The 140,589-nt window shown below is 41.3% G+C and overlaps 6 protein-coding genes and 1 long non-coding RNA gene across 7 annotated transcripts in view; 3 read left to right on the forward strand and 4 right to left on the reverse strand.

The window, feature by feature from the left end:
* Window positions 1–3,412, reverse strand: part of LOC124284390 — a 5,560-nt gene extending 2,148 nt beyond the window's left edge. The window contains exon 1 of the mRNA XM_046720478.1: window positions 3,156–3,412. Coding sequence (XP_046576434.1) covers window positions 3,156–3,398 — 243 coding nt within the window. The 5' untranslated portion in view covers window positions 3,399–3,412. The remainder of the gene's footprint in view (window positions 1–3,155) is intronic.
* A 38,015-nt stretch (window positions 3,413–41,427) lies between these two features.
* On the forward strand, window positions 41,428–43,538 carry LOC124284391 (STE20/SPS1-related proline-alanine-rich protein kinase-like). Its single transcript, XM_046720479.1, has 2 exons — window positions 41,428–41,513; window positions 42,331–43,538. The coding sequence occupies exons 1-2, from the start codon at window positions 41,456–41,458 to the stop codon at window positions 43,347–43,349; spliced, it is 1,077 nt and encodes a 358-aa protein (XP_046576435.1). The 5' UTR covers window positions 41,428–41,455; the 3' UTR covers window positions 43,350–43,538.
* Window positions 43,539–55,807: 12,269 nt separating this feature from the next.
* Window positions 55,808–61,854, reverse strand: LOC124284410. The gene is made up of 2 exons (XM_046720498.1): window positions 61,322–61,854; window positions 55,808–59,345 (listed from the first exon to the last, which is right to left on the reverse strand). The coding sequence occupies exon 2, from the start codon at window positions 59,205–59,207 to the stop codon at window positions 57,315–57,317; it is 1,893 nt and encodes a 630-aa protein (XP_046576454.1). The 5' UTR covers window positions 59,208–59,345; window positions 61,322–61,854; the 3' UTR covers window positions 55,808–57,314.
* Window positions 61,855–73,092: 11,238 nt separating this feature from the next.
* Window positions 73,093–77,650, reverse strand: LOC124284411 (cytochrome c oxidase assembly factor 5-like). The gene is made up of 4 exons (XM_046720499.1): window positions 77,590–77,650; window positions 76,824–76,948; window positions 74,976–75,080; window positions 73,093–73,765 (listed from the first exon to the last, which is right to left on the reverse strand). The coding sequence occupies exons 2-4, from the start codon at window positions 76,935–76,937 to the stop codon at window positions 73,724–73,726; spliced, it is 261 nt and encodes an 86-aa protein (XP_046576455.1). The 5' UTR covers window positions 76,938–76,948; window positions 77,590–77,650; the 3' UTR covers window positions 73,093–73,723.
* Window positions 77,651–77,691: 41 nt separating this feature from the next.
* On the forward strand, window positions 77,692–90,067 carry LOC124284412 (protein unc-50 homolog). Its single transcript, XM_046720500.1, has 8 exons — window positions 77,692–77,822; window positions 81,201–81,441; window positions 84,544–84,569; window positions 84,866–84,931; window positions 85,183–85,303; window positions 86,107–86,246; window positions 87,019–87,120; window positions 88,264–90,067. The coding sequence occupies exons 2-8, from the start codon at window positions 81,215–81,217 to the stop codon at window positions 88,398–88,400; spliced, it is 819 nt and encodes a 272-aa protein (XP_046576456.1). The 5' UTR covers window positions 77,692–77,822; window positions 81,201–81,214; the 3' UTR covers window positions 88,401–90,067.
* A 6,844-nt stretch (window positions 90,068–96,911) lies between these two features.
* LOC124284413 (dual specificity mitogen-activated protein kinase kinase 6-like) lies at window positions 96,912–120,381 on the forward strand. Its single transcript, XM_046720501.1, has 9 exons — window positions 96,912–97,028; window positions 99,938–99,989; window positions 101,147–101,324; window positions 103,336–103,455; window positions 111,965–112,081; window positions 113,073–113,252; window positions 114,884–115,012; window positions 116,959–117,098; window positions 117,314–120,381. Exons 1-9 carry the CDS (start codon window positions 97,016–97,018, stop codon window positions 117,441–117,443), a joined length of 1,059 nt encoding a protein of 352 aa, XP_046576457.1. The 5' UTR covers window positions 96,912–97,015; the 3' UTR covers window positions 117,444–120,381.
* LOC124284414 lies at window positions 112,607–120,657 on the reverse strand. The gene is made up of 3 exons (XR_006900542.1): window positions 120,431–120,657; window positions 120,288–120,385; window positions 112,607–112,618 (listed from the first exon to the last, which is right to left on the reverse strand). It is a non-coding gene; the product is annotated as an uncharacterized LOC124284414 (long non-coding RNA).
* Window positions 120,658–140,589: the final 19,932 nt, after the last annotated feature.

Here is a 140,589-nt window from a genome sequence, read left to right on the forward strand (position 1 = left end):
GAGATACCATGCCGCAGTGAAGCATGAATACCCCACTCAGACACATTATACTGACTCCGAGCCGACCAGTCCTTGTTGTACCCATTAATGCCGAGCGCCAGGCAGGGACCAACAAGTACCATATTTTAACGTCTTTTGGTATGACGCGGTCGGGGATAGAACCTGCGACCTTCCGCTCTCCGGGCGGACGCTCTAACCACTACACCACAGAGGCGGTCACCCCGCTGGGAATGCCGAACTCATTTGGTACTTCATAGTAGTGATTCTTGATCTTGAATAACATTGAATCACGCATGATGTACGGAAATTACCGATGTTTTGCAGATGCATATCGAGGGAAGGGAGATAACTCTGAATTTGTTTTTCTTGTTGTCTTGTCGTCTGGTACTCCATACTATGATCGATACCAGTGCTTCAAACGGTCAAAATTACCATTGAGGTGTTCGGTAAGATAAATACGTCGTTCACTGTCCCTCGGGGCCCATGGGTTGATGTACCCTCGATGTTTCATCGATACAAACATCGAGGGTACATCAGCCCATGTCCCCCTCGAAACCAGTGAACAACCTATAATGTCCAAGAGCGTCCATCGGGGGTACTCTCGGATGGTAGTTCAGGATGGTGGACAAGAGACGGAAGACAAAAGTCAGCGGTAGAGTTGAAGACAGCAGCAGCCATGTTTTTTTATGGTTGGGGAATAATGTTAGAAATGGTACATAAAATGGAAATCACGTGACAGAACGCACATTGGGACCGAGTGGCCAATGTTCCCAATGTAAAGACTCGCTCTGTCACTTACACACATTCAGAAGTCGGATGGCGATTCTTCATCGTTGACGTAGTCATTGGTGAGGCGACGGCCTTGGACGACGCCCCGACAAGCCGCACAATCCGTCCGCTTCTGTCGATGATCTGGGGTCGTCTCCTCGCCTCGTCTGGTTTCCCTGAGTGACCATGTCAGTCAGGTTTTATACATAGGGACATTACGCCACGTTATGCAAGGTCACTGACCTATGCACATGTACATACGTAAGATCCGCCGACGTAGGGAGGTGTTATTGGCATTTACTGATCATGATAACATTAAGAATTAAAGGTCCTGCCTGGAGGGGGGTTTATGATAAGAGGGCTACACCGAATGATTGCTGAATACATTACACAGACAAAGGGGATAGAATTTCGGCGCACTTTGGATATACATATATACATTGAAACAATTATGTTGTTTGTATATATGAAGTTTTACAGAAACTTTTTGAAATGGTTTACTCTATGACAAAAAAAGCATAACTCTAAGGTTATCGTAGCTCCCACGCTTTAACACAAAAATGCATAAATAAGTATAGTATTCCCAGAAATCTTTGAGAAAGATGTTTCGGCAAATGTCTAATACATGTATATAAACTATAGAAGGTTTTCTTAAATGAATATGTTGAGATATGAGTTTCTTACAGTTTAAGTGTCGTTTCAGTACTTTAAGAATTGTGAGACCTCCTTGCCCTGCAATACATGACTGAATGCGCCTAGGTACACTACCGATCAGTTTGTAGGAAATCGTGTGACAGCGTATCCCAATATTCGAGCACTTCTTAGGCGCGTAGCAACCCATTTTTTTGTAAGCCCGATAGGTTGCAAAGCTTTTTTATTTAGATATAGTCCAGTAATTCTGGCAAAAGGGGTAGAGCAAATTGCAATAAAAACATTATTTTGCTGAAACAAGCAAGTAACTTGTGTACTTTTAACATATCAAATGTTTTGAAAAGTGTCATGAACGATTTTGTTCCAAAAAGTTATTTTTTTGTAATGTCAAATCGCGTTCATCTGATACGGAAATACAGATGGCCGCTGTTACTCGCTGTGTTTCCGTAGATTGCATTACGTAAACAAGATGACCGATCAGCGTATCGTCGCCGGCGGGTCAACACAATCAGGGTAATTGTTTCACACATTTACAACTTAACTGACATCATTGATGTCTAATATATACATAAGTTACATATACTATCTCTCAAGGCCGAGAATCATTGACGTAGTATCGAGGACTTGCCCAACCTTTTTATTAACAATCATGTGTAAGTCCACGCTTTTTTTGATAATGGTAGCTTCGCTCCTGCTTCTTTCTTCATATCCTCAATATTTCTAAATCCTTTTTTGTTTATTGTGTCCTTAATAAGTCCCCACACATTCTCAATAGGGTTAAGATCTGGGCTGTAGCTGGGCCGGTCTAAATCTTGAACATATTTGTCAGACGACAACTGTTTTGTGTCGTTATCATGCTGGAAAATCCAATTATCTTCATTCAGTGTTCTGGCCGTTGGAAGGAGTTGACCATCTAAGATGTCAACATATCGTTCCTTCGTCAAATTTCCAGTGTACATACACAACGGCGTCACTCCACGGCGTGACGCGATGATATCCCGACCCACATGTGAAATTTCGGGCTATGTTTTGGGAGTGGGTAGATAGGTTTCATGGTATCTTTTGTCCAAATTTTGAAACAGTTCTGAAAAAAGTCAGACAGAACTTTCATCAGAAAAGAAAAGCCCTAGATATCTACACCTGTTTAAACATCTTTCTTGTTGTGCATCTTTCATCAATGGTGAGGGAATTCCGCGCTTTTCACTCAGTTAATACTTTGTAATTCTTGTGGCCAAGGGTTCATTACCTACCTGTGGACTTTCTCTATGAATCATCTCATTTCTGATATTCTCAACGCTTTTCAATTTTCCCCTACTTACAATCTGACCAGGTCGCTGGCGATCCGTATTCTTGAACTTCCTTGGCCTCCCTGCCCCTGTCTTGTGCTCAATCCCAACTCCTGACTGAATATTCTTCATAGTTCTGTATACTGTAGACAGAGGAATGTTGTGTCTACCAGCTAACTCTTTGCATTAGTCACATCCCTTTCAAAATCAACTGGAACCAACTTTCTTTTCTCTTCTGCTGTCAAATCTGCCATGTCAAAAAAGGAAGTCGTCTGCTACACCAGGGGAGATAACCCTTGATTAAGTAAGGTTCATTCTTAAGCCTACAAGAGTTGCCTCCCACACTGAGTCCCTTACTACATAATGTAACACCTATTTTAAAACGATATTATCAGTATTAGGAAAGAGGATTTTCTCAATTTCTGGGAAAATTGTAAATGCTATACATACAATTCGGTTGTCGACTTCACCAAGAAGAGCTGATAGGTTTGGGTCTGTAACTGTGCTGTGGTATCCTGCTGGAAGATAGTCTCGCCCATGATGCACATGACGGTTGATGTCCATCACGCCCTCGTAGTCATTGATCGTGGCTTTCCGAAAGCTTACGTTGACGTCGGAACTGCTTGTACAGAAGGTCCGGTCGTGTGCGTAATTCAGCCTCCGTGCGAATCGTTGCAAAGCGTTTCGTATCATGGCTGACCGTTTGCCTCTGGAGAAAGGACAAGTATTGATGGAACAATCAGGCTGTGCTCAAAAACACAAGTTACATGTATCATGCATAAGTGTAGTTGTCTTACGAGATCAACTTCATTCCGTATGTTCGGATGTCATTCCAGCTTTTAGATCTGCGGGCGGGATGAAGCAGTTGTAACATGGCCGCTGTCATGAATAAAGTCTCTAACACAAACATGGTATCAGAAGTGGCGAATTTGGTTTCTAAGCACTAAATGCTGCTTATGCTTTACTCATAGCTTGAATGCGGCATGTTAATCTTCAACTGTTTGTGTGTCAACTCGTCGACTGAAGAGTTGGGAATCTTGCATGCGGCACATGTGGTTATCGTCAGTAGGTCGCCTCAGTGTCTGATAGTCGTGCTACATAAACATTTGCGGATTACTCATTTGATTAGTGCTTCCTAAGATATTAGACTACTTGATCTACATAGCTGATGAAATCTTTTGCTGACATTTGCCCTAGATATACTATCGTAACAGTGCTCACTTGCCGACTGTACTGAATGACATAGATCTGAGAATGGCGTCAATCAATTTCCCTATGCCTGCTCCTATGGACTTTAAAGGAGATTTAGGTGTTGAACATTCTTTCGTTCTCAGTGGGAAAATTATTCTGTGGCTACTGAACTTGACAAAAAAGACTTTATTGAGTTTGATGGGAAAGGAGACACCTAGACATTTCCGCTGAGGAAAAAAAGATCCAAAGCTCATCCTTGAAGCACTTGGAAAAACAATACCTACCGGCTAGAAATGCGATTTATGAACTACAACTACAAGAAAGGCTCTGAAATATACATCGCAGACTTTCTGTCCAGAGCTTCTCTTCCAATGGGGAAGGTGGAACCTTCCCTCAATCTGAAAGACGAGATCTTCTCAATCTCCAGTGAATCTTCCTTCATCAGTGAACTGGAGGAAGTCAATGCAGCTGAGTACATTTCTGTCACTGACCAGAGACTTGATCAAATTCAACGCCTGACAGATCAAGACACAAATTTGCAGACCCTGAAATCAACAATTCTCGCCGGCTGGCCAGAACTACGTGAAGAAACTCCTGTTTGTATCCGATATTACTGGAACTTCAGAGAGGAATTAACTGTCCAAAACGGTGTCTTGTTCAAAGGCTGTCGTGTCATAATTCCTCCTGCTCTCAATCAGAAATACTACAACGCATTCATGCCAGTCACCTTGGAGACGATGCATGTGTTCGCAAAGCCCATGATGCCCGGTACTGGCCAAATATGATTGCTCACATTAAGGACTATGTCAGTGTGTGTAGTACATGTGGGGAATTTGCAAACAAACAGCGGAAGGAACCGCTGATGACACATGAAATTCCAGAAAGGCCATGGAGTAAGATAGGTGCAGACCTTTTCACTCTTGATGGTGATGATTACCTTGTGCAAGTGGACTACTATTCAGACTACTGCCTGACACCTCCTCAGACAGCATCATTCAGTGTATAAAGTCGCAATTCAGTCGCCATGGCATCCCTGGGGTAACTTAACATGGGAGGGAAACCCAAAGTGATGCTGACCACGAGCATGGCATTGATGCTAACAAACCTAGAACCAGGACCCAAACAGTAGCAATAAATTTTTTGGTGGGTACATTACTTGATGTCTTGGTGAAATGACCACGAGGAAAACACAACTGAGCAAATCCTTTCCTCGTGACAATGTGCTGGGTCCGTGACCTTTGGAAAATGTGGTGGTGTTGTAGTTTAAGGGCGACCTGGACCAATAACAGGCATATTCGCTCTCCACACATGGACTTAATATGAGGGAGTTATCTCCCTTTTAACACGGAACGTTCAAGGTTAACTTTCAAACTTTAGAACTTTGAGAACATCTGTGAGAAATATAGTTTCACTGGTTTTGTAGAATCTCCCGTAACAGAGAGATTGTTGATAACTTATTTTGATAATTAGGAGACAAACATCATGTGTTGGCCCATTTTCGGGAGTTATTGAGTATTTGAAGCAAAGGAATTCATGTGGAACCGACGGCATTAGCCGGAGGTTTCAACTGAAATATCCCCGTGCTTCAAATTCTCAATAACACCCGGAAATTGACCAACACATGATGTTTATCGACATTGTAAACACAAAAGTAAACCAAAAGGTCCACACACGTTGACATCGAGTACAGCTACAGCAGTGAAATGTCATCAGCCGTCCGTCCATCAGCTGTCTCCCATGGTAGCATCTGGAACCTGCTAATTTGTGACGTCATTCCAATTTTACATCACAAAATGATTTGAATGATGTCACCACTGCTGACGATGTACATAGAGAATACTACACGAGGCTTCATTGCATACGAATTATACAAAACCAAAAGAAGGTCACGAGTTTAATATAATTCGTATGTAATGAGACCGAGTGTGGTATTTTATTTATTACCCACGTCTTACCTGCATAAAATTAACAAAATAACGTATTTTCTTGTTATTTTTAGTTCAAACCCGAAACCGGTTTCATAAAGAGGTTTTGTTGAGGGCTAACCTTTGCACTTCTTTGGACATTCTTGAATATGCGCAATTGAAAATAGTTCTTATATGTTTTACTTAATAAGGAAGACAAAATATCTGGAAACGCAATAAAATTCTAATAATAGCAAACACAAGCTTCAAAAGATTCAAATATTTCTCATTATACAATTAAAACGAAGTATCAGTTTGCAACTCATCTCACAACACCCCGCACGACATACCGTAAACCGTCACTTGACGTGTTAGTTTAAATTTGAGTCGGCTCGAGCACAGGATGAGAAGTGGAATTTTCAGGCTTTCTCTCGACCTGACAGTTGTTGCTACAGAAGTTAATGTTAATTGTTCCGCCATAGATTTGGGGCAGAGAATATTAGTTCACAAACTCAGAACGAGCTGAAATTGGTGTCAGTGATGGCCTAGTAGATCTGCTAGAAGTGACTGCATTGGATTGAGACCGGCATGGTTTGCGGAAGGGCAAGGTCACCATCATAGGAAATGATGTTACTCAGCTGACGGTGCTGTACAGTTGAGATACTAGAGACTAGAGTAATTGTTCACGCTCTGTATGTTTTTGTGCCCCGAAATCTGCATTATCTCAGTCCCAGCAACACCACTGGATCGAAGAGACTGAATCATGGTCTTTCTAGCATAATGGTTTGTCAAACGTTTGCCGGTAATGCCAACTGAACTAGCTATTCTCCTCATTATAGATCCAAGTTTATTTTTTGCCAAGTTTAAACCAAGGATGGTTATCTTTTCGAACTGACTTTGAATTTGTGGCCAAATAGAAAGGCGTGTCAGGAGAGCAGTAATCTCTTGGACGGAGATGTACAACTTGTACAGGGATACGGGACAGTGAGCGTCATTAGTGGCCCACACACGGGGAGCGGCGTTGCGGATGTCACTGCCGATGCGGGTTTTAGTTTGGTGTTCATTATACTGCAAGAACTCTGTTTTCACCTGAATGTCTCCCCCTCTCATCAAGTGATGTGGTTTAACACTTCGGATGCCAAAATGCCTGGTATTGTTCCACCACACTGTGTTTAATATCGCCTCTGGATTACTAGGACCTAATTCTACGGAATAGTAGAGTGTTTGGATTTCCTCTGGTGACAGACTTTCAGCCCTATCAGGTAGGTTGCTGAGCCCCTCACTCTTCAGGATCTTTTGTTTAGTTAATAATAATGTGTCCATTTATATAGCGCCAAACTCCACACTAGGTATGCTCATAGCGCTAACAATCAAGGCCATTATTACCCCGGATAACCCAAGCTGCCTGTTAGGCGCTAGAAGGTTATAGTCATATGACTTTTTTGTCCACCGGGTACCCATTTTCCTGCTGGGTGAACAGAGACAATTTTGAACAAACTCACTTGCCTAAGGTGAGACCACATGTGTCACATGTGCTTCGTTGTGGGGCAGGACTCAAGTCCTAGAAACTCTCAGGAGTCAAGCTGCCAAACACGGTCACCCATCCAAGGACTCTCCGAGCTCGACGCTGCTTAACTTCACCGATTTGTGACCTGAGCTTTAAGCACAGGACCACGCGCCACCATAGAACCTCGCGTAGTTTGGTGAATTCCCCGTCATTCAGTAACGACTTTTCGTACCCCCTAGCTTTCAAATATCTGTCAAAACTCGACAATTTGATGTAAGTGAGCTGGGCTCAAAATCCTCGCCATTAGATTTCTTTATTTCAATGAAAAAAGTACACAAAATGTCGCACAGTTCTGGCGAGGGTGTTGTTTCAACTGGTTTTGTGTCGCCATTTGACTTCATGAACTTCATGAGAATGTTTATGTCATAGTCAGTTTTTCGCCGAGTGTTTTGATTGCGATTTTGTTGGATGTAACTGTCAATGTTTGAGCAATCATAGTTGAAAGAACTTTCATCATTTACCTCCTCAAAGATGTTAACTTTCATCAATTCTTCCAAAATATCCTCCGGTAGTGAAAGCTGATCATTGTTAGTGGGAGGGGCCATTGATACAGTTTTAGGAACCACAGTAAGTCTATGTCTGTGCACCTGCCTTATTTCGCCATCCCAAGTTTTCAGGTGTAGTTGCATACCCATCTCGTACGTCACACGAGTGTCGTATCGCGTTGACGTGTCTCGTAACGACTTGACCTGAGATTCTTTCGATTTGATTGGATAACCGATGACCTCTAGTTTCCATGTACCTCAGCAAAGTCTCCGATCCTCCTCTGACTCTCTCCTCACCCAACCCAGATCTCCAAACTAACTGTCTGACTGAGCCTTCTCCTTTGCCATCCCTCAATTGTGGAACTGTCTTCCAAAGGAAATCAGGAAAACTTCATCGAAAGAAACTTTTAAATATCTGCTGAAAACCCATATTTTCACTGCTGCCTTTCTGTAAAGGTTTTATGATCTATTTCCTTCCTCAATATTGTCACAGCTCATCTCTATGGTGGATATTAGGCGCTTTAGAAATACATTATTATCATTATTTGTTTTTACAGATTAAAGATGAAAAATGCAGCAGAGAGGGTTCGCGTGATCCTGGCACAGTCAGGCTGGAAAGGCTCATCATCAGTTCAGGGCCCTCAGGAAACACTGCCTAGTCAAACCCATCAAGAACTTTCCAGAGAATATGTAGACTCCCTAACACTGCAGCCTTCTGCATTACCCAGAGTGTCAGAAGGGCTGTGCTCCATTTGGAGAATCCAGGAACTCTCCTGATCTGCGCCAAGAGATGAGGAGGTACCAAACCAAGGGCACCGAGAACAATGGGGAGCCAGAAAACAGTGTACTTGGGATGCAAGCGAGATATTTCAAAGGTGAGGTCCGCCTATTTATCATGCTTTTCTTGAATCTTGGCAATCACATTGCTGTCAATAGGGACAGAAAATTCAATGATATGAATAAATTCATTGGCTTTATCAAAGAGGACAAGATCAGGTTTGTTGGCAGGAATTCTTCTGAGGCTGTATATGGGCCTATTCCACAGAAGTTTGAAAGCATAATTTTCCATGACGCCCTGGACATGTTCAGGATCGTACCATGGATGGACCTCGAAGTCAAAGCCACAGACATGGCGGAGACGGTAGTAAAGCAACGAGCCATGCCATGATGTCTTTTAAGATATGCTGTTTGTGTCAAAAAAGTGCATCCTCTGACAAGGTGTTGGACAGTCTCCGTAAATTCAATGCATCGTCGACAATTCATATTTATATTTTCTTTAAAGGTCACATGCAACCAAAAAATCAAACATAATTAAAACACAATTATCACTTATTCATGACATATAATATACATTGCTGGTTATGAAAAAACATATAAACAAAATTATAAGCGTACAATCGCAAATCAAAAGTGCAAAATTGTGTACTTCGGTTTACTTCCCAAGAAACGAAGCAGCCGGGATACCGAACCCAGTCAGAGCGGGTGGGTGTGCACTCAAGTGTAACGGCTGGTTCATTTGCAGATGCCCTCGCAGCTCATTGTGTGTATATATAGAGATGTTGGGTTTTGTAAATACATGCTCATTTTTTGTGTATAACATTTTGCAATCAACAGACATCATAACATGTCATGTGTTCAAGTATCACACCTGCCTGTCTGTGTAATTACATAATGTGACAGAGACCGAACTCGGGCCATAAATCAATGCATTTTGTTTATGGTGTATAGCCTGATTGGTGTTAAGTTCAAATTGCATGTGGTCAGTGATAGCAGTTGTGTATTGAATATTGTCATTAGCAGACAGGCAGGCAGACACACAGGTGTCAATAAAACAAGACATTGAGTTTTGTCTGTGACAACGACATATCTATATCACAGTTAGAAATTGTGTCAACGCTAAATAATGACATTGCTTTTAAGTATCGAACTGAGAAAGTGACTCGGTAAGAAGAACGTGTGGTGAAATAGACAAATGAAATTATATAAACAGTTAATTTACTGTCATAACATATAAAAGCTCGCGCCTGTGAGATATCAACAAAACATTAGAAAAATAGCTCACACCAAAGCCTTCACCGAGTATTCACCCGACAACCCGCTTCCAAGCTGCGCGAACCTATTTCACTGCGCACGTGCTATGAGCGCAGCCCAGCTGTTGAAACCCGTTTTCCCCAGAAAAGTCGGGGGAAAATTAGTGAAACGTTTGAACTCCGATTTCGCGCGGTTTTCATCGCGTTATTTTTCAACTTTATAAGTTGAATTTGCATTTTGACGATTCGGAAACAAATCGTTAAAATGCAAATTCAACTTATAAAGTTGAAAAATAACGCGATGAAAAAACCCGAAAGGTATCAGAATCTGCAAAGTTGTGTTTTACGTTGCATGTGACCTTTAAGAATCACATTTTGGCGATTACGAGTGGGAAGTGACTGGTCCTGAGCAGCAAAAAGGAAGCCATCATTTTCACATTTAAGACCAGCGGACTTTATCCAGGCTAAGGAGTCGGTTGGATTGCTATTCTGTTCCACATACTGCATGTACTCACGATGCAATGGCCTCTCAGAAAGCTTCTCCGAAAATGAGCGACTCTGGGCAGACTTGGCGAAGGACGTTACCTGGTTTACGCCCATCAGTGTACCGTCCGGCAGTACATCGCCATCAACAAAACCTCAAATTTAGGATTTTGTCCAACAACCTTGGCACGCTTAAAATTGCTGTGGAATCATGAGTCTTGACATGCATCACCAGAGGATCATCCGATAAATACATATGTGCAAAAGTACACAATAAAATTCTATCATGAAGATCCTCCACATTAATCAAACCCCGACCTCCAGAATTGATGGGCATGTATAAACGGTTAAGAGAGGAACGAGGGTGGTGGGCTCTGTTATCAGACATGATCCTTCTGGTCAGACGGTCAAGACTCTGGATGTCTTGTTTTGTCCAATCAACTACTCCAAAGGAATAGGAAAGGACTGGCACAGCAAAAGTATTGGTGTCCTTGACCTTGTTTCGAGCATTTAGCTCTGAGCTACAGATTTTCTTTAAGCGAGATTTGTACTTCGCCTCTAGTTTGTCTGAATTTGGGCATTCTGGAGCTTATCTCGAACTTGCATTCCAAGATAGGTGTAGGCCTGATCTTCCACAAGATGCTCAATAACTTATTATTATTATATTATTATTATTATTATTATTAATTAGGTCACGTTATGACAGAACTACTTTTTCATTCATAACAAACACGTGAATTCATTCATTCTACAACTTATGTGCATTGTGGGAATGTAAACATTGCGAACGATGCCGTATCGCTGTCCGTCCAAAAACATAAACGCAAAGTTTCCACCAGTGATGTTAGTCGAGTGAAGCAACTACAAACTAAGAAACGGGGTGCTACGGAGAAGTTTAAATGTAAGAGTCTGTAAAAGGCGATGACAACTGCAATGCATGATGACGTCGGTTACCATGGGGGCAGACGAGAATGGCGTAGTGACGTCAATACAGTGTGACGTCATGCAAAAAGTGTACTACAGAAAAAAATTCTTCCGCAACCTCATCATGAAACCGGTTTTGGTTTGAAACCATAAAAATAACAAAATACGCTATTTTGTCAATTTAATGCATGTAAGACGTCGGTCATAAACTCCTGTGCTTCCTGTGGTTTCTGTCAGGAAGGACACACGTTTCGTATAATTCGTATGTGATGAGACCTCGTGTAGTATTCCCTATAGTAGATTTCCGGCAATCAAATACAATTCGATCATGTTTTTTAACCAATCAGATTAAAGAACACAGTGACTTTTGGTTTACACATTGTAATTGATACCAACTATTGAGACTGAATCACAATACGAAGGGTGGTACTGTATTTGGGTAAAGAAACATTGTCTCAGATTTTTATATTTCTCTCGGTGACTGTTTCTTTCATAGGAAACGAGGTCTAATTTCCTTTTATTCAATAGAGATTATTAACCGAGCGTGTTTCCGTATCAGTAATATCATATATTGGGAATAAAAATTGCATTATGCAAGCCTTTGGCGAGCATAATACATATTTTTTTATTCCTAATATATGATATTAATGATACGGAAACACACGAGGTTAATAATCTCTTTATCATATAATGTCATTCTTAAGATTACTCTGAAAAAAGAAGCACATCGTATGTGAATTTATATGAAGAGAGTCGAGCATTCGTGTAAGAATACATAGCGGTACACCAAGGTGAAGGTCGTTCATGACGGCGGCATATGGTTTGGACCAGTCGCTAATACAGTGCAAACATAACTCATAAGATCTTCTGTCTAAAAAGAACAACAAAATCGGGCAGGGTTTTCCTGGCAGTGTTTCCATTTTCATTGTGGGTAATTTCCTCATCAATATCAGTTTCTGATACCTTACGGAATCGATTCGTATTGTGATCGATAGATCGAAATCCTTGGATGGTACCTTTCTTAGACGATCGCTTTTCACTCGTGCCTCATAATCCGTACCTTCAATTTGAACGAAGTACTTCGTTTCATGTTTTCCAAAGTCAATTACTGCAGTAACGCGCATGTTTTCCAAAGTACTTTTTACTCTTACTGTAAAATAATATTGAAAGTTTTGGGGTTTTTAAAGTTGGAAATCTGACCCGTTGAACCACCGGACAATGGTGACCGATCTTATCGACCCCACTGACATATTCAAAATCCCAAACCTTTTCTAATTTTCAAATTCACAGACCGTCTTTAACACTCCTCCAATCTCAATAAAGCCGTCTCTCGTTTTCCACATAGGCACACGTTCGTCACCTCGTGCAGACAACATAGGCTTGGCATGTCTGATAAATAAACTAACTTAGAAATCTATGCTCAGAATAGTGGGGTTTCGTAAAAACAATGTAAGGTTGTCGCTCGCAGATTGATACCCTACTTACCCAGAACCACCTCCTCAGATTAATAAGACAGTCACCTCCTCAATCCAACTAGGTCATTGTCAGAGTAACTAGATAATCTAAGACACGACTGGTATATTACACTACCACATACTGTCCTAGCAGTGTGTTATGGAGTCTGTACTATTGCATGTTATCATCTTGGACTGTCAGTTCTTTATTCTTCAGTACAGATGTGGGCCAACGGCCCCTGGTACAACATAGATTGGTCCATTACATATAAGTATTTACATACATGTATATGTATTCCAGAGAATGTACATGAGGTATGAGGTAGTGAGTTCACTTTACTATAGTGTGACTGTCATATATCATGTTATCCAAACAGGGCCGTCCTGCTAAAACAACCTCAGCGCTGTAACTCCCATACTTGAATCTCGAGACCAGCTCTGTGGTGTAGTGGGGCGGAAGGTTGGTGGTTTAATATCCAGCCGCGTCACACCCAAACATGTTGAACATGATACATGTTGTTACAATGCCAGGAATTCCATTTGTGTGATAAAAGAAAGACGCCTTTGAGACTGAACGGTGTCTGAGTGGGATAAACATGTTAAAGACAGAGTCACAGAAACACACACACACACACACAGACACACACAGACAGCAATCTCGTTTTGCCCCCATGTGTAACATAATTCTCATCTCTCTATGAATAGTCGCTTTTTATGGAATGATATACCAAAACAAATTACACGTGGTTCTAAACACCGTAAAAATAATTGCATTCCGAGAGGTTATGTTACATCACGTATTACAGTAAATTATCACAACACTGCCAACTGCTTTTATCCAAATAATATGCAGATGTGTTATATTTGCTCTGCACAGATTAACACTTAGTTTCTGAATATATATGATTTTGATAGAAACAAATTAATATACCTAATTGAAGTGAAGTCCCAGACAGATGTACCTGTGGAAGAATTTTTACTTTATCCTTTAGGGCTTCAATATAACAGACAGGTTTGGGCGGAACCTCAAATAATGTGGTTCAGGGACAGTAAGGCAGACAACTGAGATTCTGGATATTTTCCTTCTGCTCCTTGGGCAATGCTTTACACGCGCTCTATTGCTTTGTCACAACTATGAGCCGATTATTCTCCCTTAAAAATATTATTCACTTTTGCCTTACAATGACCATGTCGTTACAAGGCTATGTGAAATTTCGTATCCACGTCAGGCATGGTTCAATCATAGGTTTCAAGAGCTCTCTTAAGCTGTTTGATACTTACCTTTTGGTCCATTGAGCACTGCAGCAGAAACAAAAGTTGCATGTATAAAGTAACCAGGCAATGGCCAGATCTCCTCATATGTTGTAATTGGCAGACAGGTTTGTTCTGTGCATTCATTTTCATTTATAAAGGCATGTAAAGTGATGGCACAGCTATAGGATGGATAAACTTGAATACTGTCGTACTCTTAAGAAGGATGATCTCAACTGTACCATTTGCCTTTCTCTTCAACTGCTAAATATTTGCTAAGTATTTGTACTGTAAACCCTTATAAACCAGCAGGCATGATGATACAGTATGGTTTGTCAGGAGCATCTTGGTCTAAATAGACAAACTGTAAAATCTTAGTATTTAGTTGTTCATGTTTTTTGCTGGCTAGAACCGGCCATAACCATCGCCAGCAGGCATGCTGCTGTCCGCCTGCTGTGTAACCTGGAGGAGGCTGACGTACTGACATCCTTATTATCACCAATCAGTTCACCGTATAACCACAGTGGTAGCTGTGGTGCAGGACACGGTGTCATCATTCCCAGCGTCTATCTACATCACAGTCTCAGCTATAGTTCCGGGTGTAGCGTATGGATCCCTTGTGTGTCTAATAAACTAGGAACAATTAGGAAATTAACAATATTTTGCAAAATAACAATGCCTCCTTCTGAGCAACGACCATTAAGGCATGAGTGTAACATTGTTCAACATGGTTAAATGCGTGTACAGACATAGTTTATTCTTGCAACCAAGCGATATGTATATATTTCCATTTTGTGTATCATACATGTATGTAACATATATAAGTTGTATGCAACGATGTAATCATGTACCTCTAAGGCAGCAGAACGCGGGCGGAGTGGAAATTAAGTTCAGTTCAGTTCAGATGCTTCTATAAGTGTATTCTGTGTCTTACTGATCCCCAGTAGCCCGTCTTCCTGGTCCAGCCTCCAACACAACCTGTGTTTGGACCGGCCATTCAGCTTGCGAGACACCAAGTCTTTGAAGTATATCGGACATGATATCCAGATCTCCAGCTTCGGAAACAAAAATCTCAAGGAAAACCTTTTCATGTCCTGGGTCCAATTTCCCCAAACTTTCACAAGAATGTCCGCGTTTATTACAGTCTACTGGTGCATGTTTGGCTGTTTGGATGATCTGAAGGAGGTGTTTATGCAGATGTTGTTTCAGGCCGTCGATGTTGCTGCCGTACACCTCCATGTAATATCCTAAGCCTAGCTTGCTTTTGAAGCTACTACCAAATGAGAGCATCTTGTCGGGGTTGTCAGAATAAAAACAGGAAACATGTTTCGTCATAAACGGGATGTTTTGTGGATCCACTCTCAAGGGTATGCAGTTCACAACTACTCGTCCTCCAGGGAAGAGATTATTGGACTGGTTTTGTGACATCAACCTTTCAAGATCTTGGATTGTTGGTGTTCTCAGGCTTCTGTCGCGTGGGGATGACATATTTTGAAGGTGAAGGTCGGTAATACGAAACTGGAAACAGCGGACACACTGCAAAGAAACATGAACATATTTTTAACTTGCACTTGATTTGTCACTCAAAACATCAAAACAGGAGATTAACTTTTACAGGAAACAGAAGAATGGCTACTTATGATTTAAGAAATTCTGTAGAATCATGACATTAAGTTCCAAAAGGAAATATCACAGAGCGGGGCAGAAGCCAAGTGGTGAAAGTGTTCACTTGGAACGTGGAGGACACGAGTTTCGTTGGTGATGGGACATCAGTGTTAAGGGTTTGGAGAAGTACCTTTGAGGAAAACCAGCATGGCTCTCAGACATTTATCACCGTGGTGAAACCTACTCTAGTGCTGGTAACCCTTGAAACTTATCACTGTTAAACTGCGATTACAGGTTCTCGACACACCTAAGGGGCGTAACTCTGTACAGAGAATACCGGGGCCTATTTCCTCCTTCCGATACATGCGTATTCTTGTCAAACACTTACTGTGATCCTTTAGTCTTGTAAATTCCCTACAGTGTGAATAACTATGTAGGACAAAAAAGGGCGATATGAGAGCTCTGTAAGGTTTTCTGTGCATGGTGTCCCACTAAGAAATAACTGAAATTGGAAAACTTACCCTTCTAAGTACCTCTGCATACACCTCTTTGAAACGTGTATTCACCTTGGAGTTGCTTGTGTCTGTAGTAAATGCCACGTTACGGTCAGAAAAACGTGACGTCACTTGATGTAAGATCTGCTTCAGGACCCCTGTGCTTGATAGTCTTCGTGCACACGGCCCGATGTCAGCACGATCGTCCGATCTCCATCAACCAACGTTGTATTAATAAAACTGATCTGTGGAATAACAAAGAGCTTAGCTAGTGATCGCAGACATCATCCTGAAGCAATGAACGATTTCCTCTCGTAACATTGAAAAGTCATAGATGTCCTCTAATACAATATGTAACATTTTGGGATTGATGAGTGATTATTTGCTGAGACAAGCTCATTGAGTCGAAGTCATAGTGGTAATTGAGAGAGAGAGAGAGAATATCCAGTGAAATGCATCGCGAGCATCGATCTACATAATTGGGATGCGATGATAGATCTGTATGCTCGTGTGTGTGTTTGGGGGGTGGGGTGTGGTGGGTTGGGGGGGGTGGTGGGGGTGGTGGTAGGGGAAATGCTCCTCAGGCAGGGAAAATATTTTCGTGGGAGAGCGTGTCACCCTCTGTGTTTGTGTTATATATGTCGACATGTATGTGACTGTGTAATTTAATGTATCCGTGTGTGGTTTAGTGTTTAGTGTGATGTTACATGCACAAGTGTCAATTCTATTCCCCTCGACCAATGTATTGTTATATACCATATACTTCGTACCTTGCCCTCGACCAATGTATTGTTATATATCATATACTTCGTACCTGACCCTCGACCAATGTATTGTTATATATCATATACTTTGTACCTGACCCTCGACCAATGTATTGTTATATATCATATACTTCGTACCTGACCCTCGACCAATGTATTGTTATATATCATATACTTCGTACCTGACCCTCGACCAATGTATTGTTATATATCATATACTTCGTACCTGACCCTCGACCAATGTATTGTTATATATCATATACTTCGTACCTGACCCTCGACCCATATACTCGTACCTGACCCTCGACCAATGTATTGTTATATACCATATACTTCGTACCTGACCCTCGACCAATGTATTGTTATATATCATATACTTCGTACCTGACCCTCGACCAATGTATTGTTATATATCATATACTTCGTACCTGACCCTCGACCAATGTATTGTTATATATCATATACTTCGTACCTGACCCTCGACCAATGTATTGTTATATATCATATACTTCGTACCTGACCCTCGACCAATGTATTGTTATATACCATAAACTTCGTACCTGACCCTCGACCAATGTATTGTTATATATCATATACTTCGTACCTGACCCTCGACCAATGTATTGTTATATATCATATACTTCGTACCTGACCCTCGACCAATGTATTGTTATATATCATATACTTCGTACCTGACCCTCGACCAATGTATTGTTATATATCATATATGCCTGACCCTCGACCAATGTTTTGTTATATATCATATACTTCGTACCTGACCCTCGACCAATGTATTGTTATATATCATATACTTCGTACCTGACCCTCGACCAATGTATTGTTATATATCATATACTTCGTACCTGACCCTCGACCAATGTATTGTTATATATCACTTATACCTGACCCTCGACCAATGTTTTGTACCTGACCCTCGACCAATGTATTGTTATATATCATATACTTCGTACCTGACCCTCGACCAATGTATTGTTATATATCATATACTTCGTACCTGACCCTCGACCAATGTATTGTTATATATCATATGAAGAAAGTTTGGGAGCAGTTATCGCCGACACACTGAGCCCCTGAAACAGACCCCGCAAGCTCAGTTCTAACTGACATTTGTGGTATACCATCTATATAAAAAATATGGCGCGATGTAGAAGTGATTGGATTTTACGTCTAAGTGGAGGCATGGATATGGTGCATTGCACATGTATATCTCAATGTGTACCCAGCCATTATAGCTCGTATTATTTACGAAACACAGATGTTCACTCGGAATGGCTGATTATACTTCGTAATTGATACTGTTCACTTTTATTTTACATATCTTTATGATGTCTTTGATGGAGATAGTAGTTTGATTCATAAATACTTCACGAAAAATCAGCTCGCTATTTCAAAAAATTAAAAAATTAACATATGATTAGAATTCGCATTTAATGTGTATGCATCATTGTATAGTTAATGACGGTAAAGGATATTGAAGAATATAGTGTTTGTCAACATACGGATACACAGATGCAGACAGAATCACAGACACTGGAATAGGAAGACATACAATAAGCAGACACACACACATACACACACAGACACACACGGTCATAGTCGCCGATACAAACAGAGAGACAGACAGAAACACATACACACACACAGGCACAAACGTGCACACAGTCGCAGACACGGGAACAGACAGACACACAGTCACAGACACAAACAATGAGACATACAGACAAACAGGTACAAACGCAAACACAAACACAGTCGCAGATACAGACACTGGAACAGACAGTCTCAGACACAAATAATGAGACATACAGACACATATGCAGACACAGATATGGAACAGACACAGTCAAAAAGATTCAGACACATATGCACACACAGACACAGATTCAGACACAGACAGAACAAAATAATTCATACAAAAATGAATCCTTTAGTATATTAACGTATTAAAACGTTGCCACATCAACCTGAAATGACAAAATGCTACAAAACGAATTCCATTCTCATAAGTCCGATGATACCGCTAGATATTATGCAAGCCAAATTATGGAACTGCAGCGGAATTATGTAGAAATGTCTTGCGAGTGTTTACAAAACACTCCTTGAAAGTTTTACTAATGAACGATGTAGCTCTGATCAAACAACTTTTGAACAAGTGTCACGTGATGCTCTTTGAAATCATCGTTGATAGGGCATGCTCGTTTGTACATCAGAAACTATACAGAGGCTCAATATTGCTCGACAGAACGACATAAAGGATGTTTTGTTACACTGAATTGTATAAGAAATCAAATACAGATATATGGTCTTTGATTTTATGCATAGATCTAACTATGAAACATATAAGCTGTCAGATGGTGTTGTTAATCTCTAGCCCAGATGAATATCGCAGAACATAATTCGCTTACTTACTTACGTACTTACTTGTGACATCTGTATTGTTATGGCTATGAACGTTCAAGGTGAATGCTTTTGAAGTTGAAAACGACCAAGAAAGGTAGGTTAATATTGTGTTAAATTGTCCTTTAAAAATGATGAGCGAATTAGCCTTCAGTTCGATTTGTAGTCTAGAAGTCGTCTTCTTCAACATTATAGAAACAAGAAGAGACTGGCGACAAAGCGATTCCAATCTCACAATACGAGATTTGAAAGCTCGAGTTCCATGAGAAACGTCTTGCAATCCATTTGTTCTTAGAGGTGGAACTAATCGCCATTGTAAATATCATATTGTTTTACTCACCACTGTCCCATCGACTTCAGACACATACCCATAGGAGTTGGTCGCCGTCAGCTTGTGACAATATGTAGAGGGCAGATTGTCATGACCACCAAATATGTCTGGGTTGATATTCATCACAGACTCGTAGTCGTCAACCGTTGCCCTTCGGATGTTAAATTTGGCGCTCGATGAGCAGATGGACATTGAACGACCAGATGAGGTTTTCAAATTGCTGGACAACGCTCTGAAGATGTGTCTTAACATGGCAACTGTTATTCTGAAGATTCTGGTCTGGAGAAAAAAATGGTATTTAACGAATGTTGAATATAATGTGGTCATGCATAGGCGGATCCAGATATTTTCAAAGGGGTGGTGGTGGTGGTGTTCACCGCCACTGTTGATGAATATCAATCTTGATATTTCAAAATAGTCCGTCTATGCTGTTTCATCACTCTAGCGAGTGCTTCTAGGGTACAACAGTGTTAAATATTTGGGAAATGATTGCAAAGTGTACCGAATTCATGTCAGTTTGATACATATATATATACATTCTGTTGCCAAGTTAACATTCCAGGGATTATTAAAAATATTAGAGACTCGTGAAGATATGGGTTAGAATTGATCTTCAGTAACCTATGCTTGTCGTAAGAGGCGACTAACAGGATCGGGTTGTCAGGCTCGCTGACTTGATTAACACATGTCATCGTATCCCATTTGCGTAGATCGATGTTCATGCTGTTGATCACTGTATTGTCTGGTCCAACCTCGATTATCTACAGACCGCCGCCATATAGCTGGAATATTGCTGACTACTGCGTAAAACTAAACTCACTCACTCACTCACTCCATAGAAATATGGTATGTCATGGTTTCTGCATATGTGAACATTAAAAATTGCATTCGTATAAACACGTAAGAGAAACTATAGAATGTATGAAAGTATGTACATGTTGTTGGATGACAGAACAAGCAAATGATTGACACAAGCTCTGCTGATAAGGCCTTAAATAAACAACCAAACGATTCAGATCACCTCGGATCCATCCTTATAAACACATACTTTAGTTTCATATCTGCACTTCAGTTTCTTTTGAACTGATTTAAAGACTACAATACTCAAAAATAACTTGTTTGGGACATGGCAAGACGTAGGCAAGCATGATGCAGGGATGCCCTGTCGCAACATCAGTGCTAACTTGTACATTAACCACACTGTTTTAGTCGATTTGCGAGGAAGCACGTGGGCACCGGTGAAATAAAGGCCTATCCGCCACCTGGCGTGCTGACCAAATCTTAATCCGTCTGTTGCAACCCCTTAACCCATGCTGAAAAACTGCGTCGGCAAGGGAGAGAGACTCTCCACAGGTACCACCAGAAGGAGGCTGCGGGCTGCTGGTCCGAGGGCATATGTTCCTTCCTCACAGATTGGCAAAGGCTGAAACCGTAAGGAAATGGCAGCTTGCGTCACATGCTCTATGCTCGACGTGTTGCTTGACAACACTGTTCCAACAAGGTGTTTGATTCCTTCCACGGGAGAGGTTGGTCATACAACCCGACCTTAACCTGCTTCAGTAGCTAAGATCTTGTACACCTAAAATATTTAGATTGTAGCGAGCAACATACGTTAAACTAGAAATGCCAAGTGATGTCTTACCTTAAAGAACAGAGAACACTGTTGAGTTGTCGGCGTTTATTCGGCGGAGGCAGAGTGAGGTGGCCTTCACGACGGCCGTATATATAGACCCCAAGCCTTCAGTAATGACATAACCCAAAAGGTTTCATTTCCTATTATATTCCACAATATCCCAGGGTGTCAGCGGTTTATCGGCGACCACCCTGGATAGTTGTGTCATTAAGAATTATATTCAAGCACGTTGTTATTTTGCCTAACTGAACCTTAGCGCACAGTCGGACTGACCATGTGTGCCGACCCTGCGACGTAAGGTTAACACATGTATCGGCGGTTCCCAGAGTGACCGTTCGCATCAGTCCGGTCAGATCGACTTGCGTTTAGCCACATATGTGAAATATAGACTATCTTGTATGTGGGGGCAGGTAGTGCAATTTCAACCCTGAATTTACTTTAAGAGTGTTAATATTAATTCACAATATACGTAGTTTAAAGATATATTTCATAACAAGAAATAAGTGTTATAGGAAAGCTACGACATACAGGAAGTACAGGATACCGCCATTTTGATAACCACACCCTTGCCAGTCGTCATATATTCATGGATGACAACACCAGAACTCACATTCCCTGAGCGACCATTGCCAATTTGCAGAACGACGCCATCGAAACATAAGAGCGCAAGGAATCCCGATATAAACCCCATGGAACATTTTAGACGACCTTTTTGAACGAAAGGTCCTTCTGTTCAAAACCACATGAATTGACACAAGCGTTCTCTGAGGGATTGTAGAGATACTGATAATTTGATGCTTTATTGTCAGTACAAGGAAGGGACTGATAAATGTCTTCCGAGCGAGAGGTGGCTCCACCTGGTACCGATGCGGTCGTCAATGGTGATTCATAACAATCAGTATTTTAGAACTGTGTGCTATTCAGATTCGTACCGAACTCATGGTAACCAGACTTTGAAGCATTGTTGATATTTACAGTTTTGTGTATTCCTCTGAGATTGCAAGTCAATTGTTGCAAAAATTCAATTTCAGTTTGGTTAATCAGAGTAAAATATGTTACATTTACCATTATAATAATTTGGAAATTCCATTATCATTGCATATACAAACAACAGGTAGTATTTCCGTACTAGTAATATTTAGAAAGTGGGTGGAACTTGGTTAATGCTCAGGTGTATGTATGGACGAGTGTCTTTAATCACCTTTGTTGAACAGCCCAGAAAACCTTCTTAATCACGATGATTAACTTCAAGGTTTGTTCGGGAGGGTTCGTTGTCCACCATTTTAATCATTCTTTCCAAAACCGTCTAAACGAACGAATTTTGCCATTTTCGTTAACATTCAGAACCTTGGTATCTATGTGTGGCCTCTTTTGAATATACATTTTGGGTCGTATACGAAATATTATATGAGAAACATTTCAGTATGAAGCACATCTGTTTTCGATAACTAGGTTTTGGGGGTCTTAAATCAGTGTTTTATGGCTGAGCAATTGAAGTGAGGTTGAGGTTTCATGCTTTTCATCTTCACAAACATGTTGTTTGTGACGTTGTTTCGCAAATAGGTTAAGCCACTTCCACAATTTGCACAAACATCATGAATAAGATTGTCCTGGTCTGATGTCAAACTGATTTTAACTCACCTTAAACAGCAGTTTCTCAACAACCTCTTCTGTAGTGTCTTCAGACACAAAGCTCAATAGGCAACTTGTTTGGCTGCCAATAAAGTATTCTGTCTCAATAGACAACTTGTTTGGCTATTTTGTTTTATGTTATTTTGTTCATCTGTAACATATGCTTCACCTCTGAAAATAATACGAGCTATTAAACTGTGAATGATCATTTGTAATTCAGCATGGTGTCGCCCTTGTTTATGTTGATCCGTGAGCAATGTACATAATGTTGGTTTCACTGAATGACTGAGGTGGAAATGGTGCTATCTATAACTGTATTATACTTCGCCCCCGGTTTCACATTACCTTTTAGGTGTATTCACCTGCATATGATATTCGTATGGCATGCCTCGCCTGTGTACAATATGATCTTTCAGTGTTTGAATTATTAATATAAACTTAGCTGTATCGATGGACAATTGTGTTTTGTGAGAGACAAATTTTTATTTACATTTATTGTGCCCTGTCAGTATTGCTCTTCTGCTTGGGTTTTTCTTCGGGTTTTAGTGTTTAAAGGCACAATGTCACACCACACTTCTCTAAAAATAAAGTTGTGCATTTCTCTCAATAATACTAACTATCAGCCCTCAGGGAAGCTACCATATAATTTATTCCAAACAAAATTGCGTATTTAGATTACTATAATAAATAAAAAAAGTTCGAATGAATTAATGCAACGTTGCATTAAATCGACTCTCGTGCCCTCTACCGGCCGAACATTATTTCAAGCGAACCCATAGAGTTATTTCCCTTGGAGCGCTCTTTACGAATATCCTATAACGCAGCTTGTGACTGAAACCAGTTCAGCAAACACCGACAACACCACGTGTTACAGTTTTCGATGTACGGAGCAATTGTTTACATTCCATATTATTATTAAGGGATAATAAGTCTTTTATTGCATCAATAGGAAGCTGAAGGGAGTGCATATGCCCCAATATGTTCTGGCGATGTTCTGGCAATGTTCTGGCGATGTCTGGCGGACGAGTAATTCCAGTGACTGGCATCCTGAGCATCGGTCTTCCCAACTGGAATACTATGACATGCGTCAACCAAGTCAGCGAGCGTTCGTCTCCAGCTTAAAGAAGAATTAATTAATGATGTAGTACAGATGACGTAGAGCAACTGGCTTTCTAAAGTATGTTACAGGTGCAGAGTGATTTGGAGAGCGCTGTCCTGCACATACATTACCTAACTTGGTGATGCGGTATAACGCTGTAGTAGGCTCTGATTGGTCAATCTGCATCTAACACTTCATGTATTCATCCTGGATATCATAATGCTCACATAGTTAACCTAATACGTTCAGATTGGAAGAGGTCTTGGACAAGGAAACAGAAGAAGATTAAGACCACTGCTATTCTAACTAAGGCGGCCATTTTCTTAAGCAATTAATTCGTCAAGTAATGGCCATTCTGGTTGTATGACAGGTTTTGCCTTTGTATGCAGTTGCTCTCAGGGTTCTTATTTCAACACTGCCACTGATTGTTTAAGTTATGACAAAGATGTGCAACGAGTTGAATTATAGAAAATGGGAAAAGGTCAAATATTCCACACATATTTTATCAAATCGTTACAATTGTTAAGCAATTATATTGGAAATATTTTAAATTTCTTTTAAGGGATAATAGAGCAAATGGCGCACTACGACAAGACAAACATGGAAGCTGGAGAGGGCCGGTGAGGTAGCCTAGAGGTGAAAGCGTTCCCTCGTCACGTTCGATTCCCCACATGGGTGCAATGTGTGAAGCCCATTTCTTGTGTTCCCCATCGTGATATTGCAAGAATATTGCTAAAAGCGGTGTAAAAGCGTACTCACTCACTCACTGAAAGCTGGAGACCAGTTCTAGCCTGGATGGTCACGGGTTTGTTTGTATTAACTGTTAATGTTAGCTACATTGATATGTGGAATGTTATTGTGGTCGTGATTCCACGTAGAATCATGTAATAAATACATGTTTTGGTTGTCACCTGGGCACGTGAGGAATATCTTGTCCATGTGCACCAGCAGTTTAGGAACTTGAAGTCTGGTGGCAAACTTGGAGCCCGAACTCTTGCAATGATTGCTGTACAGACATTGCAAGCACTCCCAATATCCTCAGAACTGTCCCATCACTTGATATGTTAAAACATGCATATTTCCCCGCTCTGCCTCATGACTCCAGTTTACATATAAGCAAACGTTGTCAGGGCTTTCAGCATATTTTGTTGCGTGGACGTTAGCGCCCATTATCATTATTATTATTGTTGCTGTTGCTATGACTATCATTATTAATCGGCGATACAATGAAGTTCGCTGACCACACAGGAACGTGACCCTGGGGATCTCGGCTCAGAATACGTGACCCACACTTGTCTGAAGAGATGGTCGGATGTCAGGCTACGTGCCTGGACTACACGTTAACGTTAACCCGTAACTAATCAATCTTGGGTTTCGTCGGGTCAAATTGTTTCGACTCCATTACCCAGTTGGTGAAACAGGACCCGACTACAGTTTTCCAAGAATAAGAACTTTTTGATCACCTTATAATCTTTATGATTAACACTTCAGCGCCAAGGCCAATGCACCTTTTAATCTTTCTTGTAAAAAAATGGTCATATATAATTTATTTTAAATAAACGCATATAGACCCACATATATGTTAGTTTTTCATTAAGTTTTGGGCAAATATTGACCTCTGCGGCATACTAACACACTAAACCGCACGACAGCCCGACGTAAATGTTTGGAAAAGTGTTTTGGTTCTGAATACTAAGCCATATCCGTCTTAATATACAAGTATTTTAAGTTGGCCTTGAGCCATGCAATCAACAAAATCAACCAAATACGCTAGTCTGACTACACCGATCTATTAAGTACTCTGATAGTAATACATAGAATGTGTGACAGTCTTCCCTCATCTATCTCATGTAATCAGTGGTGTGATCACTTTCTATCATAACTTTGTGTTGACCAGCCTGATGATGTTGGCCGCACTACTTGGGCAACTTGTGTCAAAAATATTTTATTTAAGTATGGTTTTGGCTATGCATGGATCAGTCAGGATGTTGGCAATGTTGATTATTTCATATCCTTGTTTAAGCAGAGACTTTCGGATAATCTTAAACAATGTTGGTCCACTTCAATTCAAAAAGTGTTTTTATTTCTCCCAATTTAAGACATTTTATAATGTGGAAAGGTATTTAAATTCTAATATTCCTTGACATCTCGGATCTGCATTCTTTAAATTTAGATGTGGTAATTTTAATTTAGCTATTGAAACTGGAAGATACAATAAAGTTAATTACAATGAGAGATTATATCTATTTTGTAAATTGGATGACAAAAAATGTTATTGAAGATGAATTCCATGTACTCCTTAAGTGTGAACATTTTTCTGATTTAAGGTTAAGATATATTCAGAAATATTTTACTGATTTTGATCCAAATGCCAATTTTATTAACATTACGAAAACACATAATAATTGTATCATAAGAGATGTCAGTATTTTTCTGTATCACGTACTTCAGCGCATTAGAAATGTTCCTCTTACACAGCATGTGCACTAAACTATCTATACTAGGCACATAAAGAAACTGTGCATACAAAAATTTAAAATCTAAATTTATCAAACCTGTGTAGACACATAAGGATTTAAACTCAGAGATTAGTGACATGTATCCAACATGCATGCACGTGCCACGTTCCGTGACGTCAGTGGGTTCGTCCTTGAGACGTGCAATACGTTGTTGCACGTGCATTCCGGGAAAGAGAAACAGAGCAAATGAATGCCACACAATACTGTCACTTTGGAAAGCTCAACCCCTGCCCTTGCGATCGTTCAAAAAATTAAACGGCTGTTGAAACGCATAGCATGCCAAGGCTCACGTCTGCACAACGTCATAAGGCCACTGGGATGGTCCGTTGGGGAATGTCTCAACGACAAGTGGCTGCACATTTCCACTGCCACCGGAACATCATTTCGGCACTGGTGAGACGCTACCAGAACACAAATGACGTCATCGATCGGCCACGTTCTGGACGTCCACGTGTAACAACGCCAAGACAGGACAGATGGATAAGGGTGACTCATCTTCGCCACAGGTTTCAGACTGCAGTGATGACTGCCCGAACCATCGCAGGACTTCGCCGTATCCACCCCAACACAGTTCGACAACGTTTACGTCATCACGGGATCAGACCACGACGTCCCGCCATACGGCCTATCATGACACAACGTCATCGACAAGCTCGCCGCAGATCCTTGTTTTGGTGGAGAAATGTTGTTTTTACAGATGAGTCATTTCCCATAGTGATGGACGTCAACGTGCCTATAGACGCGTGGGAGAACGTTATGCACAGGCCTGTGTCTTGGAGAGGAATCGCTTTGGTGGTGGTTCCGTGATGATTTGGGGTGGAATGACAGCACGCCAACTCCTTTGGTGATTGTTCAGGGCAACTTAACTGGTGTGGGCTACAGGGATCAGATTCTCCGACCTGTGCCAATTCCTTTTCTGCAACGTCATGGCCCTGGGTTAACCTTCCAACAGGACAATGCCCGCCCTCATACGGCAAGGGTTGCTATGGATTTCTTGCAACACCACAACGTTGACTTACTGCCTTGGCCTGCAAACTCTGCCTCGTACTGATCAACCGGGTAATACGCACCACTTTAACATTCAAATGATCATATGATGGTGCATGTATAGATACAACTGTTACGTACCCCCCGTTCTACGATGATGTAATCTACCAACATGGTATCACTCACAGTGCAGTGGTTCTGGTGTCGGAAAATACCCAATGTATAGCAAGATGTATTTAGTGCCGTTAGAAAACTTGGACTTTCTAGTTTTCCAAAACCAATGTTGCCAGACTTGAAAGTGTCAGGCAACATGCTCTTTTGAGGCGTTTCCATGGTAACAATGCTATTTTAGAAAGAACACCACTGCTATATATAATGGGAAAAGACTATCAATAGATATTTAATATTTTTGAGAATGCATGTGTTGCTCTAAGCACTGCTCCACCGAAGCATGTGAAACAAGGTCAAAGGTCAAGGTCACAGTCAGATTTGTTGCTATTCCTACTTGAAATTCAATGTTTTATCTTCCACTTTTCTTTTTCTTTACTGAGTACAGCATTTACTTTATCCTTTACTGAGTACAGCATGATAAATGTACTTAGTATCCATGGTTACCATGCATTTTAAAGAAATCATGCCTTTCAGCACGTTATATACAGTGTTTCAAAATTTGCACATTTTCGCACTTATTTCTCTGTATGAGCACCGATATAAGACAGTCAGCATCCCTTTTGACCCCAGAGCTTCTACTTTACAAAATCCAATGTGTCGAACAATATGACTTTGATGGGGGTATTTGAATGGTAATCAGATCTTGTAATAGATCAAAGATAACTTTAACGTCTTTCCTTATTTGTATGTTTTAGTGTTTATTTACATAAATAAATCGTTTACAAACATACACATGAAAATCATATTTCAAGGTTACATGGACTTGCTTGACACTTTCGTAATTAATTAAATGGTTTGTATAGTATAACATTTTAATCTAAATTGTACACAAGATTGTTTTTAAATGTATGTGCGATGTGAGTATTTGTTCATGACACTGCAACATCATATCCAGACATTCATCCAGACTCAGTATCAAAATAACTATGATAAAACAAAGGTGTAAAAACTGAAAACAAATACGGATGAACGCTACATATAAAGGAATCAACATTTTAAACCCGAAACACAGAAGCTGTGTTAAACCATAATACTAGTTAACCTGCACAATCTACCAAGTCTAGACATCTTGTATCTCCGAGATATGATTTGATTTAATGTGTTTACATCCTCACCAACAATAAGTACACTATCACATTGCAGATCATGTGACAAGCCCTGGCACTTTCAGGAAACTGGGAACTGAGAAACAGAATGTTTATTATGAAGGCTAGGTGGAGATTACCACTGGTCCATCTCGTCCAGTTGGAACATATTCATATCTATGAGGATTTGTTCCAGAGATGGTCTGATGTTTTCATTACATTCTGCGTTGAAATGAATGTTTGATTATAAACCAATTAGAGGTTAGATTGTGATTCATCGGTAAAAATTGACCTAAAGAGACTGTAATCAAGAACATAATTTGCACAAAAGATGAGAATAATTGATGTCTTTATTCAAAATGTCTTCATGTATGTGAGGATTAAAATAACACAGTTGCAGCGCCTGCACTTTCAGCAAAAACGCGGGAACAATAAACCTTGGAGGTCTTGAGTCTCCTGTCGGATTATCCGGCAATGGCACTACTCCACGAATGATATCGATCGATATGCTGATCACTGGTTTGTCTGATCCAGACTTGATTATCTTACAGGCTTTTGTAATATAACTGGCCAATAATAGGTGCAACAGTAAAAATATTGCAGCTTGCTTGTAACCAAAAAGCTATTCTTTCTCGAAGCTCTTTTCCATCACAACTTGTGTTTTGACCGGCCATTCCGATTGGTTGAATCCCAGTTTGTGGAGGGTCTCGTGAATTGCAGTATCAACAGTCATACACGTGAATACGAGAAGGTGGACTTTATCAAGATTCGCTTCGTGTGCTTTGTCAACATCATAACAATATCCTCGGTTGTGCTGTACACTGTGGGCTATCTCGAGCAGGTGCGCGTGTAGGTGGGCCCTCAGGCTTTCAGGGTGATTTCCATAGATATCAAGGTTATAGGCCAGGCCGATGTTACATTGGTAGTTGGCGCCAAAGGACAGGCACTCTTGTTCTGGAGATTTATCGGTGTGAAAATATGTGTTTTTGATCATGAGAGGAACGTTTTGGGGATCAGCTCTAAGAGGGATCCAGTCCACTATAAGTCTACCACCAGGAAACAGGCGACAGTTGTTTTCAGACATCAGCTTTTCCAAACAGTCTTGTGTAGGCGTAGAGACCTGAGAGTCATGCAGTAGCAGGGCGTCAAGCGGTAGGTCGTGTACGGGAAAGGCAAAACAGTGGACACGCTGAAAAATATATCATTTGTATGTATTTTCACCATAGTGAGCATTAAATTTAGAGATTTCAAACGTAGGGTAGGTACAAGTAAACAAGAAATAAAAACCGAAAGAGTCCTTGGCTATCTACTGAGTCAAGCTTTAACATAGACATGCGACCATTGCGGCGGCAGGGTAGCCTTGTGGTTAAAGCGTTCACTCGTCACGCCGAAGACCCGGGTTCGATTTCCCACAGGGGTAAAGTGTGTGAAGCCCATTTCTGATGTCCCCTTCCGTGATGTTGCTGGAATAGCAGGAGCATAGCATGCCATTTTTTCGTGTAAGCCCGATAGGTTGCAAAACTTTATATTAAGATAGTATTGAGGGCTTGCCCAACTTTCATGGTGATCTTTAGCAAAAATAATGTCCTGGCTTTTTTTATAATGGTAGCTACGCCCCTGAATAGTGCTAAAAGCGGCGTGAAAAGGCATTCACTCACATGCTACCATTGGCGGACTATTCAGAATAAAGGACTTTAAATGTCAGAGAACAATTTCTTTTCTACGTCGAATGTTCATACCAAATCGAACAGCAATGATGTACATTTAGACGAGTGGGTAGGATATACTGAAATCCAGATGATGGATGTACTGGCAAACAAGGATAAGTTGGACCGGCGCAGAGAGCGGGTTTACGAGTAGTAGGCGGTGCACAGCAATAAGCAAACAGGTTTGGTTTGTGAAAGGTAGAGCAGATGTAGGCTAGTGCACGTGCATTATATGACGATGAAATTGATTCGGCGCGTAGCTGCACACGCCTTGCTCATAAGACTCTCACGTCGGTGTAGCAAGTCGCACTACACTTGATCGTGGACAACCTGGGGCCCCTTCGGTAACAACGGCAAGCGCCAGTGGGCGGCACTCATACATGCTAATACGGGTCAATTGTCAGGTCGGTGCAAACTTATCCTTGTTTGCCAGTAATTGAACAAAGATAGTATTTATTTATAAAACATAACAGTAATATTTCGAAAGCGTGATACCTCTGTTCTCCATACATAAATGTCGTCCTGTTGATCCATCAAACGTTAGATAAAGAGATTATGCTTATATTTTCGTTGCATGTTGATACACATCTTACCCTTGTCAACACTTCTGAAATACTTAGTTTGCTGACTTGAGACAGAATAGGGTGCCCTCCATCAGTTGCGAAAATGTCGTAAAGGATGTTCGTGTTGTTGGAATAGCTTGCCTTGATGTGGTGGAATAGTTTGCGCATGATGCCTTGACCTTGATATGACACGTGCACACGGCCAGATGAAAGCAGAAAGGTTCGTCCTCCATCGAGTAGTCTAGCACACGCAAAGGCCACCTGATTGGACATGATTGGATACCTGATTGGACATGAACGGGACACCTGATTTACAACCAATAGACCCCAGGGAGTATGTTGTAAAATTGTGTGTAAAATACCAAAATTTGAAGCATATTAAGCAGACAGAAAAACACACTACAGACTGATTAGTGTTTAACAAACGTTAATTGTTTACCGATATATTTTGGGAGTATTTGCATCTTGAAGGCAGGCCTCCTCCCTTTTTCTTGACAAAGTGTGCGTTCTCCGCCCAAACCCCCTTCCTACCCTACTCTCAACACCCCCAACACACACACCCCCCGCATGCACGCTCGCACGCACACGCAAGCACACACACACACACCATTCCATCTTTTCTGTACTATCTAGTAGAAACCTAACCCTTTTGGCCTACAATGTTTTACTTTGTCACTCGACATACATTTCAGACTAGCTTATATGCAAAATAATCTGCTATATTTGGCAAAGGAAATATACTAATACATTCACAGTTTACGTTTAAATCTTTACACTCCAATCTTACTATTTTGTTCTCCACTTCAGCAACATAGGCAGCTGTGTTTGGATCTGTAAGCATCCTGTGGTATGTAGCAGGGACGTAGTCCCGTCCACGCAGCACATTCTTGTTAATGTTCACAACAGCCTGAAAGTCATCAAGGATAGCCCGTCGACAGTTGACGCTTGCTGTCTTTATGGAGAAAAGTCGCTGGCAGCCACGTCTGGTTGATAATAGTAGCAAGACCTTTCTTGTCATCATCGCTTACGTCTGTTTCTAAAAACACATCGTCACACAAATATAGACTTAAAAGTTTCAACAGCTTTAAGATGTATGGGATGAGTGGTTAATTAAAGGGAACATTCCTCAGTCATCTCCCTTTGCCAAAAGATGGCGCCAATCCTTACGGTTCCCCATTGTCACCAATAGGGCCCGTATGTAGGTCACGGCACTTTGCGAGATGTTAGTACTTCCGGTGACAACGTTTTACGGCAATTGCGATAGCACTGTTACAAGGGGCACGCCCTTGCTAATCATACTCAACACACGCTGTCTGGCTCAGAAAACTATGACGTGCAACGGGCTACAAAAACACTTGGACTATGTTGCATGAATAGCACGTGTATATATGTCAACAGCTGTGCAGCCAAGCGTGGTAGTACACTTGGTCCAGTCTGGCGAAGTCATGTTTTGCGGTCGCGCAATTTGGAACAAGAACTAGTTCTTGAATACATGCATGTCACCGGAAATCTATTACCGGACTTATGGGCCTGATACAGCAACTATATGACGGGTGCAGTTAGGGACGGTGTATAGTTATATAAACAACTTCGCTCCATGATCCCAATACAGAAAGACAAAAGCGACAAACTCCTTTCTATATTAAAAAATACATCTGATAAAGTCAGAATACCCAATAATTTCTTCTTAAAGCCGAATAACAATACATTCGCTTAAAAATGTGATACAAAACTTTCTGCTTGATAGTGTAGTACAATAACTTCTGACAATGGTGTGAAGCCCATGTCTGGTGTCTCCCGCCGTGATATTGCTGGAATATTGCTAAAAACGACGTAAAACTGAACTCACTCACTCACTCTCACAATGGACCTGAGGTCGCTTTGTGGAACGAAATCCTGTAATAGCCTACCTGAGTACAAAGGATATTCCAGTCATGTATATCCTCAGTTCCCTAGCTATGGTTGCTGGTGTTCGAGACCCGCTTGTAACGGCATATACCGCACAGAAGTTAATTGCATATGGTTAGTTTATCTTCAAAGCCACTTACCCAAGTGCCACGTGTGCTATTATGTGCAACAGTGTTTGCCAGGAGATGTGACATGTGTCTTTTACACTAAACCAGTGAGTGAGTATGGTTTTACGCCGCTTTTAGCAATGTTCCAGCAATATCACGGCGGTTGACACAAGAAATGGACTTCGCTCATTGTACCCATGTGGGGAATCGAACCCGGGTCTTCGGCGTGACGAGCGAACGCTTTAACCACTAGGCTACAGTACACTAAACCAAATGCCACGACTAAAACATTCATTCACACAACCTTTTACATTTCCACACACTCGTGACAAGATATTATTATATTATTATTATAACAGGATAAGTTATAACCTATGCATGTCACATTTAAACAAGGTTTACAGCTGAAAGCGTGAAAGTGATATTTTGGGACTGTAGAATATAATGCATACTTACGTGACGCGAAGACTCGAAACTGGAAGATAGTGTCTTATCTGGCTTAGAATTGAGATAAGTCTCGGACATTATCTAACCCCTAGACATCGTATGGCTATGTCAAACAAACGGCACAAATGAGTTAAAGGTTAATCTGCTGGTCAAATCCGACCTTCTCATCGCTTAGCAACTTGACGTGAAAAGTCAGTCAATAAGATACGAAGTGTATATACATTGTACAGAACTATTCCTAATCACGCTCTAGCTCAATACAAGACCTGTACGTGCTTGAATGGTGTTTAGAACTAAGGACAACCTTGCTGATATACTCAACAAAATAAGAAACTTGCCACCCACATTTGGTAATAATTATGAAGATGGTATTTTGTAGCTTCTTTTTGTGCTTCACACACGGTAACGACATGTAGGCTGGTTGGACATGGTGTTAGCCACCGATGTGGAAAAACTGGTCTTAAACAGTGAAAAAATAATGAAACACAATAATCACGTGTCTCGTGAGCGATCACGGATGCATTGGACTTCAAACACACTAACATTCCTAAACAGGAAAGCGGAACAAAATTGCACGTTCAATAAAAAGCGAGTACGCTGCGACTCATTATATCAGCAACGTGAGCGCGCCATGGGTAGGCATAATCCTGGACAATCCGTTACGATAGGTATCTACAGTGGTCAGACAGTACACAGTTACATCACCCGTGAGCAATAGATGGGCGTGGTTGCAGATCGCTCGAGTTCACCACAAGGACACCGTGTGTGTCACCACAGGAAGAGGACTCCATATCGTGTTAAGTTGGTTGGTTTGTTGGTTGATTTGGTTGGTTTGTTGTTTAAGGCCTCACTCAGCAATATTCCAGCTATGTGGCAGCGGTCTGTAAATAATCGAGTATTGTCCAGACAATCCAGTGATCATCAGCATGAGCATCGATCTACACAATTGGGATACGATGACATGTGTCAACAAAGTCAGCGAACCTGACCGCACGATCCCGTTAGTGGCCTCTTACAATCATGGAATACTTAAGACCAATTCTAACCCGGATCTTCACTGGTCTCATGTTATGTAATCTCCGCAACAGATTTGTGACTTCACCCTCCACTTGCAGACAGTTGTTCCGAGGAAGTAATCACAAATTATCAGGAATCGTCAGCGCACCTCAGGTATCCTAGCTAGACTACCATACGCAGGGTCATCGTGCTTAGCGTTTACGATGGGTCCGCAGAAATGCCATGTTCAACCAGGTCAGTGGGGTAGCCTAGTTGTTAAAGTGTTCGCTCGTCAGGCCAAAGGCCAAGGTTGGATTGCCCACATGGGTACAATGTGTGAAGCCTATTTCTGGTGTCCCCGCCGTGGTATTGCTGGAACACTGCGAAGAGCGGCGTAAAATCACACCCACGCACACCACGCTACGTATGGGTGGGGTGTGGGGTGGTGTGGGGGTTGGGAGCGTCACGCAGAGTGTATTTTTTGAGGCTGACCGATTTGTAGGGTCTGGCGTAATGTTTTGTGTTGATCTTAAATGTATGTCGTCCTGCACATCTTACTGCCGTACACAGTCAGGACCAAGTTTCGACCCTGTCAAGCTGCTGCTGCCATTCATGTCTTGGACTGACATTTCAACATGACAACGCTACGCCCAAACATTCCCACAAACCGCCGGTGCCGATGTCAGGGCCTGGTCTTGCCGTCCCGGACCTCAATCCGGTCGAACACACTTGAGATGAGCTGGCCCGATGAGTGGGACTGCAGATAAATCAACCCTGCCCTTGCAAGAAATTGGGTAAGCACTCGCTGACCGGTGGCAGCGACTTCCGGTTTGACTCTTTCAACAAGTTGTCCTGTCCATGTGTAAACGTTCAGTTGCCGTTAACATTCAGAGCTCCAAACATGCTTCATATATCTCAAAAATGAACATTAACGGACAGTCCCAAAAGGTAAAGGTCACTCTACATATGTTGTTGGAGATAGTGTTATCTTTGAGCACTGTAATATTTACAGGTCGTGGACTTGCGTGAATACTTGTTGTTCTGTGTGGGGTTTCGTCAAAAATGTCCGATACATGTATTTCAGAGAAGACATGAAGTGCAATGAGGGATGATTAGCGAGTATCTCACACTACACTCACAGACCGTTTGACAGGTCCAGTCATGCGTCAATACCAAATTTTGGGTTTATAAACTTCGAGATTTCATTGAATTCCAACATGTATAAGTTCACGACAGAAGGGCAGACAACGCGCCATCACATGCCCCATGTAAAACATTTTGTACGGGCGTATTGGCGTGACTTTTAGTCTACGCCGCTTTTAGCAAAATACCAGCAAACATTACTTGGTGTGTGTGTGTGTTGGGATTGTTCCTATATGGTGAATCAAACCCGTGTCTTCGGCGTGACGAGCGAACCCTGGAACCACTAGGCTACCCCACCGCCTCAGGTAGTATTGGGGCAACAACAGTCTTACCGCTGAAATCACTTTCTGTCAGGAAAGGACATTTATAACAGACAGATGTGTGTACGGGATAGATAAGGTCTCTCAAACTCTCAAACTTCTAGTATCGCCAGTACTTATAAAACTCATGACTTTAACATGTGTTTGGTAAATGCCAGATCGTACGATCCAACAAATGACAAGGCCCTCGCACTCAGAAATCTGGTGTTGGACAACAAACTGGATATTTTAGCAATTACAGAGACATGGCTTCGCGATGATGATTCTGATAATCTGGCAGTTGGTAAACTCACTCCTCCGGGGTACAAGTTTGTTCAAGTATCAAGGACACACAAGCGTTGAGGCGGTGTTGGTATCGTCTACAATGAAAAACTTGTAGCTCGCAATCTGAAAGTTGCCAATCTCCATACTTCATTTGAAGCTATACCACTACAATTCACATGTGGCAACCAATGTTTCAACATCATTGTGTTGTACAGACCGCCCAAACCTGGTACTTTCTTTGATGACTTTATTTGACTTCTTGATTCTCTGACAACACCCGGTAAGCTCTTAATATGTGGGGACTTTAATTACCAAGACAACTGACAGAGATGCGCAGAAGCTGCTCAATATTCTGGAAGCTCATGGTCTAACTCAAGTTATACATGAGCCAACTCACGCTCGGGGACATATGCTAGACCTGGTGATTGTGTAAGATTTGATCATTCTGTAAGATCTGATCACTACAGTGTCTTGTTCAATGTCAACATCTCAGTTTAAAGATGAACCAGAAACAACATCTCATTTGGCAAGTGGAAGGACATTGATCTTCTAGAGTTTCAGCTAGATATGACTACAGCTATTTCTAGCTCTTCAGATCTCACCGCCAGTGAATATGTTACTCTGTATGACACTCAGCTCAGGAAACTTGCTGACCATCATGCTCCATTGAAGTCCTGTACTGTAACTCTTCATCCAGAATCACCCTGGTATAATGACGACATTCGATCAGCTAAACGCCCGAGGCGCAAACTCGAGAAACAGTTTAGACACACCAAGTTAGCAATTCATAAGCAGATGCATGACAATCAGAGACGTCATGTTCACTCTCTTATGGATACAACCAAGTCAAGCTATTACACAGCTGCACTGCAGGATGTGGATGGACAGAAGGAATTGTTCAGGATAGCTAACAGGCTTCTGTTTAAGGATAATTCCCTGTATCTTCCATCTCATACATCCCTTGATCAATTAGCTGACAAGTTCTCATACTTCTTTTCTCAGAAGATTTCCACAATCAGAGACTCACTTTCACATGATGACCTTCCACACAATGATCCCCAACCAGCAGCTGCATTTCCATGCCTATCCCATTTCCGACCAGCAACAGAAGCAGAGATTGTGAAACTTGTTTCTAAGTCACCGACAAAGTCATGTATTCTTGACCCTATTCCTACATGGCTTCTCAAGAACTCTCTGGATACCTTTGCCCCTATATTCACCTCTGTTGTCAATAAATCTCTTCAGGAAGGTATGATGCCGGATACATTGAAAAATGGAGTTGTAACTCCACTCCTAAAGAAGACAAATTTAGATCAAGAACTCTTAAAAAATGATCGGCCAGTCACAAATTTACCATTCACCTAAAAAATGACTGAGCGTGTGGTCACAACAAGACTCAAGGAACACATGACCTTAAATTGGTGTTTCAAAGTCATGCAATCAGCATACCGGAATTTCCACTCCACGGAAACCGCACTCGTTAAAGTGCACAGTGACATACTGAGAGCCGTAGACAAAGATAGTGCTGCAGTATTGGTTCTACTTGATCTGAGTAGTGCCTTCGATACTATCGACCATACTATTCTGATGCATACACTTGAGACTAGGATGGGTATTAGAGGAACTGGTTTGGTTTGAGTCCTACATAGCAGGTAGACATCAATCGGTGATCATTGATGATCACATCTCCAGTCCTAAGGATCTTGCTTATGGCGTGCCCCAGGGATCGGTTCTTGGACCTCTACTTTTCACCATTTATACTTCTCCTCCAGGTGATATCGTCAGATCCTTCAACCTTGGACTGCATTTATATGCTGACGACACTCAGATTTACATATCATTCAAACCCTTACTTTTCTCATCAGATGTGTCTTCATTTCACACTATTGAAGAGTGTGTCAGCTGCATCAAAATCTGGATGTCGTCACACTACCTCAAACTGAATGATGATAAAGCTGAACTCATAGTCTTCCACCCTAAGCGTCTCCAACCCAGTATTTCTCTTCCTAAATTCAGCATCGATCAGTGTGAGATTCAGCCAAAGCATGAGGTGCGAAACTTGGGAGCTATTTTTGATTCCTCGCTGTCCATGGAGCCATACATTAATAACATCTATAGAAGGGCGTACTACCCCATTCGCAACATCGGCATGATTCGACGATACCTGGACGTCAAGACTACAGCATCTCTTATTCAGGCATATATAACAACTCGTCTTGACTACTGTAATGCGCTTCTTGTGGGTCTCCCAAATTATCTTATACACCAGCTGCAGAATACTGCAGCCAGAGTGGGCTCTCAGTCAAAGAAATCGGACCACATTACTCCCGTTCTTCACTCACTTCATTGGCTTCCCGTCCACTACCGCATAAAATATAAAACTCTACTCCTGGTTTTCAAAAGTATACCTGGTCTAGCTCCTCAGTACCTCTGTGATCTGTTCCACCGTTATACTCCTGCACGTTCCCTCCGATCAAATGACCAGTTTCTTTTGACAATTCCTGTGACTAGGACAAAAACATATGGTGACAGGTCACTCGAGACGACTGGCCCTCATCTCTGCAACAATCTTCCATCTCACCTCAGAACACAACCGGATTTAGCTGTATGTATGTATGTTTGTATGTATGTATGTATGTATGTGTGTGTGTGTGTGTGTGTGTGTGTGTGTGTGTGTGTGTGTGTGTGTGTGTGTGTGTGTGTGTGTGTGTGTGTGTGTGTGTGTATGTATGTATGTATGTCTTGATCGTTAACACATCTCGAATGAAAAGAGACCTTGGAGTAACCATTGTAACGTTAGACTTACAGATATATATATATATATATATATATATATATATATATATAATTATCCTTTATGAAAATGTATCTAAATGATATAACCTCTTCGTGTTTAGAAAGATAGTTTCTTTGTCCATAGTCGACATTGTCCCACTGCTAATGTATGATTGCCTTTACTGATATGTCAACACTTCGGCATACTCCAAATAATACTTGGATGTGGGAACATGTATTTCATCAGCCAACGGGCGGTGGGGTAGCCTAATGGTTAAAGCGTTGGCTCGTCACGCTGAAGACCCGGGTTCGAATCCCCACATGGGTACAATGTGTGAAGCTCATTTCTGGTGTCCCCCGCCGTGATGATGCTGGAATATTGCTAAAAGCGGTGTAAAACCAAACTCAAGTCAGTCAGTCATCAGCCAGCATATCATTAAAGGTTCTGCAAATTGCAGCGGTCCACAGATGATTTTATGTCATCTTCTTGACATCGTGAAAGATTTCTGTCATCATCTTGACATTACAAAGTAAACAGAACTGTGTTGCATAAATTCAAGTTGATGATTATGCACGTTGAGTGATTCATATCTGTGCACGTGCTTTTGATATTCATGTTCTAATGTTAAAACCTTTTTCTGCACATACGATATATTTACACTTTTCAAAAAAACAGAAACGCAAAAACCATTTTTAGAGGAATTTTTTGCGTTAGTTTAAGAGCAATTATGTCATGTAATGTCAATGGTTAAAAGGAGAAAATCCACACAGTTATAGACAAAGCGTTCGCCAACACAACAAAGGCTTTTGTTGTCCACAAGATGGCGTCGAAATCAGTACTTTGTATGGCCACCATTAGCAGCAATTACTGCTCGGCACCGTTTCGGCACAGGCTGGATAAGTCGACGAAGTCGCTCTAGCGGAATTATTCCACACTCTGACCCGTTTTGCCGCAGAAGCTGTTTCCAATCAGACAAAGATGACGTTTAAAAAGAAATAGTATATGTGTTTTGTTTTTTTGGTTCCAATATTCTCAAAATCACCTATGTGTTTCATTTTTGAGGAGTGTATTGTATGCCCATGTGGATCAATTTCAGGTGAGGCCTACCATCTCAAATGGATAAAGTAGCCCGGTTGCCTGGTTCCCAGTGTAGTGCCAGCGCAGCACACCCAGAGAACCAGGCTGATGGGTAAAGGAGACATATCATGGTAGACACACAATAATGTGTTTCAAACTTTTCCACTTGAAATCAAACTTCCCAAAACGAAAGGCAAAGGGGTTTATTTTGGGGTCTACTTCTGAATTCTATTTTTCAGACCGTGCATACCATTGCAAGATTTAATAAATATAAAATCAGAATAAAATATATACCGTTTGCTGAGAATGTTGAATGGTGAAGAATGACTGAAGCGCGAAGAACTCGTGCGACAATGTTCTGTCTTGTTACAAATTGTACCACAAGCCAACTGCACGTAGCCGTTACTGACGTGGCAGATGCTGCATGTTAAACACTTATTAACTGAGTTTAAAACAATATCAGATTCTGGATTTTCTCAATGAAACGTACAGCAACACATTGACACGTGCCACGGTAAATTTCGAATTTTACCGCATGTTTGCACAAACTTCATGACACGTTGTGAATGGACTAATCATTTCCCTAATCCATATACAATCATACAACTTGTATAACACTCAATGGAATATCCCATACAGATTTTAATGCTATAATACTGACGTTTCCTTAAATCAATTTATCTTTTTGAAGAATTCGAACATAAAATCTCATTTCATGGCAAAATGTCTGAGAACTTATTTAGAACTATTTGTACAAATATATTACTTTCGCGCCTAACACCAAAGAAATAAGGTTAAAAAGGAGCCTATTTTTGTTTGGGTAATTGTCGGATGTTCGCTTCAAATGTCTCTGTGAACGTCGAGTGATATTAACCAACTGAAGAGTACATTAAACTGGGTAAAGAAGGGTCTGTTTCGGTATTTTCCAAATTCTAAAGGGGCGATGGGGTAGCCCAATGGTTAAAGCGTTCGCTGGTCACGCTGAATGCCCCGGTTCGATTCCCCGCATGGGTACAATGTATGAAGCCCATTCCTGGTGTCCCCCGACGTGATATTGTTAGAATATTGCTCACTCACACACTCACTCACTCACTTAATTCTAAAAGTAATTACACTGTTTTGACTTTTTTATGTGATCTGCGTAATTACTGAAGATCACACGTGACGAAATGATTCATTGAAATGATAATGCCATATTGATGATTGAAAAACCCATGCAATTTTGGCAGTTTTCAATCGTGAAAATCCGTGTCGTTCCGGGTTTATACGGAATGCACGGAGCGCTGACGAATGAAGCTTCCCCTGATCTTTTGACGTCACAATCTTCTGACGTCATAGAAAGAAAACGTCACAGATATAGCCATCGCGCTTCGATACAAGACGTGTTTTGGTCTTCGACGTGTTTTCTATACAGAAATGGCAAACTCGTGGTTTCTAAAGGATATTTTATACTCAATAGAGGAGCTTGACTTTGGTAAGTTACTTTTAAACAACTCTTTACAAACCTCTGACAAAATATTCAAGTAAATGATGTACAAAGTCGTGTTTAAAATGTGATGTGTTGAAATGTCCAAATGTAAGTTAAGATGAGAGGGGTGTTTGTGATGTAGACCAAGATGAGAGGGGTGTATTGTGATGTAGACCGAGATGAGAGGTGTCGTTATGATAATGATAGCCTACTGCGATGTAGTAGCGTGTGTTTAAAGGTTCTTACCTACTCCACCAGTCCACCAGTGCACGGGGCGGTGGGAGCTAGGGCCTAGATTTTCGAAGCTCTCTTGGCGCTAAGATAGTAGTAAGTTAATGTTAATGTATGGCACTTACGTCTATCTTAGCGCTAAGAGATCTTCAAAAATCTAGGCCCAGGTATCAGTATTGGTGTTGTATCCGTGAATGATAAAACGTTTGCAACATTTGAACATTTTAGGAACAATATTTACCTCTTCAAAAATATATTTTGAAATGTTTAGACTATTCCTAGCGATTAACTATTACCGTGGAAAGAATCATGAAACATTACTTACTTCCTGGACTGACTCCGTGTCTGTCTATGTTAAACAATGTACTAGGTATAATGAAATCAATCAAATACAAATTTTGCAGTGCTTTGCCTTTAACATTGATCTGCATCGGATTGGGATCAGGTTTCTCCCAGTAACTCAAAGAACAAAATATGTTTGTTTTTATTGTTCTCTTATCTGTACATGTAAACAGGCATTTATCTATCCGACATGCAGCAGAATTGGTATTTTGGTAGAATGTGATTAACAGGTGTGTTTTATTCTATCCAGGTTCCCCGTCAAGTGTAACTCCTCGAATTGAAAGCCAACATAACGTTGCTGCGGAACTATGGAGAAAACATCTTTGTTCCGACAAACAGAGTCCAGAAAGTACTGACGGTGTCATATCACCATCGTCTATCACCCACGTGGACGTATCTACTCCAGTACCGTCGGCATGGCGGAAACCACCAAAATGTGAAGACAAACTCCTTGGCCATACAATCCGTGGGTACAGATTCCAGCGTGTCATTGAATCAGGAGGAACCGCCATCGTGTACAAAGTCATCAAAGATGGGCGAACATACGCTGCGAAAGTGTCCCGCCGAAATTCATTCGATCCAGAGACAATAATCAAGGCATGGGCCACAGAATTCAGCATCATGAGTCAGCTGAAACACAAAAATATAATCCAAGCCTATGACCTGTTCACCCACCGCGGACTCCAGGTGATGATAATGGAGTATTTCGATGGCTGCGATCTGGCGGACTTCATTGACTGGAACAACATCTCGCAGAGACAACGCGCTTTGAAAAAGATCTCAAGACAAGTTCTTAAAGCCATCAAATACGTTCACAAGGAGAACATTGTTCATCGAGATCTTAAACCAGCAAATATACTAATCGGGAAAGATTTAAAGGTGAAAATAATTGACTTTGGGGGTGCGATAAAGTTGAGGCCGGAAGATACAGTGCAGGACAGAAAGCCAACCATCAGCACTCCGCAGTACACACCACCGGAGGTACACGCTGGAGAACGCCGGTCAGCAAGTGACATTTGTATGAAGGCTTTTGATATGTGGGGTATTGGCGTAACCTTGTATGAAAGTTCGACAAGAAAGATGCCGTACTTGAACAACCCCACATTTGGGAAAGACAGTTCCTTCACTCTGTCCGATTTCAGTGTTTTGGAAAGACGTGACAGAAGGTTACATTGTTTGGTCAAAAAATGTTTGGACATGAATCCGGAATCGAGAATCACGGCTAAAACTGCACTTAAACAAAAATATTTCAGGCGATTCTTTTTCTAGATTTCCATTCAAAGCCCCCAGACCGAGATTTCTGCGCCTTAATGTGCCTTCCGAATGTCTTCATTAATAACACATATAAAGGGTGATGTCAGGTCGAATTTCTATTGCAAAAAGGTCCCATGCACCTCATGCTTGTTGAGGGGCGGTGGGGTAGCCTAATGGTTAAAGCGTTGGCTCGTCACGCCGAAGACCCGGGCTTAAATCACCACATGGGTACAATGTGTGAAGCCCATTTCTGGTGTCCCCCGCCGTTATGATGCTGGAATATTGCTAAAAGCGGCGTAAAACCAAACTCAGTCAGTCAGTCAGTCATGCTTGTTGTAAGAGGCGACTAGAATTGGATTCTTCTGACTGTGTTCATGGTGCACTCAGGTTGTGGATCGTAGCTCATGCCTACAGTCAACACCAGTTCCGTTGCCCTATCGGATGTTTTACCATACTTGGTAGTATTCTGTAAGATAAGATCACGACTATGGTGAAACACCATTTACGAATGGTCTGCATCTGAACCCCCAATGTATATATTTCAGTACAAACCATGTTGCCATCGGAAAGTGTTGTGTACATTCGTGTGTTTGTGAACATTCTTGAGCTGTTGCTTGATTAATATTGAATGTATTATTTATAATCCTGTCTTTTCACTGAAAAATATTTGTATATATTTCAACTGTTGTCTGATCGAATGTGTTTTTCTTCTTGTACGTAATAGTTAATAAACTATTACAATAGATCTGTATCTTCTTTTCGTAGTTTATGAACAGCATGGCCAGACCCTTTTCTTCATAATATCCAAGACATTCCATTTCATGTGTCCACTTATATTCTCTATGATTGCTTTCTGCATTGTGTAAACATCAGCTCCTTGTTGACCTGAAGTTTCTGATGTATGACACCTGATACCAACCGTACAGACACCTGCTTTTGTTAAGCTGCTCTGGGCTATTTGAGATGGAGATGCTCACATGCACTTGGGCGATGCAGGAATTCGTTTCGTCCTTTGGGGTGCACATAAACCAATGGTCATGAGTTTGAATCCGACCTAGATTCAACCTGGCGACGTTTGTTGATTTGTCTGCATCATATCACTATTGTGATGCTCGCTGTGTGTTGACCCTGTAGGGACTTTAGTTTCCAAACACTGTACCTTAAAAGTGACGACAAAAATGTCAAGTCAAGTTAAAGTGTCGGTTGTATTTAAGGCAAAAATGTCTGTGTCGGCCAAAGTTACCACATTTTTGCTAACATATGATTCAGTCCTTACCAATGTTCATAAGATTACGTAGGGTAACTACGAACGTAGTAGCAGACAAAACACGCACTAAATGCAAAACACAATGGCAGGTAGGACAACGAGAAACTGTTTCCATCCTGAAAATTGATTCGGTGGCGTGTCATTTGAATCGGGCTGAGAACTAAGATACATTTACTCTTGGGTCCAGTATATATTTCACAACGGACTGCCGGACAAAAGAACGTACATATATTCAAACATTTACACTTCAGTGTCTACTGAGAACCCCGTTTTCTTTAGTTGTCATCTATGTGGTATCATGAGTGTCTTACAGACTACATGTCACAGGCATCGTCATGTCTGAACTTTACTAACTTCTTGGCTTTATCTCTACATACATTCCTGATTGTTGAAACTGTATTTCAATCCCTTTCTTCAAACGTACCAGCACAAGTGTAAATGTGAAAACGATTCACAAATTTGCTTGAACGGAGTTTGGGTTGTTGTTTTTTTGTTTTGTTTATCGCCTAGTAATATGGCGGCGTTCTGTAAATAATCAGTGATCAACAGTATTAACATCGATGTACACAAATGGGATACGATGACATGAGTCAACCAAGACAGCGAGCCTGGCCACGGGGACATTAAAAATGGGCTTCACACATTGTGAAGTGGGGAATCGAACCCGGGGCTTCAGCATGATGAGCGGACGCTTTAACCATTGGGCTACCCCACCGCCCGGAACTTACTTTGACGGAGATAAGTATTCATTAGTATATGATTGAAATAAATATGTATTTATATGTGAATGAGATAAATATTCATTTAGACGCGTTTTGAGAGGACACTTAATATTACCGTCGCTTATCCATCGTCATTTTATTCTTTCGCCATTCTGTGACAATATCCATTTAATACGCTACATAATCAGCGGAAGGTAAGCCCTATAGTATAATCGAGGATAATATGTCACATACGTTTCTCTACAGGATACAAGAAAACTTAATCTTACGTCGTTTATTGCAGGTTTCAACATAACGTCAGCTATATGGAGCTAGTTTGTCCGACAAAGACAAAAATGTTATAACTGAGATTATACAGATAGACAGACAGACAGACAGGTTTATTTCATAGATGTGGCCATGAGGCCAATAGTACAAAATGACAACTTAGATTAAATTTTTGCAGAGCGCATGGACATGATTTTGTTTACAAAAATTGCTAGACGGAGTATTATGTTATGGTTCTTAGTATTTAGAAGATGTACAAATTTCTGTTTATTTGGGTTCATAATATAGATACTTGGTATATAGTGAGTTCTTACCGCTGCATATAAAGGACATTTCATTAACACATGATACTCATCTTCTGGTACATTTTTACAATAATCGCACATAGCTACACTAATGTCATTGTCTTTAGATCTTCTGTACGAAACTATTTTCAGATTGGTGGAGCCGCATCTGAATTTTGTTAAGACTCTGCGCAGATGTAGCGAAGAGAGTGCGATCAAGTACAGTTCAGGAACAATATCAGATTTAAAGGCAGAATACATATGTAATGATTTTGAGTGTCTTATATCTTGTGTCCATTCTTGATAGTAAATATCTTTACAACGTTGTTTGAAAAGATTTAAAAACATTTCAGAGTTTCCCACATTTTGATATATCCATACATAAGCAAATCCATGTTGAAATAATATTGATCTTACTGCTGAAGCCCAGTTTATATCTCCATTGTCGTCTAAACGTTTCAGCATATCATACGAGCGACGTGGGTAACGTGTGTCTGGTTGCCGAAGCAGACGTATCCAGAACGAAACAACTCGTGTCATATAATTTACATGTAAAGGGTATCTGCCGCATTCTGCTAAAACTGCCTTGTTCGATGTGCGATAGCCAACGTTTAAAACGTTTTTACAAAATTTTGAATGTACTTTTTCTATTCCATGGCGGATAACAGTTCCCCAAATTTCTGCTCCATATAATAATATAGGTTGTATTTTACAGTCAAAGATTTTGAAAAATATATCGAACGGAATTGTTTTATATCTGTACATGAATTTCTTAATAGGAAATAATGCTTTCTCTGCTTGCTTACACAAAACACCACAAGCTTTTGTGAATACATTTCTACAAGATAACGTTAATCCCAGATACTTATAATAGGAGACAGTTTCTAGTTTCTCTGTTCCAATTGACCATTTTTCTCTTTCTGCTAATCGACCACCTTTTTTAAAAACTATGACCTTTGTTTTATTTGTATTTATTGACAATCCCCATTTCGTACAATACTGTTCTAAGATATCTATCTTTTTCTGTAGGTTCACAACGCTGTCTCCAAATATAGCGACATCGTCCGCAAACAGAAGAATTGACAGTGCATTTATAGTCTCATCAATAAAAGCGCCACTATAGTCGCTGTTTATGATGTCGTTAACTAGTTCATCAATGTACATAATAAATAGGACTAGAGATAAGATACAACCTTGTCGTACTCCAGTCGCTGGGTTAAATATTTCAGTCATACTGTACTTCGTACATCTAACAGCTGCTCTTACATGAGTATACATTGAACGTAAAACAGTGCTAATTTTACCATGTAGACCATTGTTGAGAAGTATATATAGGAGCTTGTTTCTGTCAACGGTATCAAAAGCTTTTTTAAAATCAACAAAAATACAGTAAAATTTTCCACGTTTTTTCCTTATGTACTTGTGGATAATCGAATTTAGAACAAATATTTGGTCAATAGTACTGTAGTCTTCTCTAAACCCTGCTTGCGACTCGGAAATGATATCCTGTGTTGAAGCCCAAAGTTTTATACGTGTATCTAAAATACTTGTGAATACTTTGCTAGTTATATCAAGTAGAGCAATACCTCTGTAGTTATTGGGATCCTCTCTATCCCCAGCTTTATATAACGGAACGATAAGACCAAGGTTCCAAGAATCTGGAAAATTACCGGTGTTGAAAATCTCGTTGAAAAGACGTTTGTAGAAAGGTAATAATATCAAACAAGTTTCCTTAATGGCCTCCGTCGGAATACCATCCGCCCCAGGAGATTTACCATTTTTCAGATTCTTAACTGCATTCAAGATTTCATCAGATGAGATCTCGTCACCCAAGATATCGTCACAGTCTTTACATTGTTCACAATTAACAACATCATGGTTTTCAAGAAATGTTCGTACATGTATATCAAACTGTGTGCAGTCTGTTTGAGGGTCAAAGAGGTTACTAAAGTGTTTGTACCAGTTATCTGGAGTGATGTTTGTGTGTATGCTGGCAGTGTTACAGTACGTCTTGATTGACTTCCAGAACTCTTTGCATGATTTACCTTTTGCTGCGTTTACAATTTCCTCCGCTATATTGCTTTCAAAAGTAGTTTTTTTCTGTTTACATAGTGCTTTAAATTCTTTTTTAGCATCGAGGTATTGCTTGCAATGTGCTGGGTCGTTTGTAACTCTAAATGTATCAAGAAGTGCATATTTATATCGTTTCGATCTCTTACAGTCTTCATCAAACCATTTGGGCTGGTTGTTACTTCTGTTTGGTGTTGATTGTAAATGTTGTGTAGTAACATTTTTGTCTGCATGTGTAAAACAATATCTAAACAAAGTCTGGATGGATTCTAGAGCAGAGTCTACACTAACATGTATACTATCATCAAATTGTTGGGAGAAATACGTAAGGGATTGCTTCTATATATCGGAGAACTTACCCCTATGTTCTGTTCGCCACGTGTACCTGTGTATCTGATGAGCGGTGTGAGACTGAACGCATGCTGCACGCGCTCGTGTGGGGTCACTTGGTCTTGTCATGTCAACAACTAGTGGGAGGTGATCCGAGTCCGTTTTTGTTAGTATTTTGAAATTAATAAAATGATGGTATATTTCTGTAGGCACAATACAGTAGTCAACCACGCTATTTCCTTGGCTGCCTATGAACGTATAATGACCTTGTTTATCAAAACCTGATCTCCCATTTAGAACATGTATTTTCATATTTCTACAAATATCCAAAAGTTGTTCCCCCTGAGTGTTAACAACATCGTCTCGTGAATTTCTTAATATATCAAAACTGTCAGAGTCATAATCCTGCGCATCGATTGGAAGATAAGAAACATTATCATTTTCGATAAAACACTGCTCTCTACCAATACGAGAGTTCATATCACCGAAAAGTGTAAATATAGCTGTAGGGTATTCTCTAATAAGACAAAGTAACTTGTCCTCTAACAGTTCAATACCCGTACAATCCCAAGAGTTGGCTGCTGTAGTTGTAGCATCTTGCACGTACACAAAGCCAACGATGTTACACTGGGTGGGTATATCAGTCAGGAAGAACACACAGTCTGTCCACTCACTGTGGATGCGGGTGAATAGTGTTGACACTGACTTCCTGATGTAAACAGCGATACCTCCGCTGTATCTACCCACTTGGTGCAGCCGCTCCCGTACGCATTGATGGCATATGTGATCTGGAAAAATGTGTTCAAAATCGGTAGCATTTTTTGCCCACGTTTCGATGAGTGCAAAGACATCGTAATCATTTAGAAAATTGAGGCGATAGATTTTAGAATATAACCCATTAATATTCCAAGACAAAAAGGAGAGAGGAATTAGGGTATGAGTTGCATTACTTTGTTCATCAACGTTAAGATTATCATTGTACGTAGCTTGTAAATATGTATGGCCTCGACCATCCTCCTATCTGTCTGAGTCCCGCTGTGAGCTGAGTCTCTCACGCGCATCTCGGTGCGGGTCTGCGTCTCTTTGTCGTCTATTCGTGTCGGTGCTGTCCCCTCTCCTGGGGGAACTCGCATCGGGGTTGTAGGGTGGGAGCCGGCTCTCGGAGGACGGTGGGCGGTGTCTTTTCCCGATTTCCACTATAGACTTCTCAGACCAGTCGTATTTAAACACAGAGCCATTAATGATCAGTTTATCATATGAAATGTAGCAATCATCTCCTCTACTACGATAGTCTTTGACATACTCTCCTAGGACTTTCCTCGCCTGTCTCACAGACTGGGTAAAGTCGGGGGATACACGAAATGTTCTGTTTCCCTTAAGACATGTTCTAGCTGCCTCGAGAATAAATTCTCTACACTTAAAGGAAGACAGTTTCACAATAATAGGCCGGGGGGAACGTTTTGTATTATGACACAGAGATTATACATGTATATGGGAAGCTTAAACATATTTACTGTATAAAAGTTAAGAAGAAAATAAAGGGAGAATCATTCATCATATTTACATGTGGAGTAGTTTCAGGTGAGACCTACCATCTCATGGATAAAGCAGCCTTGTTGCCTGCTTCTCAGAGCGAGGAAACCTTACTGAGCTCCAAACATGCTTCATATATCTCGAAAATGAACATTAACCGACAGTCCAAAATGGTAAAGGTCACTCTACATATGTTGTTGGAGATAGTGTTATCTTTGCGCACCGGGATATCTACAGGTCGTAGGGGCGGTGGGGTAACCGAGTGGTTAAAGCATTCGCTCGTCACACCGAAGACCCGGGTTCGATTCCCCAAATGGGTTCGTTGTGTGAAGCCCAGTTCTGGGCCTAGATTTTCGAAGCTCTCTTAGCGCTAAGATAGTCGTAAGTTAATGTTAATGTGTAAGGCACTTACGACTATCTTAGCGCTAAGAGAGCTTCGAAAATCTAGGCGCTGGTGTCCCCCGCTCTGATATTGCTGGAATATTGCTAAAAGCGACATAACTAAACTCACTCACTCAATAGGTCGTAGTCTTGAGTGACTGTTTTTGTTCTCTGTGTTTGCTTTTTCAAAATGTCTGCTTCATGGATTTCAGAGAAGACATGAAGTGCAATGAGGGATGATTAACGAGTATCTCACACTACACTCACAAACCGTTTGATAGGTCCAGTCATGCGTCAATACCAGTTTTGACTTGATAGACATTGTGGTTTTTCAGAGATTTCCAACACGTATCTGTCAACCAATTCCTGGCCTGTCTCGGTTTGAAAAGAGGCCTTAAAGTAATCAATGTGACATAACACTTGCAGATATATCTTTTCATGGAACAGTTTATATCTAAAAACATATTCACGCTTAGTGTGAACGATATCTTCAATATCTTTGTCCATAGTCGACATTGTTTACTGCTAAAATAAAATTTGCTTTCAGTCCTGATATGTGAACACTTTGACATACTCCAAACAATATTTGGATCTGAGAACATGTATTTCGTCAGCCACCATTTCATTAGAGGTTCTGCAATTTACAGCCGTCCACAGCTGATTTTATGTCATCTTCAATCACTTGTGTGTGCAGTCTATGTGAGGAACCTAAGTGTTGACCACTCGCCCCATTCCATAACTGCAAGATGACTCGTCCCCATATCGATAACATTCATCATCACTCGCCCTTTTCCGTAAACTGCAAGAAGACTCGTCTCCATATCGATAACATTCATCATCACTCGCCCTTTTCCGTAAACTGCAAGAAGACTCGTCTCCATATCGATAACATTCATCATCACTCGCCCTTTTCCGTAAACTGCAAAGAAGACTCGTCTCCATATCGATAACATTCATCATCACTCGCCCTTTTCCGTAAACTGCAAAAAGACTCGTCTCCATATCGAAAACATTCATCATCACTCGCCCTTTTCCGTAAACTGCAAAACGACTCGTCTCAATATCGATAACATTCATCATCACTCGCCCTTTTCCGTAAACTGCAAAAAGATTCGTCCCTCTGTCTACAAATCAAACACAAATGCACGTAACGATTGCGGTACTTTGATGAAAGTAGTCCCGACAATGATATCTGTTGTTTTAAAATCATGTATCCTTATCTAATCTCTCCTTATCTTGACATTACTAAGTACATGGATTTGCATGTTGTAGTGCATGAATTCAAGTTGTTAATTGCGATAGAGCATGCACGTTGACCGATTTATATTTGAAACCAGTTTCAAAACAATATATATTCACTTTCAACTAATATGATTTTGTCACGAATGGAATTACCCCTGGTACTATCATGAATAGTGCCACGCAATTCGTGACCAACTCATGTTATACCGAGACTGGGTCCCGATCCAAAGAGCGTTCGTAGCGCTACGACATTCGTAGCGCTAAACCATAGAGTTACGACATGTCGTAACTTTACGAACACATAAGTCTCATCTAAACGATTAGCTCGTAATAAATGGGGCGTGGCTCATTTGAAAACGGAAGATATGATGACGAATGTTCGTTGTAAGATGACGTGGAGATTACACTCTCTATATATATACAGATGTGTTGATTTGTCTGTTTAACTAAGGTAACGACTTGTTATTTAGTTTCTGCACTTATTTAATGTGCATCTGTTCACAAACTCTTTACATGCTACACACGGAAAATATATAAAATGCTGTTTAGATTTTAAACATGTAGGATTTGATTATTCTATACCATGCTACCTATCTATACATGTACCCATTCCTGTAAACGAGTCTCTCGAAAGTTTGGTTTTATGACCAAAGCCTTTTTACTGCAGATGTGATATGAGGAGAGACTCTAATATTATGTCTGTGTGTCTGTTTGTTTGGTTGGTTCTGTGTCACATTGACCCGCCTTCGTAAGATGGTGCTTATAACATCAGTCATTCGGTTGTCTAGTCCAGATTCAACCATGTACATAACACCGTCATATAGCTGCGATATTGTCGAGTATGCCCGTCAATAACCAACTGTATTTAGCATTTTGCACATCTGTGGAGGCCCATTTGATTAACTGTCTGCAAATGTACCTAGTGTGCATACAAAACACCTTATGGCTGCACACATTACTGGAGCATATATCTCACATACAACTGAAGGCCATTTTGAATTTATATGCCATCTTTGCTTAAAGGTATCAGAATCTGCAAAGTTGTGTTTTGCGTTGCATTTTTAGCTTAAACTTTCAAATTACAGACAGATACGATCATTCGTTAAGACACTGTAAGAGACCATCTTTCATATGCTTCATTCCACTTCCATACTCCGTCTACACAGACCACTCAATCATGTATAGTTTGTGAGTTAACCGGACTGACAGTGTTAAACCCGTGTGCGGAAATACACCACAGATTAGATATACAAGCCAGATAAATATTGTGTAAGAGATAGGATTAAGTGAGAGATTAAGTCGGGTTTAACGCCGCTTTACACAATATTCAGGCCATATGTCACTGCGCCTCAGCCGAATATTAGGGCTAAGGTCGGAGTAATGCATAATCTGAGAAACATAATATCGCCTGACCCATGAATCGAACCCAGTGACGCCAGCCCTCGCCCCTCCCATCCAAACATTTACCCCAACCTAAAACCGTTAAATAACTCAAATATTCCAGCCGTTTTCAATAAACAGCTGCTGTCTTGACGTCGATGATATTTGGATGATTAATGATGATGATGATTAAATGTTTTGAAAAGAGACCGGTTCCTTCTTCCTCTTCAATCAAATCATCAACGAGTAGTCCCAAACGCACGTTTCCCCTGAGGTGATTGAGACATTATAGTGTTATGTGGCAGTGTTATTGACTAAGTAGAAGTGTTCCAGGTGTGTAATAGTAGGGGGCAGTTGTGTGCTATATTCACACTTTGGCTATATTTAGACACAAGTTCTAGAACGTACTACAAGGTACTACTACCCAATGGGCCTTTCCACTATATTCTGACGGAGGCTGTTGGAGTTCGGGGTGCCGTCGTACAAACCAACCTTAGCGTTTAGACTGTCGTAAGTCTATGTTAAGGTATGGGAGTTACGATCACCTTAGCGCTAACTAAGGTTGTTTTATACTACCCAATGGACCCTTCCTATATCCTGACGAAGGGAGTTGGAGAATCGTCTGTAGTCGTTTCTAGGGTATATAAGGGGAAGAGCTCTTGCGTTCTTACGCTGGATACTTGACCATTGGTGCAGTGAGGAGAATTTACTACTCTGTATAATCAGGGATTTGTTTATTATACTACTCTTTTTGGCACTGCCACTGTAATACCTTTGTAGTGATTTGTATTTATTTGTTAACATAATGAGTGTTAGATTACAATTGTAAATTATATCACATTGTTGTTTGTTGGTTGGTTTCACGGACTAGGTGCGGTGGTACGGTGGTGCGGTGGTGCGATGGTACGGTGGTGCTGTGGTACGGTGGTGCCGTGGTATAGCCTAATGGTTAAACCGTTCGCTCGTCACGCCGAAGATCGGGTTCGACTCCCTACATGGGTACAATGTGTGAAGCCCATTTCTGGAGTCCTCGCCATGATATTGCTGGAATATTGCTTAAAGCGGCATAAAACCACTCATCCACTCACTCATTTACGGACTGATTCCCGGTTAAACACTGCATTACTTTCAACATAGGAAACATCACGTAACAATAGATATATCTACCTGAGTAGTACTAAATTATACATTTCACCTACCCTAAATATGTGTAATAACTGAAAAGCATTCAATGAATGGCTGTCTGAACACTGATGTAATGATGAAATGTTTTGTATAAACGTTCCTTCTTCCTCTTCAATCAATCAAGCAACCTGTAGTCTTACACGCACGTTTTCCCCCAGGTGATTCGGGCTTTATAGATATATGTACCTGAGCTGTGCAAAACAAGTGAGTGTTTGATTCAGGCCACTCCTGAAGGTACTGTAGATGTCACGAGGCCTTTGTGTCGGGGTTTATGCGTCGGAATGATAACCGATGGCAAACCCATAACATTAAAGTACAGTAATATTCTCTCATAACAAACTGACTTTAAAGATCATTGACTCTTAAGTACGTAGGTTAAGTGACGCATGTTAGTGTTTGCGACAGCACTGTTCGTAACAATGATGGATAGCCGTCACTATGCACCAGATTATTGAGAATATAATTTCACAAATATCTTTATTTGTTTTGAACATGTCACAAATACTTGGCATTTTGTCGACTGATGATTAAATTATTGTATGTTTTTGTCTCCCGTATTGTTTGTTGCCCATAATACTGGTGACTATGTTTTGATTTATTGACCATTCAGTATATATTCAGTATTCAGCATTATTCCAGCTATATGACGGCGGTCTGTAAAATAATAGGCCTGGACCACACAATCCAGTGATCGACATCATGAACATCAATTCAAATAACTGGGATACGATGATATGTGTGAACCAAGTCAGCAAGCCTTACAACAAGCATGGGTAGCTGAAGATCGCTTTAACCCGGATTATCACGGATCTGCATATTTTAAAAGAAAAGGATGAGGTAGTATTTTGAAGACGTTTTGAATTTTTGTCTTCAGTCAATAAAGAAATCCTGACAGATGGAACAGCATTTTAAATTTGTATTCAACTATATTTACTCATCTTTTACATTATAATTTGTGTTTTACATGTGATTGGAAAAACTAGATGATTCACAGGTCACTTAAACGACAGGACGTTGGTTTTTACAACAAATCCTGGTTTGTGTGGTTCAGACTCGATACTCTACAGGCGGTCGTGATATAGTTGTTACTTTGCTACCTGGAACATGGAACGTTTTATCACATGTGTAGTAAACTGTGGTATCAGAGGTTGGATACATAGAAGGGCCTATATATTAAGAAACTCACTCTCTCCTCCTTAGCCAAGCATCCGATGGGAAGTGGCCAGTGATACAAACTGTTAGTGGACAACCTTTCCCTAGAACGGAGAGAGGGTAGTCGATGTATTCTTAGAAATCAAGTGATATTCTTGGAAACGGATGACTTAAAGGATACATCTTGATGAAGGCTGCACTGGAAACACGGCGGAATAGAGACAAGGAACTTCTGGTGAAAAGCACGACCTTTTGGGGAAGCAGGTCAACAATGTCATCTATGCAAATGAGATACATCTATGATTGTGAACCAGCGAGAGCTGAGTTAGTTTAAAACTGAGAGTTCGTATCTACACCTAGTACCCAGCACGTGTATGCAATGTTGTGGATCCTCAGACAGACCTATGCCGCGATTACAGGAAATGCCCTTAGAGCATCAACATCTGAGGCGAATAGAGGCTTGGCAACAGGGTTCAAAGGACTACCTCTGAGGCTGACCGTCGCGGGACTGATATAGGGCAGTAGCCAGAAAGAGCGTGCGTGTAGTGTGGGTACAATTGCACTAAATGCTGCAATTTGCGCCAAGGCCAAAACCTTATAGGAAAGTGCCTCGCATTCACATAAACATACATTAGGTCAACTTAGAACAAGTATACACGATTACAAACATCGATTTCAATTTATTTTGAAAATATATATACAGGAAAAATTAAACATATACACGGTACACGTTTTTGAACGCCCCGGTCCGCTCAAGATAGATAAACATATGACGACTTTGTGGAGTATTTATAACAGCCCGCCCAAACGGCAGTCCCTTATATGATAAACATTGGTGATGTAAATGAGTAATAAAGAAGACTAGTTAGTCTCAAACCATCCAGTTTCTTTAAACCCAAACCACACAGATTCAATACATATTTGGTCTTATTTCAAAGCGGGGCGGTGGGGTAGCCTAGTGGTTAAAGCGTTCGCTCGTCACACCGAAGACCCGGGTTCGATTCCCCACATGGGTACAATGTGTGAAGCCCATTTCTGGTGTCCCCCGCCGTGATATTGCTGGAATATTGCTAAAAGCGGCGAAAAACTAAATTCACTCACTCACTTATTTCAAAGTAATTTGTCAAACATAGTTTAAAAGTTTTCTGCATAGAAATATGGAATACATCAAAAATAACATTTGTGTGCATAACACGGAACTGAATAAATTACTTCACGCATGCAGTTGCTCTACGGGATTGACACACCAGAGGGAAGGGGACATACTTCAATTTGCACAATGTTTATGCGACACACAGCCAACATAACGTAAACACGATCTGACAGGGCTATAGAAGTCATGAGACACAAGCATCCGTGTAACATATACATAAATAGACCACACAAGGGCACCTACAGACATCCCGGGGTCAAGGGGAAGAAGTCACGTGGCCACATCCGGCAGACTAGGAACTTTGTTCTGTTGTTGTCTATAAATAATAACGAAGAAAACTTATCTTCAAGAGAAACGAGTTTCTTTTAATGATTTGATATTAACTTCCACTCCCCTTTCTCCGGGGTGGTTGGGTAGCCTAGTGGGTAAAGCGCTGCTCGTCAGGCAGAAGACCCGGGTTCAATTCCCCACATGGGTACAATGTGTAAGGCCCATTTCATGTGCCCCCACGCCGTGATACTGCTAGAATACTGCAAAAAGCGTTAAACTAAACTCACTCACTCCTCTTTCTCCCAATCCCATTTTACAATACGTTAAGTGCAGAACAGAGCCATTAAAACATGACACTTAGTGATGTTGTAATATATTTTCAGCTAGTGTTCGTGCCCCTTCTGTTATGTCCAAATGGCAAATTAGGATCAGGTAGTTTAAGAGAAGTTCCCATGTCTAATGTAAGTCACGACACGACATGTTGATGTCAAGACACATCTGTGTAACACATTCGAGCAAAGTACTATTTCTAGACAAGCCAGGATTTCAGTCAAGTGCATCGTTACTCTTTAGATGTACTTCTTATTGACCTGCTCGGACTTACAGCAAGATATGCCTTGGAAGGTGTTTGAATGTAGTATGTTGTGGGTGACTATAGTTGTTATAAATATACCTAGAAGGATGTACAGACAACACACAGTGCACGTTTCATGCATGATCTGGTGAAGAATGATGTCATTAGTGTCAGTGGAAGCCCATAATTCGCCTCCATTCTACAAATTCCGACCACATTTGGCTGTTCATGATCTGGCTAGTCTGTGAAGATGTGGTCTGCTCAATATCCAGCCTTATGTCTGGACTCAGTGTGAGATGCTTGGACTGACAACGTCGGAACAACAGGAATGACTTTCCCGTTAGAGACGTCCAGCCGTGCATGACGTGAAACGCCCTTTCCCCGTCGACCATGACGCTGTCAGAGTCGGAGTTACCGTCCTTTACATGCATGGACCGGAAGGTGGCAAAAGGGTACCGCGTAGTATCTTTCTTGAAAACGAGGCTAGACACTGTCAACGATGTTTCTGGGATGGCTGCTTTGAGATCTAACCTTGCTGAACCCCCATCAGCATAATATAAGGTCATGGTCAGATTGGCAGGGGCCAAATCCATTCTGACAATAGGGGAGGAAGGTCTGAGAGTGTCCGCGTCAGACTGTCCCACAATCACCGACGTACCAAATGGTATCCAGTCCAGTCCTGGAGGTGGCAGTTCTAAGAGTCGAATGTTTCCATCTTGATAAAGAACAAATATCTGGGCAAAGCCTTTTGACCAAGGAACTGGACGTGAAATACGGAAATAGTCCACTTTGTTGAAGACCTCCCCAGTGTCCAGACGGTGGACCTTCATTGTCTCTGGGGCTCGCCACCAGAAGTCAACGTCTATGCCCTCAATTATGAGATTATCCGACCTGAAAATTGAAAATGGCCGATCAGGCCTCATATATCGTCTCTCAAGTTGCACGTAATCAAATGTCAGAGAGCTTATTTCAGATGTCGCTATAGAAACAAGAAGAACATTCTCATCAAATTCCGTCCATGAAAAATCAGGAATGTGCCACTCTTTAGTTGTCTCTCCTGGCTTAAATACTTCATCAACCAGTCCCATGATCTTCTTCACGCGTCCTTGGTACAACACTCTCATTGTTACCTTAGATTTTACGGGTTGGATCTTGATGGTCACTTTAGACCCAATATCAGCATCAATATAGCCTTGTGACTGGCCTTTGAGTCGGAACACAAACTGCAGTACCTGGGAGGTGAAGGGTTTGTTTCTACCAAACAAAAAGTCCATCCTTACTTCAGGGAACGTGGCCCGGCTGAGGGGTTGTGGTATCACGAAATGTGAAATCTTCCAGTATACAGATGGAAGAGACACACATCCTGTTGTGTTTGGTTGACGGTCGTTGATGAACGTCTTGTAATCTGGCATCGTCGCCGTGAGTTTGTAGGACATGACGTTTTTCAGAAACACCGGTATCTTGACGTTATCTTCCTCTGCACATTTTGTGGGATAGCTGGTCTGTAGGAGGGTAGCGTTCTCCAGCACGTTCGCGTTCACTGGGGGGACGGTTGGTAGAACGTTTGAACACACAAGCGCGCAGGTTAATATGTCATGCGTTATGGTCTGATCGGAAAGCTCCAGTTCAACGTAATCAATCTCAATCCCATTGGCAGCCTTTGCGAGAAGGGATAACACATGCAAGCCCTCCCTGAAAATCCACGGTGTCCCAACCGGCCCTGATATATGGAACACATTCCACAGCTTACCCCAATCGGATCTGTTCCCCGTTAAGAATGACCCGGCGTCCACGTGATCGATAGTTAAGGAGACAAGGTCAGGGCCGCCGTCGTTGGAATATCTGACGTTACTGATTCGGAGGGACGTATCTTGTCTCAGACACAAGTAAAATGATAAATATTCTCCATTTCTTAGTAAAACTGTTTTTCCAGTTACCGCATTTGAACGGTGATGAATGGCGTGGTTGCCTCTAGCACCTGTGGCTCCCAGCGAGAGTTTCACTGCCAAGACTGCTGGGATCACGTGACAGAATATAATACTGACAAGTAAGGCAGGTTTCATGACGGTCGTTGGTACGAAACTGCCCACACTTCTTTAACTTTTCTTTCAACTTTTGACCTTCACCTTCGTTTCAGGTCGAGTATGGCTGGCGTTATCGTTCTCCATGAGAATTTGCTTGATTCCTAGTTCACCGTATACCTGAAAAGCAAATAATTAATTATTAAAGAACATTAAATCTCACGTTCCCCATATTGTCAGAATGTTATATAACATAGCCTGATAAAACATGGTCAGTTGTGAGCAAAAAATATATTTCGAGTTATTCCTGGATAGAAATTGATTAGAAATGTAAGAGACCAATCAAAACAACTTATGTTTTTCGTATTTGCATGCTATATGCTCTCCGGCATCAGTTAAAGACTGATGTCCTTAAACAAAACAAACATATTCGAATGAATAATATTTTCCAAAGCCAAGCAGGAAGACATACAACGATCACTTCAGAACCACTGACAGTTGTAAACACAACAAACCTTGTGACTTGAATATTCCGCTGACATCACATACACACTTTTACTCACTTAATGCATTTCTGTTCAACATGCAAGGAAATGAACCTTGATGGTAGACTGGAGACGCACCCTATGACCTTGTCGTCACCGTGGGTATTAAGTACCCTGGCACACCAGACGTTAAGACGTCCCAGGGATGAACTATTAACTAATAAAGTTGTCATACTATGTATGTGTACAGTGTCATGTTCATGACGAGAGTTGCACGTGTATATCAGTGTTGGAGATGAGTTTTAGTAAGATGAAGTAATTTCTACTTTGAAGGAAAGACACAGATAATAATGATAATAATTCTTTCTTTTTAAGATATTATAAATGATTTATGTCATGCTTTCAACATTATACATTTATTTCCTTGTCAAGAGGGAACTTTTTTGCGGCATTCGTGACACAAGCATTTATTATAATCCTACAATTTATGTTTTAGGTCCGTAAAAGGACTTTTCTCAAGGTCTGCGTCTGTTTATAAATTTGTTTGACATATACTTCATCACGCGTTGGTAGATCTGTTCATAAAATATAATTTTGACAAGAGTTAACCGAGTTTAAAGTTAGAGTAGTTTTCTGATATACCCTAGGTTTTACCACATAGACTCAACTCACAAATGAGAGTATACTTTATAATGACACTTAAAAAACATACATTTGGTACATAGAATGAAAGTAAAAGTAGAATGAACTTTGTTTATCACGAGCACGCTTATTACGACATGACGGATGTAACGAACTACTATTGTACCGACCACTTTTTGTACTTAAATTAGTGGTCCCTTTGAGTTCGTCACAACCGTAGTTATATATACACCGTAATCAAGCACTGGGTCACGTACTTGTGGTTATGTCGAGAGGCGAGTACTTCTATGTGAGGCGTATAACAATATACAAAGGAACATTTTCACACACTTTACCGCTGCCAGTGGACTAGAGCTCTTTGTTAACAATTGCGAATTTCTGCCGAATGAATTCCAAGGAAATAAACAGTCACGCAAATGCAACTTGCACTTAATGACCATATTCCTGCTTTCACAGAGTGCAATAAGTCTTAGATTGTGTCCAAATACGAAATACTTCAGAGTGGAAGTGGGGGTACGTTGGTAAAGCATTCACAATGACAATCCTTTTCAGTAAACACATATTCCAATTATGTTTCTAACAATCAAATGATAAATTTACAGTGAAAGAAGAAATAATATTGATATTTTTTACAACTGTTTTAATATTATCAATGTTAACTGTTAAGTCACATATCATTAACACGGCTTACCATATATTCTTTAGAAAGAAATACCTTTTCAACTTTGTTTATACATACATTTCCTGAATCTGTGCCAAGGTTTCAGGTAAAAACTAAACTTTTGCATGTTAAAATAATGCCGTATATACTTACAAGCCAGTCGCTTTAATCGTGTATATCCAACAATTTATGAGCAAATAATGGTTCTCTCTTAAGGGATATTAAACCAGTTTCTGATAGATAAGCTATTCATCAAGTAAAACAAGTAATTAACATGACGGAAGTTGTTTCAAAGAAGGATTGATCTGAAACCGGTTTGAACTGCAAGCATTTATGGCTTAAAACAAGTTCGTGCTTTTGCCACCTACCTGCGAGAGAATGTCGTCTGTTTCGCAGTCAGTGCCGTGGGGCGCTGAAGCATATCAACATACTTTCAGCTGCGCATATATTTGTCCAGTGTTGAAGCTATTTTTAGTCGTTGGTTTGTGAGCGAAGTAACTTGGAAGGGACTTTGTGCAGAGCAGACGACATTTCCCTGACCGCCATAACACAATGAAGATTTCTCGAGAGGGTAAATTGTCTCGAGAGTGGTCCTTGGTTTTGAAAGTGACACTTATTCAGCTGTTGGCAGAGGGACACCAGTTGACTGATATTTCCAGCTTTATTGCAGACTTCCGCTGCACTACAAGCACGTGACACCGTTGTTGAAGTCACGAGGGAAGATTCAAGCACGTAGCACGTGCGCATATGCTCAAGCTTTGTCACGACAACAATTAACGCAGAGCTGAACACAGCAGCGAGATCTGGTCCTCAAGCTCCACCGCTCCGGGAATTCTACAAGAAACAAGTGTTGGCCTGGAGTGATATATCATTTATATACCGCACTAGGGGAGCGCACCCTCGGGGAAGGACTAGTCAGAAACAAGCACGCACCTGGTGACAGTGTCAGAATATGACATCACAAATATTGATCATAGACAGTGATATGTTCTTAGTGCAAAGTTTCACCTGATGTGTGTTTCAAGAACTGTTATAAAAATAATGAGAACCTGTTTTATATGATAGTATGGGTGACGTAAAATTGGGGTTTGAAGGAGCGTTCAAGATTATTGGATAGGCGTAGGAACTTTGGGGGGGGAAAAAGCTGCCCCACCCCCAAAAAAAAAAATAAATAGGGGGGGCGCTGCCCCCCCCCCCGTAATTTCACAAGCTGGAAATTTTTTTAGGGACCATAATAGAGAATTAAACACAAATTCAAGCCTCTGGTAACGTTGAAAAAATAACATGATCACAAACAAAATTTCCGCTAATGATAGAATCCAAAATTTTAAATTCATGTCACTCAAAAGTGAAAGTAGAGGCAGTCAGGCTGTTATTCACAGCCAACATGGATTCGAATCAGCGGTAAGTTGACAACATACATTGACATTGTTACAGTGTAGTCTATACAGTAACATTTAGTTTAAAGTATATATTTTAAGTATAATAGGTGCTGTTTGATTTATTTATTGAAAATCTAAACAATAACAATTAGACACGATTTCAAACTCATATATTGGCAGTGAGAGAGCTGGTTTTATCTGAAAGCCGAATTCATGTATGAAATAAGAATGGCTGCATTATTATACCCCAGCTACGACGTAGTCGCTGGTATATAGCGCTCAGCCCGTCCGCCCGTGTGTCCGTGCGTCCGGGTGGTTTCTCTGAGCATAACTAAAAAACTATACCACTTAAAACTTCAAATTTGGCATGGAACTTACCCTTATGGTGCCATTGTGGGGTTTGGCTTTCAATTGCATGATGCCAAAATTGAAAGTTTTCCTAAAATATTATTTTGGTATTCAATAATGGTATTGAAGGCGATCAGACTATAAGCGGGGGTATGTGAGCTGTGCTCACTTCTGCCTTGTTATTGAATGTAATTATAAAATATTTATAGTATAAAACTATTGCTTTTCAGTACCCTATTGTTCTATTTGTCAGCACCCAAAATATGATTATCATAAAGAAAAAATGACAGTGACTCCAATTTATTATTTTTCAGATATTTAAGACCAAACATAAAGAGAATAAGTTATTATAAAGACCTTCTTGTGAAGTATTCTAAAGCTGCAGACAAGGGTTGGGACACTCTTTGTGGAGCAATTGCAAAGCAAGTGAACTCGTCTGTCCTTTTCATATACCTCCTCTCTCCATCCCACACCCCACACCCCGTTATCAATTTCGAAATCTTGCCCCCCCCCAACTTTTAAACTGTTCCTACGCCTATGTATTGTTCTTATTTGCATACGATATGCATGCATGCATGCGTGCGTGTGCGTCAGCGTGTCCTCCAGACTCGTGAAGGTGTTATAGCCCGCTGAGATACCATGATGTAGTTTAACATACACCTAACAGATACAAGGTATGCTGACTCCGGAACGACAGCTCCTTGTTCCATCCTCTTAAATATGAGTCAGGCAAGGTAACTACAAGTAGCTTCTTTTGACGTCTTGTTTTATGACGCAACCGAGGATCGAGCCACCGATCTTCGATCTCCAGACATACACTCTATCCACTAGATTAGCATGGATCAATTCAGCAACAGGGAATCTAAACTTGATTGTGGAAGGGTACTCCCATCTCTGGCTGGGCGTGCTGGTGTGATATTGTACCGACGTGCATCTTGTCGTTTGTTGGGGATATGGTCAAGGTTCCAACCCGGCGGTTATATATGACAATAGCGCTGCTAACTGCGACATTGTTCCAGTGAGTCATTCGGAGTATCTTGTGGCACTCTCCATTCTGATAGTTTAACTCTCTTGTGGTTTTCAAGGCAGATAATGTTGCAGCACTGTTTTATGATGTTGTCCGACCGACAATATTATTTGTTTAACTCGACACCAGTGAAAGCTCAGTGAAATACATGAGTAGTTGAACTAAACCTGCCGCAGCGTTAAGGTAAGGCCAACTCCTGCAGCCTGTTTCAATGATAAATGTTAAAGTGCAAATCTAATGGGCATATACAACATTGCAGAATTGGATAGACCGTAACGTCGTTATGGAAAATATCGTGATTAAAATAATCTAAAACGGCGCGTAAATATTGACATTTTGCACTTTAATCCAGCCTGTCCATTTCAAAGTCTAAAACAGGAATAAACAGTGAGTATGGTTTTACACCGCTTTTAGCAATATTCCAGCAATATCAAGGCGGGAGTCATCAGAAATGGGCTTCATACATAGTACCCATGTGGGGAATCGAACCCGGGTCTGCGGCGTGACGAGCAAACCCTTTAACCACTAGAATATATATATTCAGGGACTAAGCTTTAGTCTGTCTTCGTTTCCTCAATCGCCGTTTGTACCGTTATTTCCTTGGTATGGCTGTTTACTGGCCTAAACATTACTACTTTTTATTCCAACAAGTCGGTCGTACCTCCTTCCCTCATATTTTGCGGTGCCCTGAGCTCATATCGATCAAAACTGCCATGTGTCCAATACTGATAGTTTCCGATAGTCAAGCAAAGATGAATTGGCGATACCAAAGGGAAACGTACAGGAACTGCGGGTTTTAACCTGTGACCTACACCACACCAGTGACGAAGATAACCAGGATAATCCCTATCTTGGATACATGGGTCACAAGTGATAGCAAAACACAGATTGGTTAGTCGGTTTAGTTTATTTTTTAAAACACAATATCCTGTTGAACTCTGGAAATTGCATGACGAAGATGAATCCCATGTCACCGACTCTGGGACACCGTGTGGCTTGTCTATGCGTTACATGACATCATACACATGGCTGAGTGATTTATGTTCCCTGGACTGACTGCTGCCATACATTATGTCATAATCTGCTGCAGGTGCGTGTGTGTGTTGTGAGATGAGCGTGACTGTAGGTGTTACAAATACTCGGTTGATTAGGACTAATTGGCCCCAAAGATAAGTTCATCATTTTTATCTTTAGAGTGAGTGACTGAGTTTAATTTGTAGCCACTTTAAGCACTATTCCAGGAATATCGCAGGAAATGGGCTTCACACATTGTTCCCAATGTGGAATCTACTCTTGCATTGCAAATTAGGGGTTAGTTTTTGCAGTTTGAAAGATTTATCGATCATCCGAACTGAGACGTCACCGCTACAGTGATGTCCATTATGTACACAGATGCCTTCGCGAATATGAAAACATCAGACTCAAGTTCAGTCTGCACATACCATAGGACACCACCATCGCCTATATTTGACAAGGAAAACAGGATGAAATAGTGGGATGTGTATTGTTAAAGACAAACGCATCCGTTACCTCTAAAATCATATACAGCTACAAAACAAAATACGCTTGTTTTCAAAGAAATGTATTAAGGCAAGGCTTTCCTAATAAGAAATATCTTAGGCTTGGCTTACGAAATGAAGCAATAATTCATCCAAGAACACTATGGGATTAGTAGACACTACAGTACGTGACAAAAGGCAATATTTATCGCCTATCAAGTGTGATAAAACTGCAACCATGTTAGTGAACGAGCTCCACCATAAACAATGAGATGTACTCCCACATCATTAAGGCTTGGTGATGCCGGCGTTTATCGCTATGTTATTCCCCAAGTGGACAGTGCTGTGATAGATATTTCCTTGCAGAGCAGAGGTTGGGTGTCAAACTCGCATCGAAGCTGTGGTGAACCTAATCAACGAGCACTTGCTTGCGGTTTGGTTTAACGCTCCAGAACACTGCTTCCTTTAAGGTGCGTTGAAGTGAAATACTTTTTTCACGGAATGACTTTGCGTCCAGCCATCCCCACTGAAATGACGTTCATCAACAAGATCATCATCATCATTACCACCACCACCATCATCGTCATCATCATCGTCATCATTATCATCTTCATCATCATCATCATCAGCAGCAGCAGCACGGCGCAAAACTAAACTCACTCACTCATCATCATCATCATCGTCATCATCTCCGCAACACCACCGACAGTATAAGACCATGACGTCATCATCGGCGTCATCGTCATTATCATCACCATCATCATCAACACCAATACCACCACTGCGATCCTCGTAATCAGCGTAATGAACATTAGGATTATCTATCATCTTCGCACTAGCAACAACAGTTTATGGTCAAGTCAGCCTCAGGGAATATTTCAATGTGGGTTTAACACTGGGTGGGACGGATGTTTTATCCATGAGTATACAAAACAATAACCCCATCCCAAGGTATGTCATATATTCGTGTCCCAACCAAAATTCTCAGCATCGTTTATCATAATGAAAAAGACATGAATACATTAAACTACATGAGCTAGATCAGTGTTATGCTGTGCATCGCATATAGGTACATACAAATCCTTTGCTAGACTACGCTGGTAGCAAGTATCGAAAGTCGGAAGCAAAAACCAATACCAATATTTTATGTCTCTTATTCACAACCACCATGAACACAAACATCCACAGCCATGTAAAGCAGCCAAACAGACACATATGTCAGACTGTTCTCACTCAGCTTCAACCTTAACCTTTAAAGGGTTCAAGATCAAACCCAAGGGTAAAGTGTACTCCCATCGTCAGGCTAAACATCTCGGGGTCTAACGTAAATAATCAATAAAGGGTGTTTTTTTTAATAAACTGGACCAAATGAATCAAATTATATAACTGGGACAAATAAGATATTTCTAAATATTTATTTTCCAACGCTGTCGTGTAATTCTTTCATCAGTTTTTAAAGACGCAAGTACAGGAAAATCTGTGATTCGGAACAACCGCCAAAGTATTCGAACATGGGTAGGCGATGCAGCTCTGCCCATGGCAACTCTACCCATCGGATATATATATATATATATATATATATATATATACGTTTGTAACAGCATCGTAGAAGTAACATTCCGGTAATTAATATACCTTCATTTTGTCATACTATACCGTCACTACCTCATCACACACGTGGTGTCGGAGGTGAAGTCACTGTGTATTGGATAGGAATGGGTTATTTTTGTTTTTTGTTGGAGTGGGTGAGTATATTTGCAAAAGTCTCAACTTTGAACTTTCGTAGGATATATAATTATTTTACCAGGCGACATTTAAATGATGTTGCACATGCACAAGTGACATTGTCTGTCAATTTCTGTCATACTCATCAGAACTGAACTCCTGTCCAGGCTAGATCTGACGCTATTACCTGACGTTGTCTGACGTTGTCGTTAAGGACGTGATTAACTGCAAAACGAAAGACATAGTTAAATAAGCAAACAAACAATATACAATTTCCAGCCAAGGCCCCTTTAAGTAATACAACTTAAACAGATGCTTGTAAATAATGCAGGTCATTCTGTGAAGATCGCCTACAGCTGATGGTTTTCTTACGGGGTCAGCTGCTGAACGTAAACCATGTAGAGTGGTACTGAACTAATAACCATGTTTGTAGCATTCCATCCACCTGGTTCACGGTTACCCACGTCATCGACCACCCCGACTACAAAGGCAAGCTGTCACATCCCATCAGCTGATTGTCATGACAACAAGGGGCTGGTTACAGCGCCTGAGGGGTGAAAAGGGCATCGTGGCTATCAAAGTGGTCCAGCCTGCTTGTTTCATTTATCATTTTATCTATATATCCTTTAAGAGAATAAAGCGATGAACAAAAACTGAGTTATTACCAAGAGATCAGTTAAGCTCAATATCGGATCAACAAAGTTTTGCGATATACTCACCCCAACCATGCCAGGAAAAATATTTCTGAAAATATTGAATTCACGAGTTTAGGGACCTCTTATATCACACGTTCTTGTGTCTTGTCCTGCTTTTCATCATGTTTATAGATTGAAACCTATTCAGTCGGTTTTGAAAAATATTTGTGTTTTGTTTCATACATCATAATGTAGTTTAACATACGCCCAACAGATACAAGGCATGCTGACTCCGGAACGACCGCTCCTTGTTCCATCTTCTTAATTACGAGCCAGGCAAGGTAAGAACAAGTAGCATCTTTTGACGTCTTGTTTTATGACTCAGCAGGGGATCGAACCGCTTATCATACACTCTATCCACTAGACTAGCATGGATCAATTCAGCTACAGGGAATCTATAGACTATACGAGTCAGTACCCGTACTACTGTCAATCGCTCTTCAATGTACTTCGTCGGGTGGCCTCGAGGACCAAACACTTTATGACTGCTCTGCACTCAAGCTTGTCCATTTCTGCCGTTTCAATTGGGGTACATGTGTGATTAGATGTCACGTGACCGGAAACTAGCGACGTGCATGTCAATATTACGTTTATGTGAATGATATGAGCCATTCTTCAATATCATAAGTAGTTTTGTCATGCGCATATCAGATGTATTTTAGGCCCAAAACCTTTTGATAGCCCCTCGTAAATCTCATTGCGGAACGGTACTCCTAGCTGTAGCTGGCTGTGTGATATTGTACCAAGTTTTTATCTGGCATTGAACGTTTGAACCGGTTCCTTACAGAAAGCGGATGTAAATGAGAAATTAGTACTGTATACGTCAATTAAAAAGAAGAATATAATTTCGGTACTGAATATTTCAAACCTGCAAATCTGAAAACGTGATATTTGGCAGGTCACTATAGTGTCCATCACACATCTGATTTATAGTTTATTTCTAGTGGGTACATTAAGTGGTAGGTACAATCGGTGAAATGAAGATACCATGGCCGTTGTCTTTGTTTAATACCAACGTGATCATTTCAAAACATTTAGTTAGAAAAACAATTTGCAATGAATCAACGTATATTATCGTTAATTTATAACACAGAGCGTTGTGCTGCTGCATTGGGTGCGTGCGTGAGTGCGTGAGTGCGTGTAACACTAACAGCGTTTTAAGTTTCCTTTGTGGCAATTTTCCTTAACAGGTCAAGATTTAACATTCTTCACCAAATGTCGTCATCGATTAATGAATGTCTGCACGAACACGTTTTGTTTAAAGAACTGCGGACATCATAAAAAGAGTTATCACGTGTGCTATCTTAGAATTTACGCAAATGTGAAAGCCTTGAAACAAGGTTACGTCACCAGTTGAGAATCTTTCACGTGTTATAATATCTTGAAACGTTATAGACATTTTACAACATTAAATTGTCAAAGACAAGTGACAAGAACACGTTCCTTTGTCAGGTACAGGTGTATAGGATATTGATCCTTTATGACAGATACATTCCTCGAGCAATATAACTGCCCGATATTATTCATATACCTTTTGTCAACAAGTTCAACACTTACCGGTTGTTTTCATAAACATTTTCGTTTTAAGCGTGTATGTGTAAAATATGATTCCCTAAGGCAATTTATAAAATGCCTAGATATTACAGATCAATAAATATTTTTTGAAATTCCAAAGTGCACAATATGATTCATTATGCTAAGATTATGAGCCCAAAATAACAAGACGTAAATTGACTTCCGTTTTCTTTCAATCCAGACACCTTCAGTCACTGGGAGATGAAATCAAACTTCAACATGTTTGGAATCATGATAAACTAGATGGACATATTTTGCAGCGAGTTTTAAACCTTAAGGAATCACAGAGATGACAATATTTCCTAAGACGAAACTTTATTTCCAAACAGTGTCGATTTACTATCAATTGCCCTTGCGGAAAAGGCGTTGCAGAGGTCGCGAACCAGTCATGACTCATGTCATCCGGGTACCAACTGGAACAAAAACAATAACAAAAGCATTAACTACTCCCGGTGACTTGTTGTAGATCAATGCCCCTTTAATTTTGATATCGACCAAAGGGCGCCATTGCACAGTGTCCTTTGTTGAAACAGTATCGTCTAGATTGCATGTTGCATCGTGTGCCTGTCGTCACGAAATGATCAGATCCAACTTGGAGCGTCATCTGTAAACTGTCAGGCACAAGGATGACTCAAATGTGTTGAGGTGTTCTATATACTCAACCAAAAATACAGTTTAGCACGCTGCACTAAATTGTCCTTACAGATATAATCAATGTTCTCATTAGTCTGAACCTGATACCTGTAAACTTGTGACACCTGTGGAATTGCTGTGTGACGAGAGAATTGAAAGTCACGTGCATTTGTCTGTGATTTTCGTGGAATTCACGTGAAACACATTTTTCATGTCTCAAAAACAATGAAAATCATCCCGTGGCCGATGCATTATTGCATACCCACTGAGACATTCTCCTGAAAGGATAAAACATTTTTAAAGTTTGAAAATCAACCATGGGACGCAGAGGAGGCATGCCTGAAAATCAGAGACATGAAGCGATTGGGAGACTGAATGCTGGTCAAACAATTACAGACGTAGCGCGTCATTTCAACGTGCACAGGAGCAAAATTTCACGTCTCCAGACACGTGTACAGCAGACCGGTCATGTCAGAGATCGGCCACGCTCCGGCAGACCCCGTAAGACCACACCCCGGGCAGACCGATTTTTGGTGACGTCATCACGACGTCACAGGTTTACAAGTGCTCCAAAGTTGGCTAGACAGTTGCAACAGGCCACCGGCACGACTGTTCATCCCCAAACGGTAAGGAACCGTTTGCACACAGCCTGACTGTTTGCCCGACGTCCAGTGGTTGGAGTTCCATTGAGTCAACGTCACAGACAGGAACATTTGCAATGGGCACGTGCTCATCGGCGCTGGCGTCGTCAACAATGGAACCAGACATTATTCACTGATGAATCACGTTTCTGTGTGGAATTTGCAGATGGACGACGCAGAGTATGGCGTCGAGTGGGTGAACGTTTTGACGCCAATAACGTCATCGAACGTGACCGCTATGGAGGAGGCAGCATCATGGTTTGGGCTGGGATCCATGCAGGAGGAAAGACAGACTTGATTCTTGTCCCAGGAAACCTGAATGCACAACGTTACTGCGACGAGATCATCAGACAAACTGTCATCCCATTCACGCAACGAAATCCCGGCTTTACGTTTCAACATGACAACGCTAGACCGCACACAGCCATTCGAACAAGAGATCTTCTTCGGCAACACAACATTCAACCTCTACTTTGGCCAGCAAGATCCCCAGACCTCTCTCCCATAGAGCATGTGTGGGACATTCTCGGCAGGAGGGTCAGAGAACATCACCCCCTTATTGATAATTGTTGTGACCTTGAAAATGCCCTCATTCGTGAATGGGGTAACATTAACATTGGTGAGTTGAGAGCAGTTGTTAACAGCATGAGATGGCGATGTACAGCTGTAATTCAGGCCAATGGAGGTCACACACAATATTGACGTTTTTGGAGCAATACCCCACTCTTGATTTTGGGGTCATAGTGGCGTTATGGAGAACAATGAACACAAGTCTGAGTGATTTTAAAATGGAAAAATGAAATGTAAAACCAACATGATTTGGATATACAATATATTTTTGGTACCACATGATTTTTGTCATTTTTTATACCAACGTGCTAAACTTTTTGGGTTGAATATATAAAAGCGGCGTAAAACCAAACTCAGTCAGTCAGTCAGTGAGGTGGATCTCATCCTTTGAATGAAATATGTACAGTGTAGTTACATGTCATTTACCACAACGCCGAATAACAAATTCATCTTGACGAGCTAGTCCAGTTTATGAATTCAGTTCCAAAATGGGGTTAATGGAATGGAAGCTTATTTTACACTTGATCATTTAAATTTATTTTACACTTTTAGCTACAAAATAGGCTACAGGGCAGCCCCTTACGACGCCTTTATCAGGCATTGACAGTTCCAGATGGTGACTTTAAACTACAGCTGAAAAGGATGGTTTTGTTTACGGCTTTCATAGAATGTTAACAGGATAAACTATCTGTTAAAATGATGAAATTGCTATATTAAGAGTTTTCAATATATTGCAAGATTAATGAAATTATCATAGCTTCAGCAGTAAAACAGAATATTCGTACGTTAACTTCAGAGAAAACGTGTTATTCTCAGCAACGGTATCTGCTCATACCTCACCTCCATGTTTCGATCTTTCTGCGTAAATAACTTCCATAGATTTCTAAACTTGAGACAGATCTGAATGACAGGTGACAGGTATTTAACATGCGCTTCTAACAGGTGTCTAACGCGTAGGCCTACATAACAGCAGTTTACATATAGTAAAACGCAGTATCATATTATGAGTAAGTGAGTGTGGTGTAACGCCTCTGACAGTGTTAGGATGAGTGAGTGAGTGAGTGAGTATGGTTTTACGCCGCTGTTAGCAATATTCCAGCAATATCACACGGGGAACACCAGAAATGGGCTTCACACATTGTACCCATGTCGGGATTGGAACCCGGGTCTTCAGCGTGACGAGCGAACGTTTTAACCACTAGGCTACCCCACCCGCCCAGACAGTATTAGAGTTATTTTATGGTGTGTCAGCTCACTGTAGGGGAAGACATGTAAAACATGAGAGCTTTGTATGGCCCTGACAAACTTAGAAACAAAATGGGAGCGAGATTCGAACCCACAACCATGAGTTTCTAGCGAAAACAAAGTTTGCAACTGAGCTGAGTGACTTATGCCACCTGGACTACCTCTCCGATGTTGTTACATAAAAGCACCATGTAACACCTGCAGAATCCCCCTTTCTATATTCCAAGACAGTCTTGGTTCCATTATCTACCAAATGACTGAGGAACATCAGTGATATATACCGATCCTTTGAAACTGGATTTAGTTGAGATCCGTGTTCACAACACAGAATGAAATTTGAAAACAATGAATGAAATAATATATTTTTAAACAACAGCCGCTTTGTTGAATTGAGTAAAACAGTAATAGTGTTGCAAAAGTACACACATGCATTATTCTTTTCTTCTGCTGTTTTAGCGACATTTAATGTTTTGGTTTTGGGATAGTTCAATATTGATATCACAAAGGAAACGTTACACACACACCCCTACATAAAAAAATAAAAATAAAATCCGTTCTACCACCCATATCTTTTAAAAAGTGATGAGAAACAAGACATAGATTTTATGTGGCCTAAGGAACAAATGTAATGTTAGTGAAAGCGATAATATTTTCTAGTTTCTGTGAAATGTTCCAATATTTCACAAACCTTTACAAACAGGATGCAAATACACAATTTTAAATGCTGATAAATCTCCTCTCAGCACACATCCATGGTGTTGTTCAGTTCCTGGTCTGGACAAATGACAAACAGACAGTATCTCATATACATCTTTATCCCACCCTACTGGTATCAACATTGCACATCAGACAAAACATCCACATCTAAATAGATTCATTCACATCTACAGGTCAACATCGTCTGTGTTCCATGTCACCAACAACCTGAATATCTCTTAGTCTTACCATCAATGGTGACAAATCATTAATTACAACCACTGTACCAAGTTTCTTTGCTTCAGGCCAGGTTATTTTAAATATTTGTTTAACAGACTCGCTGATCATTTCTTTGCCATATCATACAAAATATAGAACATTCACCTGGTGCTATTAGGATGTATCTATTGCTTGATCAACCATGGTAAAAATCTTACATGAGAATTAATTATTGTATCAAAGAATAAAATTACCACATACAATGTACTACACAAGTCCCTTTCAGGAGAACAGACTAACAATACCTTCAGCAGTCAACATTCCTTAGCACACCCAGCTTAGTCAACTTTTAATGAATCCAGCCTCCACATAGGTCTACACTACACCTTGAAGTGGTCTTCAGGTCTCAGGTTTTACAGCACTGTTGTAACAGAACTTGATTGACCAGTTGGTTGAGCAGAACCAGTTGCTCACAACTCTCATTTGTCACCTCTCACACATACACACTGTCATGCTCAGTAGCCCTTCCTTCCACGGAACCTGCTGCGCATGTCCAGCTGAAATGAGAAAATGGACATTCTCTTTTACATTTATATCACTGTTAAGGTGTTAGCTGTGATAGTATGTGTGTGTGTGAGTTCGATTTCACGCAACTTTTAGCAATATTCTAGCAATATCACGGAGGGGACACCAGAAATGGGCTTCACACAGCTGTGATAGTAAAATTTTGTTGTGATCTTGCAAATCTTCAGTACTGGTACATCACAAGTTACTTCCAATGTATAAAATGGGGAGATAACAATAAATCAAGTTTGCTGTTAGAAATGTTCATGAGTGAGTTTAACACCGCCATATTCAAGAGATCGTCATGTTGGGTGTAAGTCCTCAATGAAGTCAGTCTCAGCTGTGACACCTTTGGTGAAACCCTAAGGCATGGATATAGTGAGTGAGTGAGTTTAGTTTTACGCTGCTTTTAGCAATATTCGAGTAATATCACGGTGGGGAACACCAGAAATGGGCTTCACACATTGTACCCATGTGGGGAATCGAACCTGGTTCTTCGGCGGGACAAGATTGCTTTAACCACTAGGCTACCTGACCACCCCTTTATGGATATAGTGATGACAGGTCTAGAAAAGTAAATGGGATGACCTGGAATTTGAATCCCAGATCATATGTTTGCTGCATGCCCTTGGAACATAACTCTGCAATTGAAATTCAGCACCTTAGATGACTTTGCTATCATGACAATGCATTGACATTTCAGATGCCAGCTCCAATATCATATGTGCGGACATCTCTGTTGAAACATCACAACAGTGTTAAAAAAGGAAGTCTTCCATACAGATATCTTGCTATTAATAGGGCTGAAACGGTATACCGCGGTACTCGGTATTTTCGGTTTTAGTACCGTCATTTCTATCTTGTCATAAAATGACAGTTTTGTTCATTCAAAATAACAAAGATTATGGTTATTTTTTTATCCATGTTATTAAACAATGAAAGGTTTGGCTCTTGTCAATTTATCTCATAGACCAAACCGAAGGCTTGGTACCGCAATACGTACTGTACCGTGGTTGACCGTACCGTTTCACCCCCTATCTAGTAACCAATTTCTAATAGGCAAACAACCCGTAAAGATCCAGACTTGATTATTCACAGACCGCCACGATATATTTGGAATATTGCTGAGTGCAGCATAAAACGAAACTCTCACTCACTCAAATAGGTAAACAAAAGAAAACAGACCACAAAAATAGCTCTTACGATTGATCGTTTACACTCGAAGAAAGCTGTCCGGAGGTTGTGACACTTGTTGGGTATGCTGGGATGGTGGCCGAGCTGTAGACACTCCCTGGGCGTCTTACCGTCCTGTATCAGGACACAGGGAAGTCATAACGACAGGTCATCATTTTCACAATGCAATGATCAACTACACTCTTTATTATTTTTTCTATAAACAGATTCAACTTCCACAATAACAAAATGAAATAAAATAACATCATAACAGAATGAAGAATTTGTCATCCATGAAAGAATCTTGCCTTTATTGTTATGTATACACATCAGCTTCTAAAGTGCCAGATATAAAGTGTGGCCCAACAAAATGAGTAATGCGATGATTGACAAACTAAACAATGACATACTCTATATTAACTCAAGTATTTATCAATTTGATTTTAAAAATGAAACGTTGAAAATTTAAAAAAAAAATTCAGTAAAATCCACAGTATATTAGCATAGTGAGTGGTTAGTGAGTGATTAGTGGGTGTTGTTTTCTGTCACAGTAAAAAGTACTATAGCTATATATCACGGTAGTCTGAAAAAGTCCTCCAAACACAACCAATGACTGATATGAGCAGAAACCACTGGGTCATGATGACCGGGAGGGCACAAAGCCATCCTAGCTTAGTTTTTTAGTTTTTTGCACAAATGTACAGAACACAAAACCATAGGTTTTCAACTTTATAGAATTAATGTCAGTGGCAGTTTGGGACACAAGTTTCGAATTGTTGGTCTGAACAAAAGAAATCCAAGCAAAAACCAACAACATTTCATCAGTAGTGCACCCTTTTACTGAAGATGCCAAGGTGCTCAGAAATAAATTTGGTGTTAAAACGAACTATTCCATTCAGAACAGACACTTTATCATATTAATGTGTGTTTTTTTAGAAATGTAGACATCATCCTCTCAGAGCTTTTTTCACCACAGAGAACTTAGAGAAGCCTAAACACTGATTTGCTGACGGGAAGCTTCACCTGATATGACCTTCAACAGAGGCGTTATCAGATCCTTACAGAGTGAGTGAGTTATCAATCAGTCAGAAGTGAGGATCCAAGCTATAATGATATTAGAGTCAGAGTTATTTTCCAACAACAGGCCATAGGTCAAAAATACATAAAAATAATACAGTGTCTTCAGGGGCACAATGATTTTTCAAGAGTGTTTAAAATAATCCTTTTAACATTGAATAGATATAAAGGAACAGATTTTACAGTATCTAAGTTCGTATTCTGGAAAAGATTAACTAAAGAATATAAAGTGTAAGGCTTTTTAACACATTTTGTAATATACCTCTCTCTTAGTTGTGATTCACACATGAACAATACACGGAATTCATCTTCAATATACGTTAGACCTTTAGATTTACATGATATATCTTTGATTATAGTCAGTGTTGATATGACACACCTGTTTTTACAGCTATCTTAAAATTACTACACCTAAATTGTGCTAAAGCAACTCTTAAATGGGTAGAAAGGTTAAACACTGACTGACTGACTGAGTTTGGTTTTACGCCGCTTTTAGCAATATTCCAGCAACATCACGGCGGGGGACACCAGAAATGGGCTTCACACATTTTACCCATGTGGGGATTCGAACCCGGGTCTTCGGCGTGACGAGCCAACGCTTTAACCACTAGGCTACCCCACCGCCCTGAAAGGTTAAACAATAAATAACATTCAACACTTGATCATGTTAATACTGACTTAAAATACTGATAATAGTTGCATTGGAGGAATTACTCAAGCAAGAGTACCAAGACTGTTTTAAATTATCTGATAATCTTTGCTATGTAATGATTTTATCTGCTATTCAACATTCCACGCTACCTTCATCACACAGTCACTCTTCAGCAGACAATCTAAGAGGTCTTCTCGGATGCCAGAGCAGGCTGTCTTTGGTTTGGGTTCCTCCCCTTCCTCTTCCGGGTAGTACTTCGGCATGGTCACAGAACCTGACAGAGAGTAAATGAGTGATTGATCTGTTTCATTGGCATTTTAGAAGTTGATGGATAATAGAAACGTCGCATCATAAGAAATAAAGAAGTTGTTATCCATAAAGTATTATACTTTTCTAAGCGAGTGATTGTTGATTTAAACAGGTATAAGTAGTACTTCAGCACATAGTGGCCTGTGAATGTAAAGCTAACATAATTAAGTCCATTTAGGCATGATGACAACACTGAAAATTCAAAATATCAGTTATAGTCTTTTCTGTGAATTTATTTGTTAAAAGTTAATTAGTAATAATAATGATAATAATAAGTAAATACTCATGAACTGGTTATATATTTCTGCATCATGCATAATAGTAACACAGCATTATTTATATTATTTGTCACTAATTTGAATAGAGTTGTTACAATTTTAGATGATGGTTGCCCTCATCTCATAAGCCATGATGTGTTCGTTCATAAATATCATTCAGAAAATGTCAACTTTCAAGCTCAGTTGATAACATTATATAATCGTGTACATGTGGTGTTTTAATATATTTATGGCCATCAGATATAGTTTCTCCGAAAAAGAACATAACGAATGGACGTTGTAAGTTATTCATTATGATTGCATGCTTTGAGTTTCAAAATGTACTGACTTGTGACAAAATCAATGTGTTCTTGAAGCACTCACAATTAGAGTTATACCCCTTTGATAAGAGAGGGGAATTGTGGGATGACTGAGCATGCGCACTGCTCAAACTAGGAGTTGTATCAACTTCCGCTTTGTTGTTCCTGCAAAGTTGTGAGAAGTGACACTTATCATAACGATGCATTTACACTGGCTTTAATACAGACTTGTTGGGAAGCAGAACGTTTATTTTAATCTGGTGTAAGTATACAATTGTTCCGACATGATTATGCTCTGGGTCATGTAATAATTTTGATGAATTATGTGTTGACGACGTGGCTTGTTATGATTTCGTCAAAATCCTGTTCCCTTGTAATATATGTTGCGCTTCAGCTACTTCTGGTGCTAATAGTTTTTTTACTGCTTCATTAATTTTTGTGAAGGTCTGTCAGATCCCCGCATTAATACATTTCGAAGATTCCCTTGGAACGTCACTGCGTCCAACGCCACTTACATTGCTGAAGAAAACAGGTCGCTCAGTGACAAAAACTTCATTGATTATACATGTCAGATAGAAATGGAAGCAAAATCCAGAAAATTCGTCTGACAAACCATCTCACAAACAACCTGGACAGTTAAGATTCTCAGCTTTGGTGCACATTTATCATGTTTATCTCAAACATTCTCAGTCTCACGTTTTGACATATCATATTTTCCTTATAATGCCAATCGGAAAGATAATGTTATTTTGTTCCAAAATTTGTATTTATTTTCATATCATTGTCTTAATTTTAGAGGAATTTTTCTGCTATAATCTATGCAATAATGTAAAATTACTCGTTAACACATCCTCCACGTTATGTTATCATGGCTATAGGCATTGCAGTAATTTCCTGAAGAGTTTGTGGTCCTCAGATTGAGAAATGTGGTAAATCAAAGAAAAGGATATGCTTTATCCCTAGTCTTAGTGTGGTCTTATTAATTATGTTATGAATAATACATTAATTTAGATGCAGATCAATATGACATTTTAAGCATTTCATATATGGTAATCAGACATTTTCAAAATTTGTCAGCAATGAAGATTCTTTCTACTGAGCAACATCAGTTAGAACACATGGAATCTGTATGACTTTAAAAAGTATTGGTAAAGCACTGAACCTTGCCTGTTAATCCTGAACCTTGCCTGTTAAATCTTAAATTGTCGACAGGCAATATAGCTCATGCCTTTTAGCATGTATAGTCTTGTTGGGATTATTTGGATATAAGCACAAAGTTATGTCTATGAGCAGCACTAAAGCCTTTTTACCCACATAATTAAAGTTTGCAAAAATAATTTACTTGCCTTAATGTGAAATGGTAACCCTTCTGTCTCTATATTATGTTTTGTCTTAGTCTGGTTTTGTGTAGATAGCACAATGATGTTTTTTAAATTATGACAATATATATCCAGCTGCATTGGTTAGTGTACATAACACAACATATCATGGGACCCTCTATTATCGCGGTAGTTAATGTTGTCGCCATCGGGATTATAAACGGGTACTGACATTTAGCATTTTATATATATTTTCAGTTGACTGATGTTAAATCATCATTTCTGTCTCAAATAATGTGACACATAGTCACAACTCCTTTAATACCATTGCGGCAATTCTGATTGTCTCGTTTGACCCGGAAATTGAAGCAACTCTCTGTTATTGCGGTATTGCTATTTTCTTACTATGGCATGCTGTACAAGCAGATGACACTGTTAAACGTTTACTAAGACAAGAAATAAATCTAAATAGTTTGATCATTAAAAAATATTTCGGAATTTCATTCACATTAGTAATAACATCATGTTTTTAACCCAAACGTCTGAAACTTCTATTCATTTGGATACAAGGTAACAATAATGTTGCAAAATATTGTTTTTCCGCCTTAAAACGTACCATACAAGTTGCTGCTGTGTGTAGAGTGAAGTTGCATAATACGTCACTTCCTGTTATATTTTTAGCACGGAAGTAAGACAAAGTAAGTTTTGATTCGTGCTAGATGTAATGGCAGTAGGGGTCATTCTAGTTTCAAAATGTTCTAGAACTTGCTGAAAAAATGAATGCTTTAATATTTCTACGATTAGACATGACATTCCAATGAAATAAATGACTTTTTCAAGAGCGATGAATATATTTACATAATTTGCATATGTAAACAGCTGATGCTTTCCTGATGTTTTCGCGTGCCGCGATAATAGAGAGTCCCACTATACTACAAAATGGCACTTTAGCCTTTAGTCAGTCTTATTGTTCACTCTGCATCATTACATGTCTACAGCCTTTTTCAAACAATTTTAGAATTTTATGGAGCTGTTGCCATGTAAGACTGCTGATGCTATGAATAGTGTGGGTTCAAGTCAACCAAAAAGTACTGGAATCTGTATTTTATAGGGAAAGTGAAATTAGAAAAAATATCCCACCTCATGTAGGGAATGTTTTCTTGTTCTCTTTCGACCTGGGGAGTGGAAATGACATGGAACAAAGTTTTCAATCTCTGTGAACAGCTCACCTACACACACACACTCAGTGACTCACCACACCACCCCAGCACCAATTACTGGTATATGACATCACTGGAAGCTCATGCAGAACATGATACCTGCCCAGGTTGTTCATCTGACCTCCAGCTGTGTTCATTCCCTTTCTTGTCATACATGGATGCTTATGGACAGTTTTGATTTAGATGTTCTTGTATACAACAAATATCATGTGGGGTTATATTCTTGAGTTATTTTGGTAACTAAGAAGATGGTTGTGAAGCTCTACAATCTAGTTTTAAAGGAAGTGTAAAGTCCGCTCCAATTGCAAGAAAGGGTTTTCATCTTTTGAACCAAAGAAAGAGATTCTAAGCATAACATCAGAGATGCCAATCTCTACGATTTTATCATAGTCGCTACGAATTTTAGCCTCAAATATGATTGCACTCGAATTTAGTAGAAATTCTATGAAATTTGAAGAAAATTCACTAAAATCGGATATGTAGACTAAAATATATATTTTCGTCGATTAAATACATTTTCGTCAATAAGACTATTAAGAGATTACAAGAAGAAATGGTAATGCTGATAATTTGGAGATCTGCTGCTGGAGGTATGTGAAAATACAGCTTCACTCTTGATTGGTGTCAATGTCATGTTATCTTTCTCAGAAATCCATCATGATTTTAAGTATTTAGTTAACTACTAATTTCATTGTCAAACTACTAATTCTTATCCTTGAAACTACTATTTGTAACACTCTGGGGTTGGCGTCTCTGGAAGTGTTCAGTTCCTCAGCCACCAAAAAATCAAATTGAGTTGGAAAAGGCTCAACATTCATCTATGGTTAAACAATTATGACAGAGGATGATTTCTTAGACACACCTTCTGATTTGTATCTCTGCAAGAACTTACACTGTTTGTTCTAGCCCCCTGATGTCTTGAGGGGTAGCCTAGTGGTTAAAGCATTTGCACGTCGTGTTGAAGACACAGGTTTGTTTCCCATTCTTGGTGTCCCCCCACCATGATATTGCTGGAATATGCTAAGTAAAAGCTGTGTAAAACCAAACTCACTCACTGTGTCTTCAACGCCTTCATATTACACATTTTGTATCTGTTTTCAGGATCATTGGCAAACATGTCGTACACAAAGATGTCTCCTCCAGTATCCCCCACGGGGTCCCCTCCCTCCTCACCTCTCAGTAGCTATGGAAACGGCTTCAGTGGACCCTCCAAGTCAGAGGCTAGACTGACAGCGACTGCAAAGAGACGAAAATATTTCCGACGCTTGTTCAAGTTTCGTCAAATGGACTTTGAATATGCTTTCTGGCAAATGGTGTTTCTGTTTTCATCCCCACAAAAAGTGTAAGTTGTTGAAAAAAGTTCTATTTTTTCTATATTTACTTGTCAGATTATGTTCATATGTCTGTATTCAGGTAGGCAAATGCAGAGCATCACAGTATATTAGCATGAGTAGCAAATCATATATCCTTACTGAACTTGCTGAAGGGATAATAATAATAATGCATATTTATATGTGCGCCCAATCCACCTCAACAGGCATGCTCAAGGCGCTACAGAGTCAAGTACAGTCAAATCCCGATGAGTCGAATCGCTGGGGACCAAGTAATAAATTTGACTTATCGATGTATTCGAGACATAGGTATGTCTATGATGAGGGTAGAAAAAAAAATGATGATCGAATATTGAACAATTCCTTTATTCAGCACATGATATTAAAATATAGCACAACAATACATTAGGTGACATAGATAATGGAAACAAACAGTATATAAATGAGAACACATTTCAATACTAGTACAATGAAATACAAAATACCTCTTAAAATCTATGAACAAAATCTATCGGCAGTCGATAGATATACATGGCGCCATCTTGAATCTTGTTACTACAAAAAGACGAACTCACTTCTGGAAAAAGTCTGACATTATTGTTTGTTTCTGTGAATTTCCCTTACATTTATCCACAAATTCGCAGACGCTTGCCAAGTGGGAAAAATGTTCATTGTTTGTACCTGGGACTGACTCGAGAAATTCCTCCGCCATGATATACAGATCATGAATAGTAATAACCGAATGAAAGCTGCTATATAACGCAACCGATTTGATTGAGTTAACTCAATGTCATGTGCTAATTCTTCCGTTTCCGTAAAATCACTAATCTGCCTTTTGAACTCACCCGACAATAGCGGAAAGTTGCGAGCCGCACTGGTTTATTAATTGGATCAGTTAGCTATGCCAATTATCTTCTCATTGACTGACTTCGGCTTATGTATACAAGATTACTGTTGTTTGAATCTCATGGGACCAAATTTCCTTTTCGAGTCATCATGTGTATTTATGAGACGAATTCGTGTAACCAGTATTCAAATGATGACAACTATAACAGGGAATGGTCGGGACCAACAGGTACTTCGAGTTATGCATAATATTCGAATATTCGGGATTTGACTGTATGTACGTATGTACAGAAGTAATACTAGAGCACATTAAGGGAGATACTGCTGGAAGAAGTAGGTTTTAAGTTTGGACTTGAATAAGTCGAAATTGTCAATAGTTTTGAGGTCATAAGGAAGAGAGTTCCAGAGAGTAGGGGCTGCATAGGTGGAAGAACGCTGTCCAAAAGTTTTCAGTCTGAAGGAAGGCACAGTGAGCAGATCCTGGCTGTTGGAACGAAGATTGCGTGAACTGGAGTATGATGACAACATATTAGACAAGTACTGGGGAGCAAGACCATGCTTGGCTTTGTAGGTCAGACACAGTATCTTATGCTCAATTCTGGCTTTCATGGGCAACCAGTGAAGCTCCTTCAGTACTGGCTTGATATGGCAGCATTTAGGGAGACGATAAATGATGTGGGCAGAAGTGTTTGGGATTTTCTGGAGTCTGTCACAGAGTTTCTGAGGAATGCCAAACAATACACTGTTGCAATTATCCAATCTTGAGGTTATGAGGGCTCTGACCAAGGCATGGGTAGCATCCACTGAGAGATAGGGACGGATGTTACTGATGGGACGAAGGTGAAAGTGGCAGGTTTTCCAAATCTGAGAGACTTGAGCTTCCATGGAAAGTGATGAGTCGAGGACAATACCCAGATCTGTTGCAGTGGAACAGATAGGGACGACAGCATCAGCTATTGTCACAGATCTGGTAGGGATTTTCGACAGCGGTTGTTTGGATCCAATCAGAAGAGCTTTGGTCTTGGTGTCATTTAGTTTCAGCATATAATCTGTCATCCAAGATTTGATGTGTCTTGTACAGTCAGAAATTCCAGCTAGACCGTCAGAGGGATTTTTGCAAGAAATTGCCTTGATGAGTTTGTTGTCATCTGCATATGAATGGTGCTGCAGATTGTGAGTTGAGATGCTGTCAGCAACTGGACCAGTGTACACAACAAACAACAGTGGACCCAGTACGGAGCCTTGTGGCACACTGTGTGGTACGGTAACGCTGTCTGATGTCTTGTTCCCGATGGCCACACATTGGCATCTGTTATGGAGATAGGACACAATCCACTGGAGGGCTGTTCCCAGAGATTTCATATCTAGTTTTGAGGACCTGTAGCTGGACACTGTGATCTATAGTGTCAAAGGGCGATGATAGATCTAGGAGTATCAAATCCCCTCTATCCACAATTTGTCTCAGGATATCACTGACATGTATGAGAGGGGTCTCAGTGTTGTGATGTTCCCAGTATGCAGACTGGTACTTGTCCACTAGGTCACACCTTGTCAGATGGTTCTTCAGCCTGACACTGACAGCCATCTCCAGGATTTTGGAGAGGAAAGCTAAATTGGATACTGGACAGAAGTTATTTTAGCTCAGACTCCTCAAGGTCGTGCTTTTTGAGTAGTGGTCGAACAAAGGATTTCTTAAAAGCTTCTGGAAATACACCTAATTGTAGGCTCTTGTTCACAATCTCAGTGATTATAGGAATGAGCAAGTCCAGGTGTTTCACAACAAGTTTGGTTGGCATTGGATCAGATTCACATGTTGTAGCCTTAGCTCCCATTACCAGTGATTTGACCTCCTTATCTGTGAAAGGCTCCAGGTTACTGAGAATATGTCCACTGAAAGTTGGACTTTCATCTACCTCAAGGGATGGTTAGTCATGTCAGTGATTGAGAACACCATATGCCCATGGTTGTCAATATAGTCTGTTTTTAAGGGAGATAAAGTTAAGGACCTTAACTTCTTCATTGTGAGGAGCACAGGCTTTCCGGGGTATATGCTTACTCTTTCGTCAGTTGACAAAGGAGTAAACTTGAACTCCAAAATGTTGCATTCCTTATCATAAAGATTTTGGTATATATTATTATGGGATTAGTGATTATGAAGATTATATGAGTGCTTACATCAGTTGCATCATGTTTAAGATTATCTTATCTTTATCATGTTTATTACTATGATTGTATATTTTACCAAGTTTATCTGTTATTAATTACAGGTATCGGAATTTCCAATATAGGAAACGTAAGTATTAGTTTCAAACTATTTTGGTGTTAGGTAATACAGGGATTTATCAAGGGCAGTTCAGAGGCTAAATAGAAGTAAAACATATGCAATATTCATGCTGAAGATGATGACGCATCAATGGTTTCATTTCAGTGAATGTAATCATAAACAGTTAATGTTAGGATATCTATGAATATATGCAAATATATAGTTTAAAGAAATACATTTTGATAATTGGCAACACATGTTTAACATGTAAAGAATATTTTTAAAGATACTCAGCCCTCCTATTACTGACATTACATTTCTTTCAGATACAAAAGATCAGTGGGCCAGGGATGATCCTGCCTTCCTTGTTTTACTCAGCTTCTGGCTACTAGGTAGGCCATTATACTATGAGACAAGTACAGCTGGATCTAATTGATTACAGCCCTGTTATTATTTCAGCATTTTTAAACCAGTGATATTTTAAAAAAATGTTAAGCCCCAACATGTTCAAGAACAGCAAATTGACAGCCCAAAAGAGCGATGTTTTGATTAGCAAAATGCGGTACTTTGTAAATCCAAGTATATGCATTATACCTTGTATAGTAAGTAGCAAAGAGGTCATCTGTATGTGATGCTTTTCCAGCATCATCTGTTGGTTTTGTTGCTGTGCTGGGACTCAGTGTAGTGGCTTTCATCAAGTTCTTCCTGTGGGTAGTGTTCTTGGACTGCATTGGAGTTGGACTGGTTATTGCAACCCTGCTATGGTGAGTACACTGTGTAACACCAAAAGATACATCATGGTTCATTGGTAGGATTAAAATCTGAGGGTCCCACAGGATTTACTTAAGTGTACAAAACTACTCCTGGGACATAAGATTAAGAGGGAGATAGGCAGTTTTTGGTAAAGTAATTAAAATTGTAGCTTGGTGTGTGGTGTGGTGTAGTGTACAGTAGGGCTGCCAATGAATCCACTGATGATGATTTTATTGGTGACCTCTTTTGACCTCTGGAGGTTTGTGTTCAGTGGAGAGAGAGTGAGTAGAGGGAGTCATCAATTTTGTACATAGAAATATTAAAGAAGTATGCTTAAAAAGTATGGGAGGGAGGGCATTGGTTTTGTAGGTGACACACTTACTTTGTACATAAACTTGGGGGTCATTAACATTTTACATGCTTCTCCATAAAAAATCATCACCAACCTACACACACACACACACCCACACACACACACACACACACACACAACCATAAATTATGAATGTCCCTTATTTATTTGTTGTTCTAAGCCATAGTTATCTCCCTTTTGACAATCAGCCATATTGTTTTAGATTTGCAATTGCCTCAATCTGTATCGAAACTGGAGTTAAGGCCTGCATTTCCTTGTATGCAAATGGCATGGTGGTGCCACATAGCGTGATGCAATTTATGCAATTCATGTGGAAAATATATATTTGGCGTAGACTTGAAGTTTTGGATGGAGCCTTGAGAAAAACTTGAAAAGGCGTTGATGTCAGTGACATGAATCATAACTATGTTCTAAATGCTAAGCTTGTTGCCTTCCCTCCAGGTTTTTGACCAACCGCTACATGATCACAGCACCCCCTAGAGGGCAGGATGTTGAGTGGGGCTATGCGTTTGATGTCCACCTCAACGCTTTCTTCCCTCTACTTCTCATCCTGCATTTCTTCCAGCTGCCACTGCTGCATCGTGAGTAACTTCTGTATCAATGTGTAATTGTTTATTCAATCAAGCTTGCGGCCATCATATCGACTTTCTCCATCAGAATTACCAATATCTGTCGGTGGCGGAAAAAAACAATGGTATCTGAAAGCTTATTTTATTCAGTCCGCTTTAAAAATGTAGGGTCGGCACCAGAATTCAAGGGTTGGTTGGGTAATCGGAACCACAACATTTTTTTATTTTGCCATATCACTGTTGCCTCAGAATGTTATGAAATCAAGATTTCCCCTTGTGAACGAGACTGATAGTATGAGCATATACCCACACAATAGAGTCCTGTGACCTATGGTAAAATAGAATTGTGAAAAAATATTGTGACGGACAACCTGGGGTTTCTTCACGATGTGTACAGTACCTGGTGCTGTATTGAGACTTCTCCTGTGAGCAGGCTGATTGCTGGACATAATTGATTTTTCAATCAAAAGACATAAAACAAGAAATATATTATTGTGTGATTATCATTGATTTAAAGGTCACATGCAACGCAAAACACAACTTTGCAAAATTCTGATACCTTTCGGTATGGACTTACAGTAACAAATCATCAAAAATGTTAAAGTTGAAAAATGACGCGATTACACACACGCACGCACGCACGCACGCACGCACGCACTCACGCACGCACGCACGCACGATTCTGTTAAGCTGCTGCTGCTGTCTTCAGATAGTCCATATGTTTGCGCTGTTCCTGCACTTGAATGTGTTATGTTATATTCTCATTATTTAACTTTCATTTCAGATTTCATCAACCAAGAATATTTCATATCCTGTTTCTTCGGCAACACGTTGTGGCTTATAGCTATTGGCTACTACATCTACATAACATTTCTTGGATACAGTGGTAAGTCGACGCTTTTCAACCATCTATGGGCATGACAGCCAATTTGTTGTGTGATAGAGTGCAATTTCGTGGAGACACTTGGTGTAGAGGCAGAACCACCACCAGTTCTAGATTAGAACTCAGCCTGGTTTAATTTATTGGAACCAAACAGTACAGTTGGTAGAGAAGGCTGTGGTTTGTGTTAAGTTGAAACTGATTGATGCATCCTTATAATCCTGTCAGGAGAAATTCAAAGAGTGCTCTCTGATTTCCGCCACACATTTAGAGCCTCAGCTTGTAATATCAGTAGGCCACTTAGATTTGCTGAAAATGATCCTGAGAAATATGTTCAGGCAAGTTATCAGATACAGACTAAGTTTGTAGTGCTTTGTGGTATCAAATAGCTGCATAACTGCTGTGGTGATACAGTCTTATTAAACATGTTTAGAGAGAAGGGCAGGGAATGGATGGAAACGTTTGTATTTTCAGCTTCAGTGTTATGGGAGTATGCTGGGAAGGGGGTGTTCAACATTTCAATTCCTAACTTTGATGTGCTGTTGATCATTGGATTGTCTGGTCCAGACTTGATTACAGACCGTCGACATAGTGGAAGGTTGCCGAGTACTGCGTTAAACAACAAACAAACCCTAAAATTGATGATGTGTCAGACAACAAATCTTCTTAATCATATTGTTTTTGTCTTTGTCTTAATGAAATAGGGGATTTTGTATTTTGGTTCATGTCATGTGCTTTTGATGCCATATTTAGGTGAAGACTATAGCAAAGATTTTGGCTGTTTGTTAATTGTGTGAAGAATCACAACTGGAACAAATATTTAAAAGCCAATACCATTCCTCCAGTTTCATGTAAGATGTTTTCCTACCAAAAATATGTAATATGTCCGCATGGAAAAACAACATATTGTACAAGAATGTTTCAACTTTCATCTTGAATTGTATTTATTGTTAGAAAGTTGGATTTCTCTATCTGTGGACAAAGTGGGCATCCTTGAGATGTTCTACATTAGTATCTTAATCTAGTCCCTGAACCGCCTAAATCTCTAAGTATTAAAATTAGGGTTACAACAAGAATATGCTACTTACTGAAAGACAGGAATATCTAAATTGGAATGTGTTATTGATGAAGATTATGATCCCTTTTCAGCATTGCCTTTCTTGAAGAACACTCGGACGTTACTATATCCCATCACAGGCATGGTGGTCGTGTACATCCTGTCCCTCATCTTTCAGTGGAACTTCAGCTGGGGGTTGTGTAGCTTCTATCGCAATCGGGTAATGTAGGCTCACCCTCAACCGTGACCATTGGAAACTGCTTTATGCAAACTCTACAGACTTGTGGGATACTCCATTGACCCTGATATCAATATCATGAAAAACTGTAACCATGACTCCCAGGAGCTGGTCACTGGTGGAATTGTCAATATCACAGATGTTTCCTCAGAGGATGTTGATTTCAAGAATGGAGGCATCACCTGTTGCCCTGTGATTGATATGGTCTCACAGGTCGACGGAGAGACCAGGGTGTTCTTGATCATGTTGATGAACATTTCGCTGTTGAAATGTGTCAAAGGAATAAAGCAGAGCTGTTTCTGCTGGGGATATGTCATTACAGTGTGGTTCACACCATCATCATGTTGAGAAGACACTATCTATTTATCTGTTTATGCTTGAATGTGGGATAAAGAAATACAATATATAATCCCACACTGACTGCTTCAGGGGACTGTATTATAGCCAGTTCTGCTGAACATGACCCCTGTCCCCAACTACGACAGTGTGAGACAATATACCCTGGAGGAAGTGTCTACTGTGTCTAACTGGGTGTTTACTTGGTTACCACTAAGTGTTATGAGGGTTGCACTATAATGAGGGAATTTCCATATACTGTGTTACATGGTAGCAGATTGCCAACATCTGGTGAGTTATGACTTATATCTATTGAGTGTTATGTAAAAATGTCTATGGTACTCTGAGTAGAGTTGGCAATATATCATGTATCAACTATTGATCTTTACCCATCAGACTTCTGGATTCCAGACAGCAGCTTTTCATCCATGTGATAATATAAGATTATTTAACGTTCTCCGTGTCAGGCTGTTCTTGCTGTAGCTTAGAGTGTGCTGCAACATTGATTTGTATGAGTGGAGAAACACTTGAGTACATTCTGTCTTATCAGGGGCTGAAAAATGGAAATCTATTGACTTTCAGACCACAGCTTTTTTTCATAAGGTTTGCAGGCAAGCTGTCTCTGTTTGATGGAGGAAGGAAATTGATACCTTATGTTGGAAGTTTTTGTAATAAAAGTAGCATGGGATATTTTTGAAGGGATTAGCTTAACTGATTCAGTTAAAATATATCATGCCCTATCAGCATTTGCTCAGCCAGTTAGAAATGATTGAAGAAATTAGGTTTTGACAAGTGTTTTTGAAAACATTTACCATGCCACAGACCAGGTGTGTTTTGTCTTTTTTGTTTAATTTTGTATTTTGAAACAAATCCTGAATCTTTGCATTCATAAATCAGACCATGTCAATAGATTTTTTACCTGCATGTTTATAAAAATAACCACAGGTATTTCAGCTCTTCGTTTCTAATGTAATATATGCTTGGACTTGTGAATCTGGTATGTACAGTGATCGCAATGTTTAATTTAGAAATTATTACAGAAATACTATTTACCTGACATATGACATAGTTACTGCTATCATTAAGCACTATCTGTGCCTGTTCTGTTATTTGTGTGTGTCTGTTTTTTTAATTATTCAGAGTATTTAACTGTAGGATCTTGGGAGGAGAACCTCTGGTTTGTTGGGCACCTGTGTACATTGTACATGTACAAATACTTCTTTGTATATTTCTATTTCACCATCTGTGTATGTATGTACATACTGATATGTATGAATTATGTAATTATGTGTATATATTTGTAAATAAAAGTGGGAAACATTGCTTACATTTGGTTATGGAATAAGAGTAGTGTATTAGATGGAGAATTGTAATGCAAATAGTAATAACAATCAATTTGAATTGCAGGGGTGGATTTAAGGAATTGAAACCTACTTGCACTCAGTGCAACCTAAGGCAATCACCAAACACAAAAAAAACCAGGTTGCACCTGCTGCTTACTATAAAATCTTGTATAATGCTTGAATTTTGGTAAAGACGGTTTAGAACAGTATTATAACAAAAGAAATCTTTAGTTTCTTACTTCCTGAACTTTCATGAACAGCAACTCCTTCAGTCACTGTTCCTACAACAATCAGTCACTGTTCCTACAACAATCAGTCACTGTTCCTACAACAATCAGTCACTGTTCCTACAACAATCAGTCACTGTTCCTACAACAATCAGTCACTGTTCCAAGTCAGTTTGTCATCATTCTGTTTTCCAGCATTCTCTTCCCACAGAGGTTACTTGTCATATCTTCCTACGAACCTCTGTTCTAATACGACCATATTTCCGGGTTCTAAATGCAAAATCCCCTAGCGGCAAAAAGATCGCATAACCACAATTATAGCGCTTCTTTCTATCCAATCAGAACACATGTTACATCGACTTCAACTTGACTAACACAAGCAAATGTGGGGCCTGAAATATCCCCATCTGCGGGGGACTTGTGTTGGATGTTTTACACAAGAGCGCTTAATAGCTAGCTTGTCCGTTGTTCACGATGGCTTATGGAGACGCCTCGATCCGCCTTCATAACATGACTGAGTTCTGGCTAGAAGAAAGCAGCTATGACGGCGCGGGGAAAGAAAGTTATTTTTTCGAAGCGTACAGAAATTACCGAGGCCTCTATGAATGATCACTTTTGGAAAACAAACGCCGCTGATTGCACAACCAAATCTGATTGCCTCCAAACCACTCACACCATACGAAGGGCTGTGATAGAACAGAGGTTCAGTACGGAAGATATGACAGGAGTAACCTCTGTGGAAGAGAATAGTTTTCCAACTGAAGTCTGTCTTCTTTGAACAGCAAAATATTAACAAGTACTGGGTTCAACTGATGTACATAAGAGTTTGCAATTAGCAGTTTCAGGTTGCACCAGTGCAAGTTCTAAATGCTTAAATCGAGCCATGTATTGCCCTTTCCAATGCTCAGTATCATGCTCAAAGTGGAGAGAGGGAAGAAAAGTAGACTGAAACCTGTTTGAAGAGATAGTCTTGAGGGCAGTTTTGAACATGGAAAATGCTGTCAAGGAGAAGCATTTATGTTTCACACTGGTACGAGAAATAGATGCTAGGACTCTGAACAAAAAGATCTGTTACAAATAGGGGTGTCGCGATACGCAAATGTATCGATACATCGATACATTTTACTGATTGACACGATCTGCCGATACATACTTGCTGATGCGTGTATCGATTCCTATTTTAAAACTTTATCGATTCAAATTTTTATGCTATATCCATCTCCTTCTAAGTCTTGATAGTAAAATTATACGAGACCTCTCAGATAAATAGATGTAGCTAGCTTTACTTAAAAAATAGGTTTGAAACTAACAGCTTTTGAGATTGGCTTGACTATTTTGATGGACCAATCAGCGAGCGCGTACGTTGCGTCGGGTAAGGTAATGCTATGAAAAGGCTCGAAAATTATGTATCGCGATACGTATCGTATCGTGACCTTAAAATCGTGATACGTATCGTATCGTGAGATTGGTGTATCGTGACACCCCTAGTTACAAAGCAATGTTAGTGCTAAGGTGAGCACAACACCCATGCCTTAACATAGACTTAATGTGGTCGTGTTCTGTTTTGTACAACAACACCTAGGATGGAAGGTAAAGCTGCAGGTCTGACAAATGTGGTAGATCCGTTTGTGCATGTCAGTTATCAGTAGAGGAGGTCATCATAGTTCACAAAATTGTAACATTTGTTATTGACTCACCAACTTCAGAACTATGAAAGAAGTCAACCTTTAGTACTATGAAAGTAGTCAATCTTTAGTACTATGAAAGTAGTCAACCTTTAGTACTATGAAAGTAGTCAACCTTTAGTACAATGAAGTAGTCAACCTAGTAGTCAACCTTTAGTACTATGAAAGTAGTCAACCTAGTAGTCAACCTTTAGTACTATGAACGTAATCAACCTTTAGTTCTATGAAAGTCAACCTTTAGTACTATGAAAGCAGTCAACCTTTAGTACTATGAGAGTAGTCAACCTTTAGTACTATGAAAGTAGTCAACCTTTAGTACTATGAAAGTCAACCTTTAGTACTATGAAAGTAGTCAACCTTTAGTACTAGGAAAGTAGTCAACCTTTAGTTCTATGAAAGTCAACCTTTAGTACTATGAAAGTAGTCAACCTTTATTAGTCAACCTTTAGTACTAATAGGAAAGTAGTCAACCTTTAGTACTATGAAAGTCAACCTTTAGAACTATGAAAGTAGTCAACCTTTAGTACTATGAAAATAGTGAACTTTTAGAGCTATGAAAGTAGTCAACCTTTAGTTCTATGAAAGTAGTTAACCTTTAGTACTATGAAAGTCAACCTTTAGTACTATGAAAGTAGTCAACCTTTAGTACTATGAAAGTAGTCAACCTTTAGTACTAGGAAAGTAGTCAATCTTTAGAACTATGAAAGTAGTCAACCTTTAGTACTATGAAAGTAGTCAACCTTTAGTACTATGAAAGTAGTCAACCTTTAGTACTATGAAAATAGTCAACTTTTAGAGCTATGAAAGTTGTCAACCTTTAGTACTATGGAAGTAGTCAACCTTTAGTACTATGAAAGTCAACCTTTAGTACTATGAAAGTAATCAACCTTTAGAACTATGAAAGTAGTCAACCTTTAGTACTATGAGAGTAGTCAACCTTTAGAACTATGAAAGTAGACAACCTTCAGCACTAAAAATAGTCAATCTCTAGTATTATGAAACAGTAATAAACTTTTATTTTCATGAAACTTGTCATCCTGTAGCTCTGAAAGTAGCCAACTTTATTACTATAAGAGTAGACAAGTTTTAGCACTATGAATTGAATCAACCATAAGATCCGGGCTTCAGCAACCCATACATGTGGTAAGAGGCGACTAAGGGGAAGGCTGGTCAGGCTCTTGACTTGGTTGAACATTTCAGTTCTCAGAGACCCGACCTATGAATTGGTCTTCAGCATCCCATGCTTGTCATAAAATGCGACAGGCTCGCTGACATGGTTGACACATGTCATCGTATCCCAATTGCGTAGATTGATGCTCATGATGTTGATCACTGGATTGTCTGGTCCAGACTCGATTGTTTACAGACCGCCGCCATATAGCTTGGATATTGCTGAGTGCGGCGTTAAACAAAAAACAAACAGAATGTTACGGAAGTAGCCTAGTTATAACTTTGGAATAGCCAACTTTTAGCACTGCACTGCAGTGAAATCTTAGCAATCTTGTTTTTCTATCTGTTCTCAGATGACGGACGCTTTTCCTACACGGCTGCAAGTACAGCACTGAGGTGGCTTGACACGTTCATGCAATATTATATGGGTTCTTAATAATCCAACGTCTGTCGGTAGATTATAGTTTAAAGGTACACAGCCTGAGAATTGAAATGTTTCCACCCTGATGCTCTATACTGAGCCTCCTTGACTGGGGAAGTTGGAGCCGTGATGGACTAGAGATGCTGTGGGAGAACATTCACAGCATCACATGGAATATGATCCGTACACCCAATCAACTCACCACACCACACTCGTTACTATTCAGGATTTTATTCCCATGCATGTCAACCAGCATCCCGGAATATGAGAGACCTTATCATAGAACGTTGAGCTATGGCGTTCACGCGCAGTATGTCTAAATACCGATGTACCACTTTCAGATGGTTGCCCAGCTCATGGTAGTCGGCAATACATTCATTCTAAATGCCGAGAATGTTACATTCACACCAACACATGTCGTACAGCTCCATGCGTGAGAGGGTTGCTGTTTTTTCTTGATCATTATGAATTATGATTGGTTTTTACGTTCATACAAATCCCAGAACGTGCACTAGTTCATGTCACACAAGATAGAATTGCATGGTAATATCTCTTCCCCAACGTTCTCCAGTGCATTTACTCCTAAGTTGCGACCGACCTGGACAGCTATAGATTGTTCAAGATCGGGGACTTAGACGTAAGCATGCCTGACGGCGTGGAACTTCGCCAATAATATCAGATTTTGTTTCAGTCCAAGTAAACTTAGGCACAGTGTTACTCGTTTCAGCTTTTGTAACAGTGTAAGGAATAATGCTGAACCTAAGTTAACTTAGACTGCTTTTGTTTCGTCAGGTTCAAGCCCGATTAGATCCGTAAAGATACGGGTTTGTCTTCAGCAAGAGGCGGCTAACTGGATCCGGCTCACCCTCTTGGTTGACACATGTCATTGTATCATAACTTCGTAGATCGATACTCATGATGTCAATCACTGGAAGGTTTGGTTCAGGTTAGACAACAAACCAAAACAAAAAAAATCAAACTCGATTATTTAAGACAGTCACCATATAGCAGCAGTGTTGCTGACGAAGGCATAAACTAACAATAACTATGCTCTTGCTGCATCTTGATGTTGATCACTGAATTGTCTGGTCCAGACTCGATTATTTACAGATTGCCGCCATATAGCTGGAATATTGGTGAGTGCGGCTTTAAACAACAAACAAACATACCAACCAATCCTTCGGCAAGTGACTCTGTCCCTTTTTCCAGGAAAATGTTACCCGTTAGGATGTCTGATAACCTTCTATATCGCCTCATAGATAGCTGGGGCAGTATACTCCTCAGGCAGATTTGAATGAATATTGAGTGCACAGTGATTCAGCTGGAACTCGGAGCACATCTGCTCTTGCACCATGAATGTGTAAGAGAAGCCAAATAAGAGTATTTATATGGGGTTACCGCATTGGCGACATTGTTGGTTGTTCAAATCCATCCCCAACATTATTCCAGCTGCATGGCCCAGATTTGTAAATACCCTTGGATCAGACAATCTTGTGACGGACACCTCGAGGACACATCTACACAATTAGGATGCGATGACGTGCTTCAACCGAGTCACCGAGCTTGACCAATGACCACCCGATCCCGTTAGTCAAGCTTTGGTTGCTGAAGATCAATTATACCCGGATCTGTACGGTCTTGTTTGTAGTTTGTAATGGATGAGGTTATGGCCTGAAGATATTTTTCAGTCAAAACTGTGTCAGTTACCCTGAACACCCATCAGTCACTTCTAAAGCGTGTATTGCTGAAGGCCAATTCTGTCTCGTGTTTCATCGTTGAGCATCCCAATGAGCTGTTCACAATATCGGGTACTAACTGTTGATGTCAAGAACATTCAGTGTACTCCATTTTACAGAAACCGGCATGCCTCGAGTGGATTAATTCCGGGACAGGATAGGTCCTCGGCGCCTCATGCTTGTACAAAAAACCTTCACGTTTGTTACAAAAAGCCCCAAGAAACCGAGCAAAATGGAGATCGGTTGTGTCGCCCCATGTTTCGGCACAGCTGGAACTGTCTGCTATCAGACTCTAAGATAGAGTTACAGGAGGACGTCACATTAAAACAACAATGCTGAGAGCGGCGTTACATAACAAACTGTCTGCTATCAGACTCTAGGATAGAATTACAAGGGGGACGTCACAATAAAACAACAATGCTGAGAGCGGCGTTACATATCAAACTGACCAAGGGCCACAAAACATGATTATGTTATGTCGTCAAAAAAGGGAAAGATAATATAATACCCTCAACAAAATCATTGAAATCCGAAACAAAACAATAAAAACAAAAGTATGAGCACCCCCCCCCCACCTTCAATAACAACGACAACAAACAATATTAGAAAGCATACGAAGAAAAAGAATGCAGAGAAAATACAAACAAGAGTCAAATTAGACCTGACATACGCTTTTATAATAATTCTATAAGGTTTTGAAATCTCCATGTCCATCCTAGTGTAAATATGTACGTTGTTTGTGAATGATGTTTAACGCTGCTCGCTAGTAATGTCCCAGTTGTGCCACCACGTCCCGTCTAAATAATAATAATAGCATATTTGTTACGCGCATATATCCATGCTAAAGCATGCTCAAAGCGCACAGGATAAAGATGAGATTAATGGTAAAGAGCTACAGGTCAAAGGCTATCTCGAACATGTGTGTTTTTAGACTGGATCTAAAAGAATTAAAGTCACAACAGTCTCTGAGGCTCTGCGGGAGACTGTTCCAGGCTATAGATCCTGCATGGACAAAGGACCTCTTCCCATACATCACTGTCTTTACTTTGGGAACAACAAGCAAGTTCTTTTCCTGTGAACGGAGAGATCGGGAAGGCGTGTACACACGGTTAGAAGATTGGATAGATATGAAGGTGCAGTTCCAGTGAGACAGCGGAAAACAAGGCATAAGAATTTAAACTGGATGATCGAGCCTGGACCAGGCAAACAATTGCGTAAAATCGTAGGGTCCGACAACCGTCGGGGCACACTGACACAGACAGACAAGTCACACAACCTGGCTAGACGATTCAAATCAGCCTCTCCTGCGACCAGCAACAGGGGACTGGTATCTCGCCTACCTCTCCCCCCACACTCCACCCCTCCCCATCACCCACACAAACACACATCACCCCATCGTCTCATATTCAGAGCTATCGGTTGTAATGTTACAACCGGTGACGGAATCAAGACACGTATTCACAGTGTAATACGCAATCAGTATTTTGTTCGGTTAGGTCACATTCGGCTCGAATCGATAATTTCCGTCTTAAGTCGGCAGGGGGAATGACAGAAGCGCCTGAAAATGCCCCGGAGATGATGCTCGTGTCTAAATATAGCAACCGGCTTCCACTTGTTGACTCATAATACAACGATGCGAATCCATACAGACACGTCTGTGCAGAATACCACACCGGCTCCCTCACATCATGCAGGACGACGGTAAATACGACACTCGTTTTATTTCTCTAATCACGTTGTAGGTACCCGAACACCTAGCTGTATTTTGTCTCAGTTCATGTATTGACGGGTCTAGCCTCGACCCCCAGCAGAGCGGCAGATGGCTTTCTCGCGAAGAGGAATGCATAAGACCGTCGTGACATTGGGTTGTTTACACGAACCATTCCCAACCTGCCATGTAAACAACCCAGCTTTGTTGCAGTGATTTTGGGATCTGAATTTTCACACCGTTTTATCCTGTGGTCAATGTTTTTTTTAATTTATCAGCTGATGCTGTTCAGCCATTTAAAATGCTGCATGATGATATTCGTGTTTTCTTCTGAAGTGCCATTTATCAAGATGGGTGTTATTATCTATCGATGTCTACTGTATATGATATCAGTATTTCTGAACGACTACAATCAGTAATAAGATTTTAAGCTATTTATTAAAAACGTTCCCAAAATGTTATTCGCGAACATTTTGCCACAAGCTGAAGCATGAGTCATTAGAGGGCCGCTGTCAAGCATCTTTAATTACGTACTTGTAGTCACTACTTTTTAAAGATGCATTTATCATGTTTTATTTAGAATCAAACCCATAGGCATATTTAGGCCTAACTCACATAATTCTTTATCAATATATTATTGAAAAACATTAGACAAGTTTGCGATAAACATGTATCGCAAGAAACACCTGTTTGATCAGGCATAACTGACGTTGAATTAACGCTTGAAATGTAATATATAGTTGAAGACTCGGGTTGCTCAATATGAATGGTATTTTGGCTAGAAATATTTCTGATTTAATTAAATTATGCATTATCAGTCCCATATTCAATTCATATTGAATTAAATCATTTTAAAGATAACACAATCACGGTTGGCTTTTGAATCGGGTATTGATCGTTCGTCAACATATATTCTGTTAACTTGAGAAATATCGATTTCGGAGTGTTAATGTAGTTATGATCTCCGACTATGGATGTTTGTATTAGAAAATTTGAAACTTATTGCTATATGTGCACGGTTCATTTGAAAGCTGATAAATTAGAACAAAACTTCCTGCTCAGATAAAGTGTATTTTTACACAGGCCTGGAGTGATTACTGTTGTGGTATGAATCACACCAATGTGTCATGCGAGCATATTAGAAAAGGGAAGTATTGTATATACACCGTGGAATGAGTGTTTATAAAGGGAGAAAGGTCACGCTATAATTGAGCCATTATATCGCCCGAGTTCTGACTGAGAGCAAATAGCCAGCCCTAGTCAACAGACATAGCAACTCTGCTTTGTTGTGTCCCGAGCGTGTCAGCGAGGTGTTGATATGATCTTGGTGTACCATTTACTTGTACTGAGCTTGCTTATCATACGATGTAAAGCCGCAATAGGCATAACTTGTGTTAGTGCGTACATATATCCCGTGGTGTGTAGCGTGTGACCTGACATGAATGAATGATGGGGGAAGTTTTGCCCCTAAGACAAAGACACACACACACGTTCTTCTGATGGCCGATTTGACCATACTCCTAGATTTTCCTGTACATAGATTACAAAACCTTTTAAACACAGCTGCTTTGTTTTTTTCATTGTGTCTACAGTAACTTGAACCTTTATTCATTAGGGTTAGCACGAAATGTCCACTCTCGGGGCTTTGATGTGATAGTGCATGTTTAATCCTTTCTTTTTAAGGCACATACCAAGTAACATAATCATTTACTGACTCGTTTCCACTAATGTTTTGACGTTATTTGTAATCTTTGTTGCTTGCTTGTCGTAAGAGGCGACTAACGGGATCGGGTGGTCAGGCTCGCTGACTTGGTTGACATATGTCATCGGTTCCCAATTGCGCAGATCGATGCTCATGCTGTTGATCAGAGGATTGTCTGGTCCAGACTCGATTATTTACAGACCGCCGCCATATAGCTGGAATATTGCTGAGTGTTGCGTAAAACTAAAGTCACTCACTCACTCACTTTGTATCATATGATTGGTATCAGCAGAAGTTAGCCATTAGACTGCAGCGTCCATGTGTGTGGAAGACGTACAGCTTTGTTGTTTTCCATGTGTAACATAATCAGGTACGAACATCCTACTGGTTGTGTTTCACCTCTCAGACTGACTGACTGAGTTTGGTTTTACGCCGCCTTTAGCAATATTTCAGCAACATCACGGCGGGGGACAACACATTGTACCCATGTGGGGATTCGAACCCGGGTTTTCGGCGTGACGAGCCAACGCTTTATCATGACATATCAACAACTAGGCTACCCCACCTCCCCTTTACCCTTAGCCTAGTGGTTAAAGCGTTCGCTCGTCACGCCGAAGATCCGGGTTCGATTCCCCACATGGGTACAATATGTGAAGCCCATGTCTGGTGTCTCCCGCCGTGATATTGCTGGAATATTGCTAAAAGCGGCGTTAAACCATACTTACTCACCCCTTAAATGCGGAATTCATGCTTATAGATTGGTTGTGTCTCATAATCAAGCATAAACACCAGGAAGAAGGTTTTATATTCATCCCAAGTAATATCATCAAGCGTTAACAGCATGTTCAATAATTTTGGAACATTATCCTGTATTATATGCATCTTAAGACAGAATAAGTAGAACCTCGCCAGCAGCGTGCACCCATACAGTGTGAAGGATGTACAGCTCGATTGTTTCGGCATGTTTTCCTAAGACAGGCTTGGTGTTGTAGAATATCTTCCCATGGGGTAGGATTACAACAAAGTAATCTTGTGGTAGGAATGTCAGAGGTTTATTTGTTCTCAAGTGCTGTTATCATTTCGTATAGTCGTGGCAGCGATAATGCTATTTCCGAAGCGATTTTACAGCGGAATGAACAGGGTGGTTTGAGGTGCCTTGAACTACGTCATTTGGATGCATGTATTTTGTATTTTTTTCAGGTCAGAGTACACAAAAGGTGAAAATACGCCGGTGTCTAAGATTACCTATACAGTGAGTATCTTTTTGTTCAATTCAGTAGGTGGTGTTTAAAATAGTATATGAACACGTGTAGATCAAATACCCGTAGAACAGATTCCAAATGGTAGTTGACAGTAGACGTTTAAATTTGTTTGTTTGTTACACGGCGGCGGTCTGTGAATATTCGAGTCTTGACCAGACAAGCCGGTGTCTACGTCATGAGCATCGATCTTGGCAGTTGGGATACGATGACATGTGTCAACCAGGTCAGCGAGCCTGACCTCCCCATCCTGTTAGTCGCCTATTAGGACAAGCATGGGTTGCTATTAAAAGACCAATTCTAACCCGGATCTTCACGGGTGTAGACGTTATCTGTTATGAACCCCTACAGTAGAGTCGGTTTTCATCCAAACTCAAGCACTCACACAATGGTTATTCATTATGTGAGGGGGATGTGATTAACTCATCCGCCGACTGTCATTGTTATATCAGTGTGCTTCCGTAACATGCTCCGAAGTATTCTGAACGGCTTTCGTGATGCTGTGTCACATTTTCGTCAGTTCAGTTTTATGAGTTTAGTGTTGTCGAACAGTAATTTGAAAAGTATGTTGTTGTGGTCAATCCAAAGAGGTGTGGTCGGTTATCGTTTTGACCAGTTACACCGGACACAGCAATAAGACGACAACGTCACTGCTATCAGTTACCATAACGCAAACTAGCAGAAGGCAACGCCAAAGAATCCATTACGGATATCGGAACCAACGATAGCCCATGAACTTTAATATACTGTATATAATGTCGACGGGGGTTCATCGTTGAATTCCCCAGGCATGATTTCTTTATTTCACTATGATAAATGCTTTGGGTCCATTTGCTTCCGTTCGAATGACAACGCTAAAATTCCCATCCAATCAAATAACTCTAATGAGCGAGAGAAATCTATTGGAAGTGATGCGAGGCGGGAATAAATCAAAGTGTCTCTCCAATAGTGCTTTTATTTGTTTCCCTAATATATATTACGCATACTCCTGGTCTATTTATAGACGACTACATCAGGTTCGACATCTGGCGCTCGGATCAAATGCAGCCTACTTTGTATCGATCTCTGAATGTAAATGACTACCTGGCATGCTACATCACCTCGATATAAGGCTATAAAGAACTGTTATATACATGATTCTACCTTTCAGACCACCTCAAGAAGTTATCCCTGTTGATCTAGAGACAGAAGGCACGTTGACCCTGGGAGGGAAGCGCGTGCCATGTGATGCTGGGGACCTAGAGCACCTGAGCTCCCTTGGGCAGGGAGACTCGGGGGATGTGGATTATATGCTGCACAGACCGTCGGGGATACCGGTGGTGGTTAAGGTACGGTATATCGATATACTACACACAGGTATTAGGCGATATCTATGGTGGTTAAGTTACGATATATCGATACACCGCATACGGGTGTTAGGTGATATCTATGGTGGTGAAAGTACGATATATCGATACACCACACACGGGTTTTAGACGATACCGGTGGTGGTTAAGGTACGATATATCGATACATCGCACACAGGTTTTAGGCGATGCCTATGGTGGTTAAGGTACGATACATCGATACATCGCACACGGGTTTTAGGTGATGTCTATGGTGGTGAAAGTACGATATATCGATACACCACACACGGGTTTTAGACGATACCGGTGGTGGTTAAGGTACGATATATCGATACACCGCACACGGGTGTTAGGTGATATCTATGGTGGTGAAAGTACGATATATCGATACACCACACACGGGTTTTAGACGATACCGGTGGTGGTTAAGGTACGATATATCGATACATCACACACAGGTTTTAGGCGATGCCTATGGTGGTTAAGGTACGATATATCGATACATCGCACACGGGTATTAGGCGATACCTATGGTAGCAAAGGTACGATATATCGTCACTGTGTTTCGATACACTATATACACATGCAGTGGAGGTAAACTGATCCTAGAATATATCGATGCTGTATATCGATAAACCATTCGACACTAGGTAATGCCCTAGGCAGTTAAGAGACGATATTTCGATGCACCTTACATACAGGTTTTCGACGATATTCATAATGATTGGGGTACTATATATCGAAGGGTTTTTTTAGATACAGGGCGATAGCCATGATTGTTAAGATTCGATATATCGATACTTTATTATCGGCTTACTTTACATAAACTGTCAGAGATACCCATGGATGTACAATATATCGATACACTATCCAAGCTCAAGGCGATAACCATTGTTGTTAAGCAAGGATATATCGATGCTCTATATCGATACACCTTATACACATAGACGTGAGTGTGATAAAGGGGTTATTCGAGAACAACCTACTCTAAACTCAAAGATTGATTTAGAATGACCAACTCAGTGTTGAGTTGAGTGTTTACGCCAATGGCATTCGGTATCCTAGGACACCATGTTTGTAAATCGCTAGTTATTTCCTTAATACTAAGGGGCAGTAAAAGACCCGTGTTCGATTCCCCACATGGGTACAATGTGTGAAGCCCATTTCTGGTGTCCCCCGCCGTGATATTGCTGGAATATTGCTAACAGCGGCGTGAATCTAAACCTACTCACTCACCCTGAACTGAAAGTCAGTAGTTGCGGCACAGGAATCGAATAAAAGTTTTCAGAGTTTGGTGATGCGTGCTTTGACTCACGTAGAGTCCATTAGAATATGCGGTTATGTGTCCGGAACAGAGATAATGTATCACAAATTTGGTCCTTGCAGCGATAGAAAGAATGACACTATCCTATTCATTCTAATAACATATGGTTTATGTACTTTATTTCGTTCACATTGACATACAATCAAACACCCTTGTGTCGAAGTTGAAGAGACCTACGTAAATACTTCGTGTTATCCGAGGTTCGACACAACCGATTGTAATCGAGACACCCGTACGTTCTGATTGACTGTCAGTCAGTATCATATGTGCATTTCTTTCTTTTGTAAGTATATAACCTATGTCAGTTCATCAGTTAATGAAGCTTGTGATTGTCGGATTCCGAGTCAGTTGATGTCTTGACCTCCTTGAGAACAGAGGAAGTTATGTAACGGTTGGAGTCAATAGCTGGAGGGGGCATTTGATATACGCCGGTTATAACTCAACACTATTATACAGCATAATGCAAGTGGGGCTTTCATCTCATTTCATTCATTGATCGGCAGTGCACAGACTCAGAGACTCTACATAAGACTGTATATTGACTCCCCAATGAGCTGTATCATTGGGTGAGATTCATGCGCTCCAGCGATGTCTGTCTGGCGGTAGATGTTACAGGAAAATATATAGGAAGTATAGAATACCATTCATGTGTTTGTTGTCTTTTTACAGAGAATCTTGGTAAGAATGGACCGAGATGAAATCAGCGATTTGCTGCAGGACATCGAGACTATACGGAGTTGCGGCCCCTGTCCAGACATCGTGTCCGTATATGGAGCGTTCTTCAGGGATGTACGTACTGGAAATACTTCTCTTTCACGTTTGGGTATGGGGTCTTTCGCTTGTTTGTTACGAAGATTTGAGAAGGTTCGCATAATCCCCGTTGTTCGCAAACCAGTATTCGGGTTTGACTTTCTACACGATGTCTTTGACGCAGAGAACCTTGCTCAGGAAGCAGTCGTCATGAGGACGTGCAGGAATCGATTCGACATGTCGATACAGTATATGGTTTGTTTGTCGTTTAATGATCGCTTTTAGCAAAATTCGATCCGTTACTTTTTGGTTTCTGGACCAGTCAAACCACTGATTGATATTAAGAACAATGTCCAACTCTTAAAACTTACAAGCCATCGCCATTTGCGACAAAGACGGGGGTATATCTTGAATCTCGAAGTCAAGACACAAAGTGATTGTTGAAGTCAAGACACAGATTGTAATATTAGTAAGACTGGATTAACCAATACTCACCCAGTGTAGTGGGCGGTGGGGTAGCCCAGTGGTTAAAGCCTTCGCTCCTAACGCCAATGGGTACAATGTGTGAAGCCCATTTCTGGTGTTCACCCGCCGTGATATTGCTGGAATATTGCTAAAAGCGCCGTTAAACCCAAACTCACTCACTCACCCAGTGTAATACAGGCTTACTCAGTCGCCTAAGGCACCAGAAACGTCCCTTTGGTACACCTATGATTCTGGGTTAGATGCTCAATCGATCCGACCCTACGTGTCAGACAAACATCAATTCAAGGTTTCTCGCCACATTAATTTGACTAGTCATTATTTAACTGGAATATTATCAAAGGCAGAGTTAAACCCAATTTCTATGTTTCACATAGAACTGATGGATTTCCTTCTTAAATGGTTCATTCGTCACAGAGATGTACTGGGTTATATTTCCTAAAAGTGAATAACCCGTGAAGATCCGTGTTAGAACTGATATTCAGTAACTTATGCTTGTCGTAAGAGGCGACTAACGAGATCGGGTGGTCAGGCTCGCTGACTTGGTGGACACATGTCATCTGTTTGCGTAGATTGATACTCATGCTATTGATCACTGGATTGTCTGGTCCAGACTCGATTATTCACAGACCGCCACCATCTATCTGGAATATTGCAGAGTGCGGCGTAAAACTAAATTCACTCATTCGCTAAATGTGAATAATGTGTGAAGCAAGTTTGATTGCTTGGCCGCAGCACTGTCTGTCTTACATGAACTCGTATCTCTCGCGTACTGTTCTATCCGAATGTCGTACCCCTACCTCAAGTGTGTGAACCAGTTATCTCCGAAACACTCCGGTATGACTAATATCCATTTGTGAACAACTTCTCCATACATTCCTTTGTTAGATGTTCGTTTGAGAATCAAATTACGTGTGACGCTGTCTTAAACCTACTCATGCGGCGCTTAAAAGATGACATTAAGGACTCTGTAGAACAGAGGAGCTTGTATAAATGAAGCTCATTATAGATGTAGAGGCAGAAGCACCCTACTATAACACGTACATCATAAGGTATCAGCGTATGTAATCTATCAGCGCGAAGTTGTGAGCGTTATATTTAGCCCTGCGGTGACTCACTTAAAGTGCGAGAAAAGTGTTTGTTTACATTTATGACACGGGGATATAAAGGTTTATGGAGCATTACATAAGCCAAACCAGATTGGGGCCGCACGGGTGCCCCCTTTTTAAACATACTATTTTACGCTGACGTGTGCAAATTCGCAAACACATAAATAGTAAATAATACATTTTCTAATATCTAGGCCTCGAGCAGTTTTTATTTTTGTAAAAAAGATTTATATTTCTTTACTTTTGTTTATTCATATGGACCTTGTCACTTCCTCCCAACCTGTTCTTCACCACGAAAAAAACTATCAGACCACATTTTCATTTGGACTGAAACCATTTTATTTAAATATATAGAATCACATATATATGATAACAAGGACATGTCCATATACGTAGATTAAATAGAATCATGTACATGACGCTAGCCCTTAGTCCATTAATTACTGGGAAACCAATGCGGAACCAAACATAGTTTAGAAAAAAGACATGTCAAACTGTACAACGCTTTCCTATTGGAAGCTTGCCCGTGGGAATGGCGAAATAGGACAGGTCCCAAGCGGCCTGTACTAGTGGACGGGGGTAATATGTTCGGATGGTCAGGTTCGGTGGCTTGTTTCATTATAGGTCACCATACCCCCACTGCTTGGGTTGTTTCCCATAATATACATTGTTTGGCTTATTTCGTCCAGACTCTATTATAACTGTCCCCCGGACATATGGTTGAAATACTGCTGACTAGGATAATTACAAACAAATATTCAACTAGTAGGAATTTTAGTTGGAATTTCTCGAGCAGAAAACTCAAATTGGAAGATCAGTTTTATGGAACATCACGAGGATCTGTTCACAGAAAAGATTTCCCCACTTTAACCAAGTAATTTATTTGTATTTCTGTATAATTAGGGAGACCGTTCGGTTTTAAATCAAATTTAGAGCTATTATAATTTCGTTATATGCCTCTGGTTTTCCCACACAGTATGTTTATCTCCGTTCTACCATGACAATTTTATGAACAATTTCAGTTGGAACTCTTTCTTTGGTTACGAGTAAATACGTGAAGCGGCCTTGCATTCCAATCTCAAGTGGTATCGCCCGAAACGGGGTGTTTGGTGGTAACCCGTCAATAACTAACAAACTCCAGATTCAGTAATAACAAATAACGTTATGTTTTTTCAATGCATTAATCACCAATCATTAACTGATAAATTGGAAAACATATATCAAATAAGTTTAAAAGCTTGGTTCACTTTTAAATTCCACCGTAGACCCTTTCCCTACCCGAATAATGGCAACAACCTCATGGCCTTGACCTTTTCTCGGAAGTCATTTTTTACCTTTACGTTGCATATTGGAAATTTTGAAAGATGCGACAGGAGAGCAGTTTGCGCCAGGTCAACATGATTGTATGACTGAGATAGAGTCTTTGATATCTAATTATTGGTACTTTGCAAAAAGTAAGAGTAGAGTAGGGAAGTCCATGCATGTTGTACCGAATTTAGATACTGTTGAATTTTGCGCCCTGTCAACTTGACGATTTCCCGCACCTCTACTGTGACAGAAGAGTCACTGTGGTGGCTCTTACAAACTCATATGTGTACTTTGTGCTGTATAACGTGATTATATACCTCTAAATGACTTTAATTAGCCAACCACAATCCAGTATTTACTTAAGTCATGGTAGAATGACGGATAGGTGCATCCGTTCAACCTGTTTAAATTTTGTTCACAGTTGCCAGTTATTTCCTGTGTGTGTGTCAGATTCAACTTCGAGAACAATAGCGTGACGCCCATAGAATGGGTTTATATCCCTGAAGTACTGAAGTACTGAACTATATATGTACTGAAACTCCTAACATGTAAGCTGTCAATTCGCTCACCCCTGTTGTCAGGTCCAGCCATGCTTGTCATGACTGGCGACTAATGGGACCGGGTGGTAAAGCTCGCTTACTTTTTGTCCCATGTCATCGTAGATCGATGCTCATGATGTTGATCCTGGATTGTCTGGTCCCGATTATGTACGGACCGCTGCCATATAGCTGGAGTGAGTGAGTGAGTTTGGTTTTTACGCCGCTTTTAGCAATATTTTAGCAATATCACGGCGGGGGACACCTGAAATGGGCTTCACACATTGTACCCATGTGGGGATCGAACCCGTGTCTTTGGCGTGACGAGCGAACGTTTAACCACTAGGCTACCCCACCGCCCCCCTATTTAGCTTGAATATTGCTGAGTGCGACGTTTAACCGCCACCAACAACAGTCAATCAATGTTGTGAGTTCAAACTACATTCTCTAGTATAGTTTTACCACTATCCTTGCCAAACACCCCGCCTCATATCATGTGCCATTACCTATACACACAAACAAAATCTCTACGTGCATTGCCTGGCTTATGTATTTGAAGGCAAACAGTTTAGGTAGCTCTAAAACTGAAACCCTACGAACTCAATCGTATCCGTCCACTGTAAATGGGCACATACACCTTGAACAGTTTTAAAATAGAGTTTTAAAATGTCATCAGCCTCACGTTTTATTGAATTGATGAATATCTAACGATTACTTTATTGTTGCCATGGTAAGAAAGTCATTAAATATCATCTTACGTCAATGTACTTTATTGTTCGTTGGATTAAAAATGAAATATTTTGATACCTTGTGCATATAAATTCAGAATAATTGTTAGTATCAGATTACCCTGTTAGTTGGTTTCTGTGTGGTAAATGTGGAACAAGAGCAGGGTGACCTGTTGTGATGTACTGCAACGCTGTATAAATAGCACTGAATCGAAACCACTTTAATCAGTTAGTGAGTTTAGTTCAGTTTTACGTCTCACTCAGCAATATTCCAGCTATATGGCGGCGGTCTGTAAATAATCGAGTCTGGACCAGACAATCCTCTGAACAACAGCACGAACATCGATCTACGCATTTGGGGTACGATGACATGTGTCAACTTGGTCAGCGAGCCTGACCACCCGATCCCGTTAGTCGCCTCTTACGACAAGCATTGGTTACTGAAGATCAGTTCTAACCCGGATCTTCACAGATACTTTAATTAGAACTACCTCCTTCCCGTGAAGATCCGGGTTAGAATCGGGGACATATAATGCCTGACGGCGTGGATCGTCGGCCATAGTATCACCTGTTGGTTCGTCTGGTTCAAGCCCGATAGATCCGTGAAGGTACGGCTTAGAACTCGTCTTCAGTAACCCATGCTTGTCGTAAGAGGCGACTAACGGGATCGGGTGGCCAGGGTTGATGCAGCTCATAATTGGTCGATGCCCACTGGATTGTCTGCCCGAGACTCGAATATTTTCAGACTTCCGTCATATAGCTGGAATATTGTTGAGTGTCGCGTAAAACAATAAACAAGTCAACAGAGTTATCTCCCGTAACTACGTAACATCTTCATCGTTAATCTACCGATATCTACCTGAAAAGGGTTCATAGTTTTAATGTGAATGACCCATGCGTTTTGGGCAACTTCATGCGATAGTATTGCAAATTTCTAATGCGTTCCAATAATTCAGATGCCCCCCTAAAGCCACCCCTGTTTCCTATGCTGTCAGCCCTAACCCCACCTTCGATTGTCCAGGATATTTTATCATTATTCCATTGAGATAAACACCAAGGGCCCATTACGATTACAATAATTTTGTTTTATCTAAAATTACCCGTCTGCTTCTTTACACTAATGTGCAAGAGTTATTCTGCAGAAAGCAACAAAAAGAGACACCGAGATGCCGACATCACACGCGAAACAAAATAGCGATTGGCGCCAGGGTATTTATTTATCATCGTAGAATTGAGACAAAATACAGACGATCATCTTCGCGTGGGATCGGAAAACGGTTATGTTTAGAGCGAGTAATGGAGATGATTAGTTTTTTAATCAAAAGTAGTAAAAAAGTCTCAATTCGATTTAACTTTGACATGGTTTAGATATTTTCTTTTCCTATTTTTATTTTCAACATTATTATATATTGATTGCTTATTGTTGAATCCGTACAAAATATATATTTGTCCCCACACATGAGCATGGTCGTGGAGAGCGTCGTATTGTACTGACGTCGTTTGGAATAATACAGAGACGTATTACGTTTTATGCATGGCCCAGTGAGGCTGCAGACATTACAACGTGACTAATAGAACACACAGGAATAAAAAACAGGCGTATACAACCCCGTGGTTCTTGAGAATGACGCGGCGATCCGCCTCCCAGTGTGATTCACTCATTCATTGATTGTTGTCGGGGTTAGAGACGCCATTGTTAATAGGGGTGATAGTATTAGAGAAATAATTACAAAATGTGCAGGGCCAAATTTACACTGACGCACATTTGGACCTGCACCACAATGAACATATTGAAGTAGATATTATGTTTGAAACGCCACTTTAAAAACATGTTTGGAAATAATTGTGTGGTTGTGTCCACGTGTGTTTGTGTCAGAGAATGTCATGTCCACGTGTTGTAGGTCTGTTTGTGTCAGAGAACGTCATGTCCACGTGTTCTATGTGTGGTTTTGTCAGAGAATCTAATGTCCCCGTGTTGAAGGTGTGGTTGTGTCAGACAATGTCATGTCCACGTGTTGTAGGTGTGGTTGTGTCAGAGAGTGTCATGTCCACGTGTTGTAGGTGTGGTTGTGTCAGAGAATGTCATGTCCACGTGTTGTAAGTGTGGTTGTGTCAGAGAATATCATGTCCACGTGTTGCAGGTCTGTTTGTGTCAGAGAACGTCATGTCCACGTGTTCTATGTGTGGTTTTGTCAGAGAATGTCATGTCCACGTGTTGTAGGTGTGGTTGTGTCAGAGAACGTCATATCCACGTGTTGTAGGTGTGGTTGTGTCAGAGAGTGTCATGTCCACGTGTTGTAGGTGTGGTTGTGTCAGACAATGTCATGTTCCCGTGTTGTAGGTGTGGTTGTGTCAGAGAGTGTCACGTCACCATGCAGTAGGTGTGGTTGTGTCAGAGTGTGTCACTTCACCATGCAGTAGGTGTGGTTGTGTCAGAGAATGTCATGTCCACGTGTTATAGGCGTGGTTGTGTCAGAGAATGCCACGTCACCGTGTAGTAGGTGTGGTTGTGTCAGAGAATGTCATGTCCACGTGTTGTAGGTGTTGTTGTGTCAGAGTGTCATGTTCACGTGTTATAGGCGTGGTTGTGTCAGAGAATGCCACGTCACCTTGTAGTAGGTGTGGTTGTGTCAGAGAATGTCATGTCCACGTGTTGTAGGTGTTGTTGTGTCAGAGAGTGTCATGTCCACGTGTTATAGGCGTGGTTGTGTCAGAGAATGCCACGTCACCGTGTTGTAGGTGTGGTTGTGTCAGAGAATGTCATGTCCACGTGTTGTAGGTGTGGTTGTGTCAGAGAATGTCATGTCCACGTGTTATAGGCGTGGTTGTGTCAGAGAATGCCACGTCACCGTGTAGTAGGTGTGGTTGTGTCAGAGAATGTCATGTCCACGTGTTGTAGGTGTTGTTGTGTCAGAGTGTCATGTTCACGTGTTATAGGCGTGGTTGTGTCAGAGAATGCCACGTCACCTTGTAGTAGGTGTGGTTGTGTCAGAGAATGTCATGTCCACGTGTTGTAGGTGTGTTGTTGTGTCAGAGAGTGTCATGTCCACGTGTTATAGGCGTGGTTGTGTCAGAGAATGCCACGTCACCGTGTTGTAGGTGTGGTTGTGTCAGAGAATGTCATGTCCACGTGTTGTAGGTGTGGTTGTGTCAAAGTATGTCATGTCCACGTGTTATAGGCGTGGTTGTGTCAGAGAATGCCACGTCACCGTGTAGTAGGTGTGGTTGTGTCAGAGAATGTCATGTCCACGTGTTGTAGGTGTTGTTGTGTCAGAGCGTGTCATGTCCACGTGTTATAGGCGTGGTTGTGTCAGAGAATGCCACGTCACCGTGTTGTAGGTGTGGTTGTGTCAGAGAATGTCATGTCCACGTGTTATAGGTGTGGTTGTGTCAGAGAATGTCATGTCCACGTGTTGTTGGTGTTGTGGTGTCAGAGAGTGTCATGTCCACGTGTTGTAGGTGTGGTTGTGTCAGAGAATGTCTTGTCCCCGTGTTGAAGGTGTGGTTGTGTCAGAGAATGTCATGTCCACGTGTTGTAGGTGTGGTTGTGTCAGAGAGTGTCATGTCCACGTGTTGTAGGTGTGGTTGTGTCAGAGAATGTCATAGCAGCGTTACTGGATGTCATGTTTATGTGCTTGATGTTTGGTTGTGTCATACTCTATATCATTCGTATTTTGGTGACATTTTATCCATTGTGCGTGACATTTTGTAACACGGATGTACCGTTTTTTCATGAAATTATTGACAACCAATTACTGCTAAAACACATTTTTCGAAGTCTTCCAACACCATTTTCTCTGGCAGGAGCCTCTAAGTTGGATTTTTTTTCCGAAAAATATATTTATTAGCACTCAGTATGCTCACGACAACTATCGACAAGGAAACGACAACCACAATAATACTGCTGCAGATTAGTGTATTGCCTGACATATGTGTTATATTTCAACAAATCCGAACATTTTTACTATTTTTATAATCCAGTTCAATCAAAACCCTACTTTACATACATGAAGTATATTAACAAATAATACAAGTACAACGTTGTCCGTTATCTTCAGGAACAGTTAGTAATTCGTTTAGCTTTTAAAATATTATGGAGGCAACCTTGATGAAATACAAGAAATGTAATTAACTATACAGTTCAAACCCAGCCATTATTCTTCGTCCATTTTAAGGGTGCTTCAAATACACAGACTATACCGCAGGCACTGCATACCAGTGCGGTATCCCATCCCACCTATGTTTACATTCCTCTGTACAGATGTTGGTTCCATATGCTGTACTCAAGCTGTACTCAAGTGGCAAATAACATTAAACAGATCTGTTTAATACGTAAGTATAACTATGTTATGACGTTACAAACATTCCTTTGTTTGTTTGCTAGAGACACGTGTGGGTGTGCATGGAACCGATGGACACCTCACTAGACAAGTTCCAGAAAACAGTCTACAACAGGGGCGACAGAATTCCAGAAACTGCACTCGCCAAGATAGCCCAACCCGTGAGTAGTACGCTTGCCCATAATCTGGAAGAACTTAGTAGGTTGCCATGGAAATGTGTCTACTACATCATTGTTATCACTCCCTGTTAGGATGTGAAAGTAGAAGGCCCAATAAAGATAGCTCTATTATTGAAGCCTCGTTCTGGTATAACACAAGTTTGGGACAGAGCAATCAGTGATTACCTGCCACTAATAAACTCTGGTTTGATAAACATTTTATCTAGTTTTCTAAACAGTTTTTCTATTTGCATGTTTGTGATAATAACGTTTTTGTTACCGAGTTGTACTGTTTATTAGTTGCAGACTTAGTATTTAGTTGTTGCAGATTAATGGTTATTTACAGACTATTTTGCTTTTGTTTTAGCAAGAAAGAATTATGATGATTGTTAAGTGTTTTTATTTATGAGCGGCGGTGGGGTAGCCTATTGGTTAAAGCGTTGGCTCGTCACGCCGAAGACCCGGGTTCGAATCTCCACATAGGTACAATATGTGAAGCCCATTTCTGGTGTCCCCCGCCGTGATGTTGCTGGAATATTGCTAAAAGCGGCGTAAAACTAAACTCAGTCAGTCAGTTTTATTTATGATGTGATGCCATGTTTTACAGCTACGTTACCACATATTTGCGTCAGTAATTGTGCCATCCATATTGCGCATTAATTATTTAAAACGAAAGATAATACAGTCAAACAGTTAGTAGGCATTTAAAACACGTGAAACTTGTATGGATATTAAAAATGGCATTATTATTTGTATGTACGGTTCGATGCTCCTTATCCATTCATCATATGCCGTGTTATTTGTACAACAATTCATGTCTTAAATACCTTATCTCTATAACTAATTTGTAATAAATTTTGCATTTAGTTGCTTTTCAGTCTGCATGCTTGGGCATTTAGTGAACTCTTACGGGTAAAAGGTAAACTACTTTACGACATGGAATGGTCTGAGGTAACGTGAGTTTAAGGTTAACTAATTTTGACCTTTAATTCAGGTGATACAGGGTCTAGACTTCCTATACCAGAAGGTTAAGGTCACACAAAGGGATTTAAAGCCCGCTGATGTCCTCCTGAACTCGAAGGGAGAGGTGAAGCTCGGGGATTTCGGGGTACGGTATACGCAACGTGGGGCCATGGCGCGACCACGTGATAACGGCAGGTGCCCCTACATGGCGGTAAGTCATACTGCTAATACCAATTATAAATAATAATTATAATAACATATCATCATTTGTATTTCGCCGATTTCATCCACTGATGCACGCAGATGGCTTTACATGTATTAATATAACACCTGTCAGTCCATAAAGGACCTCCTCCGTGATGTAGTGGTTAGAGCGTCCTCCCGGAGAACGGAAGGTCGCGGGTTCGATCCCCGACCGCGTCATACCAAAAGACGTTAAGATATGGTACTTGTTGGTCCCTGCCTGGCGCTCGGCAATAATGGGTACAACTAGGACTGGTCGGCTCGGAGTATAATGTGTCTGAGTGGGGTATTCATGCTTCACTGCGGCGTGGTATCTCAGTGGGCTAGCACTATAAAACCAGCTTAAGTCTGGGCTAGTACAAGCAGCCCCACATACACACGCATGCACGTCGTCATATGAGCAAAATATTCTCAAGCACGACGTTAAACCCAATTTCACCTCACCTCAGTCCTTAAAAAGCTCTACGGCTGTCCCTTGCCATGTCCAATGGCATGCTGCTGGAATTGAGTAGCTCACATACATTCTCTAGCCCTATCTTGGTCTATGTCCAGCAGAGGCTGCTCTCCTGTCAGTTTTTCATATACAACTTGTATGTAAAATAGGGTTTTGTTTGCCTGATTATAAAAATAGTAAAAAGGTTCGGATTTGTTGAAATATTACACATATGTCAGGCGATACACCAATCTGCACCAGACATTATTATTGTGGTTGTCGTTTCCTTGTCTATTGTTGTCGTATGCGCGGCTAGAACATTATGGGAAAAGGACGTGTGAAATAACAGACAGCATAAGATCCGCCTAAGATTCGTGACACCCTGGATACAATCTCCAGGGTATACGTTACGATCACTCTCCACCATACCCTGGATGCATCCACGGCTTGGCCCGATGATTTTACTACCTCCCTTGGCTGGCTTTTTATCCAATCAGGTGTCTACGCTGGGAAGTTGAGCGAACCCATCATAACTCACTTTCGCTTTTTAAATTATCTAACCGTTTAAACTTAGCAACACAATTGATGCAGAGGTACTCTGGTAGAAAGAGTTCTTTCATATAATCTGAGTGGCACTGCGAACAAACCTTCGCGACTGCGACCGCTATCTTTGTTGACGCTGGCAAGGATGTAACGGCGGCTTAGCTGATTGGCTACTGTGAGAATGCGGAGCCAGCAAAGGGAGGTAATATAGTTATCCGTGGATGCATCCAGGGCATAGTGGAGAGTGATCGTTAAGTATACCCTGGAGATTATCGAGGATACCATCCAACTTAAAACACGAAAACATAAGAGGCTCCTGGCAGAGAAAATGGCGTTAGAAGACTTTAGAAATGTTTATGGTTTAGCAGTAAATGGTTTCATGAAAAAACGGTACATCTATAATATCAGAGACCATATAATAGATTATATGGTCTCTGATAATATAAACTCATCTCACCTTATCCAAGCTTAAGTCGCATTTGAAGGGGTAGGCGAACACCCGTTTCATTATTTGTTACAATTTATTCCATAAAGTAAATTATATTTAGAGAGCATATTCGTTGTTTTGTTATTAATTACTATGGTGCTACACAATGATCTTTTTCTACGGTGCTTCAATGCAGCCCGACAGAATTGATCCACCGGAACCGGACCCAGGGGAGATAACTCCAAACACCATCCACACTGAGCGCTGTTCAAGGCTCTCTGTCACAGACCCTCGAGCTGATGTATGGAGTCTAGGGATCATTCTTGTGGGTAACATTTTTTCCCAGAGCCATTTAATTAGATCTGGACATGTTCGTGACATTGCGACATCATCTGCAGTTAGGTAGCGCAGTGGTTAAAGGGTCCTCTCGTTATGTCGAAGATCTGGGTTTGATTCTCTTGATGAGTACAGCGTGTATGGCCCCTTACTGGTGTCCCCTACCATGATAGTCCTCTAATATTGATAAAAATGGTATAAAATCATACTCTCTCACCGGTGTTGTTCATGAGTAACCGAAGCGTACAAATACGCCGATTATATTGTCTGTTTGTAGTGAAAACGTACCGATGAATTTCACTTTAAACAAAAAAGTTCATCAAATAAAGTGAAATTAAGATTGCAATTCCTCATAATTTTACATTGCCAATTCAACATTTAAATGTCAGAATTGTATTCAACCTACGATAAAAGTTGTGTAACAAACGATCATATATTCAAATCGCTATTATTGGTTTGTATTACAAGGGGGTAAGCATTCGTGACAAGCTCGCGTTATTCCGGGACAAGCCGAATAGCGACTCGTGCCCCTCTGGAAGGATTTCATATTGATGCTTGAACATCAGAACATTTTGAAACAAGAGCGATAACTCAATTCCTCTTTGATTCCAAGAGTACTTATCACCGAAGTACTCGTACATTGTATTGCTGTTTTGTTTTTTATTTATTCATTTTAAAGAATTAAACCTCTTTTGATACAAATAAACGAAGGAGAACAAATGTTAAAGACATATTCTAACGTAATTATAACCAGCTGTTCACCTTATATTTCCAAATGTATATTTCTAGACAGAGTTTAAGAATGACAACTGGGATTTGTTTTATTAAATCTGCAAATAAAATAATCTCTCTTTTCAGCTAAATTAAATCCTAAAGCAGATACTCAAAAATGATATATACTCAAACTGATCATTCGTGTAACCTTGCTGTCACACCCCTGGTGGAATTTTAAATGAATTCGCTGAAATAAAATATGAATGACCCCCAAAAAGTCAGACTAAAATATCCCCAAAGATGTGAAATATGTGCCCAATCTTAAAGATTTACAGTTGATTTGTTACATACAGATATAATATAATTGTTTTTAAACTCCATAACAAGCCCCGCAAGAACGTCAGAAATACGCTCAGTTGGACCCATGAGAGACGTTATATGAACAAACGCAGGTGCGTGTATTTGGATCTCTCACCGTCAATCGCATTATACTTATTAAAAACTTCACCTTAGGCAGTACAATTCTCTTAGCTACGTTCTTTGTACTTTCAACATGACGATATATATTTGTCATGATTTTTTTAAACAATGACACAACGCCATAAACGATTAAGTGTTCGGGATTATTTTTATCAAAGCACTGCATCCATTACGCGCGTTCTGATTGGTTTGTCGTATTTTCGCACATAACAAGCATCGGGACGGGGACAAGTCTTCTTGGAGGTTACGGAAAGGGGCGAGTGATGACGAATGGGGGGTAAGCGCAGTAGATGAAAAACAGTGAAACAAATGCACGTGCGGTACGTGCTGAGCGTTAACTTAAATCAACCCTACTTGTTCTCGGTGTTTCATTTAATGTGCTTACCCCCTTGTAGTACAAACCAATAATAGCGATTTGAATCTATGTTCGATTGTCACACAACTTTTATCGTAAGTTGAATAAAATTCTGACATTTAAATGTTGAATTGGCAAGGTAAAATTATGAAGATTCGATTCTGACATTCAAATGTTGAATTGGCAAGGTAAGATTATGAGGATTCGCAATCTTAATTTCACTTTATTTGATTTACTTTTATGTATAAAGTGAAATGCATGGGTACGTTTTCACTGCAAACAGACTATAGTGATTCATGACGTTGACGTTTGAATTAATAATTATCGGAACTGTTAAATAAACACTTTAAATGCACGTATACTCCAGTTTAACACATTTCCTTCAGGTTGAGATGGCGACTGGAGAATACCCCTACTCCGACTATGGCCCCCAGTTTGAATTGCTCGTCAAGATTGTAGAGCAGGACGCCCCGAGGCTTACATCTGGAGAGTTCTCGTCTGAATTTGAAGATTTCGTTTCAGTTTGGTAAGTAACTAGTAATTTCTAAAAACGGATCTACATAAGATGATGTGGTGATGAAGTGCTGTTTCATATCGTTTCGGAATTTAATTAGATGCCTATAATGTTCATTTCATATTATAATGGATATCAGTATTTCAACAGAGACGATAACCCTCGATTTATCGTTTGGAAATACTCAAGTAAAATTCGTTTAAAGGGTTTCTTCTTTTCTCTTTTAGTTTAAAGAAGAATTACCGCGAAAGGGCGACTTTTGAGCAACTCCTGTCCCACCCGTTTCTGGAAGGCGGATCTGGGGGAATAGACATGGCGGCATATTTGAATTCCTATGGCGAGCTGGCCAAATGTTGACTGCATAACACTGCTGACGTCATCGTCTGACAAAAGCGGTGGATGTCCTGTTGAACTGTTGAACATAGGCACTCAAAGCTTTCAGAAAGGAAAGGTCTAATTTTCGTACTGTTTCGATGGATAATGTGCTTGTTCTGTCTAAATGGGAAACAACCTTTCGAATGCCCAATACATGCAACGTCTCAAATATATATTTCGGTACACGTTCCCAGTCGTGTACTTCTTGTCTTCAGGAACTCAATGTACTGCTGGATCTACGCTACTGTTTACCCTATTGTGCAATTAATTCTGTCAAGCTACGGTCTTGAGCTTTTTGTAATGTTTGTGTTTACTGGAGTTGTGTTGACGTGACCGCAAATATATGCCCGGAAGTGAATCGCCGGATGTCTGTCTCCGGAAGTGTTTGCCCCGGAAGTTTGGAAATCTGTCTGTCTCGACGCATGTGTCACTGTTTCAGCCATTCGTAACTACTCGTGTAATTCCGGCAAGCCGGATAGCGACACTACCCCTCTCGTGGCCATAATCACGACTGGGCCTTGTCAAAGCGCAAACGGACACGGAGATGAGAATAGTCTAGGACTATTTCCCAAAAAAGATAACTCTGAATTTCCAAACATGGCTACTTCTAGAAAACGCCAAGTAATTCATAACACAATACGAAAGTCACTTTTAGTAAATTCTTATGTCGTGAACAAATATTAGTAACAAGGTAATTTTATGTTCACGGAAATAATAATGAAAATCGATAATCGCAAAGAAACTATTTGACCTCATTGCACATTTTACTACGCGCGATTTAATTGGTTGTCACGATTCTTGGCAATAATGGCATCCTATACAGGTCTTCTTGTAGGTCACGAAAAGAGGCGAGTAGTTACGAATGTGTTTCAGCCAGAGCTTCTTTGTTAGATGGTTTTGGTGTTTTGAAATCGGTAAGAAATATCTTGTATTAATGTACGCAAAACAGTAAACTATTGTGATATAGAATGTATATTTACGTAAAAAAAATGCAATGTCTGTGATATGGCTAGGCTGCTTCAACATTGCCATGTATTTTGGTCAACAACCATAAAGCATAGATAAATGTAAATACTATATTGATTGTTATGTAAGTTTACAGATTAGAGAGGTAGGTAAATTGTCTATATTTGAAAGTTGATGTTATGAAATCATGAAAGTACTGCCGTGATTTCTTGGAAGTGATATATACGGTTATTCTATAAATGAAAAAACGTGTGCTTACGTTTTTACATGGTCAGCCGCCATTGCTGACAAGTAACTGCTGTCCTATTTGTGAAAATTATACTTTTTGTCCCGCTTCTGCTTTTTGTGACCAGAAGGTTCATGTGAATGTCAGAATTCCCTTCCATTGCTCAACATAACCATCACTGATATTTGTTTTCCTCAAGCCTAGAATGGCAATTTGTAAATTCCTGCAAATACGGTGGTAAGATGGTATGTCCTCACTGAAGGATGTTATACTGATAGGCGCAGATGGTCTTAAATATATATGGTGGTCAATTCGAATTCCTGTGCGAGGAGATAAATATTATTTGGTTAAAAGGACTGTGAAATAAATTTTGACCTTGAAATATGGTGTTAAATTAAGGACACATTTTTGGACAAAACCAAAAATTCCGGTCATTCAGTATTTCTTTGGATTTCAAGGGATTATTTTGTAATATTTATAATTTTTGTATAATTTTGTATAACATATTTGTATGGTATGGTACTTCCACATTCTACAACGAACTTGTTTTTGTCCATGCTGGGCGGTATGAGGGAACAGACTCTTCCCATTGTTATTTTTTCAGTTATACACATTGATGGTAAACGCATTGTTTGTTATTGTATGCATGCCATATATCGCGCCTCTTTCTGTATCTTCCTGAGTTAACTGACTGTGAAAGTCCAGTTTACACCATTGCAGGACAAGGATGGGATTTCTGAGGTAACAACTAACTAGTCTCCGTCTACGTGTAGTCCAATCAAAACGTGTGTAACAAAATCGACATCTGGTTCATAACAACGTGCACATTTCGGTCGATAGAAGGATTTGGCGTCCACAGATGTCCACCCCCCCCAACCCCAGCCCCACCCCCCCACCCCGATCAGCCCCAATCAAACACATCATGTTTATAATTAACATGAAAAATAATTTGATGCACCCATTTTGTTACAATATAGATCTTGTCGATCAAGTCATCTTGAGTGGTCGCCGCCATTTTGTTTAAACCAATCAAGTGGTATGACAGGTCCAATCTTATTGGTCAGTAGCCATTGTTTGCGCTACGATCAAGCCACGAAATTCCAGCCTTGTTTGTCTTTAGTTGAATTTGGACTTGGACTAGCCAGTTGCTGTGGGGAGATGCTTGTTCTGATGCAACATGTTTATATAACCTGATATCAAACATATGTTGATATACTTTGTATGGTGATGGAGATATCGAATGAAATGGGAGCATTTGATTTTTATAGGTGAAATTAGATTAAGTGGACGAGTTAGGGGTTGAGATACTGATGAATGCTTACAGATAAAATATAGATCTGGATTTTATTTCACGTATAAAGCGACATCCCTGCATGCGTTCTTGGACTGGTCCAGACTGAGACGTGGACGTGGATGCAACACTCAGGCACATTGTACTGAGGGGACCAGTCCTTATTTTATACTGAACGCTAGTCAGGGTAAGAGCAAGTTCCATCTTTTAATGCAATTAGTATGACACTGTCAGGGGATATTGAACTCTCGATATGTCCACATCCTGCTGTAGGTTTGTGTACGGTGATCATAGTGTTATGCAGAAAAGATGTGATACATAATTTTCTATATTGTAGTGTAACAATAGCGGGTAAGGGACTGTTCATACTTTATGGCTAGGGGAGAGGTGATGATGATTTTGATGGAGTAGCATGTACAATGTGAATGACCCCCACCTCCCCTTCCCACCACCCACCACCCCATACATGTCATGTACAAAATGCACCCTTTCCATAATTTTATGCATTTTAAAAAATTATCTGATATTGCTCCCCACCCCTGCATGTGTACAAAACTGATGACCCCCTACCTCCCCAGAACAAGACGGGTTACACCTCCACCCCTTACAATCATCATCACGCACTTCAGCCATAAATTATGAACGGTCCCTAATGCAATTATACAAAATAATGTCTGCACCTGCTACAGTTCCATCTGTTCAGGGTACCAAAGTTGGGCAACATTAACTGTACCAGGATACACAGTGAACGTGGGTTGAACTGGATTCGAAGCTGTTTTCGTACAATGAGCTGACATGTCGTGGTATAATTGAAATACAGCCCAAAGTCGAGTTATTAAACCCAACCAAACCAGTTATCGCTGTGGTATGGTTCCACTGTAATATATCGAAAACCAACAGCTTCCTTTCTCATGTAAGATAATAAGTTCAGACATAATCCCTTTGTATGAAGCAGGTCGCCTGTTTTCTTATGCAGAAAGAAAACCGCCATTAACGGGTCAAATGCCAGTCGATATTTCGTCCAAGTCTTGCCTCTGTATAGTCCTGTGAACCGATGTGGAATGCTTTTACAACGCTGGGTACACTGCTTTTGTCCACAACTGCCAAAAGGCAACAACATGTCATATTTTCTTTTTAAAAGCAATAAAAATATTTGTGCTGCTCCTCTTTTTGTTGTGCCAATGCAAATTTTGCTGGATCTTTAAAGTCATCCATATATACTATTCACACTTTGCTAAGAATCAAATCATGGATTCAACAGAAAGCTATTATGTGGGGTCAATTTGGTTTAAATAACTAAGCTTATTGTAAGCATGGAGCCTAGGTTTCAGTATGTCACTGCATCTTGTGGATCCCATACCTGCTACTGACAGGTGTTGTGTACTTGTCAGTGACTCGTTCCATGATTTGCAAAATGGTGGATTGGTGCCTTTAAACCATGTTTATGGTTACTCATGTATCAAGTGCATAAGCTTAGATTAAAGTGACTGTTTACCTAAAGAGGGGTTACCATATTATTATTTACCCAGTTTTAAATGGATACAATTTCAAATTATGAATCTACGTTTACGTGAAGTTGTGAATTTTTGTGATCCTTAGTTAAGTGTGGGTACTATATTTAATGAATAGGAGGGTGTTGCTAGCTGTTTATATGAAACTGGCATGTCGTAAAATGGCATGTCGTAATATTTGAAGACAGCTTTGGTGATAATTCCCCACATGGGTACAATGCGTGAAACCCATTTCTGGTGTCCCCCGCCGTGTTATTGATGGAAATTGATAAAAGCGGCGTAAAACAATACTCACTCACTCTCACTTTGGTGATACTTTCACGACAAGGTAAATCCTGTTTTGCACGCACGCCGTACACGGGTGGACCTAGTTTAACCTCTGGATGACATGTGAACTGTGATCACCTGAAACTGTCACCTGAGTGAGATGATATTCTTATGACGTTTGACAAATTCGTAATAAAAGATAAAAGGTCCTCATAAAGAGACAATATGTTACTACACAGTCGTCATGTTAGACACGTAAAGTAATAACCCTAAATCGACAACAAGTCAGGTTAGCCGGTAACAACAAGATTAACTGGTATAAATGACTACACCCGAAACAGGTGGGTGTTTTTGTTCAACGCCGCTCTCAGCAATATTCCAGCTATATTCCAGCGACGGTCTGTAAATAATCGAGTCTGGACCACACAATCCAGTGTTCAACAGTATGAGCATACGATGACATGTGTCAACCAGGTTAGCGAGCCTGACCACTCTCTCAGCACGGGTTGCTGAAGATCAGTTCTATCCTCGGGTTACACTCATCAATAATGATGACGTCAAATGTACTCCAATTCAGCCAGTCTTATCGGTCAGTATTTTGGAGGTCTCATTTTGGAGTCTCTATATCGAAATAGAAAGTAGAACCAAAACGAATCGAAATAGAAAGTAGAACCAAAACGAATCACCACCTTACCAAGGTGTGCAATATAAACACATAGGTGTAGATTTACATCGTCTTTGCAAAGACATGTTTTTTCTAAGTCATTTATGAGTCGTTTCCAGTTTCAATAGACCGTTGCGAGTCTTGGATTTTGTGAGATTAACCGGATTCGAATGAATCAAATTACTTACTCATGTCTGTCATTAATTCAAATGAGTCTAAAGGAACTTTCACTTAAATGTGAAGTGAGACAACATCCTAATAATCTAAAGCTTTTGTTGTAGTCTCACACGAGCAATACGTGTTTCGATCTACGTTGTCATGACGATCGCGGTCAATAGCACTTACAGTCACAGTGATCCAATTATAAACAATCGATTCTTTCTTGGACAACTACAAAAGCATCTGGTCAATTTGGGACGATGTATTCAAATAAACATTATGAAATATGTAATATAATCACAAAAACATATATGCGTCTTCCAGTATAAAAACTCTTCTTTGTAATCAATTTGAAGAATCATATTGATTATGTTTTACTGAAATAGAAACGCCTTATGGCATGAAGAACGACGCAGACATATTATATAGTTTATTTACAGTATGGTGTCAGTGTCTGGAGTTTACTGTCATTACAAACTTTCTTACCATTGTACTCGGTGCTATCAACTCTCCTGTGGCACCAAAGAATCATCAATAATATAACCACAACTGTTTCTGTACCAGTACGAATAAGACAGCAAGTTATCATTGTTCCAGTGTCATCTAAGATGTGGCCGTGATTGTTTTCTTTAAAGTAGTATATACAATGGGGGTTCTGGACCACTTTCAACCAAAGCCTCTGCAAAGCCTTATTTCACAAGTAAGGCTTTGGTCGGACCCTTAGCTCTTGCTACCATTACCCCTACTATGAAAAAGTTTGGGGGACCTCCTAGCCGCGCCGGGGGTATGGCTGGAGTGTGTTGGTATCCTGGGATTGTATGGGCTGCGTCTAACGTGCCGCTATGCCATGTTTACCTCGATGAAACAGTTTAATGTGAATCGCCTATGATCTCCTTGGTGTTTGTAATAAAGGCTTGCCGGGCTTTTTTCACCCCTTGTTCTATGTACTTTTTTTTCTCATCCTCGCTGATAGTAGACTTACGAGACTTGGATCGAATCTCTTGTTTCATTTTGTTATATTTTGTGAGTTCAGAGAGGATTGAACTAAACTCCTCCTCTGAGATCTTACTGTCAGTAAGTGCCGTGGAAATACGCTCACTTACTGTGTTCAGTTTTGCTTCGGCCAGAACCCTGATCTCGTCGTGTTTCAATGCCTTACGATGAAGTCTGCGTGATGCCAACTTAAGCGCCAACCCTAACACCCCTGCCACCCCAGCTGTTATTTCAATGCCTAGCACTACGGGGGTAGCCACGATGGTAGCTAACAACCCAACACCTGCCGCTCCCAGCCCCATGCTGGTTGCCATAAGGGCAGTATCAGCCCCGTCCACGATATTGAAAGCTCTATGGTACTTCTTACACAGTGCTTTCCGCGTGTCGCGGTCTTGCTCTAGTTGACGTTTTACATCACATAACTGTCTCAAGCGGAACCGTCTACGGTTTCCAGGGTCTTCGCTACTTCCTCTACGACTGGGTATAGCCCCATCCTATAATATATATTACAAAAGATATTTTAATTGGATTTCATTTAGTAGTCGGTCAACGTACCTGAGGTTTATAAAACTGAGATTCTCGTATGTGTAGATAAGGGAAGGGTCAATAGGTAACTTTTGGTATATCTCAACGCCAAAGCAGTATATTATTGGGGGGTAGTAATCCCTGTTGGGAGCTTCCAAATCGTATAACGAATCTGCAACGTGTAAAACCTTGTCCTACAGTTAAGTCACCCCAACGTATTGTTACACCGGGTAAAATCTGCAAGTTTGGGGATGGGATATTTCTATTCGAATCAAACTTACCCTTGTGAGCGACTTCTACGATGAGTGTGGAGCCTGGTTCCATAGCCTTAACCCCCTACTATGTTATGATGGTGGGTGGCTATTAACTGGGATTGCCTGGGTGAAATTAACAGGGTGTCCCTAGGTAAATATTCGGAGTCAGAAAGTATCACCTTTCCAGTTGGAATGAAAGACGTGATCAAGGTACCGTTGTTCTTAATTTCAGAGACATAACCATCTTTGTCTAATGAGATATAAGGTGAGGCGAGGGTTAAGTTGAGTAACCATTCAGGCTCTTTAAAATCTGTTAACGACACCCGCCTATACACGTTGTCTTTCAAGTGTAGGAGGTATAAGCCGTCCTCACCAGGTTGATCAAATCCCTCCGTGTCCCTTAGGCCCTCGAGTGTGGGCTTGGGTAGATGATCGGCCATTGCTGCCCGCCTATACACGTTGTCTTTCAAGTGTAGGACGTATGAGCCTTCCTCACCAGGCTGGTCGAATCCCTCCGTGTCCCCTAGGTCGTTAAGCGTAGTGTTGGGGTGATGACTGGTCATTGCTATAATACTACTACGATATAATTTCCAACTGGTTTTCTGATAATAGTTCAGGGGTGAACTTCACCCCCATGAAGTGTATGTTGTCAGGTAGGAATATCTTGGTTAGTGATATCGTGTTTTCCACGATCACGGTGACACCCTGCAGACTGGTGTTGGAGCCGACACCCACCCGCACGTAAACGTTGCAAACTTGATACTGGTGTCGTTTCACCCACCCGAGTTTGATCCCCTTCACGATCTCGACATCACCCCGCGATGGTTCCCCTAGGTAGACTTTGATGATCAGTGTTGAGTTTGCCGGTAGACTCTCCAGTATCCTGACCACGCCTTCGAATTCAGACACCAACTGCAATGTCACGTTTTGCATGTTCGGTTTACTCGATAGCATATGGGCTGCCATACTGGCGACTGGGCTGATGGCTACGCTACGTCTCTGAGTCGGGACGTAAGCCACGAGCAGGGTTCCGTTGTTAACGACTTTGTTTAGGTGGTTGTCTTTGTTATCCGTGAACACGTAGGGGGAGCCGAGCCTAATATTGAGAAACCAGTCGTCTTTATCGGGTAACAACACCCACTTGTCATCTTCGGTGAAGACAAGTGTATATGGCTTGTTTCGGGCGACGGTAGTGCTCTCAACATCGTCTAAGTCGAACAGTTTGCCCCCGAACGATGGGTATATTATCCAGTTATCATCACCGGTGTTGACAAGGGTGTACTTAGTGTTGACTGTTGCTCTTGTGGTATCTACTATATCACCTAGGGCTCCACCGGAGGGGACTTCAACGCGTTTGTAAATGTTGTTTTTCAGTTGCAAGGCGTACAATTTACCATCTACTCCGGGAGCGTCGAAACCGCGTGTGTCCCCGAGGTCGGAGATCCCCACATTGACGCATTTTTCACCCGGACCTTGTGCGCTGGTCATTTTATGTGAAGCGTTAAGCTGAGGTATCCTATATTCACGGGATTATGATTTATATCTAACACTGATATTATCAGCTCAGGTATGTTGCCCTGAGTCAACCTCTTATACTGCCGCGGTGAAAACGACTCAGTTCTACCGTCGTTGTATTTCTCCGTTTTCACCGGCACGGCTCTCAGTATAGTGGAAGGGTGACCCCCTTGAATGTTGTACGTTGTGCTCACCTGACCTAGATGAATGTACAGCTCTCGGTACGGTACTAGGTCGGGTAACTTCGTACCTGTGACGGTTGTTGTTGGTTTTATCTCGTCAGGTGACATACCGAGTGTCTTCGCCAATGGCCGCCAAGCCTCAAGGAGTTTCTTCCGTTGTTGATTAACACCACTGTGCCGTTTGAGTCGTTCATCTTGAGTTCGGCTCCCAGGGTTTGAAGACCTCATCGGCTTAGCGAGCACACGCTGTAGTAGCCGTCAGTTATCTGGCTGCGAGTTCCACTAACGAACAGCTTATTGTTGCTGGCGTTGATGTTGGTCCATTCGCGGTAGGTAGGTGATATCGCAGAGTCGCGACTTCGAGTTGACCGGACGTATTATCGATCGCGTCGTCAGCTGAACTGCCTCACCGCTCGTTATTCCTGGAAGTGTTATGTACATGTTAGAGTATATATGCTCATTATATAATAGTTTTAAAATGTATTCCCAAGGAGCATCCTCGCAAAGGAGTGTCTTACTCCCCTGGAGTGTTTTACCCTAAACTGGACATAGATTTCTCACCCATGAAGATCGCGGTTGCTGATGGGATGTATTTCAACTCCCAGCTTTTAGATGTGTTCAGCCTGTATAAATTTTCGGTGACTAACGCTAAAGGTAGTTCATGCTTGGTTCAACAACCCGATGCAGTTCTGGCAGAATCAACTCAACTTTGCCGTGTGGTGCGCTTCTACAGCGGGGTGTGGTGTGACATTGACCGACACTTTCGGCGTGGACGCTGAGTCAGTCTGTGTTCAAGTTTCACGTGTACTACCAGGTCAGGCGTATCCTCAAAGAAATCAGCGTCCCGCTCCCACAGGACAAAGCATGGAACCCATTAAACAACAAGTACAATAGGCGGGCCTACGAACGTATTTGCAACGAATTCGAACTAAACCCGAAGACGGATTGGCGTTTGCGGGGCCGAACCACGGGTTGGGTATCCCCATCGTTCACCAAATGCCCCTTGTGGAAGCCAGCAAACTGATGATTGAAAGAATGGGGATACAAGTCGTATCATCTCTTCACAACCAACGAGTGGGATGACCGTTACATGGCTTTCAATGCCAACAAGGATTACAGAGTCTGGAGGTTTGATCAGGGAGGGGCAGCGGATGACTGGAAAAAGTTCATGCTGGACACGTCGAAAGGGTTTACTCGTGCCGGGGTAATCAGGTTAAACGACTCGATTCGAACGTACGTGTGGGCGCTGTTGGGTGCGCAGACGCAAACGCGTTCCAGTATCCTCGGTAAGGGGACTGCTTACGACGCTCAGAAACAGTTCGTTGTCAACGTTGAGGATGCTATCAATGCTCCAGTTGATCTCCCGAGTGCCATCAAACGCTACCAAGACGTGTTGGAATATGCCAGGTCGAAAGTCGACTACGTGTTCGACGTGGGGTTGTACATGGCTCCGAGCGATATGCAACTGAGAGTAAAAAAAGTGGTGGGCTACAACAACGAAATAGTTATAGCCACGGCGGGCCAAAAGTTGGGCGTCAACCTCGATGTCAACATCCCCCACGTCCCACCACCCACGACCGGTGAAACGGGTATAGTGGCGCCACCCCCGGAACCCAGGGTTCAACATACACCCCCTGTGGGGTCACCCACTGTGGGGTCACAGCACATCGATCGTAAAACAGCCCTGGTGGTTGGTGGGGTAGCTTTGGGACTTATTTGGTTAAAAATTTCTTAGCCGCTACGTACACCAAACCCACCATGGCGACAATGGCTGCCCACAGGTTTTGACTAAGCCACGTGGCAGTTTTAGCCAGAGCACCCAGCAGCCACGAGACGATGCTACCCAGGATGCCGGGCAGGGCTTCAGCAGCCTTACCAGCCAGTTTAGCCAGGGCTTCCCCGAGTTTTTTAATCCAGTCTTTAACATCCCCACCACTTGGTGGTGTGCCACTGCCGCCGGCAGGCGTGGGGGTACCCTGTCAGTGACACCACCAGGGTTGATATGATGAAGCCCAATGCGGTCAGAATGCTGGCGATGGTGATGCCTTGCTCCCGGAACAGTATCCGAATCCTGTCAGCTAGCGTGGTGTCTTCATTTAGGACTCGATCGATGGTTTCCCGTACTCTACTGATCTGTGATCGGAGGGCTTCCCGGTTTGAGGAAGCGGATTCCAACCGAGTCCGTCTCTCGTCTTCAAGTTTTTATTCTCTCCTCGATACGACGTTTCATATCACCATCCGCTTCGGTGAGTTTTATTTTCTCGCGAGCGATGTGCTCATCGATTTCATTAAGTTTCCCCATGTTGTTCACGAGTTCTCCGCGTACATGTTTCAAGGCTTCGTCTAGGCCTCGCAGTTCCCTCAGGGGAAATTCGAGACCCGGCAAGGGTTTGTCATGGTACGTGGTCAATATTTTCTCGATACTGTCCGACGTTTCTTTAGCATCCCCAGTCTTTGGCCCTGGCTGCTTGCAGATCTTGGGCTGGCCTTCGGGGAAGCTTTGGCCGTCGCGCCGCCGTAATCTATGAAGCCTAGTTCATCACGGATCAGCTGACCCCCACCAGGGCGACTGGTGAGTGTTGACAAAGCATCGGCTTCCGTCTTTTTTTATGATATCAACCCCCGGGTGAGCCTTCAATCGCAGCGTGCCCTTCTTATCGACGGTAAACTTGGCATAGTCCCTTCCCAACGGCTTGATGTTGTCTCTATTTTCAACTGCGTTGTAATAATCGTCGACAGCAGGCTGTACAAGTTCAGTACTTAAGGGGGTAGTGAATGTGGTGTCATCCTCGAATGCCTGGGCACTATCATCCCACATATCATCCATAGGTATGTACTCTGCCATTATTTAGTATTAAAATATATTTCATTTATATAACAATGTACGGTAGAAAACTAGATCCTTTCAGAAGGTCGAGAGAGCCTCTAGGCGTCAGAGCCGTGCGCCAGTCGGTGACCATCACCAACAATCCCAGCAAGATAGACCAGAACCAAACGCTGCTGGTTAGATTTCCAAACCTTGGCGAGAATGACCTCATTGTACCAGGCACGGTTCGACTGGCGTTCAATCTCACGTTGACCTCCACCAACGACAAACGTGAGCTAGTGCGGAACGTAGGTCGAGCCATTATCAAGAAAACCACCATCAAGATCAGCGGTAACGAGGTGCTGAGCATCGACGACAGCGACGTGTTTCACTGCTACGGGGATCTCTGGAAAAGCGAGGGAGAACGTGTCAATGCCGTGTACCAGGGTATCAGCAAATCGACCAGGTCGCGCATAGGGTATGCCTTCACGCAAGAGCAGCTAGACAAGATCACGGACGGTGAAAAGGCCATCGCCCAAGCGTACGGGAACAGGTTCTGCGTGCCGCTCGACTTCGAGTTGCTCACGGGACACGCGCCGTTTTACCAGGCCGCGCTGGGTGATAGGCTTGAATACGAGCTCACGTTTAACGACTACAGTAAAGTAGTGCGTACGCCGAACGGTGATGAGGCCAGTTACGCCATAGACAACATCTCTCTGGAGTTCGACATGGTCACTAGCCCGGAGCTGGCCAGGCAGGTTCGAAGCCAGTACTCTGGGAAGATGGCCATCCTGTACGATCGCATACTGAGGCATAGATCAGTCGTGCGAGATAAGAGCGACACTGTGTGGAATATCAACCTGAACGTGCCAGCGCGATCGATGAAAGGCATCCTGGTCATCCCAGTGGAGGATTACGAGCCGTTCCGGAGGGACAGCGAGAAGTTTTTCAACCCCGAGATTGAAAAGGTGGAAGTGACCATCGAGGGCGTGCCCAACCAGCTGTTCAGTCATGGTATGAGGGCATACCAGCAGTGGGATGAGATAAATAAGCTACCAGCCAAACAACACCACATAACCAAAGACCTGGACCTATCCTCCGTGAAGATCGGTGAGTACCTGACCACCAAGTACGCGCTGTGGTTGGACATGCGATCCACGGATGACGATAAACTGCATGGTAGCGGTCGCCGCATAGATAACGGCAGCGAGGGGATAACCATCCAGATTACCAAGAAGGCTCAACCCGCTGGCAAGTTGAAATTATATCTGTACGTGATTATGGACGCGCAACTTAATATAGACAATGGGAGATTCGTGCAGGCCATCTACTAAGCCACCGGCATGCAGTGGCATTGATTTGCCCCGCGACCCACACTGCGCTATAGTGTGCGGGCAGACTGGTTGTGGGAAGACCGTTTTCGTGTTGGATATGTTGGAGGGGTACTACAAGGATGTGTTTGATAACATCGTTATCATGTGCCCTACTCTGAGCATGAATAAAACGTACACGGAAAGACCTTGGGTGATGACGGACCCGGACGTACACAAAGTCGACCCGGGAACACGCCTGCAGGACTGGTTGAAAGCTTACCATATGAAATTTAAAGGGGAGTCGACGTTGTTCATACTGGATGACTGCAGCGCTAATCGCGAGATAACAAAAAAGAGAGACATGCTATCGTACCTGGCCTTCTCCGGCCGGCATGCAAATCACAGCGTATGGGTACTGGCGCAAAGTTCAACTTCGGTGTTGAAAGACCTCAGGGAGCAGACGCGATGGGTGACCTTATTTCACTGCAAGGACAGGGATTCGTTCGAAGAGTGTTTGAGAGAGAACGATGTGATGAGCAAATTAGAACGGGAACGGGTGAAGAAACAGCTCGCTGAAACTAAACACGCTAAGCTCGTGCTCAAGACCGATCAACCAGTAGCCTATAGGGTGTTTTAGCTTAGCAATGCTTAGCAATGCTTAGCAATGCTTAGTAAATGCTTAGCAAATGCTTAGCAAATGCTAGCAATGCTTAGCAAATGCTTAGCATTTAGTTATAGCTATGATATTTGAAGTGTTCGTCGTGTGCAACTTAACCTTCATTTCGCTGTGTTTTGCCTGCATCGGGTATTATATTGTTAAAACTAAAACTTACTTGTTACATTATAAGATGGAGTGTGAGGAATTGCTCGAACAATTGTTGGTACCCCAGTCACCCCAGGTGGACGATGATAAGCGAGAGAAACTGGTGGCGTTGGCTGTTGGTGGCAAAGCCAAACATTACTTTGGAGACTACACTCATGATAAAATTCACAAAATGTCAGCCGAAGAAATCGATAAACTGTACGCTAGATACGAGGCTAGACTAGGTGCAGAAATGACAAAAACAATAGGATCGGCTATGACCCAGATATACACTAGTATTGCGTCATACTTCCTTCCCATTCCCCAGGAACGCCGATTGTGGGAAGACCTCGAGAAAGACCCTTTTATCGAACACGCCTTGAGCTCTATTAGCTGCGAGCTGTACCACAAATACGGTATGTTGTTAGCCCCGGTGACGGCGGCGATTATCACGGCAAAGCATTGTCAATTTGAGAGGAAAAATAATAATAATAGTATAGATGGATGCTGCACAGGAGACACCACAACTGGAGGAACCCCACGGGAGGGAAACCCCAACAACTGGAGGAAACCCCCACGTTGGGGAAACCCCAACTGGAGGCGACCCCTTCACAGGTGGCGGTGGAGACCCCAAAGTTGGGGGAAACAGTAACCAGGCAGAAGAATCCTAAGAGAGTAGCTGCCGGTAAAAAACGGTGGTGTAACCAACATAAAATTATCAGGGTGACTCACCCGGGCGACTCTTGTTAGTTGTATGCGCAAACTGCTGCGTGGCTATCTCGTGGTTATATACGACACAGGAATCAAAGGAGGAGGCCCTCACAGTGAAATCCTCACAATCCCGGTGATCCGGTCCCCAATTAGAGGTCGACCCGCATATCATGTTATAATTTAATATTTTATATCATATACATAATGTCTGAGGGGAAAACGTTCGTCAACGACGCATACCACGCCACAGTGGTCGCCAGTCTAGCCGTAGGATACGCTCGGTTGACCAAAATGGTGCTTAAACAACCAACTATCAAGCTAGATTTCAACCTGCAGGATATGGGTATGCTCATAATGAACCTTGGTATGGCGATGGCTACAAAAGACATCCTAGTAAAACAAGGGATACTACCTGAAAATATTATGAAGTAAAGATGGCCACGATAGCTATGATGGTCGGTGGGGCGTTAGTGAATGCCCTGGCATTTTCGGGAGTAATTTCCTCTTCTCGAAACTACGAGAGTCACACGCGGCTGAAATACAGGAAGAGAGGAAGCGGCATGATCTCGCTATTGAGAACTTACAAACAGCACAGGCTGAGTACGCTAAAAACGCCTCCAGAGGATCGATTACATTAACGAACAACTCAGGCGTGAAAACCATGCCGTTCAAACATTCCACGATGTTGGCGGCCTTGGCGAAAGAATACTACTTACTAACTGGTAAGCGGTTGCAACCACTCAATAAACCCACACTCGCTCAGTACTACACACCATCCAAGGGGCAAATGGACCGTGAACTGGGCTTCATAGCGCTGGGTATAGCAGCGACTGCGTTGGTTCTTGAAACAATTAGACTAAATACCCATATAAGTATGCTAAACATGAGACCTGCTCCATACCGATGCGAATACATACTTATGGGAAGACCGAGAGCCTGTGGTAGGAAATGCAGGACTCAGGGGTACTGTTGTTTCCACATGGGAAGCCCTAACTACGTGTGTTCTGTGTGCGGTATAGGGGTTAAAGGGCACTACTGTCTATGTAAAGCTCACGGGCGACGTAGTCAGACATCACCTCATCTACGAGAATAAAAGGCCTACATAAAAGAACGTAGGCGACTTCTCAAGATAGCAGTGTAAGGCTGGTCCCTTTGCCAGTGTCCCAATTAGAGATTATACACACCTACGTATAGCTATGTTTGTGGAAATTGAGCCCAGGAAGGTTGCCTGAGCAGCTGGCAGATGGATGTGGGGAAAAGTATAGATATCAGTGTCCTCAAACCCATGATTATTAGGGAACTATATAAGGGGTGCTCGTTTACAATCATTGTAAAAGTAGGGTTTGATGTGCCATGGGCTGGGCACACTTGGAATTACTTTGATGGTGGGCGAGTAGATGTGCATGGGGATATAGATATACTTGTTGACGACTCGTTGCAAGTAATACAAAACACCCTACTATGCTGCGCATATTCCGGTGGGTTGAGGGAATAATCGATAAGGTGTATCTTGATTTTTTACCTTACGGTGGGCCAATTAGACATTGGTTCTCTTAGGTGTGTACGCAACTATGACTACTGTTGGTGAACTTAAGCGGGTCGCCAGGCAGAGAGGTGTTATTGGGTATTCTCGAATGCGGAAGCCAGCATTGTTGAGATTACTAGGTTTAGAAGCCCCTCCCACGGTAAAACAATTAAAAGCTCAAGCAAAACAGCTTGGATTCACGGGTTATTCAAACCTGGGGAGAGCCGGGTTAGTCGCATTGTTATCACATGACCCCGTGGCAAAACCTCCCACTGTAAAACAATTACAAGCCGAGGCACGTGATTTGGGTTTAGGTGGGTATTCCCGAATGAGGAAACCACAGCTTGTAGAACTATTACGGCAGAATAGAGCTATTGACCTACAGTTTATACCCACTGAGCGCGCTGTAGGCAACTATTTGAGAGGTTGGCGCATGCAAGTTGATAGGAATATAAACATTACTGATATGAAGCCTCTCATAGCTGATAAAATAAACCAGGAACTAAACAGTCTAGGAAGTATCAAATTTCAAATCACAGTGAAAATGTCGCTCGATAAGCAAGTGGGGGGGGAGGTGTCACTGAGTACGTTCAGCCTTACTTCCGTGGCAAACAACAGGTCGTGACCCATATAGAGACCATTGACGCATCAATCGATACCAGTTTTCAGCAGATACGGGAATACCTAGAACGCGCTACACACACCTGGGGTCGGGTGGACTGTAGATAAAATCGATAATGTCTATCTAGACATAGCTAACTACGATGCCGTTCAGAGGCGGGTCATACCTAGACTTGCCTCCCTACTATAGGAAAAAACATGCCATGGTCAATGTTAAGAATAGAGGAGACGATTGCCTGAGGGTAGCTATCAGGTCAGCCTTGTTTCCAGCTGACACTCATTCAGACAGGCTTTCTAGCTATCCCCAAGACGATGGGCTCAACTGGGATGGTATAGATGAACCAACCCCCATATCCCAGATCACTAAAATCGAAAAACAGAATAATCTAGCTATAAATGTCTTTGGGCACGAAGGTAACACAACAATAGTGCACAGAGTCAGCCCGTTGGGGGGGCCCCAAGGGGGGAAACCCCTTATCAATATATTCATGATCCAGCGAGGTGACAAGTATCACTACACATGGATAAAACACTTTAGCAGGCTGTTGTATGACCAATCGGCACACAGAGAAAAGACCCACTTCTGCGAACGGTGCCTACATGGCTTCACACGAGCTGATTTATTAGAATCCCACCGGGAGGATTGCCAAGGTGTGGGGCAGACGGCTATACGAGTCGACATGCCTAAAGAAGGTGACAATATCCTAAAATTCGGTAACCACAAGAACCAAATGTCTGTGCCTTATATCATATACGCCGACTTTGAAGCCTTGGTTAAACCAGTTGAGGCTGCGGGGGGGCTACAGGCACCACCCCAACCTCAAAACACAAGAGCATGAAGCCTGTGGGTTTGGATACATTGTCGTCCGTTGTGATGGGGAACAGCTCCGGTAGTGTATAGGGGCCCTGACGCGGCTGAAAGGTTTCTAAAGTGTTTGCAGGAAGAAGAAAAAATTATTAGGAATGCACTGTATAGAGTCGCTCCCATGCGTATGACCCGAGCCGACAGGCTAGCTCACGCCTGTAGCACTAACTGTCACGTGTGTGACTCACCACTGAATGGTGATTCTGTGAGAGATCACTGCCACGTAACCGGTAAGTATAGAGGCGCCGCTCACAGCGCGTGTAACCTCAAGCTTAGAATCATCCCTAAGACAATAAACATCCCCGTGGTCTTTCACAACTTGAGAGGGTACGACTCTCACTTAATCATGCAGGCCATCGCGAAAATCGATGGTAATATAACGTGCATCCCCAACAACATGGAGAGATACATCTCCTTCAGCTTAAACGGCCTTAGGTTCATAGATTCAGTGCAATTTCTATTGTCTTCATTAGACAGTCTGGTCAAGGCCAACGATACCTTCCCTATCACCGACCGATACACAGACGCCGAGACTAGACCCCTGCTTATGAGGAAGGGTGTGTACCCCTATGAGTACATGGATAGTTGGGTCAAGTTCGCCGAGACCAGACTACCCCCCATCAGAGAATTTTACAGCAATCTGACCGACTCAGCAATATCCCAAGATGATTACTCACACGCTATTAATGTATGGAATAAACTGGGTTGTAAGAACCTGGGGGATTATCACGACCTGTACTTGAGGACAGATGTACTGCTGTTAGCCGACGTGTTTGAAACGTTTAGGCGGACGTGTTTCAAGCAGTATAAACTCGACCCCGCATGGTATTACACCAGCCCAGGTCTGTCGTGGGATGCCTTGCTTAAAAAGACCGGAGTTAAGTTGGAATTACTCACAGATTATGACATGCACCTATTCATTGAGAAAGGCTTGCGAGGTGGGATCTCCATGGCAACCAAGCGATACGCGAAAGCAAATAATCAATACGTTAAGGGCTATGACCCTAGCAAGCCAACCAATCACATTCTCTACCTCGACGCCAACAACCTGTATGGCTGGGCCATGAGCCAGTATCTACCCACAGGGGGGTTCGAATGGGCGTCACAGGAGGTCGATGTTATGAGCATCGCACCAGATTCGAATAAAGGTTATATCCTCGAGGTTGACTTGGAATACCCCAAGGCATTACACACATCACACAACAGCTACCCCCTGGCCCCCGAACGTATGAGGGTTAACCCAACTGGATGTCTGAGTACCAACATAACTTATTAGGTGGGCGGGTGGCGAACGTTGAAAAACTCGTGCCCTAACTTAATGAATAAGACCAAGTACATCGTTCACTATCGCAACCTACAGCTGTACCTGTCGTTGGGTATGAGGCTGACCAAAATACACAGGGTGCTCGTGTTCAACCAGAGCCCCTGGATGGAACCCCCATCAGAATGAACACAGACCTCCGAAAGCTTGCAACCAGTGACTTTGAGAAAAATCTCTACAAGCTCATGAACAACTCGGTGTTTGGTAAGACTATGGAAAACCTGAGGAAACGCGTGACCGTGAAGCTGGTTCGGTCGAATGAGGAAGACAAGCTCAGGAAACTGATAGCCAGTCCGGCATTCAACCGTAGCAAGATATTCACCGATGACCTAGTTGCCCTACACATGAAGAAAAGCCACATAAAATTCAACCGGCCTGTTTACGTGGGGATGAGCATCCTCGATTTATCCAAACACCTGATGTACGACTTTTACTACAACGAGCTTAAGAAACAGTACGACGACAGGTGTGAAGTGCTGTACACTGACACGGATTCCCTGCTGATGGAGATTCGAACCGAGGGCGTGTGAGGACATGAAAAAACACCTCGATTTGTATGACACCAGCGACTACCCCAAGGACCATGCCATACACAGTACGGTAAATAAAAGGTCCTAGGTAAGATGAAGGATGAGTGTGCTGGCACGCCCATAGCCGAGTACATAGGGTTGAGGCCTAAGATGTACTCCATACTGAAGGCCGACAATGGTGAAATCCGGAAGGCTAAGGGTGTTAAGAAGTATGTGGTGAAACAACACATCAAACACGCCAGATTCAAGGAAGCACTGTTCAAGACCCGTACCTTTAGGCATAAAATGAACACACTTAGAAGTGATGGCCATAAGATATACGGACTGACTATAAACAAGACATCCCTGTCGCCTATGGACACTAAGCGTTGGATAGCTATTGATGGGATAAACACGTGCGCGTATGGACATGAGAAAATTGAACATGTCACGGAACCAGAGAAAGTTTGAGGCTATTTACTATAGCCCGCGTGGGTACTGGAAAGGAGCTGGCGCTGTAGATAAGCTGGCTAAAATGGCGCGAGTACCCGGAGGAGGAGGCCAAAGCGTGGCTTGAAAAACAAGCCCTGTGGCAGATCTATTTGCCGCACCACGCTCGTGCCTAGAAGGAGGTTCGGTATTAACATACCTAATAGCGTTCACCAGGCAGACCTACTGTTCCTACCCGACGACAAGAGGTACAAGTATGCCTTAACCGTAGTGGGCGTAGCCAGTCGCTACAAGGAAGCCGAGCCCTTGACCGCGAAAGATTCGGCCCAGGTAGCCAGAGGATTCGAACGCATATACAAAGCGCAGTCGCTGGCGTGGCCAACAGAGCTGCAAGTTGACCCGGACGGGGAGTTCATGGGTGGCGATGTCACAACTGCTAGCCAAACCGCGATACAAAGGTCAGGCGTGGCGCGGCTGGAGCCCATCGCCAGCCAAGCCATAGTTGAGAGATTTAATAGGACTTTGGCTGGCGCTTATTCGGACATCAGTATGCTAGGGAGATGGCAACCCCGGAAAAACGATCGACTGAATGGGTCGCGAGGTTACCCAAGGTGGTGTCGGCAATCAACCATGAAGTCACCCGGCTCACTGATAAGAAACCGGCAGACGCTATCAAACTAAAATCAATAGTTGCAGAGCCGGCTGCTCCATTGCGTGGGAAGGAGAAACAGATACCAGATAGGGCCCTAGTGAGGTATCTATACCAGCCGGGGGAACACGAGGGTGATAGCCGTAAGCGAGCCACTGATCCTATATGGTCAGTCAAAACTTACAACATAGATAAAGTGGACATCAAAGCAGACGAGCCTAACTTGTACTACTTGAGGGATGGGCCAGGTAGGGGGTTTGTAAGAGCGGAATTATTGATCGTACCGTACGGCACAGTGTTACCTCCAGCATATAGCGGCAATCCCAGGATACCAACACACTCCAGCCATACCCCGGCGCGGCTAGGAGGTCCCTATCCCCCAAACTTTTTCATAGTAGGGGTAATGGTAGCAAGAGCTAAGGGCCCGACCAAAGCCTTACTTGTGAAATAAGGCTTTGCAGAGGCTTTGGTTGAAAGTGGTCCAGAACCCCCATTGTATATACTACTAAGTCTGAGCGATAAAGTTATCATTATTACTCAACAGAACGACACCGTGCTTGTCTGGCAGATGAAGCTGTAGTCCTAACACACACTGGGAGTATGGACTATGTTGTTGTGTTCCTGTTGTTTGCATCGAGGTAAAGCTAGCTATAATTTGCACACGAAACGTGCCAAAATATCAAGATTAAAGCAAAGTTTATAAAAAATAATTCAGCGAACGTAATATAAAATGGATCACATCTTCAGTAGAATGTATTATGATACTTTTAAGAGGTTTGTTTGTATAATAACAATATGATGTACCTCACCCAACGTGCAACTACTCGAACTATTTTAGGGTTAATGAGTGAGTGAGTTTAAATTTACACCGCTTAGCAATATTCAAATATCACGGGGACACCAGAAATGGGCTTCACGCATATTGTACCCATGTGGGAATCGAACCCGGGTCTTCAGCGTGACGAGGCTACCACTAGGCTTACAGTTAATGAGTTGCTGTCCTCCAGCATCCGACTGGTTCTTGCTCCTCCACGAAGCTTTGTTGTGGCGTTACAACTCAGGTCACTCGATAGCCCAACATTCGAGCAAGTGTCTCTCTTTCACCTAGGTGTCAGGCTCTCCCATGTCTGATTATTGGCTGAGGAACTACGTCTGTTTAAAGTTTATGAAGTGCAAATTACAATCTGGAGCAGGCGGCATTTCTGGTATGGCGTCAACTGGATCCCCTCCGTGGGCAGTGCAACGGAAAAGAACTTCACACACGGTATCTTCTTCAGGTAAGGCTTAAACACATTCCGTCTGAATGATGAATTCACAAACAGAAAAATCTTTGTTCTTCAGTCAATTTAATCTTGTTTAAAAACAATATACCAACTTGAAGTAAAAAAATTATCTTCGGCTTTTTACATGAGTGCATCTTCATGTGGACGATGAGTTACTCATCGACAGATGCTTAACAAGGCCAAGTTACTGCATGTCATACATGACATCAGTGACATCAAGCAGAATGATCTACACTGCTTGATATACGTTGTCGATCTGGTTGTAGAAACATACATAATTGTTTCAGAATCCACAGCAGATATGGTCCCTATGACGATCAACAGTCAATCATGGGTGCAGAATCGTCGCCTTTAGCCACACCTGGAAACATCAGCAGGGGATGCAGGACATCAAACCATTGGCACTTCTGGTATGGCATCAAGTTCTTCTTTTGTTGAGAGTCTACCTACAAAGACATTTCACACACTTAATATCTCCTCAAGGTAAAGGTTTTAAACACCTTTCATCACAGATAAGTATGTTTGTACTTCCAGAACACCAGTATCATGAATGTGTAAGGACTACATCTATAGACTGCTTACATATGTGTGTTCACAAGTTGTGGGTGTATCATTTACTGAGCACCTTCTTTGTAATAAAAATGGATGAAGAAATTATTCGAAATGCACAATGTTGGGTTCAGGAATACATTAATTTATTTCAGAATTCACAGAAAACGCATTTCGTGAGCGCTCTAAAAGGAGCACGTTGCCAGAATCGTCGACTTTGATCATTCCACATCTGGAAACATCAACACACATCAAACAGCCAAGAACCCCGATCTTAGAAACTCAATTTGAGACACTGTCTGAACTCTATGTCACATCAGATCTTAGAGAGGACTCAGGAGGATCTGACACGATGGAACATGTCGAGCACTCTCTGTCCTTGCCCAGAGTATACAGTTACTGATAAGACGATGGTGCCTGTTCACCCATCAAGCATGTTTCCTCTGATCCAGTCATCGCGCACATGTCAGTAGGGTATAATGCCCACCATCCCTCCCGGTCCATGTCATCTGTTCAGTCGAATGAAACACTGTCCAAATTTCACAAAGCTCGCCAATATGCATATGCATCCCTTCAGGCAGCATACATCACAACTGCGTCCTCGTCAATTCTTCAAATAGCTGCACCTTCTATACACCTTCACAATCATCTGACACTACAACGCCAAGAAACCCATACCCAGTTAGAGTGGTGAAACAGGTTTACGCAGATGTTCCTGTAGGAACGTTCAGCGTCTTGATGTTATCACTTCCAGAAGCGATTGTTGCCATAAAAGTGAACATCCAGAGTGAACTACTGATGGACAAGGGCAAACCTCTCCAGTCTCATTCAAAGAAGGTGAGCACGCCTGATGTCCGACCCTCTGCCATCCAGGAGTAGGTTACCTCTGTCTGGGGCTTCTGAGTCTCCTTTCCTCCTCATCGTCTTCGCGCTGATGCAGGGCGCCATGGTCACTATGTTATTCTCTACCTACAAAAGCATTAAGAAAATAGTACTTACCCGGGGGCGGTGTGGAGTAGCCTAGTGGTTAAAGCGTTGGCTCGTCACGCCGAAGACCCGGGTTCGAATCCCACATGGGTTTAGTGTGTGAAGCCCATTTCTGAGTGTCCCCATGCGTTGCTGAAATATTGCTAAAAGCGGCGTAAAAGCAAACTCAGTCCGGTCCGGACAG

The sequence above is a fragment of the Haliotis rubra genome, unplaced genomic scaffold (assembly GCF_003918875.1).
Source record: "Haliotis rubra isolate DU_JTF1 unplaced genomic scaffold, ASM391887v1 Scf336, whole genome shotgun sequence".
NCBI lineage: Eukaryota > Metazoa > Mollusca > Gastropoda > Lepetellida > Haliotidae > Haliotis > Haliotis rubra.

Excerpts from the sequence above, each read along its gene's own strand:
- LOC124284391 (XM_046720479.1), top strand. The coding sequence starts at position 41,456 with ATGGCAAACTCGTGGTTTCTAAAGGATATTTTATACTCAATAGAGGAG. Across the intron at positions 41,514-42,330 it reads AATAGAGGAGCTTGACTTTG|GTTCCCCGTCAAGTGTAACT; the intron begins GTAAGTTACTTT and ends TATTCTATCCAG.
- LOC124284410 (XM_046720498.1), bottom strand. The coding sequence starts at position 59,207 with ATGAAACCTGCCTTACTTGTCAGTATTATATTCTGTCACGTGATCCCA.
- LOC124284411 (XM_046720499.1), bottom strand. The coding sequence starts at position 76,937 with ATGCCGAAGTACTACCCGGAAGAGGAAGGGGAGGAACCCAAACCAAAG. Across the intron at positions 75,081-76,823 it reads AGAGTGACTGTGTGATGAAG|GACGGTAAGACGCCCAGGGA; the intron begins GTAGCGTGGAAT and ends GTCCTGATACAG. Across the intron at positions 73,766-74,975 it reads TCGAGTGTAAACGATCAATC|CTGGACATGCGCAGCAGGTT; the intron begins GTAAGAGCTATT and ends TTCTCATTTCAG.
- LOC124284412 (XM_046720500.1), top strand. The coding sequence starts at position 81,215 with ATGTCGTACACAAAGATGTCTCCTCCAGTATCCCCCACGGGGTCCCCT. Across the intron at positions 84,570-84,865 it reads GAATTTCCAATATAGGAAAC|ATACAAAAGATCAGTGGGCC; the intron begins GTAAGTATTAGT and ends CATTTCTTTCAG. Across the intron at positions 84,932-85,182 it reads ACTCAGCTTCTGGCTACTAG|CATCATCTGTTGGTTTTGTT; the intron begins GTAGGCCATTAT and ends ATGCTTTTCCAG.
- LOC124284413 (XM_046720501.1), top strand. Across the intron at positions 99,990-101,146 it reads TGTCTAAGATTACCTATACA|ACCACCTCAAGAAGTTATCC; the intron begins GTGAGTATCTTT and ends TCTACCTTTCAG. Across the intron at positions 115,013-116,958 it reads GGAGTCTAGGGATCATTCTT|GTTGAGATGGCGACTGGAGA; the intron begins GTGGGTAACATT and ends CATTTCCTTCAG.